This window comes from Solea senegalensis, linkage group LG21 (genome assembly GCF_019176455.1).
Source record: "Solea senegalensis isolate Sse05_10M linkage group LG21, IFAPA_SoseM_1, whole genome shotgun sequence".
Classification (NCBI taxonomy): domain Eukaryota; kingdom Metazoa; phylum Chordata; class Actinopteri; order Pleuronectiformes; family Soleidae; genus Solea; species Solea senegalensis.
In genome coordinates this window covers 4,829,630-4,941,286 of record NC_058040.1, presented here as the reverse complement: position 1 = coordinate 4,941,286, position 111,657 = coordinate 4,829,630, and the positions used below count along the sequence as shown (strand labels likewise).

The 111,657-nt window shown below is 38.7% G+C and overlaps 6 protein-coding genes across 13 annotated transcripts; 2 read left to right on the top strand and 4 right to left on the bottom strand.

The window, feature by feature from the left end:
- The first annotated feature begins 6,710 nt into the window (after positions 1 to 6,710).
- On the top strand, positions 6,711 to 18,158 carry LOC122758084 (interleukin-31 receptor subunit alpha). The gene is made up of 16 exons (XM_044011955.1): positions 6,711 to 6,871; positions 6,974 to 7,018; positions 8,223 to 8,279; positions 8,373 to 8,487; positions 8,568 to 8,719; positions 8,800 to 8,945; positions 10,586 to 10,727; positions 11,647 to 11,735; positions 11,814 to 12,021; positions 12,109 to 12,294; positions 12,937 to 13,068; positions 13,174 to 13,332; positions 14,448 to 14,591; positions 14,703 to 14,790; positions 14,887 to 14,968; positions 16,147 to 18,158. Exons 1-16 carry the CDS (start codon positions 6,814 to 6,816, stop codon positions 16,552 to 16,554), a joined length of 2,211 nt encoding a protein of 736 aa, XP_043867890.1. The 5' UTR covers positions 6,711 to 6,813; the 3' UTR covers positions 16,555 to 18,158.
- On the bottom strand, positions 17,881 to 28,584 carry srek1 (splicing regulatory glutamine/lysine-rich protein 1). Of its 2 annotated transcripts, none has more exons than XM_044011956.1 (11): positions 28,260 to 28,584; positions 27,977 to 28,110; positions 25,843 to 25,958; positions 25,602 to 25,751; positions 24,876 to 25,054; positions 24,622 to 24,752; positions 24,453 to 24,540; positions 24,253 to 24,357; positions 23,971 to 24,042; positions 23,230 to 23,344; positions 17,881 to 20,528 (listed from the first exon to the last, which is right to left on the bottom strand). In XM_044011956.1, the coding sequence occupies exons 1-11, from the start codon at positions 28,385 to 28,387 to the stop codon at positions 20,337 to 20,339; spliced, it is 1,410 nt and encodes a 469-aa protein (XP_043867891.1). In that variant the 5' UTR covers positions 28,388 to 28,584; the 3' UTR covers positions 17,881 to 20,336. The 2 variants fall into 2 exon arrangements, with proteins under 2 accessions (XP_043867891.1, XP_043867892.1); XM_044011957.1 differs by lacking the exons at positions 27,977 to 28,110; positions 28,260 to 28,584 and adding exons at positions 26,343 to 26,464; positions 26,847 to 27,578.
- A 1,326-nt stretch (positions 28,585 to 29,910) lies between these two features.
- On the bottom strand, positions 29,911 to 76,194 carry erbin (erbb2 interacting protein). Of its 3 annotated transcripts, none has more exons than XM_044012084.1 (27): positions 75,518 to 76,194; positions 66,652 to 66,708; positions 52,540 to 52,734; positions 52,243 to 52,360; positions 50,843 to 50,921; positions 50,623 to 50,712; positions 49,523 to 49,579; positions 47,259 to 47,322; positions 46,873 to 46,947; positions 45,964 to 46,108; positions 45,174 to 45,246; positions 43,385 to 43,514; positions 43,153 to 43,268; positions 42,417 to 42,486; positions 40,694 to 40,793; positions 39,055 to 39,176; positions 38,636 to 38,800; positions 38,323 to 38,496; positions 38,131 to 38,230; positions 37,823 to 38,006; positions 36,218 to 37,733; positions 35,590 to 35,733; positions 34,353 to 34,409; positions 34,076 to 34,243; positions 33,216 to 33,308; positions 33,056 to 33,130; positions 29,911 to 32,938 (listed from the first exon to the last, which is right to left on the bottom strand). In XM_044012084.1, exons 3-27 carry the CDS (start codon positions 52,723 to 52,725, stop codon positions 32,831 to 32,833), a joined length of 4,209 nt encoding a protein of 1,402 aa, XP_043868019.1. In that variant the 5' UTR covers positions 52,726 to 52,734; positions 66,652 to 66,708; positions 75,518 to 76,194; the 3' UTR covers positions 29,911 to 32,830. The 3 variants fall into 3 exon arrangements, with proteins under 3 accessions (XP_043868019.1, XP_043868018.1, XP_043868020.1); XM_044012083.1 differs by having other exon boundaries at positions 38,116 to 38,230; positions 75,518 to 76,193; XM_044012085.1 differs by lacking the exon at positions 35,590 to 35,733 and having other exon boundaries at positions 38,116 to 38,230; positions 75,518 to 76,188.
- A 1,729-nt stretch (positions 76,195 to 77,923) lies between these two features.
- On the bottom strand, positions 77,924 to 89,106 carry nln (neurolysin (metallopeptidase M3 family)). 4 transcript variants are annotated; one of them, XM_044012671.1, is made up of 13 exons: positions 88,982 to 89,106; positions 87,131 to 87,372; positions 85,831 to 85,979; positions 84,935 to 85,039; positions 84,548 to 84,650; positions 84,305 to 84,465; positions 83,090 to 83,225; positions 81,505 to 81,871; positions 80,235 to 80,436; positions 79,939 to 80,125; positions 79,729 to 79,857; positions 78,404 to 78,540; positions 77,924 to 78,314 (listed from the first exon to the last, which is right to left on the bottom strand). In XM_044012671.1, exons 2-13 carry the CDS (start codon positions 87,345 to 87,347, stop codon positions 78,162 to 78,164), a joined length of 2,046 nt encoding a protein of 681 aa, XP_043868606.1. In that variant the 5' UTR covers positions 87,348 to 87,372; positions 88,982 to 89,106; the 3' UTR covers positions 77,924 to 78,161. The 4 variants fall into 4 exon arrangements, with proteins under 4 accessions (XP_043868606.1, XP_043868603.1, XP_043868604.1 ...); XM_044012668.1 differs by lacking the exon at positions 88,982 to 89,106 and adding an exon at positions 87,667 to 87,825; XM_044012669.1 differs by lacking the exon at positions 88,982 to 89,106 and adding an exon at positions 87,754 to 87,825.
- sgtb (small glutamine rich tetratricopeptide repeat co-chaperone beta) lies at positions 88,818 to 98,868 on the top strand. The gene is made up of 12 exons (XM_044012672.1): positions 88,818 to 88,881; positions 92,821 to 92,933; positions 93,151 to 93,254; positions 93,624 to 93,699; positions 95,164 to 95,263; positions 95,355 to 95,459; positions 95,547 to 95,685; positions 95,920 to 95,982; positions 97,329 to 97,366; positions 97,463 to 97,546; positions 97,673 to 97,793; positions 98,222 to 98,868. The coding sequence occupies exons 2-11, from the start codon at positions 92,834 to 92,836 to the stop codon at positions 97,782 to 97,784; spliced, it is 921 nt and encodes a 306-aa protein (XP_043868607.1). The 5' UTR covers positions 88,818 to 88,881; positions 92,821 to 92,833; the 3' UTR covers positions 97,785 to 97,793; positions 98,222 to 98,868.
- Positions 98,869 to 99,646: 778 nt separating this feature from the next.
- On the bottom strand, positions 99,647 to 111,014 carry trappc13 (trafficking protein particle complex subunit 13). Of its 2 annotated transcripts, XM_044012811.1 has the most exons (13): positions 110,912 to 111,014; positions 110,018 to 110,086; positions 107,835 to 107,934; positions 107,293 to 107,377; positions 107,070 to 107,197; positions 106,130 to 106,202; positions 105,810 to 105,854; positions 105,389 to 105,406; positions 102,340 to 102,473; positions 102,041 to 102,239; positions 100,993 to 101,093; positions 100,740 to 100,887; positions 99,647 to 99,945 (listed from the first exon to the last, which is right to left on the bottom strand). In XM_044012811.1, exons 1-13 carry the CDS (start codon positions 110,955 to 110,957, stop codon positions 99,838 to 99,840), a joined length of 1,254 nt encoding a protein of 417 aa, XP_043868746.1. In that variant the 5' UTR covers positions 110,958 to 111,014; the 3' UTR covers positions 99,647 to 99,837. The 2 variants fall into 2 exon arrangements, with proteins under 2 accessions (XP_043868746.1, XP_043868747.1); XM_044012812.1 differs by lacking the exon at positions 105,389 to 105,406.
- Positions 111,015 to 111,657: the final 643 nt, after the last annotated feature.

Genomic DNA, 111,657 nt, shown 5'->3' with positions numbered 1-111,657 from the left:
CAAAAGCGCAATCTATTCATATATAATATTTCCCTCTGCGTCATATTTTTCATATTTTAACGTTGGAAATTACGATCAAGTGTTAAGTTTCAGAGTTGAGGTGAGAGCAAAGAGGCTTTTTTTTCCCTCCTTCTTTTAAGCAGATGAATGTTGAAAACATCATTTTCGTGTCAGACGCTGCACAAACATTCTGCTCAGTGAAGCTCAGAAGTCTAACAAACAGTAAAACCCACATTAGTGGACACATTTAAAATGAAGTTCAGACGTTCTTAAATATGAAATAAATTGTATAATGATAGAATAATATAGAAATAATCATGTTACGTTTATCATGACATATGCACAGGACTGAAAAGTGCAGTTGGAGTAATATGAATAAGAGAAAAACTTGGCTCTAGAGAGCGACCCACATACATTTTTGCGTGTTACCTGAATGCTAAGATAGCCTTCAGTGCATGTTTTAGAGCGGAAGGTTATGCCAGGGTCATTAGATCCGTCTAAAATTATACACACTGATCTTTTACATGTCATGAGTTACTTACTGCCACTGAGTGCAGCTGTATGTCAGTCAGGAAATAGTTTTATGATCATTTATTCGACAAAAATACTCCAGTACTACACCAGGACATTCAACACAGACAGACCATTAGAGTAGAAAAAAAACAAAACAAGATTAATTCAATTCAATTGCTGCTATTAACTGAGACAGCAACTTTAAATCACACATTTTTATCTTCTGAAACAACCTAAGTTGATTGTGTTTTTGATGAAGGAGCCCCATCCCTCTGGATGTTGTACACCAACTGTATCACAGTGTTATTTTCTTATGAACAGATTAACAGGTCACCCACTAGGGGGCATAATTGTGTAAATATCTGCAATTATGCTTCTGTATCTTAAGCTGTGCTGGCCACATGGTTAAAGTAAGGGGGGTTTAAATGATCATAGATAGATTTACATTTAAAACAAGTAAATAAACAACAAAAAGAAGTAAAGTAAAAAAAAAGAAAAAAATATTAAAAGAAAATGTTTCATTAAAAAAAAAACAAAAAGAACAAATCCAAACTTTTCCCCTGTGGTGTACCCTCAGGGGTCAATCCTGGGGCCGCTTCTGTTCAAATTATACATGATCCCACATTATCCACAACAACAACTTTGTCTATTATAGCTATGTGGACAACTGATCAGTGTGTAGGAAGAATAAGGTATCATCGCATCGAGCACCATCATCAGTTCATATTGCATTTGGAAATTGTCATTGCAAGACAATGGTGACATTAGCATTTAGCCTAAAGAACAGTTCCAACAGCTTTACCTCAGCTGTCAGTCAGTCATTATCTATCTCTTTATCCTCCACCAGAGGGTCGCGGGGGGGTGCTGTGCCAATCTCAGCTACATTGGGCGATAGGCGGGGTACACCCTGGACAGTTCGCCAGTCCATCGCAGGGCCACACACAGCTAGAGACAAACAACCATTCACACTCACTCCTATGGTCAATTTAGAGTGTCCAATTTACCTAATCCCCACATTGCATGTTTTTGGACTGTGGGAGGAAGCCGGAGAACCCGGAGAACCCGGAGAGAACCCACGCACACACGGGGAGAACATGCAAACATGCAGAAAAAGGCCCTTGTTCCAACCGGGGTCTTCTCGCTGCAAGGCGAGATTGCTAACCACTACACCACCGTGTAGCCCCTTTACCTCAGCTGTTGATCTGAAATTAAAACTTCATAGATTAAAACAAAATAGACATGTCAAAAACATTGAGTAGGCGTCCAATTTTTCTACTCAGGCAGTCGTGGGCATACATTTTAAATACAGCAATGCATGTCGTCATCTTTATTTTAAATCATATGCCATAGTTCACTGAATGGTCAGAGCTGCCCGGCTATTACTCTGAAAAAGAAGTGATTCTTTCCCAGAGGATGTTTTTCAGAGTAATAGCTTGTGACTTAAAATGGATAAAAGTGGTCATGACCTCTGAGGTCACCTCCCCTCTGCTCTTGTAACCCTTCCTTCTTTTTTTCTTGGGTTCCAAAAATGACAAACCATTCTGTCAACACATATGACATGCACTTTCACCTGAATGTCATCCTAAACATGATAAACATCTGCTGAATACACACATACAGATTCTCCATTTATCCATTTTCTTTTAGTTTTTCTTATCCACGTACAGTATGTATACAACTATCAACCAGTAGTAACTATATGCAACACATGATTATGAGGAAAACAGCAACAGCAGATTATTTAACCACCACGTTTCGCTGCATTTCTTTTATGTACACACAAACAAACACAAACGGGGTTTCTAGTAATGTCTCTACTGTCTTAGTCACACAGTGGCTTTTCTGGAAATCTGTCAAATCGAAACAACAGTGAACGTCTGACACTGTGGTTCGTTTCTGTGAATGTAACATTCATAAATGCAAACGTATAGTCATGAACACCAGAATTTTGCTTATTCAATTTGAAATTCAAACAGTATTTACATATTTACGGTTTCTGAAAGCTGAGAAGTTGCACGTCAAAGCCGAGGAATCAGCGTCTTTGTCACCAGAGAGGAGATAGTTGGAAAAAACACCTGTACATACTATACATTTTTTGGCCTGTTTTTGGAAATTGAGACAAAGACGACATTTAAAATGTGTTAAACTGTTGAAATTTCAAATTTGAACACACAAAGTCTCGTGTTCGTGTACAGTGTTTTTCTTCTGCTTTTTTTTAACTGCTTTTGTCCATTTTTGTCCAGAATAACTTTCAATATCTGGAACTATGGTTAAAATAAGCAACAACAAAAAAATCCAGACGGACATTTTAAGGCTTAGGTGTTAAAGGGTTATGTAAAATGTGGAGAAAAATCAAAAGCCATCGCTAAATTAACAAAACTATCGGAGGAGAGGTAAAAACAAAGAGCCTCCCTACATACTCTCTTTCCTCCCCCTTTTAAACTTCCCTCCCCACAATGAAGCCTTCTCCCACCTCCACTCAGCACAGGAATACAATCACTGAAATGAAGCACAGGGGAGGGAGAGAGGGAGAGAAAGAGAGGAACGAGAGACGCTGCAAGCAGCTAAAGAATATGTTTCCTACAGAGAGTGTCCACTGGAGGGCGCTGTTCACTGATGCTAGTGAAAAGAGTTGGAGAAAGAACATGCATGTGCCACTCAAATATTATGCTTTGGATTTCTTATCAGCATCAGAAACTTTATTGTCATCATGACAACGAGACGTTGCAAGTTCCCACTGCAGACATTACAAAATATAGAAAAATACCAATTTTAAATAAATATAAGGATAAAGAACAGCAGTTTAATCCAGGGCAGGGATGGAAATGGTTGTGTTTGAAGCCAGACATACAGTATTATAATAATAATAATAATAATAATAATAATAATGATAATAATAATAAGAAGAAAAATAAGAATAATAACAATAATAGCTCATTGGTGGACATGTGATGATGGAGTAGTATACTTGTGTTGTATTGAGAACATTCAGAACATTGTATAAAATACTGTAAATATGTAAATATTTAGTGATGAGATAAAGTAGTCTATAAATTGAGTTGTATGTAACAGGAATGAGAACATGTAAGTTTATACTTCTTCCTTCCCCTTTTCAAACATGTGACAAGATGTAAATGTACAGTATGTGATGTCAATGTAAGTGTTGCACATCTAAAAATATAGAAAGTAAGAAATTGAAAGATAAACATGTTAAAAAAGACTACAACATCCTAAACTAACTGCTATGACAACATAAACTTAGGCTGTTAGATTTACAATAATTCTGACACAAAAACATGTTTATTTTTTCTCTTTTTACTGATTTTTTTGGACTGTTTTTCAGTTATTAAGAGGACGAGTTTGTCTTCAAACGTAACTGAACTGAGATGAACCCCTTGGGTTTTATGCATCAGCTCAAAAAACTGTCATGTTGTTGGTCAACTTGGTCAAGTCCTACAATAAATCTAGTCCTGTGTAGAGATTAAAAATGAAATAGACTCACAAATGCACGTCTATTTCTCACGAATGCACCAAACTATTTTTTTTTTTTTAAATCTTGACCATTTACATCAAATCTTGGTGGAAATATTGATGTACGTAATTCCAACCACACCAGGAAGTCACTGAACATCAGATAATCACTTAACAACACAACCTCAAGCTTCAGATGTAAGTGAAACGCAAAGAGAAAAAATATACCATTTTAACACATTTTGACATGATTTTGTACCATCATGTTACGGTAAACACCACAAAAAAGAAAAGAAAAAAAAAGTAAACAAGAAAAAGATCTGTGTGATCAAAGAAAAAAGCCACACAATCTCTTAAATCTTGTGAGCCACGAATGAGTCGCAGCACCTCGCTGATCTTAGGGATGATAAAGAGCTAAGGTGGGGAAATTTCACACATGAGAAAAACAGTAGGCTGGCATCTACGCGTTTAACGGAAACTGGTTTCCTGTGGCAAGGATCTTTCATGTTCTTTTCTAATTTTAATCACTGCTCTATTATTTTTGGAACAGATCCGATTCCTCTCAGTTCTCCCCCTAATTGTGTGTATACCTGAATGTCAGAAACTACTGCTTTTAACTTCTTCTTATCAGTTGAGAGGACACAAAGAAACTCGTACCACAAAAACAACCCGGGGTTTAAACTCACACAGCTGACACAGAGAGTGTGACACACAGTGTGTGTCGGTACAACGCTGAGATGGAGATGGTGATAAACAGTGTTGGGGACGTTCTATAGGCCCAAAAAGTGCAGTCAGTGAAGTGTGAAGAGAACTTCCTGTGTGTAGAGTTCAACCCCGAGGGAGGAACACGCGGCAAAAAAAGGGACACGTGTCTTTGTCTGTCACTCTGTAAAAGTTATTACAGCATCTAAGAGGACACGTGGTGTCCTTGAAGCACAGGTGTAGTGTCCTTCTCTCCACCACTGCTGCAAACACTGGAAAAAACTATTTTACTATTTTATTTTACAGCACCAGACTTTCTAACAGTCTAAATAAAAACATCAATAAAGAACTCTTTACACTGGCACATTTCCTGCACATTTAAAAATAAGGTTTTAAGGTCATTTTAAATATGACTTTAAATATCTATAAATACTAATATGCAATCTTTAATTCCCACATCACCCTGTCTGTACCTTGGGATTGTGAGGCTGTTTAAATGAAAACAAAAACAAAAACAGGAGGAAGTAAGAGAGCTTTTCTGAACTTGACCTAACTCTGTAAAAGATGTATGGAGTCCCACGAGTAAACTGTGTGACAGATAATGATTAACTGACTAATCAATTAGTTGAAGTTCGTTTCCTTAAGTAAGTAATTAAACAAAAACAAAAAGCTTAAAAATCAAACAGTGTTAGTGAAGTTAGTATTTTTGCACAAAGGATCAATTGATTAGTTAATTACTTAACCATTAGTTAACCATATATATGTATATATGTACATGTATATATATATATATAGATAGATAGATATGAAATTAAATGACAAATAAATAGAGTACATTAATAAAATGATAAAAACACATTATAATGAGCGTGCACAAACACGGTAAATGATAAAAAAATGAAATGCAGAATAATAAAAGAAAGGAAAGGAAGCAACCATAACAAATAACAAAATTAATGATTCGAAACACCATCCATTTTTAAGTAATCAACTCCAATACAGGCAGTGAACAAGTCAAATCGTTCGTTTTCAATCAAAAGTTAAAACTTACTTTTATGATTCTGCATTTCTCAAAAAAACGTTTCCCTCCAAACTCATTTCTATTATTTGTTATGTTTAGGCACACTCACGTTTTAATGTGCTTGTTTTTATATCATTGTATTACTGTGTTTCCATTCATTTGTGACTTGATTTTTATGTGTAACCTTGTTGGAGAAGGTGAGAATATATTATATATTATATATTATAATATAGTTTACGTTTAAAAAGTCAAATTTTACTTGCCTCGAATATATACTTCTAATATTTACCTTGTTTTTTTGTTTGTTTTTTCTGGACATTGATGATAACTGAAATGAAATCATTGACTTTTCTATGCGAGAAAAAGGGTTCATTGTGAATTTGGAATTAGATTTCTGGGACATTCAAATGAAACATATACCAGACATAAGCGCAGATCTTTTATTTCATTTTTTTTCTTAATTAGAAAGCAATTCAATCATGCGTGTTGTTTGTGTTATATTAATATATAGGCAGATGATCCGCTGTGGTGACACCTAAAGGGAGAAGCCGAAAGAAGAAGTTGTGTTTGAAATGAAAACAATGTATTTCCACGTCCACGAGTGAAGTAACTCGTCGTGTGCCATCATTTGTGATTCTCAAAAGAAAGATTTACATTCAGTTCTTTGAAAGCAAAAAAGAGACATTCATTTATTTTGTCATGCTCTGACTCACAGAGGTCGATTCAGAGAGCTCATGTCAACAGTCATTTCCTTTGCTTTGTGAGGCCACTACAGTGATCGACTCATAAGGCGACCGCGTCTATTTGTGGAAAGAAGAAGTAGAATGAAGACACACTGTTGCCGTTCTCCTTCTTCTTCTGCATACTACTGGAGACCTTCTGTAAATTATTGGCGTTCTATGAACTTTGTGAGAAAGGAGTCCCCGCCCACCGTCACTGGGTATATATATAAGAGATTTCCTTCTTGTTCATTGTCATGTGAGTGTGAGCCGCTGCCGCTGCTGCTGCTGCTGCTGCTGCCGCTGCTGCTGTGAGCATCATGACAGTGACTGTCAGCCTCAAACACTCAGTTTCTTGGTTTCAGACTTTCAGACCCGGGAGGAGACATGGTTTTAGACTCAACTTGTTCTCCCTGTGTGAGCCATTTTACACTTTTCATTCTTGGTAAGTTTCTTTTTTTTTTCTTGTCTTAATTCATTAAATTTCAATCAGTATATCAAGATTTTGACTGATTTTTTTTCGCCCAATTTGCTGTTCACATTCAAGGTCTGATCTTTGCTTTTTCCTCTACACATGGTCAGGCAACTCGAGGTAGGCTTGTCTTACTTTTATACGTCACAATCTCCCTGAGTCAAATACAATATTTGTTTTTTTTTGTTGCAGCAAAACCACAATGAGAAATGATTCTTGTGTGAATCTTCTTCTTCGCCATTAACACTGAGAACACAGAGCATTTTGGCTGCTTTTTTTACTGACTATGTTAAAACGTACAGAGGTTATAATAAGAATGTGCAATATAGAGAGTCTTATATCCTTTTTTTTCAGCACAACCGAGGCACTGATCCATGCTGCGTGAGCACTAACGGTTACAAGTCTAAATAAAACTCTTTACACATTTTAAAATAGGTTTTAAAGTCATTTTAAATACTTATATCTATGAATATAAATATTTAAAAAAGCACATGTTTTAAAGCCTGAATATGTGACCTATAACACACACACCTAGATGTCAATATAAGGAGTTGTGTATTATTCCCATGGCAATTTACCATTTAAGAAGCTGCAAAATCACAGAAACTAGAAAATATTCACCTTTAAGCTGAACAATCACAGAAACTAGAAAATATTCACCTTTAAGAATATTTTCTTAAAATCACAGAAACTAGAAAATATTCACTTTTAAAAGCAAAACAATCACAGAAACTAGAAAATATTCACCTTTAAGAAGCTGCAAAATCACAGAAACTAGAAAATATTCACCTTTAAGAATATTTTCTTAAAATCACAGAAACTAGAAAATATTCACTTTTAAAAGCAAAACAATCACAGAAACTAGAAAATATTCACCTTTAAGAAGCTGCAAAATCACAGAAACAGAAAATATTCACCTTTAAGCTGAACAATCACAGAAACTAGAAAATATTCACCTTTAAGAAGCTGAAAAATCACAGAAACTAGAAAATATTCACCTTTAACAAGCAGAAAATCACAGAAACTAGAAGATATTCACCTTTAACAAGCAGAAAATCACAGAAACTAGAAAACATTCACCTTTAAGAAGCTGAAAAATCACAGAAAATAGAAAATATTCACATTGAGGAAGCTAAAACGATCAGAAATGTTGAATGATGAAAAACCCTCAAACCAATAAATCGATGATCAAAATAGTTGACAATTCATTTAGTAATCGATTAATAATCGCCTATTCGAGTAATTGTTTCAGCCCTTGGATCATTATGGAAAAAATGGCACAAAAGCTTGTGAGAAAACTAACCGTATGTGTCGTGTGTTCCAGTGGACTGCACGTCAGATCATTTTCTGCCCAAATATCAACACTGTGGACAGCAGCCAGGTACAGTAACATAGATACATCAAGTCATCAACTATAACGTCTGCTGACATGTTACATGATTATTATTATTGTTATGATTATTGCTGTTTTCAGATGGAGTCAATGGTTTAGAATGTTCAGGCAAATATAATAACGTTAGTCATCAAAGGTGTGCGTGGAAACCTGGCAAACACACGTCAAAAAAGACGTACACGCTCCTCATAAAACAGTAAGTAGCCCGCTATTTCTTTTTTAGAAAGCTCAAAACACATCTGTAAGCTTTCTTCCCCCCCCCTCCCCCCTTTTTAGAGACAAGTATTGCAAAATACACAGGAACATCACAGGCTTCTCCACAAGCATCACAGTATTTCAAAAGCGAAACATGACCCTGGAGGTCGTGGAGAACGGTGAGTGGGGAAATTGCACGAAAGCCGTTTTCAGTGCGTCACCAAAGAGCCTGTGTAAGTATGAACAGAACGTACAGTATGAAGCATTTGCTGTAAGTACGACAAACCTCTAAACGCACCTCTGTATGTTTCAGTGAGGTGTGACCCTCCAAACAAAGTGTCCTTCAGACGACACTCTGGAGAACTCAGCGTGAGCGTGAGCTGGCAGTCGGAGGACAGGAAAGCCGTCCAGTATTTCTCTGTAAGATATAAAGCAGTGGGCAGCCTGAAGTGGATCGAGGTCAGTATTAAACACGTGTTAAAGGGTCTGGTGTGTAAGGATTTGTCAGGGAACTACAGTGGCCTTCACATCCCAGAAAGAAACTTGTTTATCTTCATGTAGAAATGTTTGAAATCATGCTATTATAACTATTAAGTTGTGTTTCCACCGCCTCACACGGCACAGCACGGTTGAGTTGTGTTTCCACTAGCATAGTACCTGGTACCAGGTACTTTTTTTTAGTACCTGCTCGCCAGACTGCCGGCCACTGATTGGTCACAGGAAGAGACGGGCGACACAAGAATCAAGCCGAACAATGGCGAACTGTAGCTCAGTGAACAAGACTAAAATCCTAAAAATGTGGGTTAATCACCAACAATTACCAAGTGAAAATCTCAATATTTAACAGAGGAGTCTGGTTTATTTAGGGACAGCACTGCTGATCGTGAGCCGCATCACAAACCCTGCCGCTGTATTTCAGTCCAGTGACTGTGACAGACGGAGTCACGGAGGAAGTACTGAACAAATAGTTTTAATGAACTGATTCTAATGATTCAGTTACACTGAAAACAACTGCTTTACAAGTCACCAGTCACTAGTTTGTATGTGTCCAACCTAAACCGTGCCGAGCTGGGACCATAGGGGCTTTATTGATAGAAATGTAAAATTTGTATTATTGCATTAATTATAGTTGTGTTATTTACACCTAACTGGTGTCACTCATAACAGTGAAATCACAAAGGTGTCCTAGTGTGTTGATACTCAACAATTTTTTTTTTTTTTTTTAACGTGGAACATACAGGATGTGTAAATGTGCACTAAATGAGAAAATTCAAAATAATAACTTAAGTTCAAATATATCTGGATGTCTCTAATATGATAAAAATAAAATAATAATCTATGGTATATTTCATACAATAACAGAGACAGTGGTGCTAACAGTTGCATGTACCACAGTGTTTCTAGCAGATGCTATTTTGCAACACTTCACGTCACTGAGAACAGCTTCTGTGACAGGAAATGACACGGAAGATGGTAATGATAATAAAAAATAAACTAAGTACGAACATTACATTCAATGTTACATCCAAGGATATGCACGCAGTTTTGCTGCTGAATCATGCCTTAGACCGGCTCTGGCCTTGCCTTAAAAAACACATAAAAACGTTAATTGTAATCAACTGTGAAGCAAATTAATAACACAAAATTGCAAATACTAAGTAAAATAATAGGGACCTGATACAAAATGTCCTCCTGCTGCTGACACATGGAAATTCATTAAATAATAAAAATAAAAGAAACTGTGAGACAGTTATTTATAAGTGATGTGCATGAATGGAGTGTAACACCAGATAAATGCAGCATCTTGTCTACAATGTTTACAATCAGGACTGCAGTACCTCTTCTGAACGCTATAGGTCGCTGTTGTACATATTTTACTTACATCACCCCCTGAAATAGAAGTTTTAAACACTTCTGGAAGCCTCTGCAGGAAATTCATCCATTCACTTTCACAGATTTCCATAAAACTGCATATATTCATTTTAATGAAGTGTTGGGTGTGAGGCACAGTGGGTTTACTATAATAACTAAGACTGAAATGTTGTCCTAGAAAAAAATCAACAAAGAAACTTTATGACTTTATGTTTTGTTGTCCACAGCCGTCTGTCCAATCCCAGGACAGACACAGACACAGTGTGGCACGTCTGAACTCGTCACTGTCCTACGTCGTCCAAATACAGTGTGTCACCAATGACAAGTGCTTACAGTGTCCACAGAGTGAGTCGTACACTGTCCCACAAGGTCAGTTTGGATCAACTTTACTACATTATTATTATTATTGTTATTATTATTATTCTTATTATTATTATTATAATAATAATAACAATAATAATAATAATAATGATAAAAAACACAAGTCATTTCAGTCTGTCTGTCAATGGGGAAGCTGCGTGTTGCAGCTGAATGTCCCTCACGTCAGTTAGCATCAAAACTCAAAAGCTCTTTAGTTTGTCCACTGTTGGTCCAAAATGGCTTGTAATGACATATGTGGAGGTGATTGTACATTTAAAACACACTTAGCCAAGAGGAAAGGAATTGGGCTTGTAACCGAAAGGTCAAATCCCAGGCTGGGGCTAGTCCCTGAGCAAGGCATCCAATCCCCCATTGCTCCCTGGGTGGAAAAAAGTGCTGCCCACAGCTCCTGTGCCCAGCTTGTGTGTGTTCACTCCTGGTGTATAAATGTATGGGTTAAAGGAATACTTCACTGATTAGCATTTAGCTTTGTATTACTATAATAGGGGAAGTATTTTTGAAAAATTGTGCTTCGCAACCCTTAGTTTCCCCTGAGTCGAGAAATAGTTATGCAAAGCTAAATGCTAATTGGTGAGGTATTCCTTTAAATGCAGAGGTCACATTCACTATCACTGATTGGTGTGTGTGTGCAAAAATAATTAATTCTAAAAAGAGAATTATGTTTCATCTTCATTTTGAATGACACAGTGTTGTACTAAAAAAAAAACTTCAGTGTAGCATTAGAAAGGGTCCGCGTAGAGTCACAGTGGTTCGCGCTGTTGCCTCGCAGCAAAGAGAAGAAACCCCCTCCTTTCGCCCTGTGTCAGCTGGGATTGGCTCCAGTGACCTGTGACCCTCATGTGCAGGATTAAGTGGTATAGACGACGGATGGATGAGATTTGACTATGATCTGACTGTCCTCTTTCAGAACTGACTTCACCGCCTGTCATTGTCAAACATGAAGACACTGACGTTGTGGGGAAAACAGGCAGCAGACAGCTTTCTCTAACCTGGACGGTAATGTTTTTAATAATGTATGTACTTAAAACTGTCTTCTAACTCCTAGGATAAGAAATAATATGTGTGTGTTATCAGTTTCCTGCCACAGAGCCAAATGACGGCTACTATGTGACCATAGTTAAAGCGTCAGGAGAAGATCCACGTGAGCGGATCAGCGTCACCGAGCCCGAGATCACGCTGATCCTCTCCTACTCTGCTTATCATCTCAACATCAGCGCCGTCAACAACGCGAGCACCTCACCAGCCGTCAGCCTCACAATACCAGAGAGAGACGGCCCTCCCAGTCAGTGCTTACTCACTCACCCACTCAGTCTGAATCAAATATCGAGTGTTTTCGCTCTCATACTCGATACGTTTGCATGAAACACAGGTGCAGAGGAGAAGCTGAGCGTCAAAGTCCACAGTAACTCGTCTTTTACGGTGTACTGGAAAGACGATCTGATCAAAACCTACGTCTGCTTCTCTGCTGAGTGGAGGAAAAAGGGACAGAAAGCTGTGACATCTATGTCCTTTCATCAGAATGAAGATAACTTTAACACCTTAACCGATTTTACAGGTCAGAAAATATTATATTATATTATATTATATCTTTTTTATTATTCCGATACATCATTTGGTCATTTTAAGATCATTTATGAATAATGAAGCTGTTAACATCACATTTGTGCTGAGTCACTTCAAAGACATAATTCTCCAACATTGTAATAAATATTATTCTCCCAAAAAAGAAGAAATGGACAGCCCAAACATGACTTGGGCAAAAAGGTTTTGCTGATTTATATTTACATTTGAGCAGTGTGTGTGTGTGGATAGTGAAGCATGCGATATACAGGATTTTTGGATTGTATCAGATTTTACTTTTTATCCGATATTTGATCTAGTGATTTTGATAAGTATCGGACCGATACCGATACTGCGCAATACCGATTCCCATCCCTATATTGGATGTTATATTATATTATATCTTTTTATAGCCATTCAGTATTTTCAAAACTTTTTATTTTGTCTTTTATTGCTTTTTATTTTATTATTCTTATTTTTTTAATCATTCATTCTTCTTTTTTTTACTTTGTCATCTTGTTTCTTTCAATATTTTGACATTTTGTGTATAATGCATGTGGAATAATGACTATGTTGTAATATAATAGTAGGTTTTTAGGTACATGATTAAATGTTGTTGTTTTTTGGTCATAACCAGAGCCTCTGGAGCCTTATAAGAGATATAGCATTGCTCTTCACACACGACCAGAGAAGCGAACTTGCAACATCAAGTACATCAACAACAGTGAGAGCACCTACGCATCGAGCCACTTCTATTTCATGGAAGGATGTAAGTGAAACGATCTCCGCTTTCTGAATATTTACTTGTCCTGTTCACAACAAAATAGTCTGACTTCTTCTTATTATTATTATTATTGTTATTATGGCTGCACAGCTCCTGTCAGTGGTCCCAACATCAGCAGCTATAATGTGACGCTGAACTCGGTGGTGCTGCAGTGGTTATCCATCCCAGAGGAAGACATCAGAGGCTTCCTGCTGGGTTATTTAATCTTCTACACTGAGAATTTACACAGAGGGACAAGTTTGGAGAGAAGTGAGTAGGCAAGAATGTTGTTTACTGTGCATGTGTTTCTGGTAGTCAGCCAAAGTATTTAAACAAATTCTATTATTGTTGTTTTTTTTAATCTCCATCCTTAAGTTGTTATTTCAGTCTTGGACAAAGTGGTTGGACACTGACTGTTAATCCTTAGAGCCACACTGACCGCATGGCTAAAAACCTTGGCTATGGGATTTGGAAATTACAGTCAAAAGGGAAACCCCAGTGATTAGATTCCACACTGGGCAAATTCACTTGTTACAACAGCAGGGTTGGGGGCAGACAGTGCTACACTATGATATAACATAAGCAATATAAAATATAACTAATTAAAAAAAATGTACAATAACAATTTTATATGCGAACAATGGAACAGGAAATAAGACAATAATTTGGTTTTCTTTATCTCATGTGAACACCTTGAACCGACTGAAATCGAGCTCCTCTTAGTCAGACTAACATACCTGGATAATACGTTTCATAGTCCAATTACTCCTGCACGTACACTCTTAGTCGGACTGGAGTCGGACTTGGCATTCTACGCACGCACCACAATTTCCTCCCCAGTCTTTGACCTGGAAGTAGAAGGAGACAACGCATAAATTGCAGTACTGTTGCTAGGAAGCGAAAACCAGCGGCGTCTTTCTTTTTCTTCGGACAACACAGCAGCCACAAGAGCCGTGCTCCATCTAATTTGTATCCCGATTAACACGTACAGCAGGTTTCTTTTCTGTGACGTAAAGGTCAACAGGAATCAATGCACACAGAGGCGGAGTCACACGTACACTGCCAATAAATCAATTTTCTCCTCCACATGTATACTAGAACTCGGCAAGTTGTCTGATTGCCTGTCTTAGTCAGACTACGGCCTTAGCTTGATTAAACTGTGAATGTAAACGTATTCTGTAGCTTGAAAGGATAAATGCTTCTTGTCACTGCCCACTCCTTCAGTCAGGTCTGATAGTATTGCTTGACAGCGCCTGTTTTCAGACGCACCATCAGAATAACGTTCACACAGACCAAACAGAAGAATAAAGTTACTTAATGCAACATTGAAAACAGATGAGTTCAAGTTCCATTTGTAGCAAAGTGAAAGTTGTCTCTCTTTGCAGACGTGACGGTGGATCCTCAGTCTGACACGTACGAACTGGGCGATCTCAAAGCAGGAACCACATACCAGGTCCAGGTATCAGGTTTCACTCAGGCAGGAGTGGGAGTACGGAGCACAGCGTGTGTCTTCAAAACAAACCATCAAGGTGACATATCAACTTCAATTTTAAATAAAATATCATTTCTAAAAATGTATATTTGTACTAGTTTCTAAAGACGCAACTTTACTGGTTGTGTATTTTTTCTTCTTTTCGTAGGATATTTCCATCCTAATCTCAGTGCTCTTATCATCATCTTTGCCGTCGTGGCCACTGTGCTGATATTTTCGTCGCCGCTAATTAAAAGGTACAGAAACAACCTCAGACTTACTAAATCTTAACAAATACATTAAATCTCCTGCATCTACTCGTCTATGCAACTCTGACAGCTCTGTTTATTTAGAGCCAAAGTGGTCCTGTGGCCCAGCATACCAAACCCAGGAAACAGCTACACAATACAGAAAATGGAAAGACCCGGTGAAATGGTGAGTGTGTTTTCACTAAATGTCCTCGTAGTTTGTAGGTGTACTGGCAGAGCATCCTTTCTGGTCCACAAAGGCCACCGTAGTTCCCTGACGTGCTAGGGAAAAGGCGGGGATACACACTGGATTTTTAAAACCGTAGTATTGGAGAAACAACAATAAACTGGATGAGTTCTTTTTTTTATTAAAAAAAAATCTAATAATGAAGTTTAGAATAAAAGTTATAGCTGTCGTTAAAAACATGAGGAATGAGAGTGCAGCTGTATGTAGTGCATGATTAGATAGATTTCTCTATAAACTGTACAGTAAATGTCTGATTTCTAGTGTACTAATATACATATATATATATATCAATGTGTTGGACACAACCTAGTCAGTATTGTCCAGAATTTATGGACAACGTTGTTTTTATTGCATCTCAAAGTTGAAAAAGTGTTCGAAAGAAAAGTGCCAATATGGGACTTTTAATTTGAAATTTCTCTAAAACTGTACAGTAAATATATCTGATTTCCAGAACACTAACAGATAACAATGTGCTGAACACAACTTTATCAGTCAACTTATAGAGAACTCTCTTAATATAGTTGCTCAAACTCCAGTTATGTCTCTGTATGATAGCTAGTATTTTTATAATTTTTCTATTTTTCTATTTTTCTATTCAAAGATGTGCTTTCTGGGTTTTATTTTGAAAACTGGATGTCAATATCTTTAAAAATCAGCTTCATTCATTAATTCACAATTCAGTGTCAGATAGTTTGACCGCTGAGAAGCGATATCCTGACCGCAGTGATTTATTTTATGTCAAGACAGGTGGAGACAACTGCAACGTTGCACTAGAAAAGTGAGACGACTGTAATCAATTTGGAATAAAAAAAGACAACAACCACAAATTCAAATCACAAGTCCTCTCGAAAAGTTTCAGAGGTGGATTCTACCACTCAAAAAGAGTTTGAGCTAAATGCCTCTTGTCCCCACCCACTACTGCACTGCTGCTGTATAGCCGCGAATGCTCCTTGACTGATAGTTTTGCTTGACAGAGCCTGTTTTCAAATGAAGGATGCAGCATATAATGCACACTACCTTTGTTCATGAAGAACAATAACTTTCTGTAGCTTAAACTTGTGAAATTAATATATCAAAGATTTTCCTTTCTTTTTTTTGGGAAATTTTGTTGAACTCAGGAGCTCTTCACGTCCATCTTCAGCACTCTGAAGATCGAGGAGTGGGACACCAGCAGTCTTCAGATAGTGGAGAGAGAAGACGAGGTTCCCCCCATCATAGTGCCATTAGTGTTATCATTTCATCACGACTCTGAGGACGAGGACTCAGCAGAAAGGACATGTAACTGGATCCAAAGTGCAAGTGGAGGTGATGATGCTCCGAATATCATCTCCAACCTCCCAACGTCTACGTTTGCCTTTTCAAGTGAATATACAACAATGGAGATGTTTCAGCAGGCGATGCCTCAGGTCGCACCTGCAGTGGACACAGCCATCAGTCAGACAGGAGACAGTAGTGACGCACAGGACACCACTGTGGTTAAGACAAGTTTGGACCATGTTGGACAACTCACTTCTAATTCAAATTAGGACAGCAAGGAAGTAACAACAACAAATTGTCAGATTTGGACTACTTTAGAACCACAAACCGAGGATCAAGGACCGTGTATCATGAGTTCTTGCTCTGCTGTTGTTTTCTATACCGTGTCATAGAATCTACAAGTAATTAATTTACCTCACTGTGTTTGTCAGCTGCTACATTTCCATCTAGACTAGAACAAGTGCATTTCCTGAGGAGATCCAGGAGAAAAATGTTGAGTACATTCTTTTTACATAAATTGTAAATTTGAGTCAGATAATCCCAAATATTGTTTGCCATACTAGTAGGAATGTTGAGTCATCTAACCCATTGTTTTCCTATCTAGTTGGAATGCTGAGCCAGCTAATCCCAACTATCGTTAACTTAATTAGTTGTAAAGATAGATTTGATAATCCAAATTATTGTTTTCGTATAGAGTTGGTATGCTAGTTAGTTGTAAAGATGAGTCAGGTAATCCCAATTATTGTTTTCCTATCTAGTTGGAATGCTGAGCCAGCTAATGCCAACTATCATTTACTTAATTAGTTGTAAAAATAGATTTGATAATCCAAATTGCTGTTTTCGTAAAGAGTTGGTATGCTAATTAGTTGTAAAGATGAGTCAGATAATCCCAATTATTGTTTGCCAAAATAGTCGGAATGCTGAGTCAGATAATCCAAATTATAGTTTACCTAACTAATTGAAATGCTGAGTCAGATAATCCTAACTATCATTTTCCTGTAAACCCTATTCTACCAGCATAGAAATGTATTTACTTTTACCACCCATGGGCACCGTTTGCAAAACCTAATATTTTTACATAGATGCGTTTTTGGCGAAAACATCAGAAAGATCAAAAACTCTGGCGCCCCCTAGTGCCTGTTCCGTTTAAAATTTAGCGAGGCTTTTGATAACTTTTAATGTCTATCTTGTGCACAGTGGACAGGGATGAACAGGCGTGCAAATTGTTTGCAGCAAAGCCCTTAGAGAAATTAGTTTAAATAACATGCGAAATCACCAAAAATCCTCCCAAAATGGTACCTTCCTGTTGGGTTTCACTCATGGGCCCAATGGAATTGTTATTGTTTTAATTAACTGGCCTGTGAATGATTTAAACAATTCCAAATGATTTTAGTCATTACAGAAATGGCTGTAAATGTGTCATGTCATGATAGATTTCCATTAATAATGGGGGGTTTGAGAAAGAAAGAAATTTAATATTTACACAAACTCTTATAGCAATGCATACGATAGGTGTCGATACACTTGTGTTTGGAGCAAAGTGATGCAACGACTAACTGCAGTCAGATACAAACATAAAACCCATTAACCCGTCAGTCAGGAAACAATTTAATCACGGCCAGAAATGCAGCGTACCCAGGTCACGTCTTTGTGGGACACCAAGGTCCACATCACATTTGAAAGACTATTAAAAAAAAAAAAAAAAAATCATCAGTAGCAGATTATTTTCCACTGTGTGGTAAAACAGAGAAATAAAATTAAATGTCTGAATGAAAAGTCTCTTTATTTTTTTATTATTTTTGGAAAGAGTATGTATATATTGTTTGATTCAAACGGAAGCCAAACAGATATATACATTCACTCTCTTCAAAAACAGTTTCATCAAATCAGTGTGTGCACGAGGGGAAAAGCATGAACACGTTGTGACTATATGAAGTGGATCCACAGATATATGTATATATATATATATGTTTATATATATATAAAAATAAATGCCCTCAAATACTAACAGCTAAGTTTGTATGCTGCACCAAACTCTATCACACGTTCACTATTTCAAACTGAAGCTTTGCCAACATAAAGAGATTGGAAGGTTTGTACAAGCAGTAAAGACGACGGGCATAAAAGTCTTCTTTTAAATATAACAAGCATCCATAGAAACTTAATCTTAATCCAGGGCCAGTTTACACGTAAATGCTCTCACATATAATTCAATACTGGCTCTGTCAACACACACACAAAAAGGAGGATTCCACGAAAAGTCTGACTATTAAAGACTAAAACAGGGGAACAATACTTTTATGTATGTATAAAGACCATCTTAATTTCAGTAATCCAACATCCATAATGATAAATTCAGTTTGCATTTGTCAATAAGTCTCCATTTTGTCTATGAGAATATTCTGTACAATCTATGTCGAGGCACTTTTTCCATCCCATCTTAGTTGAGTGAGCTGCGTTAGCATCGAGCTAACAGACTTTCTGCGTTATTTTACAGTATAGGCCTAAATTTGAATAAATACAACTATTTAATTCTTTTTTTTTTCTCCCACCCCTCTTACACTGGAAAAACAGGGAAGAAAAGACCATGTGATGTTGTAATCGTGTTGCAACAGCTAATTATCAGAATTATAGTTATATAATATATATATTTTTTTTAAAGCAGGTGCATGTACACGCATTAAACTAATGTATCTATGTTGATGAAAAATGTGTTTTTCGATAGAGGCAGGTTCACAAGCATAACAGCATAAAACCAACACGATTTCATGCTTTAACAGACTTTGCAGATGATGGAGGAAACGGTGACGGCGCGTTTGTTTAGACTTTTCACTTTATCCTGCGACATCACATAGAGGGCACCTGAGCAGCTTCCACCGTCACAATACTGAGCGTTTTCTTTGCTTCACAATTCTACAATTCTTTGACGAAGGAACGTGTCGCGAGCAGTAAACACTAAGCAGAATATGGGAAGTTGCCGTTCTGTCTACACTGAGTCCACATCTGCAGCAGCACAACAACAAGACTCACTCACATGACCACAAACAAACTGTAAGAAGTTTGACGTATTTAAGGAAATGTACCGTTTGACGAAAAACCGCTGCAAGATTTTGTTGGTCAAATAATCTTGTTGTAACTTCCTGGATTATATATCACAATCTATATTTTCCAATAAATGTTTCGACGGTCACACATGACGCGGTAACAAGTGCGTGACTGGGCAACGTTTATCTCTGAAAATATCATTCAGAAGTCACAGCGCGAGTGAAGCCGCTGCCAAAGGTCTGCAGTTCATAGTTAAATCAGTTAAGCGTGGGACTGAAACAGAGACGATAAAAGTTTACAAAATGCTGCGTGAGGAAGTGTACGAAGCACAAATCGAGAATAGCTGCCAGCCCTCTTGTTTTTTTTTGTTGTTTTAAATGCCTGCATTTGAGAATGCACGACTAGAGCAAAGATACAATAATAATAAATAATCACTTTACAGCTCCTCTCTCTGATCCTCATGCAAACTGGACATTTGTACTAACACAGGTCAGTGCCAACACTCTCAAATTCATGAAAATATTTCATTACTCTTAATGCAGATGGCTGCAACATATTGACATTAACTAAATGTTTTTTATTATTATAGGTCATACAACCTGCAGTATGACAGTTAGGTTATGTTGTCATAGAAGTTGACAGAGGTTTAAAGGACTTTTCTGGATGACTGGAGAGCAAGGTCTCATTGTCACTGAAGGAATGGAGAGAAATGTTTTGGTCTTTTTTTAAAATGATCTAGATTAGCCAATCAGGGACCAGGATGGGGTAATGCAGCTACTTTATCCGTTTCCATTTCTCCGAGTCTCTTAAGTTGCTGTATTCTGTATTTTTGTTTGTTTTCTGAATTATCGCTCTCTCTGTCGCTTGCACACTGAACACGAGTTGTATCACAGGTGCCATGAATACACTTTTAGAAATGGAAAATAAAAAGAAATGTGACAACGGGAAGAAAACGACACCGGTGCAAGTGTTAGTGTGATGGAGGGTGTGGATGACGGTGCAGGATTCACTTCAATAATGTCGTCACAGTCATTTGGTAAAGGCTGCACCCGGATTCCTCCTCCTCCTTGTGAGTCTTGTAGCTGCCGTTGTGGTGGACAGAGGGGGACGATGGCGCCATGTCCTCGCTGTGTGACGGCGAGTCGTCCCTCTCACTTTCATAGACCTCCTTTTCTTTTCTGCTGTGTTCATTTCCCGCCTGAAAAAAAACAATCACACCTTATCAGTCACTTTCTGATAAATATTAGTGTGAAAAAATATTGCCGAGGAAGAGAAGATTAGATACTGTGGTAATTCTTTGGCAACAGATGCAAAATGATTTAAAAAACAATAATTTGAGACAACATATTCAAAATATAATTGTTACAAAACAGATAAAGCAGTAAAAAGGTCAGCCTTTGATTATGTTTACCTCCACAGCCCTGAGGAGATGACAGATTAGTGACAGAATCAGATACAGGAAACTTTGCAACACATACACTCAAATCAATATTTTTTTTTGCTTGAACCCTAGCTGTCATATCTTGTAGAAAATATGTGTCAAATGTCCTTCTCCAATTTTACAATTTTCATAGTGCGTAACCTCGGCGTAAACGGTTATAATTGTGTCTGAATTGTTTCTCGGTGTGTTTTCGGCGTAATAAACCAACCAGAGCTTGTCATTCCCCTTTAAAAGCCAGGTGTGTATGTGGCTGGTGCATAGCTGAGATGAAAATTAGTGTTTACTATTAGTGTGAACTTTAAAGAACTGTGACAAAGTCAGGTTTAATGGTCCATGGTGATGATAGGAGCATCTCACAATCTCACATCATGTGCAGTTGTTTTAAATTTGAGACAACACAGAGCATCTGCATTAATATGTGAGACGCTTTGTCTGTAATTCGATTCTCAACTGAATCTACAAGAGGGAAGGAAGAGACAATGAAACCAAGTCATTTTTGACACAGAAACATCCCCATCAGCCACAAGACAGGAGCCAGAATCACAGGACTACACTTTTAAAATATGTCATACCCCCAATTAAACAGTTTGCACTAGCCGTTTACAGCTGTTTCAACAGGTAAAATGGGCAGAGTGAACTATAATGTCTGAAATATGTCAACTGAAACACTGCATGTAACTGTTTGCACTAGCCCTGAGAGGGCTACACTTAAGCTGCAGGAGATCAATGGTTTGTTATGATGTTACCATTTTCAAGCTGCTGCAGTTGCTGCTCTACGTGCTCTATTATTTTTTTTTAAACATTTATTTATCTATTATACATTTCCAGCAGGTTCTTGTTCCGCACTTGTAATGTATAAAATAAGACATGTCTGAATAAAAAAAGACTAGACAGAAAGGTGTTTTGCGGTGCAACTCCTCTTTGCAAGTTTGCAGCGGTTTGCGAGAACATTTGTCGCGTCAAAGTGTTCTGATCATTATCGACAGAAAAGATAAGGTGTCGACACCTGAACACTTTGAGAAGCCGGTGTTTGTAGTGGTTTGGCACTGGAGCAGTGAAACCTTCAGAAACTTAGTTACTCAGCAAGACTTTGTCTGGACAGAATATCAGAGACGGAACGACAGTCTGTGTGTTTAATTCTCACAGAACATTTTTGTTGTTTGACGACTTTAATAACAAAATGGTCATTAATATCCATTAAAGATCTAAATACGATGAAATATCTAATTAATTTATAATCTTCTAATGTGATTTGACATTTTTCTTTTTTTTAGATTTTAGTTTCAATTAACGTATGGTCTGATTATATCCAGCATTAAGAGGACAATACAAGAAATAAAAGGGGTGTTTTGACAAGATCACTTATTCAGTTGCTGCAGAGAGACGTGTGTCTGTGTTTTGATCAAAAAACACAGATACATTTGATAAAACACTTAAGTAGCATCATGACGATGTAATAGCAAGAATAAATGTTTTCCTCATATGTTAGCATTACGCTGTCATTAACAGTGTTCATACACTTCATTAAAGGTGAAATACAAGCACGTTTTAAAGGCGCACAACTTTTACAGCACCTTACAGTTGTGGTAAAGTACATATATATTCAATACATACATACTCAAAATGAATAATTTCACTTTTTCCAATATGAGAGGTGATACTGATAGGAGGCGGTTTTATGCTATTAATTCCGTTCCACATTCGTTTTTCATACTAGGGGATGGTTTCTGTTTCAAAATGTGTCACCAGTTTGTAAGTAACCAAGTACAGTACAAAGAACTAACTATTCAGTCAGATAGCTATTTGTTACAAAGGAAATAAACTTACATTTTCAAGCATTTCCTCAAATTCAAGCACTTTTCAAGCCAAACCTCACAAGCGTGTAGGAAACACACACACACACACACGTAGGCCTCTTATATCAAGTTGTACTTTACTTTTATCAGATCACAGTTCACAGGCACTGAATGTGCTGACACGTTTCAATAGCCACGAAATGGGGATAATTACACTCTGTGCAACATGATCTGTTTTCATAACAAAGTGCGCAGTAAAACACATTACTTAGCTTAGAGTGTTGAAAGTTGCTCGTTCTTCAAAAGTGACAATTAAATTAAATGCCTGCAGCACGTCATTAAATAAGTGCACTTGGGAAAAATACTTTGGGTAGAAGCACTTCTTGGACTCAGAGGTGCTCTTTGGAAAAAACTAATGCACTCTCTACTAACACTTTAAAATGCCTTTAATGAAGTGGCATGGACCTGTTGAACCATTCAACACAAACACCTGTACCTTCAGCATCAAGCCTTATATAAACAACAGACCAAAGCACTTCAGTTAATTGATCTACTTGTTTATCCGTTTGAAAGATAAAGTCTTTTTTTTTTATTGATTGACATTTAAAGCAAAGTCTGCATTATTTTCAGTCATGTTGCATTGTAGTGTGGAACATTCTTACCTTCACCGGCTTGGCCTTGCTCTTTATCCTGTCCTCGTCTTTGCGGCTCCTCTTCCTGGACGTGGAGCGCTCCTTTCTGTCCCTGCTGCGATCCCTCCTCTTGTCTTTCTTACCTCTGAAAGAACCAGAGGAAACAAAGCCACAACACAATCACAGCCTTGCAGACACCATATGAAAAGTCATATGAAAAACAGCTGGTTTTAATTAACACAGAACTAAGGAAGCTGGAAATATTGTTTAAATTGTTCACAATTTTCCATCAAGCACCTGGAGAATCAGCTGATAAAGCATGTGCGTCTCTTTCCCCCTCTCTTTCTCTGTTTTGTTTCAAATAGTGGGGTCTACTGTATCTCAGTCGATGCTCATGCTGTTTCCAAAATTCTTCTTAAAATGCAGAAAGCAGAAAATAAATAGCCAGTTTGCATGATAGCCAGTTTGCATGATAGCTTGGTGGGTAGAGCATTCCAGGTTCAATTCCACAAATTATTGTAAAGAAAAAAATAACAGGACTACGGCTAATTCTGGATTAAACATTGCTGTTAGAGACACATTTCTTTTACTGGTTTCCTCAGAAATACAATATATCAATTTGTATTATTAAATAACAGGAGGATAATTTAAGTGAATTACACAACACGTTACACACATCTGATTAATACTTATGGACAACTAAATACACTAAACATCTGATGCATCAAGACGCATTAAAGTATTGAGCAGATTGAGATGTTATGGATTTACCTTTTTGGTGAGGGTGACCTGACTTTTCTGCGAGGGCTCTTGGATCGATCCTTACTCTTCCTCCGGTGGCCTCTGACAACAACAACAACAACATTAGCAGGATCGTCACTGTCCAACCAGGACAAGGACCTACATTATCCATAAATAACTGATAACTGCCAAGTAAAAAGCACTCTACTGTTTCAGTTCCCTGAATCCATATGTGCTTTCCTCTACCTGGACCTGTCAGATAGGGTTTTAATTGACAACACCTGATATACGGTACAATGTTTTGCATCGTACCTGGAGCGACTCCGACTATGTCTCTTGTCTCTGGAGCGAGAGCGCTTCCTGTGGCTGCTTCGGGAGCTGTGGGAGTCGCTCCCTTGCCATGACTTTTGCGATGATCTACCCCAACAGGAGAATAAAATGTTGCTATTATCACATTATCACAGCATGAATGACACAGTGACATGCAAAAAAACTGGATGATGAATGAGCACCTGTGTTTGGAGCGTGACCTTTTCCTGCGTGTTTGTGAGTGTGACCGTTTTGACCTTCTTGTATGACTGGAGGGTTGCGCCTCGACTTCTGTGGGAGGAGCAACAGCAAACTTAGCACCAAAGTGCAACTGAATAGTTTTCTTATACACCAACAAATTAAAATAAGCACCTGGTTCTATGGCAGCAGCAATGGTACACTGGGCCTCCCTCACCCGCTTCATCACAATTTCTAGCTCCTTAGCAGCCGCCTGCGGTGTCAGCTCTGGGGGTTTCACTATGGCATTATTGGAATGGTTAACCCTGAAACACAGTAAAACTGTATCAACTAAATAGTATTGTTTTCAAACTTACATGGGTAACAAGAAACACATTTGCTTTTTTCAGAGCATTGTCTACTTAGAACCAAATTATTAACATCCATACTTGAGCGGTCGGTCCCCAAACATGACTCCATTGAAGGTCAGAGCTCTGGCAACAGACTCCTGCTCAACAAACTCCACGAAGGCGAAACGTGTCGGCTGCGTCTCGTCTCCTGCCATTCGCACAAACTTTACATCCCCCACCTGCTTGAAGAAGTGCAACAGCTGATCTGCATTCGTTGTCTGAGGGAAGAAAGAGGATCCGACTTTAATAACACAACAGAGAGAAAGTACGGAAAATAAAAAAGTTTTGATTTCCAACTGGAACCAGACTGGGGCTTACAGCTGGTTCCAGTTTAGTTTTTCTGATGCTTGGATGCATGCTGTTTAACATTAACGTACTGAGTGGACAGTTTTAATGACCTGTTTTTCATCACCAAGTATTACCAAGCACTGTATTCCCTCTATAAGTATCACCACTGCTATAGTCATTATAACAACCAATCTAAGAGTGCTGAAAATGCCCTGAAAATCTTCTCTGCATCTATTCCCAAACTAATAGTTGCCAACGTTACCAGGCACAAACATATATAGATATACAGATACAGACAAACATGTAACATACCATAAATGTGCAGATATACAGAAACATATATAGATATAAGAGCAGAATTCCCCTTTAAGCTTATGAAGCTTTTGAAGTTTGTTATCCTAACACACAAAGCACACAGCATCCCACCAAATAGCTGAAGCATTCTCTCCGCTGATGCAGATTTCACGTTTGTATTACCTGTGAATTTAAGTTGCCCACGTAGACAGTCCGCCTGATTTCATCAATTTTTGAGGGATCCACATTCCCCATGAGGGGGGGCTGGGAGGACGCTGATGATGCTGCGGAGTCAAGACTGGCAGTTGTCCGATTCACAACTGGAAGGTTCAGCTGAAGGTGGAAAAAAACACATGCAGGATTTACTTACATGTCACAACAACTGATTAAAAATAATGAGATGACTGCAAAGACGCTGACTCACATTCTGAAGCGGAGCTGGAGTAGGAATTGGAAGCAGTCCCCCCCCAGGAATCACACTGGGTGCTGGAGTGGCAGGTGCCAAAAGTGACAAAGCCTTGGCCTCTTCTGGGATTTTCCCTGCAGGACAGACGAGACATTAGTGAAGGAAATAGAGAGAGACTCTTCCCTGTCTCCTCTATGTCTGCACAATTAGCCCACTGTATTCTAAAGAGAGAAAGAGAGCATACACTTCCCCATACAGCCTACAGGTGTGCTACTGTGTCTACTCATGGTATAGTGGAGACCGAGCATCCTTACTTTGTTTTCATTAAATTATTCTTCCCAGTCAGTCTTAAGGTAATTTTCAAGTGCAAATATCTAATGTAAACTTTTCCACAAACAAAAGTTTTTGTGACTGTTTTTTTTGTCCTTGGTCTCTTTTCATAGATCAAAAAAAGGAAAAAAATAAATAAATAAAACCACAATGCAGAGAATGAGTCAACACTTTGATGCATGGGTCACCTGTACTGGAAACATATTGGTCATGAACCATACGATATCAAGCATGGGCGCTTTTCCGTGGGGCGATCGTTTCGCAGTGTTGGAAAGGTGTGCAACACAAGACAACCCCAATGGCTGCATCACTAATAGCACACAGGACATCAGATACAGAAAAGAACAACAATTTTAAGAACTGTAGGAAATGTTCACCAAGGCTATCAATCAATCAATCTAGGATTTTTTTCCTCTTTCCTTACTGAATTACAATATGTTATGGTCATTGTAGCTGAATGAGCATGAATTTGACAGGTTTCCTAACAACTGAAGGGCTAAGAATAGCTTCAAAAAAGTATTGACGCAAAACATTAATGCATGAGTGAATTTCCTTGTTCAAAAATTACGTTATTATTAAAAAATTAAAACATCTGAGGTGTAATGGAATCATTTTGTGCGGAAGCTAAATCCACATCAAATTTACAAGAATAGATTGTCAAATAAAGTAAAGTCTTTATTACTGGGTCTCACTTCTTGAGTTCTAGCCCTTCACTACATCAACGGGAGTAGGAGACAAGAGAGTAAAAGAGTTAGTCATCCTCCTAGCATCCAATGTGTGACACACATCCCACCGGTATGCCGTAGCAACCTGGACAGAATTCAATCACACAAAAGCTGCAGCCGGCTGTAGCAGAAAAGAGAGAGGGGGATGGGGGTTGGACAATAATCAAAACAACAAACCAAAATAACAAATATAAACACAACGCTAGAGATAAGCAATACTGTAGTTTCTATATAGAGACAGTAAGGAGTGGACAACATGGGAAAGTATGAAAGGAAACAAACCAAAATAAAATAAAAATAAATAAAAGAGACAAGGTGTCCATCTTGGAAGGTTCAGCGGGCTATTCTCCTGGTCACATTCCCCCTTGAAGGCTGCGTTGGCCCGATCGGGGATAGTGGCTTGGAAAACAATGCCTGACTCAGGCTAGTGTAGTGTAACAGCTGGGCCAGGCTAGTCATCTGATATGCACACATAATCACACAGAAAAAACATACAAAACCAAATTAATAAACTCAGTAGCCATCCAGCACTAAGTCACGTGGACAAAAAGCATCAAGTTAGAGGTGTTATCATTCTTGCTTTTTCTTTTTTTGACTGTACACAAGCGAAAAAATGTGGCACCAAGAGGGAGAGAAGTTTAAAGGAAAAGCAACACCAAATATGAAACCGATGGACAAGGGGGATTTTGTTAGCATTACATTTCATGGCAATTTCTTATATGAAAGAAGCTACTTAGAAAATGCCAGAAAATCCAGACTTTACAGAGAGCTTAACCAAAAATAATCTTACAGCTTCAAAATCATACAACATACATTATGGTTTTCTGTAAAAACCACCTTGTGACACCAAACACAAACCTTGGCTGGGTGCTATGAAAAATTAACTAGCCTGCTAATGACGTGATAAAACCAGCCACCCGTGTCAAATTAAATGGCTACAACCAAAACCAGCCATTTAAACAACTTGCAAAAAACAAAAAGAAAGAAAGAATACAGCAGTCAACGAAAGCACCAATGGGCTGAATTTAAGGAGAGGAGGCAATGGTGAGTCCACTGAGACACTCAGAGGAAACTCAACTGTATCTGTATGCACTCACCTTCCGCACAGGGAACTACTATCAAAGCTCTGTCAATAAACACAGTGTTGGTGAGATGCTGCGCCACACCAACACTGGAGGGCTCTCGGTACTTTACATAGCACACTTTGGACGAGAAAGACAGCGGAGCATTGCTGTGGAAGACAAAAATGATGACATAAAAGGTTATTTAGTTATTCATCAAAAACCGTGCATGTGTAATTGAATTATCTATGTGAACCGCAGAAAGGCCGCAGATCCACGGTGTTGCCTGTCTAGCCAGGCCGGGGAAGGTCGCTCTTACTCTGGCGGGTAGAGCCGCAGCTCCTCGATGTCTCCCAGGAAACCGAACAGAGTTCGCATCTGCTCGCTGCTCACGGCCGATGACAAGTTGGTGACCTGGACGACAGCGGTGCCTGGGATCCCGCTCATTGTGCAAAAATAACAAATACGTTGACAAACATCAACAATGGTACGCTCACAATATTTATATCTAAACACCCCGCAAGGTGCTTCTTTTTTCCTTTTTTTTTTCCTACGGAGTGCACCCAGGCAGGCGGATGGAGAGGTTTCCTCTTGAGTTTGGTTGTCAAATCAGATAATAGTGCCACCTACTGACCGGAGTGTGGAACTGTTCAAACTGAAGCTGCAATACTGCATGTTTTTCCACACATTTTCACTATTATTGAACTATATACCTTTGCTGCACATAACAAAAACACATCTATGTTATCATTATAATAACATTCATTTAAAAAAGTCTTTGTTTTTACCCTTTGAATTAGATTTACACAATTTAAGAGAAACTTAACAGCAAGCCATTTAAATTCAGTCAATTTAAATAATACATTTTATTGTGTAAATATTTGTCATTGTGGCAGTGGCAGAGTATCACTTACTAACATTTATCTTTCTCTGTTCCTATTCCACTTATCCTGTTCCTGTTTGATATTTTGTTGGGTTTTACATTTCGTTGTGTCTTTTTAAGTGTTAAGTCTTTTGTTGTGTCTTATTTAAATGACAAATCTTTTGTTGTGTCTTATTTAAGGGTTAAGCCTTTCGTTATGTCTTATTTAAGTCTTTCGTTATTTTTGCTATTTTATTGTGTACCTCAAGCCGGGAGTCTGCAAAAAATTTCATTATGTCCTCATAATTACAATAAAAAATTCTTGAATCTTGAATCTTTTCCTGCCACAATGAAGTGACTATAAAGGGAATTTAAAGGGAATTATGTTGATGAGGAAAATGCAGGTGTTGATCAGAGTGTTTCATCTTACTTGATCTTATTGGACATCACTCCCCTGCAGTGCCTCCCTGTGGCGACACGTAATAAAATGGCATACGGCAACTTGGAGTAGTAGTAAACTGGTGTGATATGAATCAATATTCCGACATCCCTCAGACCACTGCCTGCACATAAATCAAATGGAAGACTTTGTTGGTCGTTTAACCCCGTGTGATAGATCCCAGGCTCTGCTGTGCTGACAAATGGCTGAGGATTATGTCACTCAGTGAGAGACAACACAGATGAACCAAAACAGCCGTGCCGAGTATTCACTGGGTCTGCTGACAGTTTTAGACTTGACCTTTCTGACCAGATTGTTCTATGGCATGAATCAGAATTCTCTAGTAGAGTGAGTAAGTCAATCTAATTTTTCATGTTACATAAACAGCTAAAAATAACTGACATTCATCCCATGAAGAGCTGAAGTAAACCACACAAAAATCATGCTTCCGTTTGTTAAATCCTTATGAAAAATAAATGTCCAGCTCTACTCATTACATTTACATGTACCAAGTCCAAGATATGACATGTAAAGTCTACTTAAGTGCACATTTACGTGTAAAGAATGTAGGATAAACAATAATACAAAAGACAATTAAAATATTTAACCTTTACCTTTTTAGAGTTTTTTCCTCCAATAATCCTTGAGGATGAAACAAAGAGATCCTTGTTAAAGAGCATTAGTTTATTTTCCACAGGTTACTTCAGAAACAGGTCATTATGTACAAAATCTGGAATGTTGGATAAATGCATATCAATCTTCTCACTGTGACGGTTTCCAGAGAAACCTTAGAAATACTAGCTATACATTAAAACGGGTGCCTCTGCATCGCAATTTATTGCTGGTTTTACAATCGCAAGTCACTAATGCCAGTAATAATCAATTTTCTTTTTGAAGAGTATTTACAATTTGATTAGTAATGGTCTACACAGTTCAACAGAAGACTGCTAAATAAATAAGGACAACACAGGAGCGTAAGAAACAGACCAACATGGATGAAGAAAATGTGACATGATTTATCTCCCAAGATTGTCTACAATGTCAGACTCAACGTTTTTTTTTTGCCTTGAATATAAAGTGACCATTAACCCGAAGTAATTATTTTTTCCTCTACTCATAATAAGTCAACAGAAATCACCAACAAAAGTAAAACAAATAATATAAACAGTCCATCCGTGTAAAATAACATGTATTATTTGCCAGTGAATAAAAGTGGCCAATTTTCAATTTAAAAATTGAGGGCACAGCTTCACTTTCAAACAGCACGTACGAACATGTCAGGGATAAAAATTTAATTTCTATCATATACTGTACAAACAATTCAGTGGTCATAAATGTACTGCTGGGATTGACTGGAGTCATGAGTTAATGTTTTTATCATTTCCATTTTGTTTTGGAAACACGTCTCACTGAGTGACTTTTTTTTTTTAACCAGTTACAGGCTGATTTCATGCAACTCACAGGTACATTTAAAATGTGACAACGCTGCCTTTAAAAAAAACACGAGTGTCCTTCAACAGTCGGGATGTGAATTTTAAAACGCTATAAGTGGATTGACTTTTCAACAGTGGAAGTGGATTTACTACCTTTTTGCACCAATGAACACAAACAAACAGCCGTGGGCAAAGTGACACCAACATTCACTTTTACACAATGCTGAGAATTGTTTGTTTTTAGCACTATCGTACATATGTCCTGTGCCATTTCATTACAAAAAAGGATTTTTTTTTCTCTCAATATAAAAATCATGTAAAATCATCATGGATTAGTAAAAGGTTGTGTTAAAAAAACCAAACAATTTGATGTTTGAAATGACAAAAAAAGAAAAAAGGATTTGATATTGCTTTTTAAGCCATTTCTGCTGAAAATGTACTTGTGGAAATGTGAATATTGCTTGGAATCTGGGATCAAAGGTCCTTTCCCTAATCAAACAGTTCAAGGTCTATGGCACTTGACAATGTGTTTCTCCAAAAACGCTATTCTCTGTACAGCAAAGAAAAAAAACACACGAGACATTTCACTGCTCCCAAGTTATGAGTTAAAAAGCATGATTAAAACATTTTGTACAGACACAAAAGGCAAACTGTGGTCTTCAGCCATGTAAAAATGAAAAAAACTGCCACATGCTGAAACACTCATCGCATCAGTAACTGCCTTCATGAAAGATGAAGCCCTTAAAAAAAAACAAAAAACAACAACACCACACGAGTGAAACGTTCTTATTCAAATATCTTTCTTCACCGTCTCCTGCTTTTGCCTTCTCCTCTCCATTTCCACACTTGCTTTGGTTAACTAGCATAACCCACACCTGCGTTCTCTTGCTTAAAAGGAAAATGTTAACTATAAGGGAAATGCACAGAGAGTTGGACGAGGAGACTGACACCACTCTCATTTCTGGGCATATTTACAAGGCTGTGGCCGGCAGCTCGTTGACTTAAAAGCTGGAAATGGTGGTGAACTGCAATCGTGACCCTGTGCTAAGTTAATAAAATCCGCCTTCCGTTAAATAGTTGCCTTTGATTGACACGTTTTACATCATGATTATGGGGTTGAGGACTCTGAGCCACTGTCAGAAAACCAGCAGTAACTAAAGGACGGCACACTCTTTAGGCCCGGACAGAAATTAGCATGTAACTTTACATTAATAAAACATGTTCATGTTTGTTTTTGCATGTTATACAAATGAGATTTAACCTTATTTCCCAAAGTGTCAAACTATGACTTGACGAGCAAACTCTCATGTTCCCCTCAAGTCTGAATTTCCATCTCCCAGACTCACTGCTATCGCTGAGTGCATCTCTTCCAATTTCTTTCTCCCAAAACAGCACCGGTAGTGGTCAAGTCATGTGAGCTGCTGCTGCTGTGAGGATATCTGAGATGGATTTGAGTACATGTGACTCCATGACGGAGCATTTTCACAGGTTGGTGGAGGCGAGAGGAGGATGGTTTTCCTCTCCTCAACTCAATTGATATCACAAGAGAAAAAAGAATTTAGAATCCCAATACCACCTTGATCTACATTCATCGCCACATGAAAAGCACATAACACTGTCCTCCGTATATGATCGCTCCACAGAGTAAAAACAACGTTTCAACAGCTTAAATTAAAAGAGAAAGAAAGGCAAGGTGGACGACAGGAGAGAGAGGGAGCCGTGTCCCTCTAGTGGTTGATTTGTGTCCATCCGCAGGAAGAAAACCCCAAGTAATGATAAGGATTTATGAGTTTGGGACTAAAAAAAAAAAGAAAAAAGATGATCTGTACAGAGACCACAGTAAGTATTTGCATCAGAGCATCTTCAGCTTCTTTTGTATAAAAATATATATATACCACAGTGATGGCCTTTTTAGAGGACTCGTACTCGCAGATGTTTGCCGCCCTCCCACTCGGATCCACTACATTCAGTGGTTTCCCCCCCGTTTTTATCAAGGCTGTGAAGTATAAATAGTCCCAACAGGCATCAGCACAACAGCCTCTCATGTGTATAAAAATACAAGAGTCAACTTGAATGTCTCTTCTTCTCTCCTCTGACACTCGTCCTCTCCCCTCCCCTCCCACCCGTCTCCCTCCAGGAGTCCGTGTCAGTTGAGTCTATGCTTGCATGTCTCTTGAGATAATCATATCCACAGTGTTTGGAAATGTCTTCAGGAGGGACACTGCATTCCCGTGATCAATATTCACAAAGTTGTATCCGTTTGCCTATGGGGGGAAAAAAACACAGAAGTTGGATGAAAAGTCCCTGTAGACTCTTTAATCTTTCACAAATACTTTGCCAAGAGAGCTGGGATATTTTTGTTCAGGCGGCAGAAAGAATACCTGGATAATTTTATCTCCAGGCTGCAGAATCTTGGATGCTGGTCCTTCAGGCTGGACCCTTGTCACATATATACCCTGCAAACAAGAGGGAAATATTAAAAACCAAACAGATGAGGACAACATTACAGTGCTGCTCATAAGAAGTATGATGTGAATTTACGTTGTCATCTGGATGGAACGGGTTTCCTCGACCTCCCACTCCTCCTGATATACTGAAACCCAGCTCTGGATTCTTCTCCACCTTCACACGGAACTAAAACAGACCCACACACTTTCATTTGTACTGTATTCATAGTTGTTCATTCAACAACCGGCATGTATTAGTGCTAAAAAAAGGCAGGAAGTTACATTTTAGGTCATTAGAGACTCATCTATCTAGCTTATGAAACCAAGTGACTTTCTGGTGCATGGTTTCAGAAACACCAAATCTCAAAAATATACAGTTTTCTTAGAAGACATTATTTATATCAACCAATAGATATTATCAAAAGAGTGATTATATCAGTATATCTAAGCCAAAGTTTTAAAATAACAGTCCAATTTCAAATTGAAATGTAAACATGTGTCACGCAAACAGAACTACATATTTTGACAGTGTGTTGTGGTAATGCTTAAATCCACTACAATGTGAATATTATATATAAATATATATCTTTCACCAAATAGCAGGGCTGAACAATGAGGGGAAAATATCTAATTGCCATATTTCTGACAGTACGTGACATAATTTTTTTTTTGACATAGCCTCAATTAAATATTCACATGTAATAGATTAAAAGGAAGTTTGCATTACTACACGACATCATAGTTGCAGCCTTTTTTGTTTGGGTGATTCAAATTTCCAAATGAAAAAGCTCACTTAATTCTAGCTGTAGTTATCAGACAGTTGTACAAGTTCTCTTGTCAAGCTGTTCCTTTTACATAACCCGAGACAAACCAATTAAGATTTCCCTCATGTGATTTTTAATGTCTAATTTTTTATAGTAAGTATAACCACACATATCGGCACCCTTGTTTCACCTCTTGCTGCAGCGAATCGTGTGAGACTCTGGGTGGGCCTTGGGGCGGCTGAGAGACTTTGAGCATCAGGTAATCGATGAGCTGCTCTCTGGAAGGGTGACGGGCCATGGGCATCTGGTTCATCTGAGGACGGGCAGCAGGGCCCATCTGACCGTTCATCAAAGGCACCTGGAAAACAGAGAACCGCGGCGGTGAAGAACCAGCAGGATTTTCTTTACATGACAAGTGGCACCACGTAAATGCGAGACTGCAAAACAAAAGAGTATATAACATGTACTTTTCTGTGGGGGTCCATGGTGTAACTCTGTTGCCCCGGGGGTCCATACACATCATCCTGAAATGGAGGAAATTAATGATTAGTAACACTGCACCCAAACATCATGCCACTAAATCCCATTTAAAAACAAAACAAATATTTTCAGGAGACATTTTTCAAGTCGGGCAAGGACATTAGGTTAGGTTAGGTTAGGGACTGAAGGCAAGGAACACAATGATTAAAAACCTGAATGTCGAGTTACACAACACTGACTCGTTTCGCTAAGACAAGGATCTCATACTAGAAATTCTAATAACAACATCACTCGAATGAACACTTCTACCTTCTTACCTTTCACAAACACAGTTTTCACTCCCACACAAAACAGTGTAGAGTTTATGAAGTGATTCAGAAGTGATCAAAGGCTGGAGCGAAGGTGATGAACGGAGGCATTTAAAGAACAATTAAAAAGGAGAAGAGATCATGGTTACAGAGATGAGGTGTAGTCACAAGATGATTGGAGAGAAGTGGGGTAAAGGGAGGGTTGGTTTTGAGCCTGGCAGGTTTAAAAGGGGACTTTTGGAGCATATATAACACTCATATTACATATCTGGTTGTCTGCATAATAAGGCATGGAATCCTTGGAGACAAACTGAGCTTAATCACACCATAGGTTCGTGTGAGTCAGTGTTGTTGCCTGGATTCAGTCACTGGACACAGACTGTGACTATGCCAGAGCAGGCAGAAAAGCTAAAATTATGCATGCCTCACACAGCTTCTATGTTTTGTGAGGAAGTAGTTTCAGTACAATTAAAATAATCTTATAATTAGCTACAGCTCTGCAGTAATGTCACAGTTTTAACTGTACGATTTGTTTCCCCTCTCGTTCTATCATTAGAGACAATCAACCAACGATGAACGATGGCACGAAAATAAGGCCCCTTTTAAACACACGCATTTGAATTGAACAGTAAACGGCTCGTACAGCCATTTCCAGCTCAGGGTAAACATCACATGTGCAGTGAGGGGTTTGTGGTTGTGAGAAAACACATTGGGAGAGCTTGTTTCTCAACACATACTTTCATTTGTCCACAAATGGAAAAGTAAAAGATGGCTTCTGAGGATCAATACACACTTTCCACCACCGAGGGATTAAGGAATTTTCTCATCTTCTAAAGGATGTGAAAACTAGCACAGACGGGACTCCCTGGCTCAGTATGAGGTGGAGGAGCCAACTACACACTATCACAGTACTCACACAGAAGCCCAGAGCTGCGGGGGACTGTCCCTCTCTGGCACTAATGACCAGAGACCCTTGGCTGGCATGCATATCCCTACAGCTGCTGTAGTGAGACCAGCTCAGCGGTGCATTATGGCAATTATAGGAGCGAGACAGCATATTCTGAACAAAGGGACGACATGATACAATCAGCACCAAGCGTCATGTCAGCGGTGGCCATGCAAGAATCCACCAGTGGAGAATGACAGCAAAGGAGACAAAGATTTACAGCATACACAGAAAAACATGCAATGAACAAGAGGCATACTGCAGACAGCTGGGTTAGTCAGCTAAAGAGTCAATTCACTCAAATATCTGTGATACTTATTTGCCTTTGAAACACTCCTATATAGGTGAATGTTTTGAAGGTTAAACATTGCGTCAAGAATTGATCCAACACTGTCAACAGTAGAAAACGTTTCTTTAGTTCCAACGATACCAGTAACCTGGAAAGAACCTGAAGCTGAATTTCTTTACATGCAAATATGCATTGCTTTAAGCAGAACAACTTTTTCCTCAACACTAAGGCCTTGAGACATACTTTTGTGGGAGATTTGTGTGAAATCAACCTTTTAAAAAAAACCCTCATCAGATTGATCCTTTTTACCTTTTCCATTTTCTTGGCCTCAATGTGACGCATCACATGGTCTCTCCAGTCAGTGGGCACCCTCGCTGCTCCCGGCACCTGTGCAGGACCGTCCAGGAGCGAGTGCTCGGACTTCACCCTGGTGTTGGGCCTCTTGCTGGGACTGCTGTGCTGGTAGTTGAAGTCACAGACAGACATGGTCCTTTCTGGAAGTTCGTGGGGCTGTGGCCGAGCAGGGAAAGGCCTGGAAGCTCCGGGTATGTCAATGCTGTAAGTGCGAGCGGAGAGGGGCCGCTGCATGGCCTGGCTCATTGCCAGCGGGCCCCTGGCGAGGGTGTGTATGTCTCTGTATGTCAAGTATTCCCCCTCGGGCAACTGCATGCGCCTCGGGTCACCCATTGACGCTGTGGAGGAAGAGCTGCTTTGCCTCTGCAGAGTACTACTGCGAGGCTGACTGCCAGTAGAGTGAAGTCTTTCTTTAGCCCACATGTCCCCAGAGGGTTTGGGGGCCATAGGAGTTCCCCTTTGCTGCAGTGGTAGAGGGTAGGGAGGTGCCTGATTGCGATTGGAGTAGTTGGTGTTGGCTAGTGAATGTGATGGAGGAGGGTGGTAGCCTTGGTGCTCTGGGGGCATGGGCGTCCTCTGGGCCCAGAGACCATCTTTTGGCATGGCACTGCTTGTGTACTGTACATTGTACTGAGGAGGATGGATGCCCATGGCCATGCTGGAGGAGACTGGGTATCTGCTGGTGCTGGCAGGAGGTTTAGAGGAGGAGAGCAGGTCTGAGGAAGATGCAGCAGAGCCTGGGTAAACCTGGAGATTCTGGTCATTGAGTAACTGACCAGCAGACTTGCTCCTGACGATGCTCTGGCCCTGAGCTCCTGGCCCCGGGCCAACTCCTGCCATCCTGGTCATTGATGCTGCTTCATAGGTGTCGTCATTCCCTTCAAAGGAGAAAAGCTTCATACCCCCACCTTCTATGTTGCTGATACTGTGGGACTTCATCACCTGCTGGGGATGGCACCTTTTCTCTGGAGACAGTTCCTCTGTGCTGCGAGACAGAGACATGTCACTGCTGGCTGTCACGCCTGTCGAGGCCACATGCACAGCAGATGTCTCCATTCTCACTGCTTGGCTTATGTTCCCCAGACGATTGATGGAGTCACTGACCTGCTGGTTTCCGTTCTGTAAATGGTCAAATTTGTCATTGCTATAACTCTGTTTGCCGCCCAAGTCTTGCTGCGCTAAACCATTCTTGGTTTTGTCCATCTCATCCAGCCGAAGCATGTTGTCGGTCGGAGGCTTAGACACGTTCATATTGATCTGGTCCCACTTAGTATAATTGTTTTCCATACCATTGTTTATTCCCTTCTCAATGAAGGCCAACCTGGCTTCCATGGACAGGTCGTAGTCACCCATTTTTTCTGGTGGCATCTGCTGGGTTTTCAAAAGGGCCTGGAGGGACGTTTCAGAGCCATTTCCATTATGGAGGAGAGGGGTGGTTTCTTTTGGCTGGTTCATATTCTCATCTTCTTGCCTAAAACAGAGTAAAAGGCATCAGAATTTGTTAAAGCAGCATGAGGAAGATTCTCACTTTTCACTCTCATGTTAAGAATTGGAACCTACTGGCTTTTGGGGAGGAAAAGCATCTTTGCCTCTCTCTCTGGGGTGCACAGAGAGTTGTCTTGACTGCTGTCAGTGGTCAGAGACACAGAGTCAGACATGCGTGACGGTGATGAACAGTTGCTGTTGTTCTGGTTGCTGTTGGCCACTGTGTCATCCAGCAAAGAGTCTGCGTCTTTGCCATCGTCTGTCAAGCACAAATATGAGTAAGTGAATCTGGACTATCTCACTTATCAAGTTTATGTTTCCACTTAAAATACTATGTTTCATTGACTTGTGATTTTTTTATTTGTTACCTTTTTTGTCCTTACTTAAAGTCACTACTTTAGGCTGGTTGATGGAGATCTCGATAAGAGGAGGTCTCATCTCTGCAATTTTCATCTCCTCTTCATCCGACAGCTCCTCAGAATCCTGAAGAATAACAAAAAGAGGGAATTTTTCAGATAAACGTTCAAAATCGGTTTGACACAACTGATCATTTAAAGTCCTTAATATTCAAGCACCTCCAGTGTGTCCTCATGGTTCATCATAGAGCCCTCTGAAGACTTCAGCGGGACTCTTTGAGAGCTATAAGAAGTGTCTAAAGTGTCTTCCGATTCTGGTGCGGAGGGATTTTGCTCAGATTCTTGTGGCTCTGTGTCCGACTCTGTGCCGTTGGGGCAAGATGCCTCTATCACCTGCACGAAAACAATGATGATGATGAGGTTTGGGATTACATACTTTCCTTCACTTGAATAGAGAAATGGGAGGTAAACAAAAACAAACAAGAAATGACAGTGACATTTCTTGAAATATCAAATTGTATCTGAAGCTGACCTTAACACCCACATCCTGAATACCAATATGGTTTCTCTCAAATGGTTTTCCTGCCTCGTCACTTGACTCATCCTCCTTTAGCCTGTGAGCCACTGACTGGGCTGTCTTCACCATGTTCTTCAGCTCATCTGGGTATGGTGTAGGGTAGCGCTTCAGGTTTCCCTCCTGAGGAGAACAAAAAAGATTTCAAATCATCATGAAATAGTTGAATGTTAAACCTGTGCTTTTCCTGCTTTCCCTGAGAATGACGTACATGAGGTATATTCAGTATCATACAGACACATTTCCTTTAGATAAACAGCAACTCAGGATTCAAGCAGTATTACCAGCATCACTTCTTGAATTTATTTTAACCAACTCATATACTAGTTATTCTTCTTTCTTATTAGTTTGAACAGTGATCAATGTGCAACACTTACCCTTGGTGGTGCCTCTCTTTCATCCTTGTCCTCGTCGCACTCAAAGGCCACCTGAGCTCGGTGCTTGCGTTGTTCCTCCCACAGTGCTGGATTGAAGCTCTCAGAATCAGAGTTGGGAATGTCTGAAACCAGGATGAGGATAAATGCGTTGAATATTTTAATTATGGTTTGTAAGAAATCAGTGGAATGCAAGTCTACTTTCTGACCACAAGATGGCACAAAGACAGCACAAGGCCTGCTACTGAGAACCACTGAGGCAAGGAACTTGAAATTCAGAAGTGAAACCTTTCAAAACTCTTGGAGGTGTTGTTTTAAGAAAATGAAAATCAAATAAAAGAACTAAAACCAACAGAACAACATCTTAAATGGCTCAACCTTGTCCCTTTGAACCAGGCTCAGGAATCTGTAATCCCACCATTACGATACACTTAGACTGCATATGACCTAAGTAGCATTAAACTCACTGTCACACTCCAACATGATGACAGTCCAGCTTTTCTGAATCGACCAAAACTACAACTGCAAACATAAAATATTCCATTCTGTGTTCGAGAATTTCAATTGTATTCACTCGAATTAAAAGAATTACAAGTGCATACAGACAGACGATACTTACTGCCATGCTACTCAGTTCTTTTCAATGATCTTCAGGGGTCAATTTGGGGCAAACAACAAATTAGATCACACCAAGAAATTTGGTTGTCAACAACTTAACAAAACACACCACATGAATGGTGAATGTGCAGAGGATGTGAGTCACCTGGTTTGTATTCTGCACATCAACAAGTTGTAAATCAGAAACACTGCAGTCAGCTCATAACTTATTCCAGCTTTTTAGGAAATCCCATGGACACATAAAGAAACCTGGAATAACTCCTGGTAAGTTATGATAGAAACTGGTATAAAAAGGAGGTGAAACATGATAACAGACATACTGTAAGTCAGACCTTAACAGTAACTTTTCTATTTGTGTAGGTTGACGGATGAAGTCAGACAACACATCCACAACCACTACCCCCACCCCCGACAAAACACTGTGTCCACTGTGATGGTTCACCACAGATGGTCAGCTGATGGATAGTTTAAGCATGATGACCTTGAACCATCAATTACTCTAAAACCAAGGTTAACTGGTGTCAGTGCAAGCTTTCTGGTGCAATAAGAAACCAAACCAAACTAGCAGATGCTAGACAAGACAAGGAGATGTGGTCTCAGGTGATGAGGGCCCTCATAAATTATGTATTCGTGTTTCCTTGCAGGTCAAGTCTGGAACTGCTTCTTCAGAGATAACAATGGTGAAGCCTGATAACTTAGCATTCATTTACATTTTCCATACCTAAAAATAAACTTAAAATGAAATTTCATACATGGGTACATGCCATTACCTTTCCTAAATATTGCCTGTGTTAAAAAATGTGCTAATATTTGTCATACAAATGAAGTTGTGTGAGGTCAACGACTCAATGAATGCTCGGTAGTAGCTCACGGACAAATTAAAAAGCCTTAATCTTTTAATAACCAGCTTTTCCACCAAGAACTGATTGATAAAAATGGGTCAGAGACATATGGAGCGTAAGTCACATAAATCATGAAACAACACAACATATAGGTTGAGTCTTGCTGAGTGCATGATACTCACAGTCCTCAGTCCTGGTCTGCTGGGGGAACATGTAGTTAGTCAGCACGGTCTTTTGTGTCTCTGGATCCTCCTCCTTCTGCAGAGGGATCAGGGGTTTCGACTGCAGGAGACAAAACGGTGGTTATTTGAGTGCTATCGGTCATCAACAGTGCTTTGTCAAAACACTCAATGGTTAAAGAGTGTCATTGTTTTCTCTGTGCCTAAATTCTGCATGGCAAGTGAACTAAAATCCATCATGAAAAAACTATAATACATTGCAACTCCCCCAAGTATTTTTAAGCCAAGCGTACTTCCTTCTAGTCTAATTGAAAGGGGCATAATTTATCTACATCATGATTCCTCTTCCTGTCACTCCTTCCGTAATGAAGCTGCCTTAAACACAACCAGTGTCCCCTAGGCCCTGTTACAACTGTGGCACCTGTCCAACAGTATTCTTGTGTCTTAATGCTGATAGGCCTTTTGCCTCTCCTGGGTTTCTCTTCTGCCCTGCTGACAACACATGTGCTGTCCTCCTGACAATTAATTAAGTAAAGCCACTTTAAAGAGCAGCTTTGTAGAGCTGTGAACTTCTTAAAAAGTTTGTAAAATGAATCTTATATAATATAATAACCTAAAAACCTCAATATAATGTACCCGAAGTGTATCCGACATTAGATTACAGGTGTCCAGACCCAGGAGACTAAAAAGCTTGGTCATCACTGAAACATCCATAAAGCATTTTAAAGATTTTAATTGGGTGATACAGAAATATTTAAGTATCATAATGTAAATTTACCTAAAAAAAGCAGCAGCTAAGCTTTGTAAATAGAGTGACTTTACTGCATTATGTACAATTTAAAATGAATGTATCTTGAGCCTTGAGTCTTTGCAAGATAATTTATAATATAACACAAGTATGACAGGAACATTCCATCCGTGTGAGCATTCACACCATGGGAAATTAGATCAGCTCCATGTCTCTGAACCTTTAAAATCCAAAGGGATTTTTCTTTCTTTAATTTACTATGACTACTGCATGACATAGGTTTCAGACAAAGTCTGGACATTAAACATCTCTCAGAGTTAACTTCTCCAAATGAATGTGCTTCCATATCCCCATTAACCTCATGACTGGGGAAATGAAACAGATTGCAGACATGTTTCATTTTTCTGTTTCTCCTCCCATCCTGCATGACAGTCAGGTTAGTGACTGACTCAGCATCATCCTCATCTCAGTTTATATTAAACAGAGTCCTGATAATGTCACACCTAACTCTGCACAATGTAAGCTGTAGACTGACTCTGGACATACTTTTAACTGATAAAATAAATGATTCAATTTGAATCTTTATAGGTATGCTTGCAGGTGCTGCTGCTGCATAATCTCAAAAACCCAGCCCTCAAACATATACTATGTTAATGAGATTCATTAGGATCATCCTACACCTTAAAAGGAATAGATCTCAGGTTAACAGGAAAGTCTGACCTGTATAGCCTCTTGGCATGTTTAGATAGATCAAATGTCCTTGTAGTGGTTTTCTGCATCATTAATGTGTTTTCCTGTAGGATACTAAGTCTTGGGTGGGTTAATTAATAGCTGCTCATTGCAGTAGTGAGTCACGCATCCTGCTGTCATTACAGTCCTGACAGAACAGCTCATTATCTGGAAGATCTGAACTCGGTGACACCTACGGTGAACCCTTGTGCTCGTAATTTATACACAGAGTAATACTCATGATCATACCTGATTTTCAGACAGCCACATTGCCGTCATCTGGTTCAGTTTAGTGAAATTGTATGGAAGGTTCTTCAACCTGCAATGGCATAAAAACAACAATTATGACTCACAAATAGGTCAATTTAATTCACTGGGGAAATATTTTCAACAAGGGTGCACTATAAAAGTTGTCTGCAGCCATATTTAATTTTTACTTGAAAATATTTCAGTGGTGTGGGGTCGTGGCCAAAGTTATTCAGTGTATTTGGCACAGAGCTCACATATTAAATGGAAAACCCCCAATTAAAGCTTAAATCACGCCTGTCTCCAAACACATTTTTCATTCTTGCCAGAGTTAAGATACTTCAAACCTTATGTTGTAGTTAGTAGATTTGTAAGAAAGAAACCAACACATCCTTTTGCTTTTCTGACATTAAAAAGATTTAGAGAAGCAAGTATTGCAAAGCTTTGAGGACGCCCTCCAAAGGTCACTTTTAAATGACTACAAGACAGATTTTCAGTTTCTTGATTCATCGGTTGACTGATGAATTGTTTCATTTATAAAAAATAATTGGTGGAAAACACCCACAACAACAATAGCTTCACTATTACAAAAATCTCAAACATATTTAATAAAAAATACAAATCAAGGAAACAATTTTGGTCAAATGCATTTTTGACAGAAATAACCCAAAACAAAAATAAAATCTGATCTATATTCGTCCTTGTATTTGACCCTCATCACGTGTCCGTCCAGACTTACTTGTTGTTGCTGAGATTGATGACCTTGAGTCTCTGCATATCACCCATTTCCTCAGGCAAAGACTCCAGCTTGTTGGAATGTAGAAAGAGCACAGTTGCATGCTTCCAGTTCCCCATCTGTGAAGAGAAGGAACCATGGATTCAGAGCCAAGCAAGCTGTTACAGATGAGCGGGATGCCGTACCGCTCACTACATCTCCCTTAACAGAGATTTACGACAAGGTGCATACTGACCTCAAGGGGAAGCTGTGCAAGGAAATTATGATCTGCAGCAAACGTGCGCATAGCAACACACTGTCCGATAGTGGAGGGCAAGGCTTCGATCTCATTGAAACTGCAGTCCAGCTCCTCCAGATTTGTCAGCCTGATGAAATGAAGCCAAAAGAGAAAGGCAAGATGACTTTCATCAGGCGGTGCAAGTGCTGTATACACAGTTCATATACCACATACAGTATGTGCTCAAGATACTGTTCTCATCATTTTAATTTAGCAGTTGGTTAAGACTATGACAGTTACCACGACCAAGACATTTCCTGAACACACCACACCGGCTCTCAAGTTCCTTACATGAATTCTGCTGTGTCAGAGAACAGATTTGAAAGTACTGCTGCTAGTCTATATATTCTCTGTGTGGTGTAGGACCAAAATATATCTGACTGTTTGACCTTCTCAGTAGGAAGGGCTCCTAACTTTTCCTAGAGTTAAAACTCAACACTGGGAAGCAGCGTTCAATTACTGCACACCACAAAGGTGGAACATGGGGCAGAGACCAGGGAAGGGCCCACTGAATTTGGGTGCAGTTCTGGTTCAACTAAAAATACAAATGCAGACATTTTCTAAACTCTCGTTGTGAGACTTTGTCAGTTTCTCAGGATAAAATGTGTGGATCTTAAAATAGTAGTGCATAACCTAAATACAAACCAATGTTTGTTACATTCAAACCATCGGCAAATTAGTTCAAACAACGCTGAATTAGCCTCAGCTTCAAATGACTTCCTCTAATATGCACCATTGTCCTGGTAAAGCGGGATGGCTGCAAATAGGTTAGAGTGTGACTGAAAACACAGAGTGTCAGCAAAAAGAAGTGATTTCTGATGTTTAAAAAACACACAGTTCTGTAGGTTTGTTCACAAAGACCAAAAAAGCCAAAACAATAACATAAACTACCACAAAAAACACCAAAAGTTCCACACTGCAGCTTTACTGTAAAAGACACATTCAGGAATGTTTGGCCTCGGCACAGGAGTGACATTCTCGTTTAAACAACTCCAACCAGTGTGACTGCATCTTACACTATTAATGAAATACTCAATGGCCTTTGCACCAAAACAACATCTTAAAAGCTTCACGGACATAATTCAGACAGTAACATTCCAAACCAAACCCAAGTTGACTCGGACGTGCAGTGCAACTGGGGCTTTCTTCTGAATGAAAAATGCAAATGCATGCTGGGGGATTCACATGAATGCAAAGTGATTGCAGAAGAGCTACTCTGATATACTACCAAACACAAAAACACTGAATTAAAGTGCCTGTAGACCAAGGTCAAACGATGCAATGCACCAGAGTCTGATCTTTGGAGCCAACCACATAGACTGAAAATAGACCAAGAGTCAGCATGTCAGCCTGTCTCACCCCCCTCAAATCCTCAGCAGCTGGTGACTGCTGGGTTTACCTGTTCACAGCAGACAGCATCACATCTCTTGAGACCGGTGGCTGCTGATTTAATCTGCCAGCACTGCACTGAAGGGTCATGAAGGCAAAGATTACCACCGACTGCTCCTCAATTTAACAAATCTGTCACTGTATACATTAACCAATTTAAGACTCAGAGCCATGGTGTTTCGTTACGCAGTCGATCAGACTCTGAAATCATGACCGCTATTAGCCACTCAATATCGTTAGCAATGGAGCACATCATGCTTCATGGAATATCTGCCAGACGTTTCATATGATCACATGACAAAGCAGCACGCACAGTAATCCACTGATCTCAGGGTTTACGCTGTGCTACAACACTCACCCTCCAACAGAGTCTGGTAAGTACATCAGCTGGTTCTCATCCACTTTCAGTGCAGTCAGTTTCTTCAATGAGCCTAAAGAGATGGAGAGAGAGACATACAGAGAGAGAATTACAGATGCCGACATTCCACAGCTCGGAGCAGTTATTGATTATCATTTACTGTTGCAGCACAAAGAGGAATGTCAATTACAACAGTTAATTAGATTAATTAATACTTTTGTCAGCACAGTATTACACTGACTTCTACAGCACATTGTCCATCTGGACAACTATGATTTTATTAGTTTGGACTTAACTTGGACATCTATTTTTAGCAAGGTTACTGAAAGGATGATTATAGCTGACCCTATTCATCCTAGACATCACCTCTTCCATCTGCTAAAATACTCACCAATGCCACAACAACTAACAGAGCTAACAGATGTGTAAGCTGCAGCGGACACAGCCCTGAGCTTTCTTACTACGATGTTCATGTTTTGTTCATGTTTAATAATAAAGACAAATCATACAATTCTTCACATTAACAAATAAAATTCTTGGCTCCTTTGGATTTTAATGACTATTTTAATTTTAATGTATCTGGTCAATTTAGTATATTATACAGTATGTTGAACATGTGTCCAAAAAAAAATGAATCCACTTGTGGAATAGTTGTGAGAATTCTTTGGTTAAAACTTACCTACATTATAAAGGAAGTTAATAATGAAAAAAATAGTTGGCAACAGTTAAAAGAGAGAGAGTGTCCTTTCAATTGCATTATGTGAGTCAATGTTTGTGCCATAATCCTCACCAATGGAGCCGGGCAGCTGTGTGAGAGCGTTGTTGGAGAGCAGGAGGTCCTGCAGATTCTCACAGCCACAGATTTGCTCATCCACCATCTCCAGGTTGTTCTTGGACACGTCCAGATACACCAGCTGTTTGAGCATTCCAAGCATCTGTGCAGACAAAAGAAGATGTAAAGTTTAACAAACTGATCACTGATATCTCAGTACCCATTTTGAGTTTATGCCAGTGATTACAGGGTGGTGTTATTTGATCTAAATGGAAGGATTTCTTCCAGGTTTGGAAACAGAGCTTTGACAGAGAGCAGAAGTGAAAGTGTCTCTCAGATCACTTGATTTACATTACACTGAAAGGTTATTATGGAATTACTGATCAATAATGCCAAAAACTCCTGGTTAAGTAACCTTTCATAAAAGGTTAAGTAAAATAAAACACAATCTGTGTTCAGTTTTGCTTTATGCCCTCGACAGACATCATTATTTATAAAAAGGCCAGACTGTGATTACAGCCGATGCCATTGAAAGGCCAGCAGCAGAACTAATGCTTTAATTATGACCCAGTTACAAACAAGCCAGTCAATTGGATGAAAAATAAATCCGTTGTCACACATTCTAGCAATCCCTGGAAATGAATTACATTCAAAGAAAATAATACTTTTAAGGGCATCTGAAAACATAAAATGGTCTGCATGTTCCAAAAAAACTATCTCATTGTGTTCTAACAGCCAGAGAATCCTTTCCAAAACAGCAGCTCCTTCATGTCCAGTGTTCAGAGATGTCCACGTCTGATGTAAACTGACAGTGGTTTGGTTTGATGTGAATTTAAGCAGACAAGAATCACAGGAAATTATCTCAGGACGATTTTTTTTTTAGGCAAAGCAGGAACTGAAGTATGGTGGAGAGTGAGTAATTTATACCCCAGGTAAAAACGTCAGTCGGTTCCCATCTATCCACAGCTCCTTGATTCCAGTCAGCTGCTCCAACACCTCAGGCTACAGAAATAAAGAGAAGAAAAAGGCTTAAGTCATATGGATGAGTGTGTTTGTGTGTGCCTGCTGGGACAAGACCTGAGTTCACAAAATAGCTAAAAAAATCAATTGTGAGACAATTTAGTTATTTCACAGTAATTGCTGTGTAAAACAAACTTTATTTTGCAGAGAAAACTTAATGAGCACCCTTCTGTTTTGGCATTTAAAAAAAACAAAGCTTCCATTTCAAAATGAAGGAGAAGGAACGAGGGTAGACTAAGGAAGGAGGAGGTAAAGTCATGAGCAGACAGGTCAAGTCACTGACAGTTACTCACCACTTCAGTGAACTCATTACTCCCCAGGTCCAACCTCTCGAGCTGTGTGAGTTTCTGCATGCTTCTGCAGAGACAAAGGGCAGACAAGGAGTTAGATACTACAGCTCATGAAAAAGTGGAAAAAAATCACTTGGATACTATCTCAGACGCTCAGATATTTGAAATGAAAACCACTCAACTTGATAAAACAAAAACATCAGCTAGAATAAAAATCGAGTTTGTGTGCTTCAGAACTTAATCCTTCATTTTTCTCCTTCCATTTAGGATTATCTTTCAATTTTCTTTAAAATAGCATACATGCACTACCTCTATACTCCATTTGCAGAATTATTTAATGAATATAAATAATATATTATAATATTATAAATACAATTTAAAACTCAGGCATGACAGAAATACACACTGAATAATGGAAAATGTGACGTTTGCTAGCCCTAAGCCTTGCCCCAGAATTTTCTCTCCACATTCAGGTCAGAGTCTTGTGTTCTGTGCCACACTGAAGACATGCACAAAAACAGTATCATTCAACTTGTTTAATATGTTATGTCAATCATCAGAGATGGAAAAAACATAAAAAGTATCAAGCTTATGTTTATCATCTATTGACTAAATGATTTTGAGAGTTAAGCTTCAGCGGCAGCTGCCGAGACATGTTACTGCAAAACATCCAAACCATTTCTTAATACAGACACCTTAAATTGTTAGGAATTAAATAAAAAAAGGCCTGTCACTCATAAGTGATTTAACAAGATTTCTGAGCTATATGTAAAATACACAAGAGTGAGGTGTCACGTTATACAATTACAGCATGAGAAAGACTTTGGTTAGGCAAACCAACTTAGAGCAGAAGAGCAAACAGACATTTTAAATTTAAGACTTTGTTAGATTGAGTCTTAGGTTTCATAGAATCTAATTCCAAACAAACATCTGAGTCATGGCTGGAGGTGAAACAGAGGTGTTCCGAGTTATGTTTGGGAACAGATACGATGTTACTTTCACAGCGGGGGATGAACAGTGTGTCCTTAAAGCTGAGAGTGAGATTCAGCGCAGGGATGGAAAGCAGAAGCCCACCCGCACTTCTGTCGTCTGTTTGGTTTTTAGGTATTCCTCATTAAGTAAGAATGTCAGACATATGGCGCACATTATATATATGGTTTTAGTCCTAGGATGATTGCTCTTCAGTGTTTGGTGCAATATGAAAACATTTCTTGAGCATTAGCCAGTTTTATCACATTCTTACATCAAAGTTGGCAACAACTCTGTGGACACTCATGTGAATAAAGAATATCTTGAATTTGTGTGCATCAGTGGAAAAAAAAAAAACATGGGTTGACCCCAAGTTGTGAGGAACAGGCCAGCTTTCTTTAGAACACAGTACAACACAGAAAGACATGTGTTTTATGTATGTGGCTTGGTTTGTGTCCACACACGCAGGGAGAAGAGACCGCAATCTATGTGTAGATGCTCTGAAAAGATTTGTGCTGTGCACCCCCTTTGTGCATGAACACATTTGTTTACATCTCTGAAATGCTTGTGTGTTGCTCTGGCAACCTTCCCGATCATTATTCCTTTTCTTTGTCACAGCCTCAGCCTGTAACAGGTCTGGCATCTGTCACATAAACACAGCGAGAAAGAGAAGACCTGCTCTCCGAATCCCAGCGCTGCAAAACACTGCCCTTTGTGCAGCAACTGGCCCATCAAGTGTGTGTGAGTCAGTAAGTCAGTGAGAAAATCAGTGAAAGGAAAGTGAGTGAGATAACAACAGGAGAGTTGGACAGGGAGAGGAAAGACAAATAAGGCAAACAGGGGAACAGATTTGCTGGGAAATGGAAGGAAATAAAACGCAATGACACAGCAAGTGAAGCATGAGTAAAGCCAGCAAGAGAAAGTAGATCCCATGTCGCTCATGTGGAGCACTTTCTAATATTGTTAGGGCTTTCCATCTCCCTCAGACACTAGGGGAAAACAAAAAACCCTCACCACTGTCTCAGAAGAGGAGCAGCCAAGTGAAGGAGGCTCTTACGTAACATTGGAATGCAATACTACAGTTAGCGGAGATGGGAGTAAATCTAGGGGAGGAAGAAGCAGGCACGATGGAGGACACGGCAGAGGCGTTGTTAGAGGAAGGAAACGGGGAGGAAGGAAGGGTAAAAATTCATGACACGCTTCAGGATGCAAACGTGACACAAACATGACATAGCTGAAATACACACACTCTGTATTTTAATGGAAAACAGGGGAAAACGACATGGAAAAGCACTTACTTTGGCAACATTTTTAGCTGGTTCTCCCTCAGCTCCAAGATCTGTAATTTACTCAACCTGCAACCAAATAAAAAGCCCAAGTGATGCAACAGCATTTCATATTTAAAGGTCACTGTCCAGTCCTATTCCTTACTTGCGTTCATTACCTTAAAATAATTATTTAAAAATTCAGTTTGTAATTCAATACTGCGGTACCTCATTTTCACAATTATTCATCACGACCTTGCAGGTTTTTCTGCTACAACCAACAATGTCCTTTTGTGTAATTTCTTTCACAAACAAATGTTCAGGTGTCATCATCTCTTGTGCTTAAAAGGTCATTATATGGAAAGGAGAAGAGGAGCGTGAGTAAGAGGAAACGGGCCTAGGGGCCTTAAACCCACGTGGACACCTCACGTCACATGTTTTGTGTAATCAGAGGGCTCAACACACAACTGTTGCGTAAACAACAATCTGTGCCGGCATGACTAATTGTACTGCGTGTACAGAAGAATCGAATTAACCTTAAAGAAATGGAAATACATTTCATTTCAATTATGAGTCAGAATATTGATAGATGATAAATGATCTATACTAAGGCAGGTATAATTGGCATGGGGCGTGAATGAGACAAAATGGCTGCTGACGTAATGTGGTAAATATTAACAGATATCTTACCTGTGGGGTTGTCTTGAAATATATATAATGTAACTTAACATGTAAATATGTAACATTTGCTGACATACAGATGTTCATTCGTGGATCCATAAAGCATCAGTATAATCATTATCATGTGTACGGTAGTAATAGAGAGCAGTGCTGCAGATTTGGAGGTGAAAGGAACAGTCTTACCTAACTTATGAAGTAATTTCTTTATTTTCTTCAATTGATTTTTTCATTTTTTCTTTCTGGCATTTCTAACCTTTCATTGACCTTTCATTTTATTTCTTCCTTGAAGCCAAGGAGTTGATGCATGCCATTACACAATGTTAATGTAAATAGTATACTACAATACAATAGTTCTACAAACAGTTATGCCCAGCATAGTCATGTCAGTGTCACAACCTCATTCATCTACTAAATGTTGCTCCATCCTAATCCCATCTTTAGAACAAACTAACCTCCCAAAGCTGGCTGGTAGAAACTCCAAAAAGGCATCATTCAGGTAGAGCTGCGTCAGACTCAGAAGCTGCGTGAAGCCTTCAGGGAGCCTGACAAAGATATCCACAGATATGCACAAAGTCAAGTACATCTACTGAAACAAGTTCAACAGAAGTAAAGTACTCGTGAGACCCATCAAACTAAAACACAGACGATTATAGGAGTATGTGTTCGACTCACTTTGATATGGGATTCACACTGGCCTCTACAACAGTTAGGACTTTGCAGTTCTTGATGTTTTCTGGAAACTCCTGGATGCCTTAAGAGAAATACCAAACATAAATTACCATAAGTGGTTTCAGAGTACAACAACACAACAGGGACTCAACATCTGCAGTGACGCATCTCAACCATTTTATTACTGCTGGCAGTGAACAAATGACTTTGTCTGGACCGAGAGGACAGGGGATAATGTGGGCCATCTTGTGCGCGTTTTTTGCAGAAGCTTTTTGACTGTTTAAAAACAGGTGCTTTGTACAAGCAGAAAGGCTCTCTGTGTGCTCAAGGTACATTAAGAGCGGCTCTGCACCTTTCTTGTCTAAACAACCACAGAGAAGAGTGCTTAAGGTGACATAATAAAAGCAGTGGAAAGGAAGAGAGTGTGGGGCGGATAAAGTCCACTGTCTGCAAGTCATCATGACTGATCCAGAACGGGCAAACTGCAACAAAGAGGACGTGACCAAGTCTCTTGGTTTGTTTCCACACACTTTGCACAGAGTGTAAAGATGGATACGCCACTTTTAATGTCAACATGGTGCATGCTGCTCCCATACATGAATTTGTTTAATCTAAGCTGTCTCTGCACTCACTCATTTATATTAGAATTACCTTTTTAACCTTTCCATTGCCATGAAAGGGTTTTGCTGTTGAGCAGGCTTACTCTGCTTAGATTTAAGTTGATAGGGTGAAGATCACGCTTTTTATACAGTACAGCGTCGAGTGTTTTAGCTTGAAGGCCTCAAAGGCCATTTGGAAGAGACAAGAAATGACGAATAGTCCTTGTGAAGTTGAAGAATATGCAACAAGATTTTCTTTCTAAACAAGATTTCTTTTGATCTATGAGCAGGTGCCCGTACTGTCCAACCTGTTTTGGTTCTTAACATCAAACTGAGGCAACACTGACAGTGTGAAGTTTTCATCAAACAAGCTAAATTTAAAAGGGATTTCTAGGACAGGGATGCTAATCATATTCAACAGTGTGACTGCTTAATGTCATCATCAAAGTGATAAAATGCCACACTGATGAATGGTGTCACTTCCCACTTCATGAAACTGCTGACAGGACACTTTGAGTTAAGCGGCTTGTACAGATATTCTCACAGTTTGTGTGAGTATATAGAAAAGATAGAATAATAATTCTATCTTTTCGCCAATCTGTGCCAGAAGCAGTCCTGGCACAATAGACGGACACCAGTTATACCTTTAATCTTCACAGATCAGTGAGCATGTGGCTGTGGTCAGTTTTCAGGTCTTAGCAATGTGATCTGAACAAGAGTTTTGAATGACCTAAATCTGCCAATCAAAAAGGCTTCTAACCTGCGTGAAGGAACGCTATGGAAAGTAAAGTAAGTGTCACTTACTGTTTTTGCTGACATCAAGCTCCCTGAGATTGATGAGGTTTGCAATCGCCGCTGGCAACACTGTTAGGTCATTATCTGGCATGCTCAGCCGGTGTAGTAACTGGCAGTTAAACAGTTGCTGGTGGAAAAACATGGGAAATAGATAGTTTTTAATCAAAACGCATATGGTGTGTGTAGATTAAGCATTTGCTCGACTTGTACTGTCATGATTATCTTAAAAATATGATTGAAGTGTGTCCACAAAGAAAGTAATAACCAACTTTTACAGTTTCTGTACATAAGTGTGCGCCGCCTTACTTTAGGCAGCTCCTCGATCTGGTTGGCATCAAGATAGAGTTCCTGCAGGGTCTTCTCAAAACTAAAGATCTCCTTAGGAACAGTCTCCAGGCTGCAGTGGGAGTAGTCCAGCGATGTTACCGTCTCCTCCTCACCCCGCAAGCAGCGGCACGGCACCAGCCGAACAAACAAGCTCCGCTTGGACATCCTCAGTCACTGGAGAGGGAAAACAAAGAGATATGTAAAGGGAGTGTAGAGGATTAAGAGAAGCTGAGGAGATAAGCGTACAGCATGCCTGGCACTACTTTTACACTTGAGCTCTAGTGTCTAGACACACATATGTAATGTGTTTAGTGCAGGGTACTCATTGAAACATACACACGCAAACACTGATCACGATATCTGATCTGTGCATCTGATCCATGACCATGTGACTATAGTCTTGACTGTCTGAGCAGAAGCGGCATGTTAATGATCGTCAGCAGGCTGTGTCCACAAACACATTAAGAAGAGATGATGAAAGTCATCATCTCAGCTACTGTACTGTAACTTACACCAAGCATCACAGCAAATGAACCAGAGTAACTGATTTTATTGCTGCGTGATGTGGGTTTTTTTTTCACCCACAAATTTGGTTTGATAACCCATCAGTACCAAGCAATAAGGTTGTTTCAGGACGCAAACGTAAAGCATTAGGTTCAACAGACAAGATATAAATACATTAGAAAGCAGAGTGGATCCATAACCTTTAGTTCTTTCTATAAAAGGGAAATGTCACAATTTGGGTCTTCTTTTTATACTTTTGTCCAATGTGATTATTTAGTGATGATGATAACATTACACTCACCAGCTCCCTTGCAGAGATTGTTGACGCAACACCTCTGACGTACAACACTCAAGAATTAGTAGTGAGATTTCTCAATTATGTAAGTCACGTCTGACCGTAAATCTGGGAGAAGCTTTTCCAGTATCAAACAACACTATCCAATTAGGTGTCAAACTTCAGTCCTTCTTGCTTCAGGGTTTGGTTTGTCTGTTTGTTTTCTTCACCTCTAAATAAATGCATTCATGCAGTGATGTCGACTCGGGAACGCTAACAGCAGCAATGGACAGGAACATCACATAGCTGACAGCACTTCATGCAAAGCTGCCGAAGGTGTCTGTGAGCTACTTCCTCTAACCAACAAAGTGAAGCTCAGGCAACTTCAGTAAATAGTCCAATTGTTTGTTTGTGGTGTTTACAGCTGTTGGTATGAGTGATGTTGCATTTCTGCTCCGGCTGTAAAATTTGTGTAAAATATCTTCATTTTTCTGAAATATGTGGCAGCTGCAATCTGTTTTGTGACATATTTTAAGCCTTTGTTTAATTCAATGTTTATACTGTTTTAAATTTAAAACAAGATGAAGCATCTCCACACGAGATACCATCAAAACTGTTAAGTTATTGGAACAATCTGAACTCTAAAAATAGAAATATTAGATTGAAACATTTGGAGCTTGCTCATTGTGCCACTTCAAATTTCCATTTTAATGTCAAAATGTAATGTTTTTCCTCTCTTTCTGAAGTCCTCCATATTCCTATGCAAAAATATGTGAATAAAAAAAACAGGTTGTCAAAAACTGAGAGTTCCACTTAACATGAAATTACTGTTGAGGAAATGAAGTGCCTAAATGCACATTTGAGAATCTGGTCAAAAAGAGGACACTGTGTGAAAGCCTTTCAACCACTTTCGGCTTGTGCTTGATGGAGCCACGGGTTACATCATGTACTCTCAATCCTATTATTTCATCCAAAGCATTGTCCTGCCAACACGTTCCCACATTCGCAAATAGACTACAGATGATCACTATGAGTAATTATTCTGTGCTCAACACATTGTGATAAAAGCACAAATAACAGGCCAATTCATTTTTTAAAGGATTCACTAAAAAGGAAATAGCATCCCAGTTGAGCCTGATATCAAAGTTATTTCGTCTCTACGGGGAAAATGTGTTTTCCAATTCTGAATTTTCCATAGGAATGTAAAACGAGCAGCATTTCAATATTGTGGGTTTACTGAAGCCTCAATTGGGTTGAAGCTGAGGGTAAAAATCTAAAGTAGGTCGTGAATCAGCCCTCATTTGAGAGATCATTAGTTTTATCCAAAACTCGCCCCCCTACAACATAATGACATATATAATCCAGAAAACCTTTCCAGCTGTCCATCTGGGTGGGATCTGCTTGCGGATGGGTTGGAGAGGCAGTTGTAAATCTGTCCTTTAAACATGTTACATGGAAGTGTACGTAGTTCTTTTTTTTATAGCTGGAGTCTCAGGTCAGTACAGTATGCATGATGGAATGTGCTCTCCTAAACAGAGGCTTTGTTCTGTAGGCCATGAAGAGAATGTGATTTTTCCTCCCCCTTGTCTTAATCTAAGCACCACCATAGCCCATAATCTCCAAGTCCTCCACTCACTGCTTACTCTGTCTAACTGAGCTGTAAAAGTGTGATAGCCTTGACCCCGCACCACGAGTCACACCCACACACTATCTCCCCATGTGTGGATATGTGCACATATTTGTGTTCAGATTACTATGCTAGTCATTCTCCTCTGTGGAATTGGTTTTAGCGTACACTGCACACACCACCTTCAATATCAGATTGGCCCATATTGCCTACAGCGTAGTGTTTTATTTCGATAGGATAAGATTGAGATAATCAAAATATGACCCAATAGCAAGTCAATAATGGAGCAAGAATCGCAACTACTGATTATTTCCACAATCAATTAATTTGTGGGTTATTTTCTCGATTAATCGAGTAAACATTTGGTACATGAAATATTGAAAAATGTGAACCAATGTTTTGTTCTTGTCCACAAACCAAAATTATTCAGTTTTAATGATTTCTTTTGTTAGATGGCGCAAAGCTACTAGAAATTATTCATATTTAAGCTAAAAAATCTGAAAACATATTTAAAACAATAAAACCGATTTATCAATTATCAAAATAGTTGACAAACAATTAATCGTTTCACCCCTAGATGATATAAATAAAATGTTCCTGAAGGAACAACAGTTGTCCAAAGGAGTACCAGTCTGCCATCTAAAATTCATTAAAAATGTGTGCATGTATGAACAAGCCCACACTCACATGCAGTATGTACAACCAAGAGCCTCCTATCCTCCCACACACACACACACTGTGTATAGCAACCAACTCGTGTATAAATACACAGAGTAATGTGGTCTATCACCAAAGGAGATGACAGTCAGAGGGCTTGGCTCCATTCACCCCGAGTAACACTCGCTGAGCGAATGTATGACGCATGCTCTGCGGAGTGGGAGGAGAGGGAGGACTGGAAGAGAGAGTGTGATATGGGTTAACAGAGAAAGGGGTGGTTGTGAGTTGTTAAGAGGTATGTAAGCAAACGCATTGGGTAGCATTAGAAGATCAAGAAACCATATGAAAAGTTGTGGGGAAAGGTGTATTTAGTTTTCAAGACAGGCAGAAAGAGCCAATTACGGAAGAGAGGAATAAACATGCTAGAGCTAGCAGAAGAATTTAATCTGTCTCCTCCTTATTATGTTAAATGACCAAGAAAACCTAAATGTTGGCTTTATTACAGGGACTGAGGCCTGTGTTTTAAAATAAGCATGGCATGGTATAACAGTTAAATTTAATGGCAGAAAAAATGTGTTTTTGGGGGTAAAATTTAATTGTTTTCAGTCTTTCGAACCCAGATGTGCTTGTGTTTTGTTGGATTGCTTTTGTAATTGTAGATTTGCTGTGTAGTAGGAAAAAATGCTTTGCTGCAGAGGAAACAGACCTGCAAGGAGACCATCAATGGCAACAGCAGGATTCCACCAATTCTCCCTGAGATGAAGAAGGCGTAGGAGGAGTAGGAGGAGGAGGAGGAGGAGGCAGTATGCACGCTGCGTGGTGTGTGTACCACCTATGGAAATGCATACTGATATCTTGGTAATGCATTCTTCTATTAACTGTTAAATACTGCACATGACCTCACATCTGCTTTGTGTTGGTCACTCACACACAATTTGGTTTCTGCTGCCTCAACAGATGCTCATACAGTGTAGTCACACATTAATTTGCTGCTTAAACAACATAGACATTGGTTTGAAAAGAACAGACATTTATTAATCATGTTTTCCAGCTCGATAGCATGACAACCATTTCCTATTAGCGCTGGAAGTACAGCTTTGACCGGCTGTCACTGGCAGTACCAGAGCCCTTGGGTTTCCATCAGCCTGTTTAAGTGCATTTGGATACACACATAAAAACCTGAATGGGGACTAGGGGTGGGTGAAAATATCGATTTGATGATATACTGTATTGTCGTTCTTCCTCATGCTAATCAATACGCCATGGCAAATATTGATATTTTCATTAACAAATGAAGGCGATCTAAAGTGAACAGCCCCTGCCAGTGTCATTTGCTGGGTGGATGCCTCCTCGCAACAGTGCCACTCGAATGAGGGAAAAGTAAGTTTACAGTGGGATAATGGCAACAGGTGACCTTGAATGATAATATTGTGAGTCTGTTCAACATAAACAGCCCTTACAGCTGCTCTGCAGGTCTGCAGATTCGATACCCACTATGCAAATCGGCGCATGCATATAAACATTATTTTCTGTGTGCAAAACTAGGGCTGAACGATTTTGAATAAATATTTAATGAAGATTATTTTGACAGGAACTGTGATATGATTCATGATATCAGAGGAAATTGCAATTTTTACATTTGTTTTCATTCAAAAAAACCATTTAAAATTATTACTGTGATATTTGTGCAGATCTGCGAGAAACAAATATGTTCTCTTCAGTCTTCAGTCTATATAAAATTATATTATACATTATACATTTTGGCTTAAGCAAATATTGTGCCTCCTGCGATTTCAAAAACCCTTGTCAAATTTGTATAACTTAGTAAAGCACATGACAGAGTGAAGTGCTCCTCGTACATACGACTTTTACCACCTTTGATAATAGCGTTGATTGGGTTTTTGTGTCATTTTTGAGTTACATTAACACGGTTTACTTTGGGAAATAAGCAAGACAGAAATAGACTGGCTAACTATGGCGGTGCTGGGCTGTCAGTCTGTCTCTCTCTCTTTGAATCTCCTCCAAGAGTAATCAGCACAGTAATGAGAACCGCACTGCACACAACATAGATAGACTTATCCGCTGACCTACATGTTACTGGGACGATGACTAGAGATACTCACCCAGCTTTAGTTCATCAAGAGCTTTTGACTTTTCAACAAAGAAAGCTCCCCGTTGATATTTTCTTTCTTAGCCTACTTATTTAAGCAGCAAATCTATTGATCAGTGTGATAGTAAGAGCTTAGTCTTATAGTGGCTATTGTAAGCATAAGCATAAAACCCGATTTAGATTGTTTTCAGAAATTAAAAAAGAGTGAGTGTTAGACATGTGACTCTTCAGCCTGGAAATGATATTAGGAGCACCCTTTGTGTAGCAAAGAATGAAACAGTCCAGAGGGCAGTCCTGTCACAGATTCCCATTTGATTCTCTCAGTCAGAGCCAGGAAACCACCTCCTGTCACAGCCCCTCTTCCCTGTAACTTAAGTTCTTCCTGGATCACTGCTGTTGCTATAGAGACTACGGTAAAGGGTAGCGGCAGCTCTCTCATCCCCAATTCATACACAAAACACACAGCTGAGCTTACAGAATTGCTAATGTGAGAGCTGCCGAGAGAGCTGATAAAAGAAAAAGAAAATACAGAAGAGTTGTAAAGAAGTCTCCACATAATGTGGATAGAGCATAACTCAATTTCAGGCTGGAGATGTGTGTATACCTTAGAGCATGGAGAGTGTATATGACGATCAATACATGCATACAAAAGATATGTTGCTCACCCACAGTCAGGCTGGATCACCCAGCGTGAACAAACCAAATTTCAGTTTCAAAATATGTCAGAAGCCAGTATACATACACTAGTGTGTGTGTGTGTGTGTGTGTGTGTGTGTTTCCCCAAAGGTCATTCAGTTCCGCAACTGTGACCAACAGAGACCCACTGGCCTACTTTTAGCTAATCCAGTAAAATATGTTGGGATCAAATTAGCAGTTTCTAATGCATTGCAAAAAAATTAAATTTCACTGTACATACAGACAACCTCACTGAGCTGGTCAAAGCCCAAGTCCAGGCAGTGGTGCTTTCTGGAGATATGATATAAGCATAGGGGATCACTAATGTTATGTCTGCGGGTACACGATTGCAACGGCCTAAGCGGAAACACAAGTGCAGTGTTTGACAGTAGCAAGCAGCTTGTATTATTTATAGCAAATGGCACTCGTCTGGTTGACATGGCAGAATGTGATTAGTGCAGGCTTGCTCTCGTCTTATGAAAGGGGCTTTGATCCAGATTGCAGTGGACTGTAAAGGGATTGCTGGGCCAAAGCTAAAAAAATGTCATAATACAGATTATGGCAACAAAAACAATGCATAAACAAAAAAAATAAAAACCTGCCGTCTGTGTGATACGCATGAGCTGACTGTCTGTAGAGGAAGAGGAAAGCCAAAGTCGCTTCCTCACTGATGGCTGTTGAAGCGCTAGGCTACATGGTATGCTAGAATGTTTGACTGCAACTTCTTTCAAATTGGATTATATACTTAATCATATTAATCCCTGAACATAGAGATGCCCTGTGCATTGAAGGATTCACACACCAAGTATTTCAATACATGATCCTTTGTCTTATTAAGAATATTTTACAACAAGTCAAATATAATATGAGCACAGACTTGTGCTCATAATATATATATATATATATATATATATATATATATATATATACATATAGAAACAAAAAAAGAGACAAATACAACTCTGTCATTTTTCTCTGCCATTTATTACCTATTAAAAACTTTGTGCAGTCATGTTGACGAGTGGCTGTATCTTTACTGAGGTGCATTTTACAACACAGGCAATGGCAGTCACTCCTCATTTACAGTGTCACAGTCATCTCCAGCTGTCTCAACAGGAGAACTGTTGCTTCTCAATAATGCAGTGGGTTATTGAGTTAAGAGGACAGCAGCTGAAAAAAGATACACATATCCATAACACCTACTACTCCCTGGCACAGTAAAGCCGTCAACACGCTCCTGTCTGATAAACTAAATAGAAGACACAATCCATGAATGCAAAACTAAGCAACAGGAAACTATGGCTGGAATTACAGCTGAAAAGGGAAGAAAGACAACTGTTGTATCTATGGCGGGGGTTTGCAGCTTAGTGGAACCTGAAGTTCCAGTTTCGCTCTGCCTTTGGTTTTGGTTCTCACCAGCATTCTTCGGTCTCAGTGGTCTTGCGTGACTCTTGAACACAAAACCATGATTGTTTTCTTTGAATTTGTGGTGAAATGAGGGTATGTAATCCGATACGCGACCAAAACAAAGTGCCTTTTTACGACATCTTCCCAATTTTCTACCCTAAGCAGACCACTGAACTCAATTAATCCATCTGAACATTTACATGACAGAATATGTTTATGTAAAGCATTACAACTTTCATCTTGTTGAAAATGTGGGACAAAACTGTCTTTTTGCAGCACTGTGTCTCATACATATGTACATAATACTCCATGTTGAATATCTAAACGCAGAATAATGAAAGTGAACACATTCACAAAATGAACAGCCTATTAAGTAGATTTGGCTTGTGTAGTTGAGGAGGAATTCAAATCTGTTGATAGACAAGCCATTGTCTGTTTCAATTGATAGAGTAATGACTATCTACGTACACAGTGACGCAAAGTGACACGCCCCCAGCCTGCTTAAATACACTTAACTATTTGTTTTAAACACTAATGTTTGTGTAGAAACAAGTGACAAACCATAGCTGTTGAGAGGTCTAACTGCTGCTTAAGCTACATGGGTTTTGCATTACATTTTATGTTGATATATTGTTAATTTACTGATTTACAGTTTCCATTAATGAAAAGATCATGGAGTTACAATGTGCAATACGGTAATAAAATTGTACAAATACAATAGAGTTAGATGCAAGCTTTGCCAAATGCTTTTATAAAAAGAAGGTACTGCTTCAGTTATGAAAGAAATGAACTGACTGATAATCTTCTCTTTGAGTGAAATTGAGTTTCACATTTGCACACTGTACAGTCACCTTAGGCTACAGTAAAAGGATTATCAAATAGCAAAGAAACCCTGGGAAGACAGGAAGCATGTTACTTTCTCTACCATGTGAAAATGTAACAACCGCCATCAGTATACAGAAAGACGGAAACTGAGTTCCAAGCGCAGAAGAGCCAAAGTTCACAAACAAGCTTCATATGAGTAGCAGGTTGCCTGTGTGAGCCTTTTACGTCACTGTGACACTGCTTTTCACCATATATGGCAGTTAGAAATGACGTTAATGATAAACAGTTAATCGAATAAAGTCTTTACAGTAATTACTCAACTAAGAATTTAACAATTAATTAACTGACATTGGTTTCCTTTAGTCTGTGTCATTTTTCTGATCCTTGTCTTATACCAGTAGAGGCTGCACACACAACCAAAGCACTAACGTAATTAGCATGAGAAGTCAAAATGCAAAAGTGAAGTTAATAGTGGCTCTGAGCTGCTCCTTAGCCGGGACCATAGCACTGCAACTTGGGCAGAGAAGAGTAGCATCTATAGTAAAGCATTTGTAGCATCTTAGCTGATGCTATGGCTGACTCCTGGTATGAAGTTAAATGATGGAAACATTGTTAATGTAGGGGACATTTTAAAGAGACGCATATAGTTCTTCACTACAATCTATGCGTTAATGTCACAGTATCAAATTACAGATGCATAACTAAATGGTTGTGTGGAACAAAACCAGACCTCATGATTTATGAAGGATTCATTTTTGAATTGAAAGTACACATTGACTTTTTTCTGTCTGTTAAAGAGGCCATGTGTAAGTTCATTTTATACAATTTTCTGGTAAGCACACACTGCCTGGCTCATGGAGCAGGGGGTTTCCAATATCAGCCCATCAGAATACTGAGGTTATGTCATAAATCCCTCAGAGAACAATGGACACAGATAGATGATTAATAGGTATAATTATCCTCTGACCTTTCACAAAAGCTGGTAACAGATGATTTTGAAATTCACTAAGGTCACCAATGTCAATGTGCAGATACTATCCTTGGATTATTTAATAGTAATACATCACACAATTATTAAAAGAATGGTAGGATTATTTTAGGAATGAATGAATTAATTTTATTTTTTCAAAACAGACCCGTTAGAACAACACATTAGAACATCCATTATGTACGTATAAATAATTTAGTCAATATGTAGTAAAAAATAAGGGATTTATTATGAAGGGAGTCCCAATTCTGCTTCTACTTATTATGCATCATGCAGTCTTTTCATATGGCTCAACACAATTCCTAATATCTATCATTTGAACCTAATATATCTATCATTTGAACTACGTGTTCCACACAATGACTGAGAAAGAATGACTACAAACAGATGTTAAACAGGTCAAGGAGATTATGCACCAATGAACCAAAAAAAAAGACTGTTTTGCAAGTGAATTTAAAAATGTGTTTTAATGGATGTACTTTTAATTTACTCCATCCCAGTCTGTCCTTCACCTAACAACAACAACAATGAAGGCTTCAACTCAGTGTCTTCATCGTCTCCATCCACTGTGCTCTAAGTACAAGGCTTACAAGATATGTGTGTGACTAAAGAACAAAGCTGGCATGGGTCATAAAAAGTCATAAACAACCACTCATGAGGTGAATATGACATATAAACGCATCCCTTCTCCAATGTAAGCAGCTTTGTTTTATTTTTGTCACACTGGTTGTCAATCACCTGATGCATTCTTTTATAATTGACTGCCAACAAAGCAAACGCATCTCCATAAAGATTTCATTACATCAGTTAAATATTTCTTTAAACCTACAGAAGTACATTGAAAAAATATCTTTGCTTATTCAGACAGTACATTTTCTGAGCATGTTACAATGTCTGCACGTCAAACACTGTCTTAAAACGAAGGTGCCGTGTCGCTGAAGCCACTTCCTGGCTACAAGAAGACTTGACGATAATTCTGCAAAGACGCACAACTTCAGAGTATCATGTGAGACAAGTTCACCACAAATGACACTTGACGTCAACTTTCTGTTTCCATGTCACTGTAAATAAAATCTGCAGGTAAATTGTCTCAGTTCTAATACATAGCCTGTTAAAAGTGCACAGTATAGCCAAATATTGTACACTATGTCAGCTAGAGCTACTTAATAATTTGATTTAGTTCATATTCCACGTAAAACAAAAGAAAACATAGCCTTTGTCAATATACAAAACCTAAGACAAAACCTACCAAACAAATATTAGAATTGTGTGATTATAACAAGAAAAAATCTCTCCATTATTCAGCTCAAGGTCCCTCCCAACGTGGCATTTTCTTCTACCTTTCTCTTAACAAACCTCTCATAACTTGAGGTCCTATTTGCACAACGTATTTGAGGTTTTTATAGACCCAAACACACAGGAAAGCTATTTACAGAGTGACAAAGAGTTGCAACATGATGAACCTAGGTTGGCAATGTTTGAGCTTTGCATAATTGTTTGCATACAAGTTGCATCATCAAAAAAGTGTTACGTTTTTACTGCAAGTAGTGTCACTGGTGAGTCATGAACATCCCACTTATTTTCAGTTATAGTGAGGGAATGCAAAATGGATTTATTAATATATATATAGAAAGATTTCATGTGAAACCTAACTGGAACATCATTTGATACTGCCGGCCATGTTGTACATTCAAGGTGAGAAGTTGTTCACAGATTTATGGGAGAATATTTTCTTCTTTATTAAGGATTCATTAATGCTAACCAGGGAAAAGAAGAACTCCCTACTGGTTATAAATAGAAGTTGCTAAAAAAAAAGCCAGGAGGTTCTACATTAAATATGAGATCAGGTTGAATATGAGCAGCTGAGATTAATTTCAACAGAGAAGATTAAAAAATTACATTAGCTCTATTTCATAATGTTGCTGAAATATTGTACAGCATATAAAGTAGAGTGCTTGTGTCTGAGGTTAGTTTGATATCGCCTTCACTGTTACAGTTTATTTTGAACCACGAACAGCAGAAGCTAATGATTAGCGTTTACAGTGAATGGAGTATGTGCAACAGCAGTGCTGTATGTCCCGTATTCAGCTCACAGAGCTCAAGAGAACCTGGGGGGCTGATAATCTACGCAACCGACACAGATGGCCAGCAATGGAAAAAGCAAAGGAATAGTAAATTAGAAAGATGGATAAATAGCACACAGTTAAGCACAGTCAATGAAAGACGATGGCAGACATTCATTAGAGCTGCAACTAACGATTATTTTCATAATAGATTAATCTTTGGTCCATAAAATGTCAAAAGAATGTTAAAAAATGTTGATCAGCATTTGTCAGTTCTCAAATGTCTTGTTGTTTTGTCCACAAACCAAAATGATTCAGTTTAAATGATTTCTTTGTTATATGGAGGAAATAAATGAAGAAAATATTCACATTTAAGAGAAAGCTGAAACAATCAGAAATCTGGTTTTAATCATCGTTTCAGCTCTATACATCATGTATTGATAGAAAATTTGAGATTATGCTCTATTGTTTAATTTGTTGAGCATTAAATTTGTTGTAGGAAGTAGTTTTCATTGGTTGACAGTCATCCCAGTTGATGATTAATTTTGTTTCATCCGAATTAGTTCTTCCCCATGGCACAGACGCAGGAAATGTGCACAAAAACAGGAGGGAACACGACAGAGATGATGAGGAAGGACTCGGGACAAAAAAAATATGCTAAGCCTGTCGCATGGGTATAAAAAGACAGTCACGAACCAAGAAACTGTAATGATGCTGCAGACCAGCAGCACACTACACACTCCAATACAAGAATCTTGTCAACATTACACAGACTGCTGGTTTGAGCAATAAGAACTAAAAACTGGTTCAACTGCTTCAGTCAATTTTCATCCTACTCTTAAACTTTTTTCCATGTTTTTAAAATAAATGCATGTAGAGATGGATTCAAATGATGATGCAGATTGTAATTATTATAATTAAGTTACTTGGTTTATTTTTTACATTAAACAGCATTGCCAACAGTGACAGAAGCTTTAAATCAAGTAGCTGGTTTTATATTGTGGCTGATCTGGCTGTTTTTGAGCCAATTCATCCATGAAAACGTGCATATGAAACTGACTGTTTAATTTCAATTTAAATGATTGAGAATTTGCATAAATACAAGTACATAAAATACAGGATATTAATGTATCCAATTAAAAAATAAGCTTGTTTTTGAAAATCCAACTATTCTTGTGTTGATCTATAAATATTCCAGAAACCACTGAGGAAAAGCCGACTTTGATCATTTTTCACACAGATTTGGAAATACATTGTACAAATGATTCACCAGGAAAGAAAAATAAAGCATGACTTAATTTTGCTCCATGCTTTAACTAGCTGCAACATAAACAGGTTGAAGAAAACAAGGAGCTTAAGCCAATGCACTGCATATTTAGAAACACCTGTGCCCCCATAGAAACCCTGAAGCAACAACCTGCCTTTTTATATTGCAGGGTAAATACTGAATTAAAATAGTTAAAACAAAGTAAATGATACCAGAGAGTCTAGATTATCTAGCAGCATGGAAAAGATAAGTAGATGTTCTTGTACGGCAAGTAACATCATGCATAAGGATAAATAACATGATTAACTACCAATAGGTACTGTCTCATTAGATGTCATGCCAAGTAAATGAATGCAGTAAATCTAAATATACCTGCTCTAAGAAGGAAAACATGCCCAGATTACACAAAACATAGGTCAATATTGGAAGGTAGATTCAAAAGTGAAAAATATTCTGTCATACAGGATTATTTTGCAACAGTTTTACATGCATACAATAAAAAAAAAACATTTTGACGACAACAACCCACCACTGCTAACATGTGGCTGAATGGAAGCCTCTACTGTTGGTTGTGATGGAACGTATTGATCAAGGTGCTGAAATGCACCAACATAATTTTCAACCCCAAATCAACATGTAGCAGAGTAACTGACACATGTGTTTTGTTGTTAATTTTTAAATAATATAATAAATGTGCAAATGGGAGTCGTTAAAGGTGACAAAAGTGAGTGTTTGTTATTTATTGCCATTAATTATGACTGTAAATGTAACACTGTAAATTTCTAATAAAGGACTATACATACATGAGAAGTATGTTGACCTTAGTTTAGATCCAGTATAAAGTATGCAGCCAAGCATGCAGCAGTGTGACAGTTATGTAGACAACATGGCTGTGGGTTATGGGAAACGCCAAGTAGTCATACAAGTAAATGTGGAAATGCTGCACTTCAGTCAAAGCAAAATCCATCATCTTTGAAAGGCAAACCTGTTCCTGTCAATGTGGCCAACAAACAAAACGGTCTCAAGTAGCAGTCAGCGAACATAACATGCCTTGTTTCATCCGCTTTTGTTGTGATTGCTTTTCTGGCTTTATCAGTGAAGCAGCTGCAGAAGCCAGACATTGTACAAACAGACAGATAAACACCTCAGTCTTAACTGCCATACTGCCAATTTCACGAGGCCTTAAGTGTATATGATAAGTTTATTTTTGTTGCTTCAAGTATTACTGTTGCCATTTTTGGAAAAAATTACACAAGTTAGCAGTACATATCCAGCTGTGAACTGTGTACTGATGATGCAATATCTTAAATGAAATTGGGCTCAACACTATGAAAGGGAAATATGATGATTGCGCACAGAGCTAGTTTGGCAGGTGTATCATGTCTCTCCCTCCAGGGGAACAGGGTGGGGCTCTCTCTTTGTTCCTTGTTAAGAGTTGGACCAATGTCTAACATCACATAAGCACAGAATGGTTCATAAAGAGGTGGAAATTTAGATCTACCTCCAAAACACAAAACCAATCATACACTCGGAAGACTGCTGGCGTGATTGATGGGACACCACACCTGTGGTAAACTGACTATTAAATACAACAAGGAGCATCCCAAACCAATAGCTGCAAAACCTCCTGCAATTACTAAAACTGCATTTCAGCAACAGCAAATTAGTTGAAATGAGTAGTGTGCATCACATACCTTGTCATTTAGGACTGAAGCACCTGGATCCCAGTGGATGGCAGATGATCGATTTATCTGAAATACAAAATAAAAAGGACAAAATAAGCGCAAGAATAATTTAAGGGGGAAATCGCTAACAATGCACTAACTGCTTAAGCGGAATATGTAATATAGCGACAGATAGCTGTAAAATTAAGTTTCACATATACGAAAATAGAAAAACTCCTGTGTGCCAAATTGCTGCTGCATGAGAACACGAGGCAACACAGTATAAATTGGACATGTGGACAAACGCTGAAACCATCCATCCATCCATTATCTACCCCTCGATCCTCCACCGGAGGGTCAGAGGGGATGCTGTGTCAATATCCGCTGAAACCATGTTATGGCAAATTAACATTTCAACAAGAATATGAACTTGGTAATGAAATAAACAAACTAAAAAAACAAAAACTGCTCAAGACAATCATAATAAAACCAGAAAAAAGACTGGGCCTTGAAACGCGACATGATCTTCTGTCTCAGGTCAGAGCACAACACAACAGTGTTGTATGTGCATGTCTGGAAATGCACTGCCAGCTGATCTCAGACAAACTGAGCCAACCAAAAGATAGGATCATCTCTCCACCATCCTCACTGAGGACAATAGAGCTATAGAGCAGGAAAGAGGGAGCGAAAGAGAGATTCAGGGAAAAGGAGGAGGGGAAAGTCAGAGAGAAAGAGGAACATTTTCTGACTTATTCATGGTGTCTCCCAATCAGCTGCAAACACACTGGACTGCGCTGACACTCATTACTTTCTGCTCCACTTACTCTTTAGTGCCTTTATCCTCATCCCATCTATTTGGGATACAGAATCTTGCCAAAGAAAAGTTCCATCATGCATTGCAATAAAGCAAGGGAAGTGTCGATTTTCAAACTGGGGGTGTTCACTGTGGGGGCAGGGGGCCACTGCAGCAACATCAACTGCCTCCTTTCCCAAACAACTACTACATCACTGCTGTAGTACAGTACTTTGAAACCTGAATAGTAGGATGAAGGAAATCATCGGTGTCCTATATTTTTTTTAGTATTTCCTGTAACAAGGAAGTACCTGTCCTAGGGCTGTGCCTGAAACTTGTGTTTCAATTACGATTATGGCCCCTTTGTGGTCCTCACAATGCCACAAATACAAGACAGCAGCTCAGACTCAATGTCTTTGAAAACTACTTAGAAGCTTGATTTACACACACCATCCAACTGAAGCTCCATTGCAAACTCAAAAAAGATATATACAATATAAATATTGTAAACCATAAATACATATAGTTATTTTAAGGTTAATTCAAAATGGGCCACTGTATTACATTGTATTACACCAAATATTCAAACGAGCTACGGGTCAACATCACTGGTGCTCAATCCGATACAATCCATAAAACCTAAATATCACGCAAATGCTTCTTTACTAAGTAATGTAATGAAGCATCGTTTTTTAAAGGCTGGCAATAGCTAGGTGGTAAATGCATCAATACAAAAATTGCACTGATATTGCTATGGGTAGAAATTCATCGTTGTCCTATCGGTATGAATGTGTGTATGTATTTAAAGTTTAAAACACTGGTCTTTTTAGGACCAGTAGTCTTAATGGAGGAACTGGTCCTAAGTGAGGAACTGGAAGAGGAACTGGTTAAGTTTAGGGCTAAGACTTGAATTGATGTTAGGCATTAACTTGTAATGGTTAAGGTTAGGAATAAAGCTTTGTTCAGAGTGTACAAATGAATGGAAGTCAATGCCGTGTCCTGAGAAGATTAGCTGCACAAACCTGTGTGTGTGATTGAAACATGGAAAAACATGGAAAAGGGCATCGTAAAAACATCCTTCACTAAATCGACATATTCATTTTCTGCACATGCTCACACAGAAAAATATAAAATTAATATTAAAATTATAAAACCTGTAATCAGCTATTCTCATTAAACTGTGGAAGGGTGGGGATTGTTCCTGCTCTTTCAGCAGTCTATCATACAGATGGAGCAGAGTAATACAGTTTATTTGTTGTTTGTTTGCTATGGTAATGATAACATTATTTTTGATTATCGGGATAATTGAACACAAGTAATATCAGTCTTTCTGTTCCTTGTCCTGGCCGGCCTGTTCCTTTGCTCTGCTAATAGACTCTGTAGAACACTCTAAATCAGATTTCATAAAATCAACCTCTCAGTCTGCGAATAAGCTGTGAGCAGATACAACTCATAAAACCGGTAAACCGATGTAAACATGGACCCATACCCAAACTGCACAGGCAGGCTATGGTGTGTTGGGGTCAGCGAACAAGGCGCTGACAAGCCTCAGTATATTCAGCCTGTTCAAATCACAATACACTGCGGCAATTGAAAGCCAAACATGGAGCTTGCCTGTGGTCCCCAAGCCACCGCTTTGCCTTTGTACACAGATTTTATTTTATTTTAACATCCACCAGCCTTTGCTCAGTGGAAGCTCTTCACACTGGATGATCCATTTACAAACGGACTCATAATTCCACCCAAAACACAATTCTGCTTATATTACTGTATATACCAAGTTTTAGCAACCAATCTGTAAACACAGATTTTGGATTAATGTGGATACACAGAGAAAGGCCTGAGCAGGACCTTAGACTATTCCTCAGGGATGCTGTGGCTCCTCATAAAACGCAAACTCTTGGGAAATCGATCCTGGGCAACAAATTTCATGACTGTTTATATCAAATGTTTTTGTTAACGACAGCTTCCCCATGTCTAGCTACAAAACAAAGAATCAATCAAGTGTGGGACACAGTGGCATCATCTACAATTCACACTGGCAGTAGAAGCATTACAAGTACCTGAATTTACAAAAATGATTATTATCACTATCGCTATACTCTTATGTCATCATATGCGTGTAAAAAGACATGCACGTAAATCTGATGGCACTCCGGGGGTAAAAAGACATGCACGCCACAGACCAGAATGTGAGTGAGGGATGCAGGGATCATGTTAGCATTGGTGATTTATCTTAAGATTGAAAAAAAGGAAACATATGAGTATAATTTTGCAAAAAAAGGACATAATGGAGTGATATTATTGATAGTGACTCAAGGCTGAGATATCAGTTTCAGTATTGGACACAAAAAAGTGGTATCAAGCCATCCCAGGGACTATAAATTATTAACCATCTGTTAAATGCAGTGAAGAATTTATTAAGTGATTAATAAACAATGTCAAATTCCTTTCTGTTTGTGTGTCACTTCTCCAGACCTTACAAGCAGTGTAATTGAAAGATTTACACCAGCAGAGGGGGCACATTAACAAAATACTACAGTAATTAACAGAGGAAGTGCATAGCATTGCAACTCTGGCCAAGGACATTGTGGCTACAGCACTGGTGTTTCTCCTTGTGGGCCACAAGTTTTCAAATGCATCAAACAGCTTCTGAAACAGAAGTCAAAAAAAGAAAAAACTTTGACGACAAACTCTACCCTGTATGTAAATCCTGTTGATTAATGAAAAGCAAATGTGCCACCTTTGCTCATGTTAGCCAGGTGATCTGTGTACCCTGCAGTCTGAATTAACAGATTGACACAAGTGCAATAAGCAAGTGCAAACAAGAGCTTCCTTGTTTTATTGGGCTATTGTTATTGTTGACTAATGTGCCAAGAATGTACAACCAACTACATTTAAACTGAGAAAAAGATGCGAGTTTCGATTATTTACTGTTAATGTTAAACAAACTTCTATTTATTAATACATTCAATTAATGGTTGAGGAAAATGTGTAAAATAGAAATCCTTATCACTCAGCTACATAAAATATATGCCTTTATATCGCTATTGTGTTGATTGCTCAATTCTGTGCCCAACCCAATGCTTGGAACTCTTATCATATTTTGGCAGCATGAAGACATTGTCCTGTCCAACACACTGTTACTGTAAGAAGGCAGCTCATCTATGTGTTATTAGTGTTGCCAAATTAGCATTTTGACACTATATTTAGTAGGGGTGTCACGGTCCCGGTTGTAAATAAAATATCGATGAAAATGGCGGCACAATCTCAACCTTCGTAACCACATCCCCCAGTGTGACGTCCTGCAGGTGTGCAGAGGGTAGAAAAACAGTGTTGTGGTTGTAGCATAGTAGCATGACTACACGTTACATCCTCCTGTTGCCAAGTAATAGTAACCATCGTAACTGCTGATTTGGGAGACACATCGACCAAACTTGAACTCCTACAGTGTGGAAATAATTTGCGTTCCCTGTGAGTTTTGTCAACAAGAAAACCACAGTATTTTAGCTATGTTATGCATGCGTAGCAAAGCACATGACATCCCTGCATGCATCATAAGGACACAGAGGTAACTATAAAAACACTCTTCCATCTTCATTTGGAGTGCAACTTCCTCAAATTTCAAATCGAGCTGAAGTGGTAACTTTAGTTAAGTATATGATTTAAATTTGACAATAGGGCCTTAGTGAGCTACATTGCAAACACGTGGACATATCACTCATGATAGGAATTAAAAAATTAAAATATGTTATCATGGCAGAAAACCAATGTTGCTGAGCAGTGTGTGTGCAGCGCAGCTGGCTGTGTGTAGGCCAACCATTAATCTGTATTGTTCATCCAAGTAAAATAGTATCTGAAGAAGGGTGTTGTTTTGGCTTCCCCATATTTTATGATTCAGTTACACTGTTAATCTTTAACACTTGTTCATCTGAGAGAAAAAAAGAGAAAGGCACCAGTTTACATGTAAATTTAGCTGAAAGAATATAATCAAAAGGCAACGTCTAACACAGGCAATATGCAAGTACAGTGCAATGATGTCAGAAATTAGCATCTGACGTGTTCTACCAACTTCTCAGCCTTGAAAGTGTTTGGCAACATTGGATGTTATTAAACCAGACATTTTCTCAAAGGCTTTACTTCTTAAAACTCTTTGTTGTTTCCATACAACAAGACCATTTCAAAATGATTCCCTTACATGGGTTCCTCCAGAGAAACACTGGTGTTGATGTAGCTGATCACAGCATGTCCCTATGTGGTTTCTGATTAGTTTTTGAACATATCTGCTGATATACAGCAAAGCTGAAGACAGATGTTCCCCTAACTGGGTCAAGCAAAGAAATCATTATGGAGGAACTGAACATACAACTGTATGTTAAACCCTGAAGACTGGCATGTAAAATTGCCATACTGTGCCAAAATATGGATTCACAAAATGTGTTGTGGGCTGTTTATCGAGTCCATCATTGTAGTTAACAGGCTATTCATTGAATATTAATATCCATCTATCTTTAATGCACATCCCCTGCTATTTGTTAAGGCAACTTTATCAAGCTGCTGGTGTATCATAATGACAAATAGAGTGCTTGTTAAAGTGTTGGTTTGATGCCAGGATGTTTCCACATATTGTAAATCTAACCACAATTTTAAATCATACACACTCAGAAAGTAAAAATGTCTTCATCAATAATGACACAGCACTTGATGTCACAACAAATATGTCTCTAAAAGAGTGGTCAAACTTATTACAACATTTAATGCAGTACATCACTAGACTGATTAAAGCCTCCTCCACATAAAGTTAGTGACAGTTATCATGGCAATCTACTCTTATGACTCACGTGTCACTGCTGTGACACTGAAAACTTAAGATGAATAATCTGAGGAAACCATTAGAAACAAATAAGTCATCGGGCATGCATGCTCATAAAATGAGGGCAGGTACTTGGTAACGCCTGCAATCATGTTCTAAGTTATCACTACAAATAGTGAGCAATATATGAACCTGTCACATGACAAACCTTGCAACATCAAAACTGTAGTCACAGCCAGCTTTCAAAGCATCAATTGTTTTGCACATGGGTGCACATATTCACCTGATTCCATGAGGACCAGCACCTCTGTGAAGTCAATACTTCACAGAGTAATACTACTACTGTACACAATCCTCTGAAGAAACTTAGAAGATATATAGAAAAGGCACCATGTTGCTCCAAGAAAGAGTAACACAGACAATGTTCTACCCAAACCAGTCAGAGCACAAATTACACTAAGAGCTTAAACAAAGATGACGCACCAGTTCAAACAGTGAAATTGTGTCCAGAGTGGAGTGCAACAGCAGAGGTAGGTTAAAAACCTCAACGCAATGTTGACTCTCTGTCTGTTGAAGCCAAACTGGAATGATGTGAAACAGAACACAGGAAGAGGTACAAGGTTTGTCTTCCACTCTGTGACTTCTGAAGCACGTGCAGATGAGAAAAATTCCAGTTACCTTTACCACTGTGGGCACAGGTCAAAGACTTATCTTTATCACTGCCACTGATATGAGATCCGGTAACTGAAATGATATCTTGGCTCACATCGCCTGACAGATATGTTGTCATTCAATATACCATATCCTAACTAGACTGGACTCATTTGTTAACCTTGCCCTTTAAAAGGTGTCCATGAGGAACTGCTGGTCTGAATGTATGCTTGGTGGAGTTGTGTGGTCGAACAATGGATTAATTTGTTGATGAATTCATCCTTAACCGACCCCAACGAAGGGGCACCGTACACTGGGTTAGTTCATTTGGTGTATAAGTGTAGTGCCATGATGGTGACCAAGGCTAAATTTTCAATTAAACAAGCCAAAGTGTGATATAGAGATAAGGAGAAACCCTAACAATGGAAGCATTATGGGCTCTGGATTAAGTGTTGTTCAGCTTAAATAACATTTTGGTCAAGATAAGTAAATGTGACCTTGCAGTCGCTTTTATCTTCGCTTTTTGTCTGTCTCCAAGTGGCACAACAAACTGTTAAATAGGTGTACCTGTAGCAGCAGTGCTTTGGCAGTAGTGTGAGAAAGGAGCAGTGTAGTATGGGCCCTTTGTTAGAGTGAAACTTATCTTTGATTTTAGATAAGATGTGCTGGAACCTATCGTATGTGGAATTTGGAAAATTAGGTGTTCAACAACAACAGGACTTCAACATCGCAGTGGATACACAGCACTATAGTGACTGTGCATTGATGACATGCATGATTTTCACATTAAATAAAATCACAGTGTTGTATAGAGGTATATGCACCAGGTTTGAATAAACTGCCATGAACTGGGGACACAGTGAAATGTAACAATACACATACAGTCAGCAGTATCATGAAAACCTGGCTAATAATCAACAAACAGCCGGCTACCAGCTCTTGGATTAAGAGCCCACAACAATGTCAAAAGGCAGCTGGCAGATCCTTGTCTTTGTTTACTTTAGTATCATCACAGCAGGAATGGCTATTGAAAGCTAGTCACACATTGTATTCATTTTACTACTTGACAATGCCGGCCATCACATTCAAGGTCTGAGTTATAGGGCAGCAGAGGTATTCTCTAAGTCTCAGGAAGAAGGCTGCAGGATATTCACCTGTCTACTAATGTAAGCCACATTGCTTGCGTCATAACACACAACAGTGTCTTCTCTATGGCAACACTGAGCAGTGCATCCTGTGTGCTTCAAGCACTAGTTCAGCTTGTTTAACTTTTTATTGAATGGGCTGCACTATATAGACAATAAACCAGTCACTAACAATAATTATTGTTAAATGAATAAATAAACAATAATGTCATTTTTTTTCTTACATGTCTGGGATGTGCTTTAAAAGGTATGTTGTTAAAGTGGCTTGTATGCAATGACAGTGTGTGAGAGCAATGCATAGAAATACTGAAAAGGAGTACTGTAATTATGCTTGCCACTAACAATTACTTTCAAAATCAATCAACACAGCAATCATTTTGTTAATCACATAGTTGTTTCATCTTTAAAGAGCAGGCAAATGTTGATCGCCGTTTTCTAAACGTTTTCTGTCCAGTTTACTCACTAACTTGTTTTTTAGTTTATTAAAACAAACCCCCTCAAACTGATGAATCTATTTTAAAATAGTTGGTGATTTCGTAATGAGTGTTCATCTACTAATAGACTTGTTGTTGCAGCCCTACTGTGTAATATGAGATCCTCTACAGCGATGGCCCTGGCTATAACTCAGTTTGCAATTTGTTTATAGATAATAGATTGCAGCTATTCATTGCACAGAGTCAGTACTACAGTGATAGCTCACAAAAAATACATGAAATGTGTTGTGTCTTAAAGAGGTTTCACTGAACTGCGCCTCTTGACAGCATTTCCCAGAGAGGAGACTACCATTAACACTTTTGAGGAGAATGGACCTCTAACACTTCCTTAAAATCAAACAGAGATAAGATAAGCATAGACTTTATCTCACGCCTTAATTGGATTGAATTACATTGGAATGACGTGGGGACAGTATTAGTCAGATTAGTGGCGTGGTGAGAAAATGGAAACGCCGATATGTAGACTGTACGAAACCGCGATAATCCCTCGCTCGTCGAGGAAGTGAAGGTGCTCCGCAACAAAAGATGTGACTGCGGCTGCTGCTGTTGTTGTTGTTCCACTGCAGCTGTTACATACAAACGACACCTGAGACGGCAGTGGTTTGTATGTGGGTTATCGATTAACACACGTCAGTGTATCCGTCTGAGATCTATTCGTCGCGTGGATGTGATTGGCCAAATTATAGAGCGACACCGGAAAAATTTAATCATGTACAGCTGTTGATGTGACCTATTGAATTAAGTCACAGCTGTAACAAATGTGTTTTTGAAGTTAAAAATAAATGTGTTCTTACATGAATATTGTCACAATTCACAAACCAGCACATAACCATATAATTTACATAGCGTCGTTTGAATTAGGGTAAGAGACTAAGGACAGCATCAGAATGGGACATCGCCGCTGCTAGCAACTAGCACCAGTGTTAGCATGTTTTCAGGGGCCCCACAGATGGACAGACACACAAGAGCGCTGTTAACTTACACAAACAAAGAGACTCACCTCTGTTAATGTCGCGTCAGTGTCTCATTGGCTGGTATCCAGGTTATGGGTACTGTGCGTTTGTGGGGAAAACACTTGTGGAAGTGGACATTAGCGAGCTTTTGTAGGTTTTCCCGACGGTAGTTCAGTCAGTGGGGGTTTTGTTGCTAGCGTTAGCAGCGGCAGCGGCGGCGGTAGCAGCTCGGAGGACGGTGGCCCAGCGCAGTCTCTCTCCTCTCAACTTCTTCAACGTCGTCCTCCGCTTGTTTTTCTACTCTTTAAATTGTTGTTTGCCTCCCAGGTGTGACTCAAACAAACAAAGCACTGGCGCTAAACTCGCTCTTAATTTCTAAGACTTATAATGACACGGGCCATTTAAAAAAAAATCCAAAATGTCCACGACATTCAGCAAGGAAATACAGAAGGCAAATAAAAAAATGCGTACGACCTCCGACAGTGCGAAACAATTTCCTCTGAAGTGTGCCGCGCCCAGATGTTTTCACTCATTATTTCCCTTCGTCTAACATCAGCAGTTACCGCGGCGTAGAACCGAGTGGAGTGAAACTACATGCGGGTACAGAGAGAGGAGCATGAAGCAGCAGCGGTGCTGGATTCTTCTCCTCCGCGACCTCTGCTGCGCCTGTATGTAAAGGGGGGAGGCTGAATGAGTCCAGCACAAGTCACCTCTCACCAGCCCCACGGAGTTCCCTCCTCCTCCCCCAGCGATGATGCTCTCACTATCTCACCCTGACACTTTTAGTGAATCCCCGTATCTCCACAATACACCGGCTTTAATGTATCTGTCCCCCTTTCTGTGCGATTACAGTAGTCACACAAACACGGAACAACAGATTTTTATAAAAACCATTTACATGTATATTTATTTATATATATATATATTAAAAAGGTTGACGACATTTTTACCGTTCACGTTAGTATAATGACATTAAATATGTCATTGTTTTTATATTCTATCAGAATATGTTTATGTCTCAAATTAAGTTGATTTTCTTTAACATGTTTTCTTTAACCTGATCTTTTCTATCCTGGCGCGCCCCCTGGTGGTCATTCAGCGGTATGGTGCATGAGTTTCTCATAAATGTGGAGACATACAGAGTATAATATAGCAGACAAAATAGAGCTTCTCTGTTTTTTGTTATTCATACTTTTACACACTAGTACAAACCAAGGTTATAATAATTTGGGATTTTTCATTAGTTTTAGTTTTTATTTAGTTTTGACTTATTGATTTTAAAATGTTTAAGTTTTAATTAGTTTTAACAGTGGGTTTGCTAGTTTTGTAGATGCTTAGTTTAAGTTTAGTTTTTATTAGTTTTAGTGTTAGATTTTTGTACTATGGAATATTTGCCAGGTGCAAGATTTAAAAAGGTCTTAACCATTAGTGCTCACATGGCACAAATCTGTGCTGCAGGTGCACCCATGGTAATTTGCCATGGGAATAATACACAACTCCTTATATGGACATCCTGGGGTTAAGTTAATAGGTCACATATTCAGGCTTTAAAAAAATGTGTGTGTGTGTCAGGGGTTCATCTTATGTGCTATAGAGTCAAAGTTATGATTAATTTTATATCACACTTTTAGTAGTGACATAAAGTAGCAATTAATTGTGCAGAACTCACAAAATAGACTGTTTTTCTTCTTTGAGCTGTTTCCAAATTTCAGAAATTCAATCAGATTTTTAACCTTTTGAGTACTTTTTGCTGTTTATATAGTTGGTGAAAAATAATTTTATTGCAGAGGTTGTGCTGAAAAAAGAATATAAGACACTGTATATTGCAAATTCTTGTAGCCTCTGTATATACTATATGTTTTAACATAGTAATGGAAAAAAGCAGCCAAAATGCTCTGTGTCCTAAGGGTTAATAAGTATTGTGTCATAAAAACCCAACAAAAGAAACCTTTTTCAAAAAGTAGTAGGACACATGAACAACCACCCCTGAATCAAATATAACAATTAAACGTGCGGTTGGATGCAGTTACTATGCCAAATAAAAATCGGACTAAAGACACACATGAACATAACATAAATAACAATAAATAACCCACATAAGACACATCACATTGTTTGTGAACCGGGAGTCTCAGGGAGCTCAATCTGAGGAAAAACATGAGCAAAATTAAAAAACCCAACAAACCCCTAGACTAGAGGTTTGATTCTCTTAGATGAACCAACTCAACCCAATTAACTACATAACAAACACACTATTCAGTTTCAGTTAGTTATCGTTTTGCTTTTTTAAACTCTAGTTTTTCATTTTTATTTCAGTTAACACAAATGTTTTTTCAATTTTAATTTTCGTTACCTATAATAGCCTATATATCAGTTCAGTTCATGGAAGTCAAGACAGTGACAGTGAACTAACACGCACCTTGTAAATGAAGATACTAAATGGAACTCCGCCATCAATAGCTATAGTTGTTGTTTATAAATTAATATTTTGTTGATTGTTAAATACACATTAAAAATTAACAATATTGTCACAGGCACACACACTCATTGCTCATACACACACCTCACATTAGAGAGGCTGCAACCACAGACATGGCACACAATCCTAAAACCTGTTGAGTCCTAATCATGACCAGTTAATGCAGATAAATTATTCTACCAACACCGACTTGCATCCAGACTCTTAATAAATTACAAATTTGATGTTTCCCGTGACTTCATCAGTCCTTTACATTGAAAGAAAGCCTCCTGGCAAGGTGGACGTCCCAGGTATGTTTCCAACATGTCCATTCCATCCACACGGCCGCCAGGTTCAAGGATCACCCTGCGGTACTCTTTTCCAACCTGTGAGGAGGCACAGACACACCAGTTTAACTTACTGATGCTGTGAATAATCATAATCAAATATATAGAGTTATATCTATCAGACCAACCTTTGGATTCATAATGCCTTCTTTTTTAAAGCGACTAAAGAAAATGTCCATGGAGTAGACTTCGCTCCACAGATAGCTGTAGTACTGACCATCATATCCTCCAGCCAAGTGGCTGAAGCTGGCAGTCATGTTGGTCCCTGCAGAGAATATTCAAAACAACCGTTATAAATCATTTACCTGAAGTTTTAAAAAGTCTGTGTTTTAAATGGGACAAAAAACACAAACAGTGCCTGCTCCTTGTGGGTTTTTTAAAGTGCTTTTTTCTCTATTTAGAATTTAGAATTAGTGACATCTAATGGTGAGACTATAGACTGGAACACACTGAAGTGATTTAAAAATCACTTTAAGGGAGTACATTGGCCTTCCCATGCCGGAAAAGATGTCTTCCGTCTCAAAATACGAAATTCAAACCCTGGCTCTTCTGTCAATTTCGGGATTGCAACCTCATATAAACTACATATCACAGACTTAAAAAAATAAAATAAAATAAAATCTTTTGTATTGCCTTTTTGCAAGTGACAACAAGAACATAACATTAACAAGCAAATATTATTAACCAAAACAATAAGTAGAAAAAGAAAAGAGAGGAAAAATCAGATGAAATAAGTAGATGAATAAATAAAATATGAAAAATATAAAGCATTAGAGTTAGACGAGCACAACAAACATGACAAATAATGTCTACCATCGCACCTTAAACATATAAACAACCTCTTACAAAAGATGACAAGACTAGTATTTGATAATTAGCCGTTCAATATTGTGTTCACATATTTCCAGGAATAATTCCTGTCTGTCTTTTATTTCAAAGCAACTGTACACTTATGCAAACATTTATAGTAAACCCTTCTAAATGTCAAACACTGAACCGTTAAAGCTCCAGTGCGTAACCTCCAGTGATTTTCCAGTGATTGCTTTTGTTGATGTTATTATTCTGCCTCTGTTTCACCATCGTGAACAGAAACCAAGTAACATTATTTGTATAGTGCCTCCTTCATCTGGAAACGGGTACTGTCAAGCAATACTATCAGACCTGACTTAGGGAGCGCTTGTGCGTATATACCGGCAGTACGGGGGGTAGGCGGGGACAAGAAACATTTATCTTGTAGAATCTGCAGCCTAACGTTGCCTCCATCTGACATTAAACAAATCACTTCCTGTGTGCAGTGTGGGAACGCCACTGGGCAACACGAGATCTAAACACCACTATACGGAGCAACAGAGAGAGTAGGCTGTGATGTCTCATCTGACAATGGTTTGAATCTGAGGGACGTTTTGACGTCTTCCACTTTGCCATAAAACAGATGTTTATGTTAGTTACTCACCTGGTGTCGCAGGAACACCCAGGATGTCCTCGCAGTGCTTTGCAAACACCTCAGCGGTGTCTGCGTGAGAGCTGTTGTGTAGTAACTGGTCTACTTTACTGAGGACCACCTGACGCAGGTTCATCAGACCTGAGGAGGATTAACATCACTGTGAGTGTGTTAGCATTTTGTGTTTTTTTGTGGTTCAAAGTCAAGTTCCAAGTGTCTGACCAGTATTAGCGACTCTGGAGGCGATCAGTTTGTCAAGAAGATTGTCTGGAATCGGGCTGCCATCCTTGTAGTGGCGAGACATTCTCCGCAGAGGCTCCTTCTCCCAAACCCAGTTCTCGAGCATCTGCGACGGCACCTCCACAAAGTCCGTCTCCACCTGCGTCCCACTGAACTCTGAGAACACGGTCTGAAGTGACACACACACACACACACACACGACAGGGAATGCTCAGCTTTTCTCATTCAAATTCAAACACAACACACAGTGAGCTTTTATAGTGGCATGTACGGAAGACCTTAGAGCAGATCTCGTGCATCACATGCCCAAATTCATGGAAATAAGTCTCCACTTCGTGGTGCTGTAGGAGAGAGGGCCAGCCTTTTCTGGGTTTGGTAAAGTTGGCGACCATGGCCGCCACCGGAACGCTGCGCTTTCCGTCGGGTCCTCTGCAGCCGGGCTGGAGCCCAAAACAAGCCGCATGGCCGTACTTTCCCTCCCTGGTGGAAGATAAGGTGGCAGTGTCACATGGCAAGGCTGAAATGTGGACAGTAATTACATTTACAGTTGTGCCCATTAGAGGAGATGGGATTTCTTGAAAGTTATCTGATATTTTACACTGGGTCGAGTCGAAATGGCCTACACTTCCATCCATCCAGTGTCTACCCCTTAATCCTCCACATGAGGGTTGCAGGGCTGCTGGTGCCAATCCCAGCTGACATAAAGTGGAAGGAGGAAACTTGTAGATAAACCATCGCTGATGAAAACATAACCTTGTTGGCAGAGGTTATAAAAATAGGTATATTCAATTCAATTCATCTTGATTTATCAGGGACAATGCAGTATATAGCAATTTGCTAGTATCACAGACATTAAAAATGACAATAATATAAGACAGTATAAACACTAATATATAAGACCTATTTCTCATCTACCTAATACTATGTGAAAAAATGCATACACACACACACACACACTCATACACTTCAGTCCGAACTTATTGAGACTATGTATTAAAAGTGGGTACAATCTTTTGTTTTGTTTTCAGCCACTTCTGGACCTTTATAGTTAAAGTTTTGAAATATTTTATCAGTTTTATGTGATATGGACATATTTAGTATGCATAGGTCAACTTTGGTGCAGTTCCATAATCAAGATTTTGTTTTTTTAGGGGGGGATTTATTCAGTTAGTTAGTTTGCAATTGTGTTCGTTTGTATGCTGCAGAATATATGTTGAGGAAAAAGAGGATATTGTTGCTTCAAGCAAGTGTTGATGGAGATATGTGCTCTCAGACTACTACTTATGAGCATAAACTGTTCTTAAATAAATACAAAGATGAAGAACAGCAGTTTAATCCAGGACGGTAAATGGAAATGGTCGTGTTTAAAGCCAGACGATTTCTTGTGTTGTACTGAGAACATTGTATAAAATACTGTAAATGTGTAAATATTTGGTGATGGGATAAAGTAGTGTATAAATTGAGCTGTGTGTAATAGGAATGGGGTACAGGTATATATAAGTTTATACTTCTGCCTACAAACATGTGACGAGATGTACAATTCTTTACCTCGGATGCAGGTCCAGGTAGAACTGGCCGACCTCCTCCCCCGTTTCAGTGTCGTGTGCCGAGTAGAGCTTGACATTTTCATGCCACACGTGCGCGTGTTCCACCTCTGTGTACGTGAGACCCAGCAGCTCCTGGTAAATTCCAAACAGTCCCTCCGTCACCACGTCGAGCGGGAAATACTCGATCAGTTTGTCCTTGTTCACGGCGAACTTGCACTGCTCCACTTGATTCATGTAGTACGGCAAGTCCCAGGCATTGAGCCGCCCGTCAAACTCGTAGCCCTTCATGAGACACTCGCGCTTTTTGAGCGCAAGGATGTACTTCCTCTCTTTGATCCCAATGGGCTTCAGTGTCTCATAGAATGTATCTGTGAAGCAGGAAAGAACACTTTTAAACCATCATCTCATCATTGTGTTTCCTTTTCAAAATAAAGCAGAACAAAGTGGGATGCCAAAAATGATCTGTCTCACGGATTAGGTGGAATCTAGTGGTGAGGTCAAAGACTGCAAACAGCTGAATATCCCTCATTCCTCACTTTTCCGGCCATGATTAGATTTATCCATTCTAGGCTACAGTAGCCTATCCTATGTTATATACAACACAACATAGGATCATGGCAAACAGAAGGGTCTCATTAACGGGTAACAATTCTTAGTCTCAGATGATTGTACAACGGATTGAATTACATTTCAATCAGTTGATTCCCCCAAAATCCTATATCCTAAATGCATGATGATTGATTTTTCTCAATAAACAACAACAGTCTGTATGGAAGTTATAAATCTAAGCCCTTCAATTTTTGCATTTTAACATGAAAGTGGCCACTCTGCATTGGATGATATGAAATATCACCTAATATCACCTAAATTCACACTATTAAAGTGATAAGTGTTAGAAAATATGCTCTAAAAACCTTCACATTGAAAAGAGAACTGAATTAAGTTATTTTTTGCTTTGCAGATATACAGATATAAATAATTTGAACATTTGTGTGATACGTACTTGTGATAGAGATGCAGGTTTCCTATTAAAATACACCCACCAGCCACTTTATTGGGTACACCTGTTCAACTGTTTATAGTATTTCAACTGTACTTGTCTTTTTTAATTAGATATTAATCTGTTCTACATTCTGTCAGGGATTTACATTTTGTATGGTTGAATACTTTGTATATTGTTTTGATAAATACTCCTTCAATAAAGATAATTCTTCTTCTTCTTCTTATTATTATTATTATTATTATTATTATTATTATTATTATTATTATTATTATTATTAATAACCTGATGATGCAAATTCACCACAATCAACATATTGCGAGTGCTTTTTATTGCGATGCACAAACGAATCGTACATCATCTTATCCCCAAGACCATCACCATGTGTTCAACAGCCTGCTTTCAACAGCCATAAATTACTGCACGTTACGCGACATAAAAGAGGCATGTAAAGCAACACACTCAACATTTCTTTCCCGGCAACAAGCACGTGTTTCACATGTCTGTATCACCTCTGCCACCCATCTGTCCAGTCATGTTTATGTTTCTGTGCATGTGTCCAGAGTGTGTGTCCATGCCGCCATACCTAGAAAGTTGGACACATTGCTCGCATTCTTAGCCATGTTCATTTCCAGCACGTAGTTCGCGTGGCTGCTGTAACCGAGTATGTCTGCGACCTTTGCCCTCAGTTGTATCAACTGCTCGAGGATCGCCGTGTTCACCTGGAAAGAAATAAAAGCTGTAGAATAAAGTATGAGTAGTGTATACAGTTTTACAGCGTATCATATTAAGCCAATCACAGTTAAAATCATGGCTACAAGTTGTTTATTTTCGAGTAATCCTTTGGTCCATAGAAAATGTTGAAAAATGTTGATCAGTTTTAATGATTTATTTGTTATAGGGAGCAAAGAAACCAGAAAATACTCACATTTAAGATGCTGGAAAATCCGAAAACTTGTTTTAATAATGGAAAATACCCTCAAACTGATCAAAATAGTTGACGATTAATTCAGTAATCAATTTATAATTGATTCATCGGGTAATTGTTTCAGCTCTAGTTACAAATCCTTAAGATTTCAGTCCTGGTGTCACGTGGTTTGTGGTCATATCAGAACTTAGGGGTAGATCGTGATTTTCAAAGACTGGGTCGGGACCCACAGATGGATCACAGGAGGGTTTTTTGGGGTCCCCACAGAACATTGTAGAATTTTCACGATCCATTGGTTAAGATTTAAGTTACATATTTTGAACAATGTGCGTAAAATTCTGTTTTAATTCATTTACCAATTAGGGGAAATTGTTTGTTTAACCAATTCAAAAAAGATGTTCGGTTTTAGAGATATAGCTGTAAATGTGTTATATAATGCACAAATCTATTCTCGCCAAGATTTAAAATGTGATTTGGGTCCAGATAGGTAGTCATAGGTAGTCATCTATTGACAAAAGATCAAACTTTTTTTTTTTTTATCTTAAAATGATGATAAACTCACGACAGAAATTCATGGGTTGTACATTCAATTTCTGCGAGTGGAATCTCTTAAAAGTTACACACTAGACCTTTAAACCAGGCACACGAGGAGCAACAACGACAATATGGAGTGATAAATACTGACTGTAAACAAAGTAATTGCAGCACATAAATGCTCTCAGTGAATGTAACACATTTGGAGAAAATCCTCAATATTAAGCTGAGCATTTAAAAATAACAGCATCATTTCATCACACAAAACAAACAGGAGCTGCTGTGGGAGAACAGGTGAAAAGTGTAAAGTAAACAGATTCATTACGAGACTCTGGTTACCTCTTTACACCTGCTGTGGAATGCAGTCTCCATCTTCCTCCTGGTCTCAGGATTGTGACACCTCTTCATCAGGGGGAAATAATGAGGATATTCAAGTGTCACCACATACTGTCCATTATCCGTCCTCTCCAGTCCATTCAGATAAGTATCAGCGAGTCCACCTTGACAGCAAAGGACAACACCATGAGGGGGAAACTTGCTAACGCCTATTAATGTACATCACAAGATGTTTTATAAGCTCACCCAGTTCATGGTGATGAAAGACCAGAAACGTATTGTCCTCATTCAAGTTGCTGTTGAACTCGATGGAGAGTTCACTGATGAGCTTTGAGATTCTTTTTACTTCCTGCAAAGAGGGAAAAAGAAGTCGAGAATGGGGCATATTTTTATTCAGGAATAATCAGAGGAATAATATTGCCCGTTGAGGCAAATCAGGAAGTAAGAATACACTGAATAACCACCAGGCGGCAATGCCACTGGTTGCAAAAAGAATGGAAGTCAATGGTAAATTGAGCTGACTTCTCACTTGAGCATTTTAACGCTGGCGTACCTGCAAAAGTATATATTGTATATGCTGAAAACCACGTGCTCGTACTTTTGACAAACTGCTCTGCTCACATATTGCGTTACCTCTTGTATATCTTTAGACAGGTGCAGTCCTCTCCGCCTGCCTAATGTGACAAGTCTGTCAAGAAATCTCTTTTCTTCAGGTGAAAGGTCGTCCTGGAGCTTTCCCTGTCAAAACATTGTCACATAGCATCAACACGTTTCTTCGTACAAGCAGGATTTATTTCACATTTTGCTAAATATTATTCTCAATTCCTGTTTTTGCTGCACGTCAGCCCACTCAGGCCCGATATGGAAGAACATATGGCTCTGGCTGCCACTGATTACATCAGATTCAGTTACTTTCTGAGGCTAAACTAGGGACCAGAGAAGGGTCCAGTGAGGACACTGCACCATTGATCTTCAGCACTCGCACATCTCTCATTCTCTGGTTGACGTGAAGTATGAAAGTCATCAATCATCCGAGTGGCAACTCTATTTTGATAATTGATTAATCGGTTAGAGTGTTTTTTTAAATAATTTAAACAGGTTTTTTGATTTTTCAGCTCCTTCAGTGTGAATCTTTTCAGCATTCTTTGCTTCATATAACAAAGAAACCATTAATTTAATTAAAATTTTGGTTTTTGGACAAAACAAGACGTTGGAGAACATTGTTATGTCGAGGTTCGGGAAACACCGATCAACATTTTTCAACATTTTATGGACCAAACAAGATATATATATATATATATATATATATATATATATATATATATATATATATATATATATATATATATATATATATATATATATATATATATATATATATGTATATATATATATATACATTTACATACATATATATGTATGTATGTATATGTATATATATATATATATAAATATACACATACATACATACAGTAATTGAGGCACGGCTTAAGACAGCAACTCTAAGGTGCACGAGACACGAGTCGTACCTGCAACGCAGTGATGCGCTCGAACACGTCCTCCCTCATACTTATCTCCACGTCGAACTCGGACAGTGTCTTGTCTGCCTCTGTGCTCGCTGTGCGGACCTCCTTAGACGGACAAACGTACTGCGGGAAATCGAGAACGTGGCGAGACGCTAAGGGAGCAGAGAAGAGGACACGGTGTGTCAGGACCGCGTTTATGTCTTTCCTTATCAAACAGGAGTAAAAACTGCATTTGTCTGGGATTTATTTTCATTTGTGGATGGATACAGACTTCATCTGTTGCTAAAGGATATTGGATTGAACTAGTTTAGCTCGTCACAGTGACCTTTATGGTGCTGTAAGCTGACCTGCTGACACTGACACTGTCATACCAATCTGTATTAATCACCTCAGGGGGTCAAAGCGACAGCAAAGACATTCAAGTGAGAAGCCACTGATTGGTCAGAGAGTGTCGTCACTGGAAGAGTCATGAGCGTGAAGTCCGACACAATAAATCAAACAAAACTATGCCGAACTGTAGATCACTTATAAAGTTTTTTTTAAAAAAACATGCGTTAATCTCCAACATTTAGCAAGGAAATGTCTTATATCACAATACTTAACAGAGGAGTCTGGTGTATTTAGCGACAGCACTGCAATCACGAGCCGAATCACAACCCGCTCAGCCGTAATTTAGTTCAGTTACTTTCAGTTACTGTGTCAGGCGGAGTCTGTGCTCAGGTCACGCAGGAAGTACGGAACTAATCTTTTTAATTAACTGATTCCAATGATGAACACGGAAAAAAACTGCTTTGCTCGTCACTAGTTTGTACGTTTGTGTCATGCGTAAAACAACGTCGCAGCCGTGGTATGACGACCTGGCCCATGTTAAGTAAGTACTATAAAGTCATGGAAAACGACATGTCTGATAATAAAAACAAGTAGAGTTGAGCCGAGTTGTGCTATAACTGTGTAATGGAAAAGCTCCATTAGAAGTCTATGGGAAAGTGAGCAGACTTCTCACTTGATTTATAGTAGTATTTTTATTTATAGTAGAGTAGTTTATGTTCTCTATCACTAGTTTCAGCTTTTTTCTTTCAATAGAAAATGATGTAAAAGTCACAAAAGTGTTATTGACAGCTGTATCGTTCACTAAGAGCCTGGTTGCAGGTGAAAAGCCCTAATCTTGGGGCTTGGGATTTCTTTTTGCAACCCTAACTGCTACTTTTGTCCTATTTCCATAAGATAACATCCATTTTTATTTACAGTATATGGTTTTGGCCTTTAAGTGGACATTTAAAGACAACATAAACAACACACTTACATGCATAATCCAGTTTGGCATCAGCTAGAGCTTTCAGTGTGTTTTCAACCGACACCTCTTCTGTGTTAAGTGAACCGATGTCATCATACACTGTCTTCACTCTGCTTATCAAGCTGTCTGTCATGGTCCTGATCTCATCTGGGGTCAGGTCCCATTTCAGTGGCTTCCTCTGAGAGCAGCTCCTGGCATGAACCACACACACACTCTGGATGGTCATCCTCAGGAAGAGAGGTTTAGACACTCTGTAACAAACAAACAAACAAATAAATAAACAACAAAAAGGAGAAAAAACATGTTTATCATGACATGTGGCAGGAATACATGCCCCATAAATCAAGACACACTTGGAACGTGCTCGGTATTTCTCCCCTGCTTAGCTGTGACCTCCTATTTGCCCACGTCCACTCAGTGTGGGGTTTCACGACATTGCAATTCAAAACAAGCGTGGCATCGAGAAGAAAGACAGCCATCAGAGTCATGTACCGTGCAGCTGATCCACACCAAACACTTGAAAAAGCAGCAGTGAGTGCACAAACCTGCACAGCGTCCGGCTCACTGCAAATATCAACGCACACATGCCAGCAGCGTCATGCGTCTTTTATTTTATAAAAATTAAAACACACGTTCGTGTCTCCTTGGTTTCTGTCGTCGCAGCAGCAGCAGCAGCCTCTTCTGTCTCTCTCACACGTGCAAACGCAAACTTGTTTCCACTGTCAACGCGCAGGCGCAGAGGAGGAAGAGGAGGAGGATGGGATCACTCCAGGGTTGCCAGGTCCGAGGTTTTTACGCGGAATTGGGCTTATTTTGAGATGGAAGCAGTATTTCATTGTTTTGACATAACAACAATAATAATAATAATTTTAAAATACTTTTTAATTATGACATAGCATCTCATGATTTATGGGAAACTATCTTAAAATTATGACTTAGTATCTTTTAAAACCTAGTACAGGCCTGGCCAACCCATGGCTCCCGAGCCTTATGCGGCTCTTGCCTAGTTTTATGCGGCACTTATGCGGCGTTCATATCAAAGTATGTGTTTGTTGTTTTTTTCATGTATATGTGTAAGCATGTTCGCCTTAGTTCAATATCTAACGCGCATGTGCACAAGGGAAAACCACATTGTTGAATAAACAATTTGTGTCAAGTCAATTTGGGGCAAAACGAAACTACGAAGATGAACAGGACGTTGTTAACAGAGTGGGAGAGTTTGTATGTTTTGGCAAGCCATTCTGTCATGTCGTAGAGTGAGTAGAGGTCGTTGTCTGTGTGTGTGAGGGAGAGAGAGAGAGAGAATGAGAGAAAGGGCTAGGGGGGATGTTCATGTTTTTCCCACTGTGGTACATTTTACATTTTATGTTTATAATATTTTCTTGTACTGCTGCTATGTCGAAACAATTTCCCCTTGGGGATGAATAAAGTATTTCTATTCTATTCTATTCTATGTGTGCCCGTGTGTATGATGCAGCTCTGTAAAATATTTGGAGTGGATGGCCACCGCTGACCTAGTGTCTCATAATGATGACTTAACATCTCATAGTTATGACTTAGTATCTCAAAATACTGACAGTATCTCAAAATAATGACTTAGAATCTCATAATAATGACTTGGTATGCATTATTTTCTTTCCAAGTGGCGGAAAGGGGCTTCCCTAACGCAGACCTGGCAACCCTGGATCATTCCGGAGACCTTTTCCGACACAAGTCCTCATGACGCGGTAGCAGCAGCAGACAGCTGGAGAAGAGCTCAGGTAGGTGGGCGGGGGCGGGGGAGGACAGGGGGGGTTTATGTATACACACACACACACACACACGCACATATAAACACACACTGTTAATAACGTCCTTTACCATGACGTGTTCTGTATAAATGTGCTTCCATCGCCTCTGCCGATCTCCTCCTCCTCCTGCTCCATCCCTGTGCGTTGTTTGCCGCTGCGATTGTTGCATTAAAACAAGCTGCACAGGCGAGCCGTGCTGTGCCGAGCTGTTAGTGAGGATAAAACTGCATCATCTAACCACTCCACAATGTTATGTCTTAAAATACCGTGGATTAAAACACACACACACACATACACATCGACTGTCATTGTGACGTTACATCATCACAGCTCCTGCAACACTGCATGTTCGTGGACACACGTACATGTACACACACACACACACAGAGCTGAGGGAGGAGCAGCAGTCGGAGCCTAAAAATGAACATAACAACGCATGTCTGCAGCACGTGATGGAAATGTTTGTGTCGGCAAACCTCTTTATTCCCTCAGGGTTAAATTACTGCGGGCTATAATGTGATGAGGTGATTTTTTTGTCATTACCTGGCAACATCTGTCCAGTTGTAGTGTTTTTACATAAGGAATAATAATAATAATCATCTATCATGATTAATATTCCAATTAATTGTCCTGAAAATCAGCCAATATCACCATATATAATATATATAATATATAATAGCCTATGTTTGTTGAGAGCAGAGGTGTCAAACTTGCGGTCTGCAGGCCACATGCGGCCCTCCAGTCGATTTCCTGTGGCCCACCACCACTTATTATCAAGTTGTACTGCATTATTTCTGTATGTTTATTAATGCAAAGATTCATTTTACATCATAGTACATTTTTATTACGAGTTATAGAACACAATTTGTGCAATATCATGAAAAATGATATAAGTTACTGCAATATCAGAATATGGTGATGTCATTTTCATATCGCCCTCCCCTACTGAACAGTTGCTTCTTTTTTTTTTCACTTTACCAGCCCATCCTGACCAGACTCAATGCTCAGTGGCCCTCAGCTCATTTGAGTTTGAGACCCCTGGTTTAGAGGAACTCATTAAACCAGGTTTCAACCTAGCAGTGCTACCAGGGCTGTTTCAAGAATCTTTGGGGGCCCCAAGGCAAAAAATAACTTGGAGGACCTACATTCAGAGCCGGCCCAAGTTCTACGTGAACTAAACGGCTGCATGGGGCCTCCTGATCACCAGGGGGGCCCCCAGGAGTGTGTGTGAAGAAAAAAATTCAGATATCTGAATAGCTGAGTTTAAGTTGAAGCGACGATTGCTCATTTAGTGCACAGCAAGTTTTAAAAACCAAAGTCATTAAACATGTTTACAGTGCAAATTAACACCAGGCCACTGAATAACACAACTTTAATTACTGCAGTTCATACTGTTACATTGGTATCCATAATAGTCAAGCACTGCTTATTCCAACAGCCATCAGAGTCATTTATCGTGGTGGGAAAATGAAATGAAATTCAGCTCCGGGCTCCATGAAGGCTTGGTTCAGCCCTGCCTACATTGAGCCAAACTGCAGCGAGCTCGTGGCACTGGATTTTTTTTATCTACATTCCTCCATTTTATTTAAAACCACATAAACTCTGCTCCGAATATGTCAGCGGTCCGCACGTTGCGGACAAATCATTGTGTTCCACGTGTTCCACAGATTTATAGAAACAGCAGTGTCATCTGGAGAGGAAAGGAAGCAAGAGTTTGATGGATTATCCATAGATTCTCCTGCTGCATTGTCATGTGAGCTCACTCTGACATGGCAGGAGAATTCCTGGCAAGTGTCTTGATGGACGTCTGTGGACAACACGGCCCCTGCAGACAATATCTGGACGTCAGTGCACGTCTGAAAGCAGATTGTGAGCAGTTCATGCAGTGAAAGTACAAGTATCTTACCAGAAAATGTTGAAGTCACTTTTTACAATATTAAGTAAAAAGTATATGACATATAGTGTACTAAAGTATTTATTTTCTTATATAAAATGTACTTCAGTTTTAGAAGTAAAAAAAGTATTACTACAGTGGTAGGGCGAGTTGTCTTTAAACTGGAAGGTTATGGGTTAAAATCCTGGTCCTGCTAAGTCTGTATGTGTCCTTGATAGGGCTGCAACTAACGATTATTTTCATAATTGATTAATCTGTTGAATATTTTCTTAATTAACTGAGTAATCGTTTGGTCCATTAAATGTCAGGAAATGTTGATCAGTGTTTCTCAAACCTCAAATGTTGTCATTGTTCTCAAGTGTCTTGTCTCGTTGTCTTGTCCAAAACCCAAACATGATTTCTTTGCTATATGGAGCAAAGAAACCAGAAAATATTCACATTTATGAAGCTAAAAAAATCAGAAAACTTGCTTTAATTCCTTAAAAATACTCAGACCGATTAATCGATTATCGAAAATAGCTGACGATTCATTTAGTAATCGATTAATTATGAATTCATTAATAGTAATTGTTTCGGCCCTAGTCCTTAAGCAACACATTTAATCCCAAGCAGCTCATCAAGTCTAGAAAAGCTCTATGTAAATACAGACCATAATACCAACTCCTCTGATTGTATATGGTAGTAATGAGTAACAAAGACAGTTTCTAGAAATATAAACCACAAAGTAAAGTACAAACACTACTAACATGTTACTATTATATTACTTTACCCAGTAACGAGTGGTTTGAGGTATTGCACTTTATAAAGACGTAATAGTATTACAATTACTCAGCAAAGTAATACTGAGTTACTGCATTGTTTTTTGTCACATGATCACATGAACACGCACGTCACATCGGAAGAAAAGTGTAGAAAACAGTCAAAGTTAGAGGAGAAGCTGCCGTGTTTGCAGTTCTGCAGTTTGGGATTAAATTGCATTGAGTTCCACTTTTTTGATTGTATTGTAACAAACAAAACAGTGAAGTTAGTAAGTAAGTTAGTAAGTAGAGGACTGTTATTACATTTTCTTTAAAGGAGTTATATATAATACCTCCCGAGTAACATCATAACACTGCTGATGTGAGCACAGAACCCCTCTGCAGGAAGGGATCACTCGATTATCAGAGACTGCAGGACATATCAACAGATACGTGGACCACATTTATTTATCAACAGAAGAATAGGGACAAAAGTGGAAGGAAAGGTCTACAAGACAATAGTGAGACAGGATGGACTAGGATTAGGAATGAGCATATTCGATGGACAGCTCAGGTTGAACGGTTTAGAAATGAAGTGAGAGAGTGAAGTTTGAGGAAAGGAAAAGAGGAAGACCACGGAGGAGGTTCATGGATGTTGTGAAGGAGGACATGAGGACAGCTGGTGTAACAGAAGAGGACACACAGGAGAGGACAAGATGGAGACAGACGATCTGCTGTGGTGTCCCCTGAAATGCTTCATGCGAGGACATGTTGTGGCACAGCAAAGTAAACTGGTACAATCTGTATTCTTGCTGTTGGGCGTCACTCATTCTGACACACTGGACCATAACGTCAAATAATCTGTGCAAACACTACAGATGTGTCCATGTGTAGACGACAACACTACAACAAGACCTTATTACACACATTAAAAACCTCCAGAACCACATTTCCTCGACCTTTTTTTTTCTCTGCTGCCAGGCACGCACTGTTAAACGCTCCTTCGTCATGAATAATACCTGAACACGTTTTTCATGTCTGCTTATTTAGTCATGAAAATTTAATGTCACAGAGAAACACTTTGAAGCACAGGTCAATATAGCCACAGCCACTCAGGAGGTCTGGTTCTCTGTTGTTTGTCTCAAATTAGGATTATACAAAACATGTAATCCTCACGAGTCACGGATCAGTGACGCATGGCTTAAAACACGCGTCTTGTACCCTTTTATTTATCAATTATACATTTTAACATTGGGTTTCCCTTCCTGTGTCCTGCAGTTTTCAGGTAAAAATGGCAGTGGAGAAGCGCCTGGCGTTCTCGATTGTGCAGTTCCTACGAGATCAAACACACTGCGGCGCTTTGAATTCCGACGAGCAGGAAAGCCTCGAAGGTAGGTCGACCCCACTGGTCGCGTTTCACTTCACGTTGACTGAGAACAATCAGGAGTAAGTCGCATCAGCACGCCGTAGTTTATTCAATTTCTTTCTCTGGATGTGCCGCCAAATTCTTCCTCACCATTACAATATTACTTTAAGGCCATAAAACCCCACAAATGCACCGTGATTGATGTCACCCTGTCGTAATTTACCGATCCTCCTCCTCTGCAGTGGCGATACAGTGTTTGGAGACCACGTTTAAGATCAGCTCCAGTGACTGTCACCTGGCTGTGCCGCAGCCTCTCACTGAGATATTCCTCAATTCACTGCTGAAGGTGGGTACAAGTCATATATATATATATATATATATATATACATACATACATATATATATATACATACATATATATACATATATATATATATATACATACATATATATATACATATACATACATATATATATGTATATATGTATATATATATATATATACATATATATATACATATATATATATAGCATTAAACTGTGCAGCATAATAGCACTCAGCAGGGTTTGCAATGCTTGTCTTTAAAATAAAGTGCATACAAAACACAGTAAGAAAATACAAAACTGTACATAATAACTCACTTACTGCATATGAGATTACTGCACAAAGACAACAAGCTAAATCACTCGTGTCCACCGCTTTGCATTCGTTCAGAACGACAACATAACCGTACCCGAGACGTCCCCGTCTCCCGAAGACATCGAGCGAGCAGAGCAGCTGAAGAATGAAGGTAAACGTTGGAACTCATTTACAGAGGAGTAAATGTACCACACTGTTTGTAGTATTTAGGTATTCTGTTCTCAGCGCTGATAGAAAATCTAAATTAAAAGGCAACCATGACATTCTTTAAGCAGTGTGTCCATTCACTGCATTTGCAACAGGCTAGATTAAGATATAAACCGGGATTATAAATGAAACTTCAAGCAGTTAAAGCTCCAGTGTGTAACTTCTGCTGGCAAAAAAATAAAATGCGGAATCAACGGCACTAAAGGTATTTACGCAGTGGTTACGATCGAAAGCTCAGAAACATGCTGAAGAAGCAAAAAAACAGACATAAAGTGAGCTGCTGCAGTGAGTGACAGAGACGCTGCTGTGAGAGGACACACACACACACACACGAGCCAGGACTATGAGGATTAGGAGGAAACTTGGCATTTTCAGCCAAAGAGGCGGGCAGACACGACACATTAAAACAATAAGCCAAATCTTCTTAAATTGATTAAAATGTTCTTGTATTAAGAAACTAATTCTGCCAATGGGGTAAGAACATTTTAAAACTAGCTTTTAAATCTACAGCCACTTTCAGCCTGTGATGATGAGGAAAAACAAGCCAAAAATGAGACTAAACTGGACAAACTTGATTAAGCAGACTTTTTTTTAACAATTCATACCGTAGAATGTCTTATATTTATATATATATATATATATATATATATATATATATATATATATATATATATATATATATATATTTTTATATATATATATATATATATATATATATATATTTATATATATATATATATATATATATATATATATATATATATATATATATATATACATAAAATCTGTCTGTATTTAACACATCCTTAATACAACACACAAACCAGGAGCAGTTGGGATTTCATGGTAATTAAAGCTGTAATATCTTATTAAGACAAAGTCCGACACTTTTTTTTCTTATAAATTAGATAATTTGTTTTTGCAAAACTTGCTTGTCAAGATTCATTTTATTTTTGGCAAAAAAACAAAACAATTTTCCACTAACAAGGCTTAATTTAATTTGTTGAAAATCATTTTTTGTAGCGACCAATACAAACCCTCCATCTCACCTCGAAAATTGTTTAATGACAATAAAGATTCTTTCCCTTCCTTTCCTTTCTGTTTTTTTCCTTTCCATGCGTTTCCTTTCCTATTATTTTCCTTACCTTACCTTACATTTCCTTTCCTTACCATTCTGTGCCTTTCCTTTTCTATTGTTTCTTTTCCTTTCCTTTAGTTTCCTTTCCTTTCCTTTCCTGTCTCGTGTCTCCTCCCCGTAAGGATGACTCTGGGTCCATGTCCCCGCAAACCCACAAATAAAACGCTGCCAGATTAAGAAACAGGGAGCGAGTCGCGTGTCGTAACCACGGTTAATGTGTGCGTGCGTGTGTGTTGCAGCAGTGAACAATGTGGTATTTCCTGTTTTTAGGGAATAATCACATGAAGGAGGAGAACTACAGATGTGCGGTGGAGTGCTACACAAAGGCCATAGATCTGGACCTAAGAAACGCCGTGTACTACTGCAACAGGTCATTGCACCAACGTGATTTCACTCATGTTGTCATGTGATTTCACTCATGTGAACATAGTTGAACGTTCTCCTTTTATCACTTCACACAGGGCGGCAGCTCACAGTAAACTGGGCAATTACACAGAGGCGACTGGTGACTGTGAGAGAGCCATCGGGATTGATCCCACCTACAGTAAAGCGTATGGACGGATGGGGTGAGTCTCATGTTGTCCCCCTGTTATAAAAACAGGTGTTTTTTTTGGCTCTAGAATACCTGGAGTCCCTCTCTCTGTGTCCTCTAGTTTGGCTTTGACGGCCATGAACAAATATCCAGAGGCCATTTCCTACTTTAAGAAAGCGCTGGTTTTAGACCCCGACAACGACACGTACAAGTCCAACCTGAAGATTGCAGAGCAGAAGCAAAAAGAAGCAACCAGTCCAGTAAGGTCTTATTATTTGAAATAATATAATATAATATAATGTATATATTACATTCTAGTGCACATCAAAATGTGTTATTATGTTTTATTCATTTCATTCAGTCTGTGTTGAAATATTTGTGATCTTTGACAGCATTTCCTTTAAGTGTTATTTTTATTTGCATTAACAGCGCTATATAAATAAAGTCTGAGTTACTGATTGACACACATGGTTATTTTTCTTCTTTCCTCACAGGTAGCTGCTGGACTGGGCTTCGACATGGCTAGTTTAATAAACAACCCCGCCTTCATTAGCATGGTAAGAGCACAGCTCATAATAAATAATAATACTGTGAGCAGCTGAGCTATTATGGCTTTAACAGACAGAATAGAGGTCATCAGCTGTTCAGTATTGCTATCATTTGTCCATGTGACAGGTGTCTTATACTTGTTTTGTCTCTTGCAAGGTTAGACGAGATTTCCTCCTACAAAATGAATCCCATGAGTGGAAAAATATGCCAGTAATTTATCATGTAATGCAGGAATGACGTGGAGGCCAACGAACGTCTGGTCTGGTCTAGAGCGTGTGGAAAAAAAGTCCAACAGTTTAGGCAAAACTAACTGTTTTGTTTAGGGTGTTTAGAATGATATTTTGCAGCGTTTCAAAGTAAAAGTGTTTGTTTTGATATGGGATGACAGACATTTCACAATAAAAGCATATTTACGACACAAAATGACAAAATGATAAATAACGACAACAGACGGACATTTAAAAAAATTACATCAGCAGGACAGAGACAGAAAGAGACAGAGAGAGAGAGACAGACACAGAGAAAGAGAGAGAGAAAGAGACATACAGACACACACAGAGAGAGATGAGACAGGGAGACAGACACACAGAGACAGAGAGAGACAGACACACAGAGAGACAGAGGGAGACAGACACAGAGAAAGAGAGAGAGAGAGAGAGACATACAGACACACACAGAGAGAGAGACAGAGGAGACAGACACAGAGAGAGAGAGAGACAGAGGGAGACAGAGAGAGAGAGACAGACACAGAGAGAGACAGAGACACAGACAGAGAGAGAGAGACAGGCACACAGAGACAGAGAGAGACAGACAGACACACAGAGAAAGAGAGAGACAGACACACGGAGACAGAGAGAGACAGACAGCCACACAGAGAAAGAGAGAAAGAGACATACAGACACACACAGAGATGAGACAGACACAGAAAGAGAGACATACACACACTGAGACAGAGAGAGAGACAGACACACAGAGACAGAGAGAGACAGACAGACACACAGAGACAGACAGAGACAGACAGAACGAGAGAGAGACATACAGACACACACAGAGAGAGACGAGACAGACAGACAGACACAGAGAGAGATACACACAGAGACAGAGAGAGAGAGACAGAGAGACAGACAGACACACAGAGAGACAAACAGACACACAGAGAGACAGACACATGGAGACAGAGAGACAGACAGACACAGAGAGAGACAGACACACGGAGACAGAGAGAGACAGACACGGAGAAAGAGAGAGACAGACTGACACAGAGAAAGAGAGAGACAGACAGACACAGAGAGAGACATACAGACACACACAGAGAGCTTTTAAAACACAATTAATTTCAGTTTTCTCTTCACAGGCAGCAAGTGTGATGCAGAACCAGCAAGTACAGCAGCTGTAAGTGTCTAAAGCAGTTGATGGTCTTTGATCTGGACTTTACTTTTGGACATAATGTTCCCTGTCTCACTGTCACTGTGTCCCCCGTGTGTTAAGCATGTCTGGGATGATGTCTAATGCAGTGGGCGGTCCTGCAGCAGGAGTGGGCGGACTCTCAGACATTTCCAGTTTGATTGAAGCGTAAGTACACGCTGACTTTCTCTCATTGTCTCAGCACTCCTGCCGGAGAGTTTCATAATGACCATAATTGCCTCTTTGTGTATTACTGGGTAATTACTGGTGAGAATTGTCTCTTCTGCGTGACAGGGGACAACAGTTTGCCCAGCAGATCCAGCAGCAGAACCCAGAGCTGATCGAGCAGCTGAGGAACCACATCCGGAGCCGCTCCTTCAGCGGCAGCGCCGAGGAACACTCATGATCGGCTCAGGTATTTGTACTTTTACAGCTGCAGTACTGCAGTACAACAGACAGTTGTTGAGTTTTATCCTTAGGTTGTTTAAATACCTGTCATCAGACATGTGAAGTTGGATCTTCTGACTGTCTTTTAGTTTATTTAAAAGAGGCAGTTTCTTACTTATGTTTGCGATATCTGTGCGGTATCAGACATAAACAAGTGGTATTAATCAGTTCCTATTGTGAACTTCTTGTTTATAACAGGAAATACACTACGTTTACAGGTGTTTCAGATGTTAATAGCCACAGATCACTTGATTTACATGAAGCAAAGAGGTTTTTATGGAATTATTGATCATTAACAGAAAAAAAAATCCTGCCTACTGCGCCTTTAAAGCCAAACTCTAACCTGACCATGTGTACAACTTGAATATTACCACTAACATGACCTTTTTATTACAGCCTGAAGGTTTTTCTTCCGAGGAAGGACAACCACAAGGCGCGATTACAATCTCTACACCCATTTCTTAGAGCCCCGGCCTGGCAGGAAGGAGGAGACAAGGATGGGGTTGAAGGCACTTTACTGTGACTCAAGGCTCACGAAAGGAGACTGAACCATGACACAGAGCATCCCACACATTTAGGGCAAAATAGATCAGCACCTCATCATAAAGAAAAACAAAGAGAAGCAAGAATGTGTTCAACCTTACTGACAGGACAGGAGTAGGTGATTTTGGTTTTTGAGCTTTTACTGCAGAGATCGGTTTTCACGTGTGGTAAAAATACTTCCCTCTTGGTTTCACGAGCGTCTCTGTCTGCGATGAGTCGAGGGCGAGGGAGGTTTGTACTTTTACAGCATTTGCAGGGAACATTCGCAGCTTTTTTTTCTCTCATACACTACAGAGAAAAATTTACTCTGTATATACTGCGTCTCGTTTGTCACTACTTTTGTAGACGAGACGGAACAACTCTTATTCTTTCACTGGGACCATTCAGTTCTTCAGATCACGTCACTGCTTTTCAGTGAGAACGCCTTCACTTTTGAGGCAGCTGTGGAAGTGTATCCCAGTGACTGCGGCCTGAGTTCTGTCGGATTTTGCACTTTAGCGACCCCCATTTTGAGCTCATTTCATTGTAACAATTTATTCAGATTGTTCATTTTGCATGCACTTAAATCTGGTATTTGAGTACAAATGCTTCAAGGAAACTAATAGGTATGCCAAGGCAGCAAAAATGTTTTGTCAAAAATATGTGAATAAATGTCTTGAAGTTGATCGACTTTCTTTTTTTCTCATTACAACCAGTCATCTGATTTATCAACAATCACACTTTTTACAGCTTTATAGAATTTAATGGACCCAATATCTAATTCATTATGAAAATTGATAAGGAATATAATCAATCTTTACAGTTCTTTGTAGTCCTACACTTTTAATTGCAAAACAAAGTGAAGCGTTCAAATTTTGCATTACCGTAATTACGTGACAGTACGTGACTTGGTTATTACGGTAATGTCTCGGTTTGTGCTGTTGCAGGAAGCCGGCAAATCTGCGGAGAGACATTGAGACAAAAACTCAAACAAATGTTATTTTAAATATGCTTTACACTGTTCAAATTTAACATGCAAAATCTGGTTTCTCATTTCTCATTTTAAATTGTTTATACACTATTTTAACACGCAGTAAATTGTAAATAACTGCCAGATATTGAAAGTTATTCTGGGTGCAAAAGCACTTCGTCACAGGACATCTTCAGGTCCTTTTATGGTTAAAATAAGCAAATAAAAATGTCCAGATAGACATTTTGAGGTTTGGTTAAAGGTGTTAAAGGTTTAATATTAATAAAGTATATGTTTCTGTCTGACAAAAACCACAGTGCACAACGAGAGCAGTAGGAAATCAAAGATGACATAGGTTTTATTCACATGTATGCACATTTACATTGTACAGTGGTTTATATTATTCACAATTTATTTTTAAAATACAGCGTTATCCACTTGCAAAAAAAAAGAGTGTAATGCATAATTCCAAAGTTGGTCCACTCATATCTAAAACGCAATAAGAGGTTCAATAAAATGTCTAGCATTCGTTGGTCATGTACGGACAGACCACGCACACCTGTGCGATGTCGTCGTATTCATACGTCCTCTTCAGAAATGTATCCGTGAGTCTCAGTCCAGAGATACTCTGAAGAGAAGAAGACGAGGAAACAGTGATGGATAATTCAATCCAGAAGAAGATTGGATGTCAAGTACAGTAAAAAAAAATACACCAAAGAAGAAGAGGAGAAAGAGCTCTGAACAAAAGAGACATTAAACATTTAGTGTTTAATGTTTAATTTTAGTTACAGTGCTTCGCTCAGCACGGTTGTAAACCTGTCTTTCAGTAGCGGTATTTGTCCAGAATTCATCCAGGAAACTTGGAGCTGCCTGGTGAGGGAAACAGCAGCAACAGCTACTCATGGAGCTCTTGATTTGCTGTAGCAAAAATTAATATGATTAAAATATGATGTGAAGTCCTACTGAGCGCCCAGGTGTTATAGTGCTTTCAGCAGACGGAGAAAGTAATGAATTACATTTAGTCGCGTTACTGTAATTGAGTCGTTTTTTGTGTGTACATGTACTTTTTAGTAAATTTACTTTTACTTAAGTATGCTTAAGTACTGTACGTTTTAAATCACATCCATTACTGAGTAAAAACATACTACTTTTTTTACTTTCAGTACATTTTTAGACCAGTTCTTTTACTTGTACTTAAGTAACATTTTATCAAAATAGTGGTACTTTTACTTGGAGTAGAATATTGCCTGACTCTACTCGCACTGTGTGCTTCTTCCTCCTCGTCTGCTCAGTCATAGCGTAAAAAGACATCGCTCTGTGCAGACACAGAGTGGTGTGGAGCTGAAAGGCTTAATCAGCATTGTGTGACCTCATTTGTAAATTGTAAAAGACAGTAGTGATTTATAGAAGAGTCAGTCATACCTGCAGACCCTGCACAGATGAGAGGAGAGTGAGGGGCAGAGAGAGAAATGCAGCAGGGCTGAGTTTTCCCAGCTGTCTCCCTGAAACACCACACCAGTGGATGGACCCGGTGTTACACATCTCCAGCACCAGGTCCATGGTTCTTTCACTACAACACAAACATCAGAAAACATAATCATTCAATCACATTATACATTTGATATAGTCTTGATATTCCCGCTCAAATTGAAACTATTTCACTGACGGTTTTTACCTGCAGTTGGTGATTTTACAGACGATGTCAAAAGGCTCTTCAAGGTTGACAGTGTCAGGAATCATCTCCAATGACAACCTGATGTCTCCATAACCTGGAGCCTGGGGAACACACAGTAGCAGCACCATGACGAGAGTTACAACAACTCATCTGGAGTTATTGTCTATACCTCAACAGATTTTATGATTGACATTCATTTACACATACAGCAGCTCTTGATACACTTTTGACACCTTTGGTCTTCTAAAGTGTTAAAGATGTGGCAGAGCACAAACTGGACCTGTGACCACCTTAAATCACTGTAGTATCTGTATGTTTAAATATCAACAGCAAAGTCAGGAACTTCATACAGAAAAACAGTGAGTAGTTTACTCAATTTCCTTACAATTGATCTCAAACTGTTTAAAAATTGACGTACAATAAGGAAAGGAAATCATCTTTATTGTCATTATACAACCGGAATTGCAGATGGAGAGTTGCTACGACTGAGCACAACGCCACAAGGGACCAACCTGACCCAATGTGTCTTGCCAAAATGGATTCCCCAGACTGGGCATCAAACCCAGCACCTTCTTGCTGTGAGGCAACAGTGCTAACCACTACTAACCACTGTGCCACTTAATAAAAAGCACTTCAGCACCAGTTACCTGCATTTTTTTTTTATATTATTATTAGTAGTAGAACAAATATAATTGGGTTGTTTTTGTTTTCTTTGTTTTCCGTATGTACTTGTTGTATTTTATTCCATCAACCTGCCTATAAAGCTATAATCTGTCTAACACAACTGGGCTGTGCATCAGTTGTGTATATTTGCCAATGAATTAAGGGTCATTTTACATAAGAAGCATGTCATCAATCATATGGTTATGTTGGTTATATTCTATGTTGATCATTTTAATTGTTATTTGTCTTGCATGTAACTTTGTTTTTGAGGGAGCAAATGTATCGTATCCTATTTCCCCGTTAATTAATAACGTATTCTGATTTTAATACAATACACTCAAGACACTAAATAAATAAATGAATGAATTAATGAATGAATAAATACCATTCTTTGCAGCTGACTGGTCTGTAACCTCCCTCTCTCCCCAAGATTTGTCTTCCATACGATGTCCAGCTTCCCTATCACCGTCACACCCTTGATGACCCCCGCCTTCTCCGCGTACTCCGGCTTTGGCTTCAAACAGTACAGGTACTGTCGCGTGTCCATGGGCTGCAGGTAGGACATTTTCCCAAACGTAGACTCCCTGATCGAGAAAAGTGACCAAAGCTGATCAATGCACACACACACACACACTGCTGTTTCATTCACAGTCACATCAACAAAGAGGGAAGGCGTGCTTTTACCCTTGCTCTCCATGCGCGACTGTGTTGAGCTCTGTGACGTTGTACATCATGGAGGGCTCCAGAGAGACCTTCTCCATGAACATGGGCGAGGTAGTGATGTTCTGGATCTGAGCCTCCAGGAACACTTCATCTGTCTGAAGCACAGACGACAGCCGTCACGCCGATATGTCACTCACAATCAAAGTGTATAATCTCCGAGGTGAACTGAGCAACATGTAGACTTCCTTCTTTAGGTTTAGGGAGAGGAGTTGTGCAAAAATCCTACTGCCTTCAAAGATACGTTCAAAGCGTTGCAAGAGAATCTTAAAACAACAACATCACAATCCCATATTTACATTCTGAGAGTTGCTTTGTAGATTCACTGTGATCTTGCGCACGTGTGAATGGTAAAACTTAGGCATCATATGGTTGAAATTTCACTTATTTTCTCAAGACATTTCCGGTGGTTCATTATATGTCTTTGTAAAAAAAGACACTTTGAAATGTAAAACAAAGGGGAAAATTTGGAGTTGTTGTTGTTTATTGGTTATTAGGCTATTATTTCACTGGTCCGGCCCACTTGAGTTCACATTGTGCTATACAGTATGTGGCCCCTGAACTATAACTTTCATTTTATATATATATAAATATATATATATATATACATATGTATGTATATGTATATGTATGTATGTACATATATATATATATGTATAAATATGTAAATATATATATATATATATACATATATGTATATATAGATGTATATATATATATATACATATATATACATATATACATATACATATATATATATATATATATATACACACATACTATTAGTTGTATTTATGGCTGATGTACAGCACTTTGTTTCAACTGCTGCTGGTTTAAAAGTGCTTTATAAATAAAGTCGGATTGGATTGGTTATAATGAGTTTGACACCCCTGGTTTAAACAAAGAATATGCAGCATCTGAAGTTTGATTTACGTAAAACAAGTGATGGATGTTTTTACACTGGTATTAGTGAGGAGGAGTGAAACATCAAGTAGCTTAAATGAAAACCAGACCCAGAGGAATATTTAGTATACTCATTAAAATGATTTATGGAAGTATTCCTCCCTAGTAAAAACTGACAGGAGGAATTGAATCTGGTTCTGTCCAGCTATAGATAATAATGATGTTTTCACAGCCAGTACAGTCAAAAGGAACGATTACAGCCAACAGCTGTAACTCTGTCAGTGAACATATGACCTTGTGAGCAATGTTTTGAGATCGACTTGGGGAAGAAAAAGAAAAACCTTGAACGTATCCTTAAAGCTACGTGATGTGAGAGTTAACATTCAGAAGACGAATGTCAAACATACAAACACTAATTCTTGACACTACCAGGTTTGCTCAGTAGACCTTTGAGGACGTTGTTAGTACGAGTGTTGCTGACCAGCAGGAATATTCAGTAGAGGTTGCACAGCGACTCAGTTTTCAATGTGGTCGCTCATTCGTCAACTAGTTTGTGAGTGTTTTCATATCACCTTTATGAGTTTATATATATATATGCGTAGTTTTATATAGTTGTAAATCTTCCATATAAACATCATGCAAGAGCTGCAAAACAAGGACTGGTATAACTTTATCTAAGATTTTAAAAATCACATTTGCCACTACTACACAATCTGATGACTAACTAAACGTAATTAAATACTTATTAGTTGCACCTGTGTATAATTTTGACTTGTTTTTGTGAGCATCACCTGATAATACATCTACTTTTTATTACACTACACATACTTTATCGTATTTGTTATCATTGTGTTTTATTGAAAGGCTGTTACTTTTACCTATGATTTATGTCTTTTCATTTATTGTACTTCTTTTTCTTTTATTGCCTCGTGTGAGCTTCTGTCTTTTATTTATTATTCCGTACAGCTCTTTGGTCCGACTGTGGTCGATTTAAAGGGCTTTGCAAATAAAGTTGGATTGTGTTCAGGTTCAGATTTACAAAACAAAACATAATAATAAAAAACAAATAAATGGAGATGTATTATAATATATTAAAATAAGGTAATATAATACACATAATGCTGACATGGACCTTTAGTACCTTCATATTTTGCTGCAAACACTTACTTAATTGTTATTGTGGGTAGGTTATTGATAGGTTATTGTGATATTGATGACCTGATTTATCACTTACCGTCAATAAAATCATCATTTAATATAATAATGTATTATCATCTATGGTTGGGACAGTTATTATTATTATCTTATTTACAACAATTATGTACTTTTACATCATTTTTTTACATTATTATTTGACTTAAATGGTATTTAATGTCACTGTTGTTTTAATGACGATAACTAGTTGATGCTTTGGGTGAGAAAGAACACGTATAGTGCAACCTCTACTTAACAGGATATACAGTACAATGAGAGAGAAGCAAAGATTAGTCCATGCCTGCATTTCAACACAAAAGAGCGGATCATGAACCATTCTGACAGAGGTTAATGTTAAAATCACAGAGCTCAGTGTCTGTTTCATGCAAAGCCATTACAACCCAAACCTGAAACCTCTCATTTTTTATTACACACTGTAATCAAATACTCTCCTTTCATTAACTCAGAATGATTACATGATGAATCAGTGATTGTAGGGAAAAAAGGTCATTTTGGTCCAATATCCACTGACAATCCAACAAATAAAAAAAAACAAAAAACCCTGCTCAAGCCGATAATGTTAAATTGCATAATCAATGCAGACCCCGCCCCCCACATTTATACCATCAATTAAAAAGTCCAAGCCCTGTGAAAGAGGAGTTTGCGAGAAGGTGTAAGCATCCAGAGAAAGGGCAAAAAGGGGAAAAAAAATGGAAAGTTTATGTTGAAGACTAATGTGTTAACGTTAATCCAAACGCTAGTCTCGTAAATGTGTCAACGCCAATACATTCCTTTCCATTTTTCTGCTTTGCACCTTTCTGTCGGGGGGGGGCGGGGTCAGAGAAACAAACATCTGCTGCGCCAGAAAGATGAAGCGACATTAACGTTCAGCCATGAGAACAGAAGAAACAATTACCACAGAACTGAGGTCACTCTAATGGAGAAAATAAAATACAAGACACAATGAACAAATGAAGTTACATGCCAAAAAAGATGATGACAATGAATATATGCAGTCTAATACAAAAAAAGCTACTGCTGTGAAAATGAGGGAAAAAAGGAAACCAGGAGAACCAGTCGACCTCCAACTACTTAATGAAGGAGCACGGGTTTTCCATGAAGTCTCTCTAACACCATCGCCATCTATTAGCAGACTGAGAGTTTCCAACTACGCATTGAAATATGATCCGAAGCATGTTATTCATGCTACTTAAGAACTGGCATGTCATACAATACAGTTCTTCTATTTGCAGCGAGACGTGTTGACAGATGTATATATACATCTATATGTGCGTACTGCAGCAGCAGCAGCTGGTGTTTGAGTGTGGCGGACTTACCTCTGCATTGTAGAACTTTGTCTTCACATCCAGCGGCTTCAAAACCTGATTAAAAATAGATTGTAAACTAAATGTTGTCGTTTTATCACAGGCCGCCTGCATTTCCATTGCAAACAATGCGACAGAAACAGAAATCCGACAGAAGACAAAGACGTTATTGTCAAATATCAGGCGGCAAACTGTTCACAAACTGCGAGCGCAGCCCACCAAATGCACGGTAATTGCATACGCCTCTATTGTAGAGGTGTGACATTTGTCAGGTCCACTCCAAGCTTACACTTTAACCACTGTGATCTAATGAGCGCACTCCAAATACTCACCTGGAATTTGAAGAACTTCCGAAAATAGAGCTTCTCCCCGAAATGTGTGGTGTAACTGACTGCACACACTAAGCTGGGAATGGAAACAGAAGAAATAAATATTCAGAAGAATAACAATCAACATACACGACTGGGACTTTATTCAAAAATGTAGAACTTTTTCTCTGATTTTGAACCAGGCGGGACATTTCTGGATTTATAGCTGCAGGAAGTAACTTTTTTTTTTGTCTCTGTTGGAGGTGTCAGAGCTGAAGATGCTGAGATTTTGTGGTTGGGAGTGACCAGGATGGACAGGATTATCAATGAGCATATTTGAGAGACTGCTCAGGTTGACCGGTTTGGAAATTAACCAAACCGTTGGTCATGGTTTGGTCATGTGTAGAGGAGAGATAGTGATTATACTGGACGAATGATGTTGAAAATGGAGCTGCTGGGCAGGAGGAAAAGAGGACGACCACAGAGAAAGTTTATAGATTTTGGGAAGGACATGAGGACAGTTGGTGTAACAGAAGGACACAATGGAAAGGGCAAGATGGAGGCAGGTTATCCGCTGTGGTGAGCCGAAAGAAGAAGAAGAAGGACATGATTTTACTTGTCCAGCAATACCATCTGACCTGAGTGAGGGAGCGTTCGTATGTATACACTTGTGCTACAGGGGCGGGTGGAGACTGCTAAATGACTGGTTTTTTTTTTTGAGCTGTAAAATTCTGAAACTTTTCATGAAATATTTGTCAATTACACTCACTGCCTCTGTATGTCTTGACTATATTATTTCTAAGAAGAAAGAAGAAATAAAGGATAATTATTTCTTCTGTGTGCAGCAGTGGAATGTCAATGAGAAACATCTGGCTTTGAGTGAAACAGACATTTGTTTTCCTTGGAAAGTTACACACGACAGGTAAAAAAGAAAAGTTGATGAGAAAACAAGTGAGACACTCACATGTGTGTTCCGATTTCTTTGACTTCGTGGTGGATGACATCATCGATGCAGCATTCAGGCTTGAGTTCTGCTACTGCAGAGTTTGACGCAGAGAGGTTGAGTCTCTGTGAGCTGGTCTGTAAGTCGGCCTGTGAAAGGTCACATGACAGAATAACTGTGTGAAGTGAAGTGTAAATAAATAAAAGTGAAGTTTGACGTGTGCATATTTTTTCCCTTGCAGTACCTTGACTAGAATGTCCTTTACAACTTGGTTGCTGTCATTGTGCACACTTATGTAACTAGAGAAGGTCTCCCCGAGGAAAATATTTCTGTGTAATGCAAAGAAATGCGGCAAATCAAATCACAGTGAATGAACAGTTTGGCATCGAAATTGCAGATTTTTATTTTTCAAGTCTGGTAACACTTTACATTAAAGTACAGTAATAACATGGTAATAGTATGGCAATACTTTTACAAAAGGGAGGAAATATTATGGTTATACTATCAAATTTCTACTGCAATTTCAAGCTTGTTTATAATAACAGTAATAGTGTGGTAATAAGAAGATGATAAAACAGTTACAAAAATAAAAAAAACCTTTATGTAAAAAACTTTGTGACTCTAAACTGATAATAAGCATGTTATTACAGTGAAATTAAAGTGATTACTTACAAAAACAAGACTGTATTAATTAATATTAATCCCCATTACTATTATACTATTACTTTCTTACTGTATGGTAGTATAAAGTGTTACCAAAAGTCAAAATAAGCATTTGTTTGTTACCCAAAGTTCTGTGGTAACGTAAGCATCTCTCCGAGCATTATCGTCTCTGCTCCCTTGATGGTGGAAGGATCCTGCCTCATAAGTTGACTGAATGAATCTCCTGTGGAAACAAAACAAAAACATGTGTCATGAACCCGCATCACCTTCTACTGAGAGAGTGTCAAAAAAACACTTGAGGGAAAGATCGTAAAGCATGGCGAATTGTGTCTAAACCAGAAACATGTGCATCACAGCTGGAGCAGATTCACCATCAAATAGTAAACAAATATGTGAAGTGTTATCATTATTATCAATGGGCCATTCATCATTATCACTCGTAACTTAGACATGTAAGTGCCAACAGCTGCAAAGCTACAACGATTAGACATTTTCATTTACAACTACTGACATGAACGAATATGAATCAGGGAAAACACACTGTAGTGATCACACGTTTATGTACAGTGTTCATTTAGGACAGCTGTGGCTTTGGGTGGTGGTTTTCATACATTTATTAAGCCCTGTATCTAGAAGCAAAACTCTATGGGAAAGGTCTGACAGCGACAAACGTCTTGACCCAACGACCTATGAACACCTGATATGGTGAAGGTCATGACATGAATGTGCCAACTTATTTTGTAGTGCTGCAGCAATTGTGGTCAACTCGTCTCTTCCCAGTCAACAAATGAGCAGCTGCATTGTATATATTTGTACAGTAACCAAACAAATGTTACTTTAAACCTAATCTTTATTGGGCAAGGTATATTTTATCTATAATACACTTTCATACACAAATGTCCAGAAACATGATAAAAATCCATACCGAAAAAAAAATAAATACACACTCAAAAAAAATACACACTTTGTTAAAAAGATAGCAATATATAATAAAAATATATTTTTCAAAAATGCTAAAAAAGGTTCAAAGATTCTAATGAAGACACATTGAAACTTAACAGTTTTAACAGTTACAATTGAGTGTTCAGTGGTTCAGGATATAAACATGTCAACCAGCAGCAGTGTCTATAGATACATAAGATGTACATAGTAAAGCTTTATAGTGTGTGACAGTATTTGAGTATTCTGTGTACTGCTTGAGTATTCTGTGTACTGCTGGGTGGATCAAAGAGACAGAGGAAAGAGCTTTGAAGATCAGGTTACCAAAGACTGAACCAGAAAGGGATTTTATTGGGATCAAATTTCTCTCCTTCTGCCCAACAAATACGTTGTACTGTGATCATTTGACTGACTGCTGCTACTATGCTCTGCACATTATTCCTCTGATATAAATAATTAAGTGAGATCAATATGAGATTGATTTAAGTAAATGCAACCTCAAATTCAACCTATTCCCTTTTTGAAAACACTGCATATGACATATCTATACTATATAAATAGCAACCTACCCAGTACCCACTAAGTGATTTATGGTTTGTTTGGAGTTTAGTTACAGAGCAGCGAACCCCCATCACTCTGTGCCTCATCTTCACCAAAGGGGAAAAACAAACAGTGGATACATTGCAGGATAAAATGCAGATGTACACTGGATTGAAAGTAAATATTAAAAACAGTCCAAGTCAACTAAGATAATAAGTCAAATATGATAGTTTATATTGACTAAAGTTTGTGTTTGTTTTCAGATTCTACTGTGTTTAAATACATATAATATCTTATGCAGAATAACCATGTAAAATATGACATCACTGCTCACCCCTTAAATTAGTATTTTAATAACAAAATAATATTACAGTGCCTGTAAAAGAATAAAAAATATCTGACTTTGTCACCCTCACAGGAGAATGTGGAACTAACCACCATGACAAAGTAGAATGATTTAAAAACATGCTCACTGTTTAAAATTAGGTTTCTAAGCATGTAAAATTAATTTATATAGATTTGTTTATGCATTATGGGAACACATAAATATGTTTAAAACCCTGGGCCTTTTAACTTTTCCTTCGGTTCATTCTGTCTCCATTTCTCTTATTATATGTGTATTACTTCTCTGTTTTTTGGTGTAACGTTCACCGATCAACATTTTTTAAGGTTTTCTGATATTTTATGGACCAACCGATTAATCGAGAAAATAATCGACAGATTAATCGATTTTGGCCATAGTGTCCAGCTCCTTCTCCAGCCCCCCAATAAAATCCCTTTCTGGTTCAGTCTTTGTAACCTGATCTTCTGTTTGTAAGATGACTCACCTGGTAGATCTCGATCCTCACATGTCACTGGCAGGTTTGTAAAGAGTGTTGGTTTTGTTAACCGCATCACTGTGAAGGAAAGTCAGACAAGTCAGGAAAGTTAGCTGCTATGGTTATGTTCTCTCACATTTGTGGTATTACTAATGACAATCAAGTTGTTAAGCATTTTTCCTGAATTGGATCAGTTGACGGATCCACTAATACTATCCTCAAAACATAATGGTTATTGTCATTTGTTTGCGTGAATGGTGGTCAGAAATCCAAAGAGAGTAAGATTACAATAATGTTTAGACAAGAAAAGAAATTCTGGACTGGAAATAATAAAAATAGCTGCACCAATAGTCAACTCTTCTTTAATAGTTCCTTCAATAAATTTATTGAAGGAACTATTATTATACTGTAAAATGCTGGTCCCATGAACAGTCTAAAACCAAAAGACATCAATGCTTACAATTAAATGAGAAAAGTCAGAAAGGGAGATAATTATAGGCTTTTTTTTAACATAAGCAAATAAAGTTAATAAAAACGTAGTGAACTGGAACCAACCGGATCAAGACAATAAACAGAACAGCAGAGTTAAATTGACAGCTCTCCATCACAAACAGCCTAACTGGGCTGTCATCCGCGTTGACATGATAGTGCAAGTCTTACTCAAATATGTAATTTTAACTTCGACGTTTTAAAGCCCTATAGCGACAAAAACATAGTCTTTAAATCTATTAATATCACAAACTACGTGACAAATGTCAATGTTTAGCGCTATTAGCGGCTAACAGCAACAACAAAATGACAACAACCTGCTACACAGAAACATTAACGCTTATGCTTTACTCTGAATGTAATCTCTGCAGTCACAGTCGCAGTCAATATACTGTTGGCACGACATTAAAATACCTTTTAATGCCAGTAGGTGTTCTTGTTTCGTCTGATTTACATCCATTTTGACAGATCGGGGAGAGGTTAGCTGCTATACTAGCTGGTGCACTTTAACCCAACAGGAAACGTATTTCTTCTTCGTTGTTTGATTTTGATGTAGACTGTACGACCGCCCTCTACAGCCTGATGTGTTTTACAACAGCAACAACAAAGTGTATTTATTAATTAATTAATTAATTAATTCATCCATCTATTTATTTATTTTACTGTATACTATATATTTTTCTCGTCATTCGTTAGTTAGTGTGAGAAACTGAACTGCATGTTTATTTGCTCTGCACACCCCTCCTGAATCTAGGTTCCGTTCTACACTGCCATCCAATGGTACATGTTTGTATTACATTATATTTACAAGACCGTTTAAATGTGCAACATTTTAAAGTTGTCAACAAAAAATATTCTCCTTCTTTGACTGTTCTTTGATTCTTTGATTTATATTAACATAATAATTAGAATGGTGAATGAATAACATTCTTCAAAGCCTCGCTGGAAGTGACTGAGGAGCTGAGATGACTGTGTTGAAGAGCTTTGAACTGCAATTAAAACAACTTTGAACTGTGGACAGAAACATTTTTGCATTGCACCTACAGTATAGGTTTTTTTTAACATGAGTTGCTTGTAATAAACAACTTTTTTCATGAAAAAGATGAGAAAACATATAAACATATAATAAAGGTCATGAAGTGCTGTTGATATGAGAACAG

Coding starts and splice junctions, on each gene's coding strand:
- LOC122758084 (XM_044011955.1), top strand. CDS start 6,814: ATGGTTTTAGACTCAACTTGTTCTCCCTGTGTGAGCCATTTTACACTT. Junction 8,720..8,799: donor TGCGTCACCAAAGAGCCTGT/GTAAGTATGAAC, acceptor TGTATGTTTCAG/TGAGGTGTGACCCTCCAAAC. Junction 11,736..11,813: donor AGCTTTCTCTAACCTGGACG/GTAATGTTTTTA, acceptor GTGTGTTATCAG/TTTCCTGCCACAGAGCCAAA.
- srek1 (XM_044011956.1), bottom strand. CDS start 28,387: ATGAGCGGGATCCCAGGCACCGCTGTCGTCCAGGTCACCAACTTGTCA. Junction 25,959..27,976: donor AGTAGTTCCCTGTGCGGAAG/GTGAGTGCATAC, acceptor TCTGTCCTGCAG/GGAAAATCCCAGAAGAGGCC. Junction 24,043..24,252: donor CATAGTCGGAGTCGCTCCAG/GTACGATGCAAA, acceptor TGTTGTTGTCAG/AGGCCACCGGAGGAAGAGTA.
- erbin (XM_044012083.1), bottom strand. CDS start 52,725: ATGTCCAAGCGGAGCTTGTTTGTTCGGCTGGTGCCGTGCCGCTGCTTG. Junction 34,244..34,352: donor CCATGGACCCCCACAGAAAA/GTACATGTTATA, acceptor TCTGTTTTCCAG/GTGCCTTTGATGAACGGTCA. Junction 33,309..34,075: donor ACGATTCGCTGCAGCAAGAG/GTGAAACAAGGG, acceptor GGTCTGTTTTAG/TTCCGTGTGAAGGTGGAGAA.
- nln (XM_044012668.1), bottom strand. CDS start 87,707: ATGTGTGCGTTGATATTTGCAGTGAGCCGGACGCTGTGCAG. Junction 84,466..84,547: donor CTTTCATCACCATGAACTGG/GTGAGCTTATAA, acceptor TTTGCTGTCAAG/GTGGACTCGCTGATACTTAT. Junction 83,226..84,304: donor TCCACAGCAGGTGTAAAGAG/GTAACCAGAGTC, acceptor ATTTCTTTCCAG/GTGAACACGGCGATCCTCGA.
- sgtb (XM_044012672.1), top strand. CDS start 92,834: ATGGCAGTGGAGAAGCGCCTGGCGTTCTCGATTGTGCAGTTCCTACGA. Junction 95,264..95,354: donor GCCGTGTACTACTGCAACAG/GTCATTGCACCA, acceptor CACTTCACACAG/GGCGGCAGCTCACAGTAAAC. Junction 97,367..97,462: donor AACCAGCAAGTACAGCAGCT/GTAAGTGTCTAA, acceptor CCGTGTGTTAAG/CATGTCTGGGATGATGTCTA.
- trappc13 (XM_044012811.1), bottom strand. CDS start 110,957: ATGGATGTAAATCAGACGAAACAAGAACACCTACTGGCATTAAAAG. Junction 107,378..107,834: donor ACGTTACCACAGAACTTTGG/GTAACAAACAAA, acceptor TGCATTACACAG/AAATATTTTCCTCGGGGAGA. Junction 99,946..100,739: donor CATCTGTGCAGGGTCTGCAG/GTATGACTGACT, acceptor TCTTCTCTTCAG/AGTATCTCTGGACTGAGACT.